General features: G+C 39.2%; 5 protein-coding genes, 1 long non-coding RNA gene and 2 pseudogenes across 10 annotated transcripts; 2 read left to right on the forward strand and 6 right to left on the reverse strand.

Moving 5' to 3' along the window:
- Positions 1-64,316: 64,316 nt before the first annotated feature.
- Positions 64,317-69,864, reverse strand: LOC143608666 (respiratory burst oxidase homolog protein C-like). The gene is made up of 12 exons (XM_077083642.1): positions 69,112-69,864; positions 68,855-69,017; positions 68,721-68,769; positions 68,361-68,474; positions 67,818-68,240; positions 66,872-67,255; positions 66,696-66,791; positions 66,482-66,597; positions 66,300-66,402; positions 65,712-65,779; positions 65,090-65,625; positions 64,317-64,486 (listed from the first exon to the last, which is right to left on the reverse strand). The coding sequence occupies exons 1-12, from the start codon at positions 69,698-69,700 to the stop codon at positions 64,377-64,379; spliced, it is 2,751 nt and encodes a 916-aa protein (XP_076939757.1). The 5' UTR covers positions 69,701-69,864; the 3' UTR covers positions 64,317-64,376.
- Positions 69,865-77,995: 8,131 nt separating this feature from the next.
- LOC143608580 (uncharacterized) lies at positions 77,996-97,099 on the forward strand (annotated as a pseudogene). The gene is made up of 13 exons (XR_013149289.1): positions 77,996-78,164; positions 86,637-87,311; positions 87,401-87,535; positions 87,608-87,752; positions 87,835-88,123; positions 88,246-88,498; positions 88,569-88,735; positions 88,854-88,964; positions 89,049-89,067; positions 95,898-96,004; positions 96,082-96,210; positions 96,291-96,380; positions 96,600-97,099. The product of XR_013149289.1 is annotated as an uncharacterized LOC143608580 (transcript).
- A 709-nt stretch (positions 97,100-97,808) lies between these two features.
- Positions 97,809-101,201, reverse strand: LOC143608545 (U2 small nuclear ribonucleoprotein A'-like). The gene is made up of 8 exons (XM_077083564.1): positions 101,106-101,201; positions 100,994-101,034; positions 99,768-99,897; positions 99,484-99,689; positions 99,216-99,383; positions 99,087-99,137; positions 98,873-98,980; positions 97,809-98,090 (listed from the first exon to the last, which is right to left on the reverse strand). The coding sequence occupies exons 1-8, from the start codon at positions 101,185-101,187 to the stop codon at positions 98,085-98,087; spliced, it is 792 nt and encodes a 263-aa protein (XP_076939679.1). The 5' UTR covers positions 101,188-101,201; the 3' UTR covers positions 97,809-98,084.
- Positions 101,202-108,626: 7,425 nt separating this feature from the next.
- On the reverse strand, positions 108,627-112,827 carry LOC143608653 (protein FRIGIDA-like). Its single transcript, XM_077083633.1, has 5 exons — positions 112,317-112,827; positions 112,025-112,182; positions 110,545-111,340; positions 110,004-110,161; positions 108,627-108,806 (listed from the first exon to the last, which is right to left on the reverse strand). Exons 1-3 carry the CDS (start codon positions 112,825-112,827, stop codon positions 110,894-110,896), a joined length of 1,116 nt encoding a protein of 371 aa, XP_076939748.1. The 3' UTR covers positions 108,627-108,806; positions 110,004-110,161; positions 110,545-110,893.
- A 56-nt stretch (positions 112,828-112,883) lies between these two features.
- On the reverse strand, positions 112,884-117,336 carry LOC143608654 (uncharacterized; annotated as a pseudogene). The gene is made up of 4 exons (XR_013149303.1): positions 117,103-117,336; positions 114,648-117,024; positions 114,352-114,509; positions 112,884-113,648 (listed from the first exon to the last, which is right to left on the reverse strand). The product of XR_013149303.1 is annotated as an uncharacterized LOC143608654 (transcript).
- A 2,457-nt stretch (positions 117,337-119,793) lies between these two features.
- On the reverse strand, positions 119,794-124,191 carry LOC143608652 (uncharacterized). Its single transcript, XM_077083632.1, has 5 exons — positions 123,565-124,191; positions 123,272-123,429; positions 122,140-123,103; positions 121,623-121,780; positions 119,794-120,481 (listed from the first exon to the last, which is right to left on the reverse strand). Exons 1-5 carry the CDS (start codon positions 123,746-123,748, stop codon positions 119,903-119,905), a joined length of 2,043 nt encoding a protein of 680 aa, XP_076939747.1. The 5' UTR covers positions 123,749-124,191; the 3' UTR covers positions 119,794-119,902.
- Positions 124,192-126,918: 2,727 nt separating this feature from the next.
- Positions 126,919-134,001, reverse strand: LOC143608649 (uncharacterized). 3 transcript variants are annotated; one of them, XM_077083630.1, is made up of 4 exons: positions 131,833-134,001; positions 130,359-131,802; positions 129,591-129,748; positions 126,919-127,669 (listed from the first exon to the last, which is right to left on the reverse strand). In XM_077083630.1, exons 1-4 carry the CDS (start codon positions 133,927-133,929, stop codon positions 127,076-127,078), a joined length of 4,293 nt encoding a protein of 1,430 aa, XP_076939745.1. In that variant the 5' UTR covers positions 133,930-134,001; the 3' UTR covers positions 126,919-127,075. The 3 variants fall into 3 exon arrangements, with proteins under 3 accessions (XP_076939745.1, XP_076939746.1, XP_076939744.1); XM_077083631.1 differs by having other exon boundaries at positions 130,359-132,831; positions 132,985-134,000; XM_077083629.1 differs by having other exon boundaries at positions 130,359-134,000.
- Positions 134,002-135,271: 1,270 nt separating this feature from the next.
- Positions 135,272-136,414, forward strand: LOC143608538 (uncharacterized). The gene is made up of 3 exons (XR_013149280.1): positions 135,272-135,366; positions 135,902-136,053; positions 136,275-136,414. It is a non-coding gene; the product is annotated as an uncharacterized LOC143608538 (long non-coding RNA).
- The last annotated feature ends 7,765 nt before the right edge of the window (positions 136,415-144,179 follow it).

Below are 144,179 nucleotides of genomic sequence, written 5' to 3' on the forward strand. Positions count from 1 at the left end.
GGTCGGGTTTTAATAAAAATATAGTTTTTGAAAAGTCCGAGTTGTTACATGAGGAAGGTTGACTGTTGAGTGTTCTTGGCAATTTTGAATTTGACCTCTGAGTCAAAGTCTGGATAAGATTGATGCAATTCGTTATGTTAAGATAACGAATTAGTTCATCCATTTGTTATGTCCAGATAACGAATTAGTCCATCCATTCGTTATATCCAGATAATGAATTAGTTCAACCATTCGTTTTGTGAAGATAACGAATTAGTTCACCAATTCGTTCTGTCAAGATAACGAATTAAGAAAGATCTTTTTTAACGAATCAATGCGTGTTCAGAGAACGAACCAGATGATGACAAGATGATGAACTAGGATAACGAACCAGACCATGTTATGATGACGAACCAGAATAACGAATTAGCTAACAAATCAGTTAACGAATCAGGCTTAATTCGTTATAACAAATGAGTTAGAGAATAAAATAATAATTTAAAATCCTAATGGAAAAAGTGTTAAGACAATTAATGAAAATAAAATTTTTCCAATCTTAACCCCAGCCAGGGGCTCTGCCCCTTGAACCCCGCTAGGGGCTGCCACCCCTAGAACCCTGCTGCGAGGGGCGCTGCCCCCGGACCCCCGTTCGTTGAGGGTTATAATTAAACTAGAAAGGTGATATGTGTAGTGATTATTAATTGATACATGTAATTGTTATACAGTTGGTCGCGCACAGCTAAAGAAAGGAATAACCATTAACGGTGAACATAATCGCATTCAGGTGAGTTTCTAGCTCCATTTCCTTGTTATGTTTTCGGGGTTGTGTGCATACTCGATGTGATAGTTAATACACTTACCTTAAATGGTAAGTGTATGCCATGTATGGTTTATATGTTAATTATGTGTACCTTGGATGTTAATGAAAGCTTGTTGGTACGTGAACGATCTTCGGATATTGCACGTGTTGACAAGGGAGGTATGCTTATGAAAGATGAATGTGTATGATAGATATATGTACACCATAAAAGTATGTATAAATGATTAAAGAAAGTATTTGTATGTTACGGGTATGTAAAGACAGTATGTACGAAGATGAAGTAGTAAGGGATCAGACCCTAATAATATCTGAGATAGAGAAGAAAGGGATCAGACCCTAATAATATTTGAGATAGAGAAGAAAAGAGGGATCAGACCCTAATAATATCTGAGTTAGACAAGAAAGGGATCAGACCCTAATAATATCTAAGATAGACAAGAAAAGATGGATCAGGCCCTAATAATATCTGAGATAGAATGGACACTAATATATAGTATGAAAGTAATAAAGTATAAACGTATGTATGAAATTATGTAACGAAAGTAAATAAGTAAAGTAATTATTATGTATCTTTGGATGCATGATTGAAGGTAAGTGTATGTATTGTATGATGTGTGATTAACTGGAACTCACTCAGCGTAGCTGACTTTTTGTATGCACGCAGGTGAGTAGAATGAAACAGCTGGCTTGAGCGGGGACACATGGCAGAAGAATAAGAGTCTGACATCTGAAGACGCAAATTGTTTTATATTTAACGTTATAATGTTGAAAGACAAGAATGTTTTAAGACAAGTTATGAATCATTATGTAATGTTTATGAAAGTTTTATATTCCACGTAAAGTTTTAATTAACTCTGAAATTTAGAATTGTGTTTATAAGTAAATCCAACGTCCAATGTAGGACACCGGTAACGGAGCCGTACATAACCCGTAAACACATACATACCCGTATCCATATTGCAACCCAGTGACCCGTTCAACATCTTGGACCACAATTCTCGCAACAAACATGGAAATTGAATCACCCGTTTGATTAACCTTACCATAACGAGCTTGCCGATTTATTGAATTAGGAAACGAGATGAATGCAGATACGTATTGCTTATATTATGAATTAGACTCAACTCGTAAATGATTACACAACAAATCAACCATTATAATACAATTAAACATGTCCACATCTTCCTGGTTCCATCGCGAATCAAACCCCGAATACTAATTAGATTGACATCGTGTTCTTATACTTCGTTTTCGTCGTCTGCCGTGATCTAATACACCAATTAAGATAATTAAGCATACTGGGTAACTCGTTTTTGTGTCTGGATCATTAACCCTATGGTTAATTGATCCTTTATGAACGTATTAAAGGATTGATCGATTTAGGGTTTATAAATCTATATGTCCATGTGACTTATCTGTTTATGCATTAGCGTTTTCATGTTTATAACAAATTACATCCCAGTTCAGTTGGCTAGTGTATTATTTGTTAAGGCTTGAAGACGGCTGGGGACGCAGGTTCGATTCGCCCAGCCCGTCTTTTTAGTGATTTTTTTTTATAAATTATCATTTTTAATCACTTTTAATAAATAATAATTATAGTAATCAACAGATAATCAATATTTTATTAAAACCGACATAATAACTCGTTGTCATCCCGAACTTTGATTATAACCATGAATATATGCATATATTTATATTTATGTATATATATGTATTTGTATATGTATATATTAGTTATTAAAAATTTGATAAAGGATTTTATTTATAAAGGTTTTGTTTATTTAAAATTCATAACAAAACATATATGTATATATTTCAATACCATATTATTTTACATAATTATTTGGCAAATATTTTATAAACCAAATGTATTTTTTATATAAATATTTATATATACCATTTATTACAACTTTAACTAAAAGTAAAACTTATAAATAAAAGTCATTTATAAATGATTATTTTTATATAAATTAATATATTAATTGATAAGTAATCATTATTTATAAACTTTATATAAATTATTATTTTACGAACACCCGTTCAAATCTCGAATCTCTTTATATAAGTTATCAATATTTATTTGCTTAATTAGTTTACAAATATAAGTTTAGATGACTAAAAAGAATATAATATGACTTAATTACATTATAATTATCGAGCTCGCTTATCCGATCTAGTTCATTAACTTAGCATATCCGCATTCTATTTTCCTTATTAGGCCTTATCGTCAACGCTCGTGATCCGCTTTCGGCATTCTTATTGTTATCTAATCACTCTTGTTCGTCTATTAAGATGAGTACCACATTCCCCTATTTTACTTTTTTTCACGTTTTGGGGACATATGCTTAAATAATATTTCTTATATATACTTATACTCAAAACTGCAACTATTGTCATATGTGTTAACAACTTATACCGTACTTGTTTGTGTGCTTACTTGCTTTATATGCTTCCGCTTTCGGAGATGTCCAGCATAATTTTCATAATAGTATGATCATACGCCAGTCGTTAGCCTTTGTGCTTCTCGACATCTCAGTTATACTTGCTAAATTGGTTAATTTGTTATTCTCATATGACTTGTTGCAATTACTTATTTTTAGATATACTGTATGTACGTAAAAGCTGTGTGTTGCTCACTCAACATGTGTTGTTGACAAAAATTCTATTTTATACGCATATGAAGGATATCGTAGAAATTTAATGTAGATTGCTAAAGACTCAATGAAGAACTTAAGTTAGAAAATAATTAATCAAGATTATGTGTGATATAAGTTGTATAGTTGTATGATTTTGGATTATGTATTTTTTTGTATTTGATTTATTTGAAAAATTAATTTAATTAATAGATATTTTCATTTAAATAATGTTGCATGATAGTAACTTTGAGAGCTGTGACTATCAGTTCACGCCCCGGCATTTCCGCCGTAAGTTGGGGCGTGACAGATTCCCCTACACACCTCCATTGATAATATGCACAATGACAAAGACATCTCTTCAATGCTTCTGCACAAAGCTGGCTCCATTATCACATGCATTACACAACCTTTGAATTCTTCTGCAACTCCATTATCACATGCACAATGACAAAGGTTCTGCAACATCTCTTCAATGCTTGTACACAAAGTTGCCTCCATTATCACATGCATTACACATGCTTTGAATTCATCTGCAACTTCAATCACATCAATCACTTTTCCATGTAAGTTTTGTTTGATTCAATCAATTTGATGGGTTTTTAGGTGGTTTGGTTGGTCTTTTGTGGTTTGATTCAACCAGTTGGTTTGAGTTCAATCGATGAAGACGATAAGAATTAAAAAAAAATTTGTTCCTAATCCGCCATTACCAATAGCGGCTTAGGTTATAAAAAAAAGTTGGTCGTAATTCGTCATTGGTAATTGCGGCTTAGGATATAAAAAATAGTAATTCGGTCGTAATCCGTCATTGGTAATGGTGGCTTAGGATGAAGAAGACTTTGTTCTTAATTCGCTATTCCTTCCAGCGTCTTAGGATATAATATTTTGAAACCCTAACTCCTGAAACCCTAATTTATTTAAAAGAATATTTAAATATATTATAAACCCTCTACATAATTTGTTAAATATTATGTTAACTATGTTTAAGTTTAATATGTGACATTCGTCAATTTCGGGTCTCGTTTGTATTCGTTTATCATGTAAACCGACCCATTTTGTAAACCAAAGCTTATGATATAATCAAAATGATGGATTTTATGTTACAAGATTGTTTTACACTTGTTGGGTCTTGAAAACATTCTTTTTGGTCCTTAAAACTCCTTAAAATGACTTAAACCAAACTTTGGGGACTATTATTGCCATTTACCAAAAACTTGTTTGGCCATATCAACCATCACATGCATCTTTACCCTATTTGTATGAACCATACTCTTACCATTATAAAAGCAAGGCTCCATACACCATTTTGGTTGTTCATCTTCTCCAAAATCTCTCTCAAATCCAAGTATTCATCTTCAACATTTTATTATTTTGATTTCTTAAGGTCAACTAACTATAGTCTTTCATTTTAACTTGTTCATCTAATATTACTAACACTTGAATATGGTGGTAATACATATATATAATACACACCCCTTGTTTCCTTTATTTGTTACTTCACCGACTCCGGTTGGTTAAGTTTCGAATGTCATAAGGCAAGGCTTCATGGAGGACTTCGTGTTCTTGATATATATATACACACACGTAACTTATTATACATATCACTTATGACTAACTTCTAAATCTTTTAGTTTGTTCATCTTATTTACAAGTTCCATGGTGTGGGTTTGTATAAGATTAACCTCGGTTTAACCGAAACTAGTCCAAACCGGAAACCGAACTTTTGTTTACTAGTTTTGTAAAATAGTTGTTTAAACATGTTTATTGCTAGATTTGAGTTTCAAAAATCATTTTTACAAGTTCTTTGATATTAAGCATATGGAATCAATCTATGAACTCGTTGGGAGATGGAAACCGAACTAAACCGAAACTTTTGCTTAAAAGACTTGTAGTTAACTTTTTAGTTGTAAAATTTAAGTTTTCTTCATTTATAAACCAATATACAAGTTCTATGATATTTGGGCATGTAGAAACCATCTATGAACTATTTATGAGATGGAGACCGAACCAAACCGAACTATACCGACTTTTACTCGCTTAAGACACACAAGTGTGTTTTTAGCTATCAAGACTTGTATATTTCTTTAAAAAAATTTTACAAACTGATTTTAATTATTTTCTTAAGTACTTGGAATTGTTGGATCCAACTTGATCTCATCACATAGTTGGACCGACAAAACCGAACACTCGCTTAACGTGCGTTGTTAGTTCTAAACAATAGATCTACATACTTGGTTAAGTGTTAGTATATTTTAATGAGTTATCTCATAACAATTAATATGTTGGAAAGTTGACTTTGGGTTTGACCATTTGTCAAGACCCGAATCGACAACCCGAACACTCGTTGAAAACCCGTTTTAGTATCTTTGTCCCAAAGGAACTTGCATTTTAGCATTTTTCCCACCTTAATACTTAACATTGGTTAAGTAAATATTAAGGTTAGATACTTTAACCCGGTTTCGAGCAAACTTACATTTTTAAAGGATTGTTATTATAAATTCTTAAATAGTTACATTTTAAACATTGAACTTTAATTGTTTACTTTTTGCAACAATTATTTTATTTAAAGATCTTCAAGACAACCATTCTAAATCCAAGATTTTATTATCATTTAGGCCTTGCTCGTTAAACTTCATCCATCCGGTTATTCATCTTTTACCGATCAAGTTTTTATACTTGAACGTGAGTAACTTCATACCCCGTTTTCTATCTTTTGTTTTGGGGTGACATTTCATACTTATTCAAATCAAATGCTTTATACTTGAGTCTTAAACCACAAACGTTGTTGTATACTTTACTTGAATAATTGCTCGATTTGGTGTTCTATGCTTATATGCCTATGTGTTTATCGCTTTCGGTTGGTGGAATCTATAAATCCTAGACTACTTGGCATCCCCTTGTAGAAAGGTGTCTTTAACGTAATGCAATTAACGATATTCTATTAAATCCTAGAATACTTGGCAATCCCTTGTAGCTAGGTGGCGCTAACGTAATTCTATTAGCGATTGTCAAATTATCCAAGTTTATAGCTATTATTTATGGTTTTGTATACTAGTTTTGTGGCTTTTCATACTATATATCTATTGTTCAAACTTATGAATTGCTCACCAACCTTTGTGTTAACAACTTTATTTTATGAAATGTTACAAGTTTGCATCTAGGTTGATTATGGAGTTCGGTGAAGAAAATGACACATATACCGTTAGGATATTAGCAAAAATGAACAATATTTGATTTGCTATATTTTGTTGTATTTGACTTATGAATATTTGGTTATGTGACATTTTCGATGTTGTAAAATGAAATGAGTTTGTTAAATATTGTCGCTTTAAATAGTGTCATGCGCTTATGGGAAATCGTTACACCTCGGCATGTTCCGTCGCCTTTGGTCGATGTGTGACAGATTGGTATCAGAGCCATGACAATTAAGATAGGTGGTTAGACGTAACGACCTAGAATTTTTAAGCTTAGGGTCCTATACGTGTGTTCATACGTGTTTACTCTATTTTATTGTTCATATCGCATGTTTATTTATGAACTTGTTTAAAATTCACCAATATCCTAAATGTTCACATACACACACTTTCATAGTATTTCCAAGGTATCCTTACCTTAAAACGCAAAAAGTAGATTTTTATTGTGTTTTATGGATTACAAGATTAACTTGGATCCCATGTATCAAATCCCTTAAAGGTTGCGTTTATATCGGGTTTGTAGCCATCATAGAAACCGAGACATTATAAAATGACCATTTGACAAAAAGATTCCAAGGATCGAAGGTGATTTACTTACCTGGGATGGTTGAGTTATAATGCTCGTTTTCTAGGCCATAAACCGTGTTATAAATGTTAATTCTTTAAGTAGTCGAATGCGAGCGTTCCGGTCTCAATCCTAATTTTTTGGTGTTAAAACAATAGGGCTACGGTGATTTCGTGGACTAGTGTTTTGGCATGACGTTGTATCTCAATTTATTGTGTTATCATTGTTATTTGAGTCTAAAACATGAAAAAGTCGCGGTGGTTATGTGCACATGTTTGGACTCCAACGTGGTGTTTTAAAAAACCTTTTATTTAGTGTTGGAATATCAAGTCATGGTGATTTCATGCGCGATTCTTCTGACTCTATAAATCTCAAAATCTCAAATTTTCAAGCCTTAACTATCTCAAAAAAAAAAATCATTTACGTTTTGTTTACGGTTTTGTTATTTATAAACAAAGTTTTATATTTTATCTAACACTAACATCTTCTCCATACTAAATCTAGGATTCACAAATCAAAAATCGAAATCTCATTTTATTTTATACACCTTTATATTCATTTCCTTTTATCCAAAACTTATCCCATTTTCTTTATAAATGTTAGCATGCCTCCGCTAAGACGCCAACCGCGATATGACTCCACCCGACGTATGGCCGCTCTCTTCGCCAAGCAAATGGCCGCGGTGATACCCGAACTTATGACCCAAATACAATCAAACCAACCCGCACCCGTTGTTGCACCTATTGAACCCAAACCCGCATCCTACCTGCTTAAACAATTTACCAGTGCCAACCCGTCTGAATTCTTTGGAACCAACTGTGCGACTACCTTGTTGCAATGGTTCGAATCTGTGGAGAATGTGTTTTTACACAGCGAATGCCCCGAAGAGAAAAAGACAAACTTCGCTTCAAGCATGTTTAGGGGAACCGCCCTAACATGGTAGGGTAGTGTTATGCACCTCCAAGGTACGGATGTGGCCATGGCTCTTCCATAGGCCGAGCTCAAGGCACTTATGAAGAAGAAATTTTGTCCCAAACACGAGCTCCAAAAGCTTGAAGCCAATCTAGTGCTCCCCCTCATCATCATCATGTACGAGGTCTACCCAAGTTCTTTGTCGACCACGTTGAGCACGTTGGGGGGTGAGTGTTATCCGGTCCCATATCCGGTTCACTAGTACGTATATACGAAGGTTGTTCAATATGATTAACTGATCCAATTAGCGAGAAGCCATGCCTTGGACCCCTCCAAAATTTTCGTAGTAATGATCAGGGCCCATGTTCTGCATTCTAATTGCTTATTGACCAATGAAGCCTAATCCATCCACCTGCAAACCCAAAATAATTAAAACCTATACGCATTACTTATTTAGTAAATTTAATTCTACATTAGTGATTATACTAACCAAGTATCTAGCAGTTCCATCGTGATCATCGAATCCAGTATGGACAACACCGGGAAGTGCCTAGGGTCCTTTATATATAATACAATATGTCGATGGAACCAATCATTGTAAGTATGGTGTGCCGTAGGCGTGCCTGGGGTTCATTGTATTCAAACGAACCCTCGTACCCAGTTAATGCCTTGCCCTCAATGGGTAACCCTCATAGAACGTTAACATCCTCCAAGGTTACACTAGCCTCACCAAATGGAAGAGGAAATGTGTTCGTTTTGGGCCACCACCTTTCTACTAGTGCTTCTATCAACGCTCGATCAACTCTCCTATAACCACAACGTATGACACCGCCAAAATTAAATAAACGGATGTACCTCAAAACTTTACCCGTTAGAGTAATACGATTATCATAAACTAGCTCCCAAATGAACCGTCCCCACGTTTAAAATCCCATGTCTACCATCGATTTTGTCTAAGGCATGTAAGAAGCAATTTCATGGCAAAGTTCAAGATTGTGAGCTTGAAAAGGATGTGTTGGGATATCGGAAGCACAACACAAGAAAGAAAGTATGAACGCCTAATGGATGAGCTTAAGACAACAAATAAGCAAGTGTGGCGGTACCTACATGTTATAGATAAAACAAAATGGACAATCCTGTATGACCGAGGGAATCATCGATGGGGTAACCTCACCACGAACATATCGGAAATCATGAACAATGTGTTACGTGGTGCCAGGATGCTCCCAATAAAGGCATTAATTGAATATAACGTTAAAAGAGAAGTTAAACAATACGCCATGCACTACACAACCACTTATAATTGCTCAACGGACTTTCCTCACCGCATGTGGACACTCTTCCATAATCGTGAAATAAGGGCTCGAAAACACAGGGGAAAACCTTATTCAGCACGTCATCAAAGGTTCATGGTGGAGACACGCCTAGAAACATCAGACGAATCTGGCTACAATCCTTATACAGTAGAATTCCAAGAAAAAACATGCTCGTGTGGTAAGTGGAAAATTTACCGGTTCCCGTGTAGTCATAAAATTGCAGTATGCCACCACATACGTGAAAGTCCAAGAAAAACCGATCCAATGTTTTATACAGAAACATACCGTGGACAATACAACAACCATTATTTTCCGGTGCCTCATAAAGAAGATTGGATGTATGCCGGTTGGCGAATTCATGGGGACCCATCGAAGATAACTGTCGTAATGGGAAGACGACATGCGAGGAGGATGCATAACGAGATGGACGCCAGCTACACTGAGGAAAGGACGGGTCGTAGGTTTTCTAGTTGTAAAACAACGGGTCACAGGATCAACAATTGTCCAAACCGACAAAATTAATTATTGTATTTTTTTTCTTGTATTTGAGTTTTTGTTTGTTTTATTTCATATTTTAATATAAGTAGTGCTTTTCAGTGTATTTTATTCCATGTTTCACGTTTATAGTATTAAAACTATTTTTTCAATTTATTTTATTTTATGTTTTTAATATTATTACTACTTTTATAAAACATTTATTACACTTCAATTTATAAAAATATTCAAAATTCAATGTAAGTTAAAGGGGTTAGTTTGATTTTTTAAAACTAACTGGGTAACTTGGTTTGTTAAAAGTAACGCTGGTCTCTATCGCTGGTTAATAGAGTTAAATGGTGTTACTCCTAATTCGCTATTGTTTGTCTGTATGTTTTACTTACATGGTTTTAGACATCAATATGTAACATGTAAAAGTACTCCAATCTTAATTTATGAAGAAAACCATGTTTACTTTAGATTTTTTTTTTTTTTGAAATGGTGTGTATTACTTAAAAAATTAGGTTAACGGGGAAGTAAAAAAAAGGTTTTTGGTTAATCCGCTATTGAGAATAGCGTATTAGGAGATAATCCAATGATGATCCGTTTTTCACAATGGCGGATTATATGCGGCAATGATTGGTTGTGTGATCCGCTGATGTGAATAGCGGATTAGATACAAGCTTATTTAACCCCGTTAGTAATTCAGTTAACAAACCAAACAACCAAACTAACCCCATTAACCAAACTAATCTAACTTTGGATTCTACCCCCTTATTATTATTGTACTGTAAACATCCATAATTCATCTGCCAATTTCACATGCATGCTTACTGCAAAACTCAAAGCTGATAAAGATACCCTCAAAACTGCAAAGTGCCATAGATTCCCTGCTTCACAAGATGATAAAGATGTTGAAACCTACAGTTTACCAAGCTGCCATGAGCTGTCTTTGATCTGCCACCATGTAGAAGATGAAGACCAATAAAAAATTGTCTTTTCCTAATCCGCCATTGTCAATGGCGGATTAGGTTTTTTTAAAAAAAATATTTTTTCCTAATCCGTCATTCATAATGGCGGATTAGGTTATAAATTGAAAACCCAAATTTTTTTAGATAATATTTTGACAATGTTGAAACAACATTAACCATGTGATTTTGGGAGGAAAACACATGCATTATAACATGAACTCGAAAATCATGTCAAATATGAATTTTTTACATATAAATGGATACAAACATGTAACTTGAACTTTATTATCTTCTACTTTTATATATTAATATATTACTATTTAAGATATTAATATTACATATAAATGGTTACAAACATGTAACATGTATTTAACTCCCCTGATCTATTTTTTTAACTAACCATGTTAAAGTTAACACACCTTAAGTTTAAGACCCGTTATCAAGAGTACATAAATTTAAAATTAAAATTAGTAAATATGTCACCATCAAATATCAAGCATCAACTATCTCTCTGTCCATATAGTATATTATTTGTGAGGTTAAACAATAAACAATATATAGTTAGAAACTAAATAAAGAAATCGCATTTTATAAATTCAATAATTAGATAGACTTAAAAACGGTAGTGATTAATAAAGAATACATAAAACATAAAGAGTCCATAGATATTAAAAGAAATATGATCCAATTAATGACATGTACTTCTCTTGAAAACTAAGTTATACTTAAAGACATAAAATAAAACAAATAGAAACATAAATACATGATGAAAATTACAATAATTAATGTTGTCGGTTCGGAAAAATGTTGATCCTGTTACCCGTTGATTTATAACCATAACACCTACGACCCGTCGTTTCCTCAGCGTAGCTAGCGTCCAACTCGTTGTGCATCCTCCTCGCACACTGTCTTCCCCTTAAGATAACTATCTTCGATGGGTCCCCATGAATTCGCCAACCGTAGTACATCCAATCTTGTTTATGAGGCACCGGAAAATACCGGTGGCTGTATTGTGCATAGTATGTTTTTGTGTAAAACCTTGGATCATCAGTTTTTCTTTCACTTTCATCTAAGTGGTGGCATACTGCAATTGCATGGCTACACGGGAAACGATAAAATTTGCCACTTACCACACATGCATGTTCGTTCTTGGAATTCTACTGTATACGGACTATAGCCAGATCCGTCCGATATTTGTAGGGATGACTCCACCATGTACCTTTGATGACGTGCTGAATAAGGGAACACTCGGTGTTGTCGAGCCCTGATTTCACAATTATGGAAGATTGTCCACATGCAGTGAGGAAAGTCCGTTGAACAATTATACGTGATTATGTAGTGTATGGCGTATTGTTCAAATTTGATGGACCAGCCACATAGTCGGTAGTAGGGCCTTCAAAATTTAAGGGACATTCCCCATAGTCAGCAGTAGGGCCTCCAAAATTTGAGGGACCCGCCCCATAGTCGGTTGATGTCCTTCCGAAATTCGAGGGACCCGCCACATAGTTGGTTGTGGCCATCCAAAATTCGACGGACCCTCCCCCCTCATCATCATCATTAACAGGGTTTGCCCGAGGTCTTTATCTACCACGACGTCCCGAGCACGCGGATCACGTTGGGGGAGCGTGTTATCATGTCTCAAATCCGGTTCATTAGTCTGTATATATGAAGGCTGATCAACATGATTAACAGATTGAATTAGATGAGAAGCCATGCCTTGGACCCCTCCAAAATTTTCATAGTAATGTTCAGGGCTCATGTTTTGCATTCTGATGGCTTCTTGACTAATGTGGCATAATCCATCCACCTACAAAACCAAAAATTAATTAAAACCGAAACATGTTACTTATTTATTAAATTTAATTTTACATTAATAATTATACTAACCAAGTATCTTGTCGTTCCACCGTGATCATCGAATCTAGTATGTTCAACACCGGGGACGTGCTTCGGGTCTTTTATATATAACACAATATGTCGATGGAACCAGTCATTGTAAGTATGGAGTGCCGTAGGCGTATTGGTCGGCGCACCTTGCACATTTGCGTGTCTACGGTTCCAATTATCGACATACTTGGCATGAAACGCATACCAGTGTGTGTCGGGCCTCCCTTTCCGTATTGTCTTACGAAGTATCCGAAGCACTTCACGTGATAAAGGGATAGGGTCAGGGACCTCCTGAAGACATCCAAACTGTCTCATCACCCTTTCCACCGGATGATATTCAACGACGCTCCAATAAATTAGAAAACATGATGACCTCCAACTGTTTATGCATTTTAGACACATTTTCGGGAGTCTATGCATCACGTCTCGATAAGGAATCCAATCAAATTGTTAAAATAAAAAAAATGTTAATATTTAGTATTTATAATCTATTTAAAAAACCTTTATGGTTAACGAAAAAATACTTTAGCCTCTCGTAGATTTTGTAGTGTTGTCCGGTGGGCCTTCAGCACGTGTGAAGGAGTCTCCCTGTTACTAATGGTATGCTCCGCCCACCTTCAAAAAGATAATAATAAGTGTAAGAATATCTACCTATATAATAAATCAATGGATTTTCAACAACCATCTCTATTACTTTTAACCATCTCAATATTTATTCACAATCGTTTTTAGTTTTAAAGCACATCATTTTTCGGATTTAACAACTCGAAATTTTATACTATTAAAAATTGAAAATTTATTAAAGATAATTACTGTTTCCATAATTTATTAATATTGACCAATGATATACCATTTAAAAATTCACTCTAATCTCCAAATCCATTCCAAATTTAAATCCCATTATTTTAGAATACATAATCTCTAAAGTCTAAACCAACCATATAATTTGAATATGACACATTTTTTTAATATAATACTCATTTTAAATATTAGTGTAATTTTAACAATGATAACATGAGTAACTTTCCCTAATAATAATAATAATAATAATAATATTGAGAGTTGGACAATGGGGACTACGATTTGCATATATTCATTTTGTTCACTTTGTGCATTAAATTTAAATGCAAGCATTAATAATTAATATTATTCACATTTTTGTTTTATTTTATTCTTTGACCAACTCGTGTATCACACGGGTTCTAACCTAGTTTTTTTTATCATTAATACTGATTTTATATATAACACAAACCGAGCTACATCTGGATAATGGGTAAGCGAGCAACAAGCTGCGCCGCTATCCCCTTTTGAATCGCAAAGCCTATTCTACTAAATATAAATCCTTGGTTCCTCGGGCTCTGCGAGTCACTGTGGACCACCTTCTGCACCCGCTCCAAGAAGCGAACCGCCTCGGGAGCTAGGGATCCAAAAGTGTCGAAGGCAAATGGAATGAACACGTGTTGATTCTCTAAACACGCTGTCTCATACTTAGCAACTTTCCTAGATTCCGCTCTCAAAACTGCCTGTCCCAGTACGAAGCCACTGTCTCTCAGCCCAACCAACGGGAACACCCCAGTGAGGTCAACACGCATGCTTACCCCCTGCCCAGGCAAACACAAGAACATCCGCAGGACGTAGGGTAGATCTTCCCTCTCGCGGATCAATCAATGGGTATGAAGCCACTTCTTCTTCTTTATATTGAAAGAAGCCAAGAACTCCTTTGTCAGTTCTGTCACCGCCTCTCCTGTTTGCTCAAAGACTCTCCTCCACGGCCCTTTTACAAATGATTTGTATCGGGCCCATTGATTAACTTGGTGTAACGTGTCTCTGCAAGCGTAGAAGTTAGGTTCTAGGTATCGTCTGTTCAGGTAGGTCAGTCGTGCATTGGCATGTCTGTCTCTTGTCCTTCGTCCGTTAAAGACGACGAACGCATGAATGCCGTCTCCATACTCGGCCATCTGCAATTTATACTCAATTTAGTCAAAATTTGACAAAATATATCGATGTGCTGGAACAGAGAGCAAAGCACGGCGGCGTGCTTTCAGAAGCACGGCCACGTGCTGTTGCTACTATTTAAGTTTCCTTTGATTTTGACTTTTGGTGGACCACGATTCGTGTTGTTTCGGGCACGGCTCGTGTTTTTAATTCTGATTTCTTTCCTATTCAGGCTCGAACCCTCGTTTTTAACCGGTTATAACAATTGGGTTTATTAGTTTGTTGGGTATTCCTCTCAATATCCTAAACCCGAATTGCTTCTTTCAATTAAACCTTAACAATCAAACTTTCACCTATTCATTCATCCTATACTAATAGAATAACCCATATTATTTTCGGGTTTAGACCCAATTTGGTCAATTTGATAGATTTTAGGGTTAAACTAAACCTAGAATGATGAATTTGAACAATACAATTGTTAAATTAACATACCTTTGATTCGAAATTAAAGATTTGATGAAGGTATTAGTGAAATAAGGGTTGGTCGGCGGTTTATCGTCCAGAAAACGAAGTGGGTGTTAGGGTTAATGGTTTGCAAGGTTATTTTATTAATTTAAAACTCGCCACTGCACTGGGGCCAAAAGCACGGCGCCGTGCTTTTGGAAGCACAGTACCGTGCTGCATGGTGTAGACAGTATTTCTTTTGATTTTTTGTTTATTTGTCGAGCTGGTATGTTTTTTACTGGTTTTATTTTCTGGTTAGTTTAAGATAGTAATTAAAAGACCTAAATTTCATTAAAAACATAAAACATAAAGGCACAATTAAACATAGTAGAAATGGAAAGTACAACAACAATCCTAGATCTTAACACATAACATTAGCGGGAGCAACTTCAACGCGAAACAAAGTCTGGACTTCAACGACCACCATTCCCGAACAAGTCTTGAATGTGAGGTGGTGCTCGTTTGGCATCCAAGAGCTCGGCAAGCTTTTTGTCGAGCTTAACGATTTCTCGGTTGAGAAAGTTGAGCTTGGAAACCACATCTTTGTGGTGGCCGTCCACAACATGGAAGTTTTCGAACCTAAGCAGTTCGACTTTGTTGATTAGCTCGACAGCGTATGTCACCTCTCCCAAACTCAAAAACCATATTTCACCAAAACAACTACCAAACGTTTCAAACAAACTATGTGTGGATGTTATTTAGAAGAAGATTAGACCCGTCAAACAATCTAAGACGGGTGGAAAAGGAACTAACGGTGGCTGTGTAGATGTTATTTTGGACAACTCTGTCATCGTCTTCCATTGTTCTTTATATTTAATGATGGTCAAGGCGGGACCGGGTTCATATCTGTCACAGTAGTTTAGCTTGTGGATATTTACGTATATAATCCATATCAACACTACTTGTAGACCCGACAGTTTGTTTATTTCATTCTCAACACGGTGCATATATCTTAATGTAATAGCTCCATGATTGGTGTTACATTAATAAACAAAATTACATATATATTTTTAATTTAATCTCAACGTCCATAAAATATGTGGCTGTGATACATCGATTTAAATATACAATCAATTGGTTAAATCAACAGTAGCACATTCGACTCGCCAATTTTACATGATTCTAACGTACTCGTTTATACGATTTTCATACAAGGCCCTCCATTCGTAAGCCTCTTCTTTTGCAAATCTCGCGCAAGTATATACCGGCAACGACACCGGGAAATCCCCTTCAAGTTGTATATATATATCTAATGAGTATCTGTAACATTAGCAATGGAAAGAACCGGATAATCACGAAATGGATCTCGTCCCTCTCTCATCAGGAAATAGGTATAGCTGCTATGCGGCTCGAGAAGTATCAGAACGCAATTAAATGCTTGAGCAACCACGTATCCGTGGGCGGGTAACTGAAACCAACGGTTGCTAGGCGCATATTGAACCGTTTCATAAAATTCTAATGGTTACGGGCCCTCTCAAAAAACCCCGGTCACTCCGTATTTAATCTTTCCCTCCACCAATCTGGGTTCCTATCCATCTCATTCTTCATGGCAACCCTAACCTCCCTCCATCTCTTTTGACCGATTCCTAAGCCCTCAGCAATTGCCCGAAAACCGCAGTTACCGTCAGGCTTTACGTCTATGATCCTTGAGATGTACGGGTAACTCCATATGGGAACAAGGCCCTTATACCTTTTTGCCGCTGCAACATCTTTAGGACCAACCATTAAAGGAAAACCTATGGCAGCTCCAGTCTCCTTTTTCTTAGATGACCATTTTGATGGTTTAGGAGGGGGCATCTTAAGTTGTGAATGGGACTGCGACCGCGAACGCTCCAAGAATGATGGGGTTTGCTCAATGTTCTGTGAGGACGAAGGGATATACAAGCTGTGCCTCGCGGCCTCGAGCTTTTTTGTTTGCTAGTTTATGTTTGGACGCCCGCGAGGGTCCTCCCGTTTCTCTGGCTCTTTTTTATTTGAGATGCTAGGAAGAACGGACCAAATCTTCGATAAAAGACTTCTTTTCTGTTTTGGATCTTTACGTATCAAAACTGTCTGTTTAAGCTCTTCCATTTCTGCCTCGAAGTCTTGTTCTTTTTCCTGTGTGACCACTGGATCGAAGGCAAGCTTCCTCCAGAACGGGTCTATCGATTTTAGTGGAATAGGTACGCCTGTATTAAGGTGTTGCTCCAGCTCACACGCACACAGCAACCCCATATACGTTCGCAACTGGTGTCGGCACGTATGTCCGGACCCGATCATCTTTTCAAGCTTTCCATACTCCTTTTCAAGTAGCGTAAGAGCCTTAATTGACTCGGTTTGTTGTAGTCTCGCCGAAGTTTAACCGATCGGCCATCCAGCAAGGTACAAACTTTTCCTTGTCTCGCACCAGCCATCTATGATGGATATAGTCCCATACCTCTGAAAAGGAAACAAAAATAAACTTATGAAATATACTACTAGATTAACACTAATTGTCTATTAATATACAGAAGGACTTACTTTCTTTCCCAATATGGCATAACATTTCTTGCAACTTTAAGCAGTTATATTCGTAATCATTGAACGTGGGAGACTCACACAAGACTGTACACAATAGAGCGAAATCTTCTCTTGCCTCGCTATCATAGATACTCTTCCACTTTTTCTTTATATTCTCACGTGTGTGCCACCTACATAGGTTTCTGGTAGCATTCGGGAATACTTGTTTACAATCATTCGAATCCTCGAGCATGCCTTTGAGGTGCTCGAGGGCCCATGTGAAATCCATCTGGCATTCCCTAAGTAGAACCGCTTGCGCGATACATAACGACTTTGACGTCGACGTCACGCCAATATACTGAACAAACGGCCACTTGTACATGTTCGTGTTGTACATCGTGTCAATAAACAATAAATGGGGGAACGCACGCCACATTTTAAACGACGTGTCCTGACAAAAGAATACATCCTCTACGCGGTTTGTGGAAGGGTTCTCCCGTGTGTGATAAACGAACCCGTTATTAATCAGGAAGCTTTCAAATACTTGCAACCGGTTTTATATGACGTTAATAAATATTTTTAAACATCCGTTGCAACAAGTCAAATTCAAAAACATGAACCTGCATTGGAGTATCGCCAACTCTATTTTCTTTTTTCATTTCTCTATAAGACTGTGTACGCCCTTGTTAATAACGTAGGTTTCGGGAAACCGTTTGCGTAAGAGTGAAACAATTTTTTGCGTCTTCAAGCCATCCGTGTGTAACCTCGCAACCATATCAACCTCCTCGTCGGACATTCTCCTTAGATACGCGTGACCCTCCTTAAAGAGGAACGACTCGTGGTTGTGCGTCTAGTTTACAACCTAAAGCTTCCAAATATCACCAACACGGTCGTTCCTTCCTTTTAGCTTAAACGGACATCCCTTCTTTATATTGCCATTACGCCTGATTGTGGTGGTGAGTTTTGGTTCACTGCTGCGAATGCATCCAAGATCCACGACGTTTGGCCTAGACCGATGGACAGTAACAACACACCCATGCTCCCGACCTCTTTTCTTCTCCCACTCCTCCAGCTCCTCACAAGAAGAAAATAACTGAAACATTTATAACGTCAAATTTAAAACACATTCAAACTACTAATTACAAAATATTTTAATTTAACAAACGTATGGTCTCGTACGTTATCCGTTTTATATGACACCCCCGCCTCGCGAATGTAATTATCACCATTGTCGTCATCATCTTTGTTACCAGAATTATGTCTGTCGTAATCTTCGTCACCGGTCTCTTGAGGGGTTTCAAGAATATGGTCCGGTTCTGGTTGTGACCGATACGAGTCCCCTACTGGTAATGGGTACGAACATTGACTACAGGAATATGGACCCTCGGCATAAAACTGGAACGAAGGCTGGGCAACGTAATGCGGGTCTTCTTATAAATGATATGACGGTTGTCCATAATCATGTTCAGCCTGTGACCAGTACGAACTGCTGCTAAGCGCCACATCCCAATGCGGATGGTCGTGCACAAAATAGTCCTAACAAAATATATTGTTAACAAATCTAATTTCAAAAATGAATGACAACGGGTAAACCAAATAAACATGTGACGATACATGGTTCAAATTTGGTAACGCCGCCTCCCCGTCATCATCTACAAACCCCGGCGGCGCCTGATTCAAATCCAGAATACATGACTCCTCGTTTGTCCTCGGCGGGCTCGGAAAATAACCGTCGAACAATCACGACATTTTCTTGAGATGGGGTTTTGGACACTTTGTATATTCTTATATGCATATTTGCATGTTTGCATGCTAATATATACTACAAGATTTTCTGGCTGAATAATTGATATGTGCATATCCACCACGTAAAGAGCTTAACGTGAGGTATAAGTGGTCACCAACAGTTTGTTACAATCAAATCATCCGACGACATCGACGCCGTCGATCAAATCAGTCGCGTCACTAAACCGCCCCGGTAAGGGCTTTACGCGGGGTTTGGTGCGGTGTGGGGTGTGGTTAGTGTGACATCTGCCCTGATCCGACCCGACCCAGGTACCCGTTTCTCTGACCCGAACTCTTTCTTTTATGATTTAATATTTATTTATACTTATATTTTACTTTTAATAATAATAATGTTTTCCTTCCCGCCTCTTTCTCTCTCTTTCTTTCCGCCGTCCCGTCCCTCTCCTTCTCTCTTTCCGCCTTCTTTTCCCTCTTGTCGCCGTCCCGCCCTTACGCCTTGTTTCCCTCTTTTTCTTCTAACTCTTTGCTTGTCCTTTGTTCCTTCCCGCCTAAGGTTGTCTGCGCAGCTCCACGCGCCAGACTCCCTTACAAGGAATCCTGCGTGAAGACCACCTGTTTCAGCGATACGCGAGACGAACTCTTCTCGCAGCGCGTTAAGAATTGTAATTCTTCTCGCAGTGCGCGAAGGACGGAAGTTCTTCCCGCGACGCGCTAAGGATTTGTAGTTCTTCTCGCAGCGCGCTAAGAATCGTAGTTCATCCCTCGACGCGCGAAGAATTATAGTTCTTCCCGCGGCGCGCTAGGAATTTTAGTTCCTCCCGCGGCGCGCTAAGAAATGTGATTCTTCCCGCGGCGCGCTTAGAAATGTAGTTCTTTCCGCGACGCGTTAAGGATAGTTCTGTCTGCCTTCGCGCTCGCGCTCTCTTGACCTTCTGTGTCTGCCTTCGCGCCTTAGCCTTCTCGCGCTGAATCCTTCGAGTTTTCTTCTGTTTAAATCTAGCCGTTTGCTTTTGTGTTGTCTTATCTTTTGAGCTGTTGACCTAATCTGCTTTATGTCTGAAAAGTTACTTTCGGCGCAGCATGCACACCAACCCCATTGGTTGACAGAAAAAGTGACTGACATTATCTTTTGAGATCTGCTTTTGCCATGCTTGACCTGTACCTTTATCTGATCCGCCCATGCCTTTTTTTTACTGTTCCCTGTCAGCTTTTCCTTTGCCCCCTGCAGCTGCCATATCTTTCCATATCTTTTGCTTTTGGAATCTTTTGCTTTTTAAGATCTTTTCCCCTTTTCTAGGGATTATGTCTCCTAGGGTTTTCCTATAAATAATAATAATATTTTCATAACACATCACACACAAACACTTAATCTCTCCTGCTCTCTTGCTCCTTGCTCTCTCTGCCGTCTTCCTCTCTGCCTCCGTCTTCCTCCCTGTTCTGCCCTGCTTTTCCGGTAATATATATTATATATAATAATTTACTTATTAATTATGCTAACTTATAATCAAGACTTGAAACAAATCATTAAAACAATAATCTTATTTATAGGTTAACTTGTGCTTGTTTAAAGTTGGTTCTTGCTTTATCTTACACCGCATCGTTTATCATGTGAGTAATCTCGTACCTAATCCCTTTTTGCTTTTAACGTTTTGGGATGTTCATGTGTTCATACAAACTTAGAGTCTTAAACTTGTTTATGAACTTTAGTCGCGCAGTATCCCATGTGTTGAGGACGTAGACTTGGCTGTTTATTTGTATGTGTGGATCATTAACCGTCTTGTCGGTCTATTCCGCAGTTTTCATGGTACCATTAGATGAACACGGGAGAACTATCGTTTATGATTTTTTCTTTTGTTTACACATGCACAGTTAGTCTTGTTTGTGAGCTCAATTGTGAGCACTGGCAGTCTTATGAATCTTAGAGTTGGTCCCGATCAGATTACACCCTTGTTGAAAACCAGACATACACATGTTGCGCGCAGATTTTATTGTTATCTATGTATTGTATTAAACTTGATTTCTCACCAACACGCAAGTGTTTGACGTTTATTTTAACACATGTTCAGGTTTGCAGTAGCTGTTTTGGAGCTTGTGGACACATAGGAAGTTTTCTTTATTTTGGACCTAGATTAAAATGTATCAAGACAAGTTATTGCTGTTCGAATATTATGATTTATAATATATTGATTTATGATGATCTATGTTATCTACTTTTACCCCGCGCGTGCGCGAATGAATGTATTTATTAAATATTGACACCCAATAGTGTCACGAGTAATGAAACAATATGTGGCGCCCCGATGTATAATCCGCCTTTGGTCGGGGTGTTACAGTTAGCAAGGGCAGCAACACCCCAACTCAGTTCCCCACTAACTTCAAAGTTAGTCAAATGAGTTAATAAATGTAATGACGCGTACCCATTACTTATATATGCTAATATGTTATTAGTAGCCACCAACGGGCACGCTGTATACATTGTGCATCATTAGATTCAGCGGTTATTGGGTTATCTAACATAAAGTCTACTATAGTATTGAGTTTTAAAAATTGATTTTTATAATCAGATTGTTGTGTATCAAAACCCAAATAAGTTAGGCACATTTTCCTTCGTTGGTTGTAGTCAAACGAACCCTCGTACCCAGTTAACGCCTCGCCCTCAATGGGTAACCCCCATAGAACGTTAATATCCTCCAAGGTGACAGTCGCCTCGCCAAATGGCGGGTGAAATGTGTTCGTTTCAGGCCGCCACCTTTCAACTAGTGCTTTTAGCAACGCTCGGTCAAATCTCCTATAACCACAACGTACGATACCGCCAAATCCAAATAAATCGATATACCTCATAACTCTACCCTTTAGAGTTATGAGCTCATCCGTGACTCGCTCCCAAAATGTACCATCCCCACGTTTAAAATCCATTGTAGACCTCTCCCCCTCTAGTGGATTGAGGAACAAATTTCTCGCTCGGTGTTCGGCTCCTAGGTACAAGAGACTTTCATCCCTTGACCCAGGTTGAGATACAATTTCGTATTAATTTTCTTGGTTGAATTTGGGTGTGGGTTTGAGGTGTTGGATGAGGTTTGTGAGTTTGAGTGTTGAAGTGTGGGTTTGATGTGTGGGTGTGGGTGGTAAACTAGGGTTTACAGCTCAAGCCGTTCAAACCGCTCGTCACTTGAACTCGCTCGCTCAGAAACTGTTCGAAAAATGCTCACTTGTTTTTTTGCTCGATTGTAAACGAGCCACTCTACTTGGTTCGGTTTATAAACGAGCCAAGCAACAAGCAAAAGTCTGCTTGGTCCAGTTCGATTCGAATATTTTTAATTTATTTTATATATAAACAAATACATAAATATATAAACAACAAACATAAAATATAAGTATACAATTTTTAAACCCTTTTAAAATTTTCATATTCCTTGAATTTTATAGTTTTATTAGTTGGATTTAAGTTTTCAGAATACTAAAAGTTTGTTTCAATATCCATTATATCACACTTCAAACCTATTTATCCTAAAAAGGCACAACCTATTATAAATTTGTTTAGAAACTACTAATTTGTTTACCAAATATACTATTTATAACATTTAAACTTGTTTCTTATTAAAATTTTTAAAGTGAAAAAAAAAATAAAAAAAATGCTCAAAATCGCTCGATGTTCGATAGAAAAATGCTCGATTCGATTTTGGCTCATTTCGTTTTTTGCTCGGTTCGAATTTCAGCCGTTTCGGTTCGGTTGTAAACGATCCAAGTAACGAGCAAACCTTCGTTCGGTTCAGTTCGGCTCGGCTCGGCTCGTGAACAGCCCTAGCTCAATGCTCCTATAATTTTGGACAATTTCCACATCATCAAGGGCTAAGGATTTTCCACATCATCAACGGATAAGTTTTAAACTTTAACATGCTTCAATGCGCCTAAAACTCTCATTTCTCCTAAACGCGTCATATTAGCTGTCACACAAGATTTCACTCATTCACTTTAAAAAACCAAAAACTTTTATTTCTCTTCCAACACTATATCCACTTTTAAGCTCTCTTATATTTCGCATAATCACATACTTCTATATTTTCTTTCTATAAACTCAAATGTTTTTATAAACTAAAATACTTTTATAATTATCTTATTTTTTTATTTATATTAGAGAAAATTACAAATTTTGTCATTTTGAATATCCAAAATTATGGATTGGGTCCTTTGCGGAAATGAGTTTCTCTTTTTATCCTTTATTTGGGTTTTTGTCTCGGTTTTAGTCCTTTACACTAACGAGTGTTAAATTTTCCAGTTAAATTTTCCACTAGGCATTTTAGGTGCTGTTTGTTTTTGCAGACATAAACTGTCTGCAAGCTGATTTCATCTGTTTTCATGTCTGCAACTGAAGATGTGGTCTGAAGATCTGCAAGCTGAAAATATAAGACTGTTTGTTTTTATAAGCTGATACTGTCTGCATAACTGTCAAACTTATCTCACAAGATAGAAGTCATTTATTCAAGTTACATAGAAAATATAATAATAAAATTGTGGCGGCGGACGGTGGGTAGTGGCGATGGATGGTGGTGGTGGACAGTGGGTGGTGGTAATGGACGGTTTTGGTGGGTGGTGGACGGTGGTAGTTGACGGTGATGGCGTCCGACAGTGGGTGGTGGTGGTGATGAACGGTTGTGGTGGGTGGTGGACGGTGGTGATTGGTGGTGGCTGTGATGGATGGTGGTGGTGGTGGTGGTGCCGGACGATGGGTAGTGGTGGTGGATGCTGGTAGTGGCGGCGGACGGTGGGTAATGGCGGTGGATGGTGGTGGACGGTGGCAGTGGGGGATGGTGGTGGTGGCGTACGGTGGGTGGTCGTGGCGGACGGTGGTGGGAGGAGTGGATGAGAGGGTGGCTTCAAAGGGATAAGAGTATGATTTTTTTGCGAAGATGTTTTAAACAAGATTTCTTTGCTTTTCTTTTAAGATGAAAGAAGATAACTTAAGATCTGTTTTAAGAAAAAAAAACAAACAGTCTTCAAGGCTAATGTCTGCGCGCGTGCAAACATTAGCTCCCTTGAAGATGTTTGAAGAAAAAACAAACACCCCCTTAGTCTTATAACAGGACTATTTGTATGATGACATAAAAGATTTGATTCTCCCACTCAAAGATAGATCTGCACTTCATCTCCAACACTATCAAACCTTAAAATCAACCCAACTTCATCACTGTCACCATCCACCACTACATCTATTACCACCATCGTCTCTTAACCTTACTTACCACTATCGATTACCTTTGCCGGTTACATTGACGAAAATACGCACAGGTCCCGATACTCCTCACATTCTACCGATCTGCCGCCGTATCCTTCGCCTGAAAACAACAACCACCGTTCGTCTTAGCCGCCACCACACAATGATCCTTAATTTGTCCTTACCGATCCGGCAACAACCCCACATATGAAAACGACTGGGCCCGCCATTAAATGTTGTGCTAATAGCTGGGACTGACTTGCTTTGGGTAGGTGTCCTCAAATGGTTTAAACAGTGCAAGCCATGCCCCCTTGAAGTTTGTACTTTCTTTGCGGTCTAAACTTGTAGCAAAAGTGGTTTGGATTTTTTATGTTTATGAAAGGATGATTTCATTTTGGGCTGAAGTGGTTTGAACACCATACAAAAATTGGTTTCCCATGATTCGTTAAAAGGATTTCGATATCATCTTTTATATTATTTATTGGAAGTCTTAAATTACATCGTCGTCGTCGTACTCAATATATCCCACCAATAGCAATGCTATGGTAGGGTCTGAGGAGGGTAAGATGTAGACAGCCTTACCTCTAGAGAGGCTGCTTCCGGTGAGACCCCCAGCTCGATAGTAGTTTTGCATCAAGCCTTGGACATAAGGCACATAGCACTCAATCATCGGGACACCGGCTGATTGGTGCATGTGTCCTTGTCTTTCGGCTATCAACGCCACCACATGATGCCTGATTAACGTTCCACCACTTTTAACGTTATTTTCACGAGATTAGTAAAATAACGTCAAAATTAGTGCAATTTTACTTTTGCTCACCCGAGGGTTATATACATTATATGCGCGCACCGCAAGTAGGGCGTTGTTGATGAAGGAACTTAAAGTGTGAGCAAATTAATAAAAAAAGATTCATTTTGGTCTTGCTGTTGTTGATGAAGGAACATAATAAGCATTAGAAATGAAGATGAAGTGGACAGTCTGGAGTTGGAACATCAACCGATGGTTAAGCAAATTGAACAGCAGCTGAAGGTTTCCATGGTGTGGGTGGTGGTTGACTAAGGGTGTGTTTGTTTTGCCACTTAATGGAAGCATTCAGACCTTCACATCTTATTCGGCTAGAGATAGATAGGGTGTTTGGTTTGTTTAAAGAAAGCATCTGAATGGAAAGTTTAACCTCTTATTCGGTCAGATATAATAGGAATCTGAATGAGAAAGAGAACCAATGTAACCCTTAACTTAATATCGCCTCTACACTCAACTACTATCCATCCCAACCCACAACCTAATAATCGCCGCTCCTTCACTCCCAAATCGTGACTGCTACACAATCGGCCGACCCTTCGAAAGATCTGCTACATAGGTACTTTTTCTCCAATAACCAATTTTATATTCGAAATTGATGAACTGTGGTTCGTTCTTTGTTCTCCATCTGCTAAGCACTTGTAGGTTTTGTGTTCTATGTTCTCCATCTTCATCGCACGTTTTAATTTCAGTTTATGACTCATTTGTTGAATTGAATGAATTAATAAATTAATAAAAGAAAGAAAACAAAAAAAGACCAGACCTTGGAAACAAGAGGTTGGAGGTTGTTGGAAGTGCCTCCTGCTAATACCACCACTTGAAAATCCATGCTGGTGTTTTAGGAATTTACAACAAGATTAAGGGTTTGCACGGATGAGTGATGCCAACACTTATTTATATGATTATTGTCATTCTGAAACATATAGTTTTTTATGCATTAGGTTGTTCTTGTTGGTGTGCTGGTACCATATTTTTTGTGTGATGGCTTTGTAATTTTAGTGTTTCTTGATGGTTAATTGGTTGCATACGTGACAAGTGAGAGTTTTATGTGTTGTATTATTATTAATTGAATACTAGCAGTCTTGTATAGCCTTTAGGGTCGAGGGTTGAGTCTTTTGGGGGTGTTCTCACCATTTAAATTTTGTTCTTTATATAAACATTATGTGTTTCATATATGTTAACTTATATTGTTTTTACACTAGAATTTATCTTCTAGTTCTAATCCCCTGAGTTGTTGGTTGTTTACCTTCGTTGTGGTAATTTGTTTTTTTAGAAATGACCCAAAAAGAAATGACCCATAGAGAAATGACACAAAAAAAGAGTAGGAAGCATTGGAGTCACGAGGGTATTGACAAAGCATTTCTTGAAGCATGCCTTCATGAAATGACACTCTATGGACTTCAAGGAAGTAGCCTTAAACCAATATCATGGAAGAATGTAGCGGAGAAATTGAAAATAGAACACAACTTCATTATGGATCAAAAACAAATGAAGAACCATTATGATTATTTTAAATCAAAATTTGTTGCTTGGTCAAAGTTAAAAAACAAAACCGGCAACGTTTATGATCCGGTAACAAACAGTTTTAACTTGTCAGAAGAAGAATGGCGAATTGAGAAAAAGGTATTTCCTTTGTATAAATAATAATTATTATTACATTTCTATTAATCTTATAGTATTTTATAATATTTTTCACACAGACCAACAAAGTCGTAGAATCTTTGAGAAGTGTGCCACTACTTTACCCCCGAGCTTTGTATTCAATTGTTTGAGGGCTCTACTTCAAATAGCTTTGACAGCTGGGGGCATCTTCTACACTTCCTCGTCCTTCTGAGGAAGTGACTGAGAAAGTGACTAACAAAAATTTAAATGATATTGAGGATTTTGAATTTACTCAAATGGAACCCCCGACTCAAGGTGTTAGTGAGGAGTCATCTGGTCGGTCTAGGGAAAAACGTAAATTTAAGGAAACATTTAATTCAAAGCTAATAGAAGTTGGGGACCATATTACCAAGGTGGCAAAGATGTTGATTGAAAAACACAATCTTTCTAATGACATGGATGCATGCATGGAGAAGTTGGAGACATTGGGATGGGGAGAGCTTGATGCCAAATATCAAACTGCGCTTTTGCTTTTTGGTGAAAGTGCCGATTTGAGGAAAGTGTGGTTACGACTTTCGCCACATGGTTGTGAGATATGGGTTAAGAATGCGGGATCGAAGTATGGATTGTTTTAATTTCATGTGTCATGGATATGCTTTTTTTGTGGATGTTTTTGTGGATTTTATGTTATGTTATGTATGATTTTCTTTGGATGTTATGTTCTGTAGGATTTTCGTTGGATGTTATGTTATGTAGGATTTTCTTTGGATGCTATGTTATGTAGGATTTTTGTAATGTGATGTTGATCTTATGTTAGGATTATTTGGATGTTATCTTATGGATTTTATGCAAATGTTGGTAATTATTATGACAGGTTGCTTATGGATTCGGACGATGAGATTTTAGTGTTCATATTCATTTGTTGGCATTGATTAGGGTTAGCCTCAAGAAGAATTGAAAGGATAAGAGATCTGAATTCGGCATTGACCGGTCATGCATACACGCAAGAATTGTTGCATGGATCTTCTACACAATGTTATGAGATGATGCGTCTTTCACGTGATGCATTTGTACTATTGTGCAATCATTTTAAGCAAAAAAATTGGTTGCAAAGTAGTAGGTCAATAAGTTTGGAAGAAAAGGTGGCTATGTTTTTGATTGTTATAGGACATAATGAGCGTTTTCGAGTGGTTAAACGGAGGTTTTAACACTCAACGGAAACGATTCATAGATGTTTACATGAAGTCCTAAATGCAATGATGAATTTCGCAAGAGAAATTATAATCCCAACGTCTTCCAGTGAATTTGCAAATATCTCAGAGCGACGGAGAAATCTAAAACAAATATTTCCTGGAGCACTAGGTGCGTTAGATGGAACTCTTATACATGCGGTCGTGCCTACTGATCAACAAACTCGTTATAGGGGAAGAGGAAAAGGTGAATGTTTTCAAAATGTCTTAGCAATTTGTGATTTTGATATGATATTCACATTTGTATGGGCCGGATGGGAGGGCGTTGCACATGATTCACGAGTTTTCTTTTCCAATACAAAGAGACATAGTGATTGCTTGTTTCGTTGTCCATAATTTTATAAGGAAATGCAATATTCATGATCAGTTATTTATGGACTACGATGAGAATACTATCTTTTCTAATATACAAAGTGGAGAAAGTGATGGCCAATTCGTTCACGACATAGAATGGGGTTCACAAGGCATTGAGTATATGACTACTTTGCGTGACGAGATAGCTACTCAACTAGTTTCAAATTAATAGAATTAATTTTGTATGCGAAGTATTAACTTCTATTTGGATTTTAATATGTTTCCTTGGATTTTGAAGTAATAATGTGTAATTTGAATTTTCTATTATGTTTTGTATTTTCTTCTTATACTTATTTATCATTCGGAGTTCTAAACAAAGAGATACATTTCATTCAGCATAAAATGGTTCAGAGGGTAAGATAGTCATTTTATACAGCTATTCAGATGTTCAACCAAACAGACTTTAACTTGTTCAGATCTTACTGGCTCAAACTCTGTTAACCATTCAGACCTCTTTATGATTCAGCACTTAATGGTTCAGCAATTGCCAAACAGCCCCTAAGTTGGTTAAGCAAAGAACCAAATCTTTTATTTTATCACACAAATAGTCCTTCAAATGGTTATAAGACTAAAATGCCCTCATCTGCAGTGCACATGTGATGACTTAACTGGAAAACTTAACACTCGTTAGTGTAAAGGACTAAAACCAAGGCAAAAATCCAAATAAAGGATAAAAAGTGAAACTCATTTTCACAAATGACCCAATCCATAATTTTGGATATTTAAAAGGACAAAATTTGTAATTTTTTCTTTCTATTATTTAAAGATGGTTATTGTCTTTAAAAAAAATTAAGATGGTTATCGTTGGTATGTAAGCTTATAAACAAATAATATTTTTTTATTACAATTTTTTATCGTTGAAAGTATAAACAAACAAATTTTTTTTACTTTTAATTAAAAAAAAGATAATCAAAGTGTGGGTTTAAAATTGGTTTCAAAATATAAATGAAAATTAATTATATTGGAGTCACTTGTTATGTTTGTTTCTAACTTTCTATTCAGTTTTGTGAATATGTTTTAAACTAAACATCACTTTCGATGAACATTTAGTCAGTTCTAAATTTTGAATGAGAGCATAACACTGGAGTTCCTCTAAATCTTATTCAGTTGTGGCTACTTTTTTTCAAAGAGACCAAGAAATCTATAGAATGAATCTAGTTCACGTGAAAAGGACAATAAGGTGTCACGGATTTACAGTTTAAAGTCTTTAGGACAAAAACATGTGTATTTGGTGTCTAACTTTAATTTATGAGTCTCTTAATTTATTCTCCAATAGTCCAAGCAGATGATCAAAGAATAAAGATCATCTTCCTTTTACACCAATCCAATACGTTGTTTTACAAGGTTTCAGGGTTCCTAGTTCCTATGGGTTGGTGGGTTGCCAATAATTTTAGGGTTGGTGTTAAAGTTTTATAGGGTCGTTGTCAAATTTTAATACGAGACACTCAAGATTAAGTCGCATATATATATGGGCGGGTTGGTATCTGAAGAGGTAGGTCCCAGCAGAGGTGGTTAGGACCCGCAAGACTTTCTTAAAAGGAGACGTCTGCGCAGTTGAACACGCAAGACTCCTTAAACGGACGTCTGCGCAGTTGAACCCGCAGACTTCACCATAGGGACGTCTGCGCCGCGACCTACCAAACCCGCAGGACCCACCACGCTCAGAGTTGTGACGACCTCACATGCGGTACGCAAGCTGGTCTCGCAGGAAATGCCTCCCTATGGTTTCCAAGTATCCGCCTGTTCCCGCAGGTGCGGATACCCGCCATTAGGGACTGGCCACCCGCGCAGCATGGCTACACGCATAAGGCTCAGACTCGTAATAATTCAGTAGTCACCTGAAGAAGGAATGAGCAAAGCCGGGAACATTCCCGCATAAAGGCGGGAGGGGGAAAACTCCCGCCTAAATGAGCCAGTCCGTATAATAATGGAGGATCTTTTGTGTGATACCTGACGAGGTATGGACAAAAGATCTGACCAACGATACGACAGCTCACTGACAGCAGCATGGCAGACAACACGCCACAGCACTGTGACCAATAGCCGCCGCCTGCTCACCAACTCCTGCCATACCACGTGCCTAGCCTGTAGTTGGTGGAAAAGGAAAAGTGAACAGCACGCCTGGTCACTGTCAGCCGCTGCCTATCCACCAATTACCAGCAGAGCACGTGCGTAGGCCACAGTTGGCAGAGTAGTAGGCCGGCTAAACCTCCTTGGAAACCCACCTTCGGCTCTAAAAGACATCAAATGGTAATATCATTTCATCATCTAATATCTTGTATAATTTACCTGATAACTGCTCTAGTATTAATAATATACTTTTATATTCAAAGAGTAATATAGACTGATTCTCACGCCGGAGGGTGGTCACAAGGAGGAACCCCCCCCTTTCTTAGTGACGAGCTCACGGTGTCTGTTTTGCAGGTTATCGGAAGAACCATCTTGCCGGAATTAACCCCTCGTGGGAAACGTCTATCTAACCCTCAGGTTACTCGTAATCTGTCGGGGTTCGACTGGTGTTTCTTCATTGGCGCCATCCGTGCATAAAGCTAGAACTTTATTTTTCTCCAGTTTTCTCAAAACTTCTGGAAAGATGGTTAAGGATACTCCGGTCCCAAAACCGAGTAACCAAGAGACTCCGGTAATTATGACCCCAACACAAAGGGGGAATACCGAGTACACAAACTTTACGAACACTACCCCAGCTACCCAAGCCGGGGCAAGTGAAGTAAATAATCAAACACTGGGATTCACCGATACCCAGTTAGAAAACCAACAGACGAGGCTCCCCTGCCAAACACTCGATGAGGTCAAAGCGTGGGCCGAAGCACGTCAAAAAGAGTTCCAAGCTGAGTTGGATGAACGTTTACGTTCACTCCAACAAGTGGAAGAATTCGAATACGACGATGATTCTGAGGAATCCGAGGAAGACGCGAACCCTCGTCATAGGGCGAAAGGGAAGCGTAAAGAAACGGATTCCCAACCGAGAAGGCGTTTTGGAGAAACGCACGAATAAAAATCGCAGCTTCAACGGAGACTACATACTGCGTAAACAACGAGATCCCGAACAAGATACATGTCGGCTCGATGGTGCTCCCATCCAAGCCACGCCTAATGGGAGCTCAATTACACAGTTTGTATGTAGATCAATTCCAAAATTGTAAAGAAAAGGCCTAGAGCCACTTCTAATGGAAACGATTCTCCTTCAAATTGAAGCTGATGATTTTACATTTATATTTTATGAACTTTGCACATGGAGATGCCGGTATCCGCCGCATCAAGTGAAGAATCGTTGCGCAGGGAAGGCGGCAAAACCCGCACAAACCCAAAAACGACAGAACCTTCACGCAGGTCAGTTAAAGGTGAAAGGTTCAGCCATCCCACTATGTGAAAGTGCCGGTATATCCGCATGAATCCTGGTAGAGGAAGCTGAACACTAACCTATTAACAACCACGCGTTGAACGGTCGATTCGAACACTAATGCCGGTAGTCACCGCATCAAGAAGAGTCATTGCGTGGGGAAGGCGGCAAAACCCGCATAAACCCAAAAAACGACAGAACCTTCACGCAGGTCAGTTAAAGGTGAAAGGTTCAGCCATCCCACTATGTGAAAGTGCCGGTATATCCGCATGAATCCTGGTAGAGGAAGCTGAACACTAACCTATTAACAACCACGCGTTGAACGGTCGATTCGAACACTAATGCTGGTATTCACCGCATCAAGTGAAGAATCGTTGCGTGGGGAAGGCGGCAAAACCCGCATAAACCCAGAAAATGACAAGACCTTCATGCAGGACAGTTAAAAGGGAAGAGTTCAGCCATCCCACTATGTGAAAGTGCCGGTATACCCGCATGAATCCTGGTAGCGGAAGCTGAACACTAACTCATTAACAACCGCGCGTCGAACGGTTAAAAGTCATTCTGAAAGGATAAGGAAAAACCTACGCACAGGTCAGACATAGGTAAAGTTTAGTCATCATACCAAGTGCAAGTGCCGGTCCTATCCGCACACTCACAAAGGGGGAAGCAAAACTTCAACCTACTGTCAACCACATTCAAGGTTAACTTATTCTAAACACTTGGGAAATCGCTAATTTAAACTAAGTATGCAAGTCATATAAGGTTTATAAAGCAATGAACCCAAAGGAAATAACAGTCTTATCCACAAAAAGATTTGTATTACACAAAAGATATATTACAAGAATGGCCGGGTAACTACCCGCCTACAAAACAAAATCTAGTCTATCCTAGCAGCGGGAAGGGATCTTCAGAATCAAGCTTCAGGACCACTTCCACTTGGACCCGCCCCATCAGTAGAACGTGGCGGTTCAAGGAAAGCCTTGAGGATAGCAAGTCCATCATCAGCAGCAGCGACTTCCTTCACCTTCTCCACCACCGGATGCGGGAAGGCGGCATATTGGTTCACCGCTTGGTCATATGCAGCTTCGGTGTCCACATCGAACAAGGGGAAGTTGGAAGGCGGGACGCCTTTCTCAACGAACCCTAGACCAAGCAGGAAGCCGGCCTTTTCCCCATCCTCATGAGAAGCGTTGAGGGCTGCGCTCATGGCATCATCGTAAGTAGTCTCTGAGAAGACCCGATGCACAACCTACAAAGAAAATACAAGTGTCAAACACCTTTTCTATGTACAAAGGAAAGCGTGAAGACGTAAAGCTAAACATACCTGAGACAACGCTTCTCGAAGAAGCCATTCCTTGGCAACCAGAGCTTCTTGGAGGGCGGCTTGAGCTTGAGTGCGGGTGCGTTCGGCTTCGCTTTTGTTAAGGTTGGCAAGTAGCACTTCCTTTGCAGCAGCCTCTTCAACACCCTTAAGCTTCCGCTCGGTGTGGTCAAGCACGCCCCTCTGGTCCAGGATCTCTTGGAGCTTCTTGGCATCTTCCATCGCCAAGGCATCATGAGCGCGTTGGAGAGCCTCTAATTTGGCCTTGAGCTCCTCGTTCTCCACGCGTAAAGGCTCAGCAACGGCTTCAGCCTTGGTGGCCCTCTCGGTTGCGTTCCTCGCAGTCTCCTTAGCCAGCCGAAGCTGTTCGTTAACAGCTTGGGCAGCCTTGGAGCGGGCCTCGAGTCGCGCTTGAACCTCAACCTCGAGGGCCTTGAAGGCTTTCTCCTTCTCCGCAGCAGCTGCGGCCAACTGTTGGTTCTCCTCCCGAAGAGCCCGCGCTTGAGATACTTCCTTGGCGCGAGCTGCTTTCAACTTGTCGTTTTCACGAAAAGCAGCTCGACGCGCGGCTGCATCCGGGCCTGGAGAACCCGAAGCTCATTGGTTAGCCTACCCTCCTGGTAGCTAGCCATGGCTTCCCCCAACGCACCATGGGGAGCAGCGTGGCGAGCCCATTCCACGCACTCCACCGGGGTACGAAGGGTTGTTCCTCGGCGGATGTTCCATCGCGGAACATACACTTCATTGGAATCCGACACTGCGAAAGAAACAAAGCAGTTAGGAAAAAGATGAAGAGATATATAAGAAAGGCCAAAAGAACCCTACGCACATGTAGGGTCGATCACAGGCCGATAGCCACCAAACCCATCGCCTGAACCTAAGGGAAATCCATCCAAAAGGTCGGGCAGATGGGAAGGTGACAAAGATTGGCGAGAAGCCCTGCGCGTACCTGATGGGCCGGCCGTCGTTGCCGGTGGCGGAGGCATAGGAGCGGCCGCCGTGGTCGCCGCCGCAGTCGCCGCCGCAGAATCCGCAGCAATCGTAACCGCCGGCTCGGTGAAAGATGCTGTAAAAATCGCACTTACCACCGGCGGTGACGTCATCTCAGCTGGAACAGTCGGCTCAAGGGAGTGAGCAACTGATCCAGCGGAAGCAGGCGCAGGCGCCTGGGTCGTCGCCTCAGGTAGGCTGACCGAGCCTACCGTCATTGGCGGAGAGGTACTCCTCTGCGCTCCACCCTGGAATGCGTCAACATCCACGCCTGCACAAGAAGATAAGTGTTTCAATAAATTTATAAAGTGATAAATCTACAAAAATAAGAAGGATGTTTGTACTTACGGGTTTTCTTGAGCTTGAACGTACGGACGGGCGGGGACGAACCCGATGGAGCCGGTCTCTTGATGCCGGTCACCGTCGTCGTCATTGGTTCTCCGGAGGTAACAGTCGTAGCCTCCGGAGCAGTGGTCTTCTCACCACCGGGGTTCCCCGCCACCTCTTCATTATCTGACTCTGTGTCAGATAGGAGCACTGGATCGGCTGTGGAGGCCGCCTTCTCCTTCCCTTTTCCACCGGCAGCCTTCTTCTTCCGCACCAACGGAGGACCATCTGCGGATTCCTCAGAAGAAGACAGGATGTCAGGAATTCCAGCAGCGGGTACAGCATTGAGGGGTGGAGGATAGAATAACGCCTTACCTGGCCGCCGGTGGCTCAGGATCTCGTGGCCCAGCGGATAGACCTCCACAAACCGATCCGCCGTTTGTTCCAGGATGGGCAACTCGTTCTCGTCTAGATCACGAGTACCCACCCGCACGGGACCGTCAGCTTCCCGCGGGTACAGGAGCGACTCCAAATCGTTCCCCTCTGAAAGAAAAGAAACAGTTAGAAGACAAACTCATATCAGCAAGAAAGACAAGACATACCATAAGGAATAGAATTCAAACCGTATTCGAGAAGGATGGGAAACCGAGACGCCTCCTTCCATACCCGGCTCATCCCCAGCATCACCATCCCTGACTCCGCAAACCGGTAAACCGGAGATTGGACCCGAGATATCTTCGCGAACCATTCCGCCTCCTGGTAGTTGGAAGCGTGAAGGCTCGGAAGCGCTTGCTCCTTCTTAAACTTCATGGCAATGGGGATGGCGCGGGCAGAAATGTAGAAGAACTCCCGCTTCCACGATCGGAGACTGCGCTCGGTCGCGCAAATCTTCAAACCCTTGATCCGGGTTGTCAGGGTGTACCACCCTTGGATGCACCTCCAAGTATAGAAGGTCATCAGGCGGTCCACATAGGGCTCAATGCCCAGAATTCGGCACACCCACTCGAAGTGCCGAACCTTGGCAATCGCCATCGGATGCACCTCGGTCAGGTGCACACCATGCCTCTCCAGGACACGGTACACAAACTTTGTCAATGGGAACCTAAGGTTCCCATAAACAAAGAATGCAGCATATACCCCGATCTTGCCACTGGGGGCATCGTACACAGTCTGCTGAGGTTCAGGAAACTCAGGCTCAAGAGACTCAAGCATGAATTTCCTGACGACATACTGGTACAGATCGATAGGTAGAGCACACTGGCACTCGCCAGCAGTACTCCTATCGTCGGCTACAGCTTCAGCATCATGGGAAGACATATTGCAGAGGAAGAAGAAACGATTTCGGAGTAATGCTCAACTAAATAAGAGAGTATTCACCAGAAATCGCCTTAGAGATGAAGAGAAGAAGTGAAGATGTGAATTACAAAGGACCCTCTCCCCCTTTATATAGTGATCGCAGTTAATGCGATGAATTTAATGCGGAGGAGAGAGAAATTGAAGGTGCAATGAAACCGTGACATGTGGCACCAGGCAAGCTGGCAACAGCTGTTGAAAGGACGAGTGCCATTAATTTTGCGGCCACGCGCCCGAAAAATTGCGCCCACGCGCCGTAAAAAGCGTCTGAAACGACCATATAATGTCACGTCACCATAACTTCCAGCACGTCCTGACACAGTCAGAAGAAACTGTCGCACGACGACTGTTCTTATCCTTTCACCAACTTTTCAAATTTCAAAAATAAGCGGGAAAAACCCCTTACCCTGGCTATCCAGTTGACCGTAAGACGGCTGCGGGTACAGTGTTAAGGCAAAACCCTTCACATACCTAGCACCCGCGGGGAACAGAGGCCAAGAATACCCAACTATGAAGTCGGGTGCGGGTACAGTGTTAAGGCAAAACCCTTCACATACCTAGCACTCGCAGGGAACGGAAACCGGAAAAACCCAATTATGAAGCCGGGTGCGGGTACAGTGTTAAGGCAAAACCCTTCACATACCTAGCACCCGCAGGGAACGGAAACCGGAAAAACCCAATTATGAAGCCGGGTGCGGGTACAGTGTTAAGGCAAAACCCTTCACATACCTAGCACCCGCAGGGAACGGAAACCAGAAAAACCCAATTATGAAGCCGGGTGCGGGTACAGTGTTAAGGCAAAACCCTTCACATACCTAGCACCCGCAGGGAACGGAAACCGGAAGAAACCCGACTATAAAGCCGGGTGCGGGTACAGTGTTAAGGCAAAACCCTTCACATACCTAGCACCCACAGGGAAGTGAAGCCGAAAAAATCTTGGCATTCCACCCAACTACAAAACGGGCACAGGTACAGTGTTAAGGCAAAACCCTCCACATACCTAACACCCGTAAAAAGTCATACCTCGGCACCCAATTGTAAGTCGGGCGCGGGTACAGTGTTAAGGCAAAACCCTTCACATACCTAGCGCCCGCAGGGGATTAAACGCCAGGAACACCTCGGCAACCATAAGTCAGGTGCGGGTACAGTGTTAAGGCAAAACCCTTCACGCACCTAGCCCTGCAGGGATTTAACGCCAGGGATACCTTGGGAGTAAAGTAACTAATAAGACGAAGTGCGGGTACAGCGTCAAGGCAAAACCCTTCGCATACCGAGCACTCCATGGGAATTGAAACCAAGAAGGATCTTCTGGGCCATGCTTGCAGAAACGGGATTAACATCCCCGCATAGCGGGAACGTCAAGAACTAGATTGTTTGAAACTTCAGGATGGAATTGGTGGTTATAACATGATTGATCACTATGTTCAAAACCACCAAGACCTCATGGAGAATCTACACAAAAGGTTCTAAACTCTCCTGACTTGCGGGGAGGTTACAGACCTATCCGCATCATCCCAGAGATCAAGCAGAACATTGGGAAATTCTGCGTGACATTGGGAAACCCGTGGGTAAGACTTCCCGCGGAAAACCCATAAAACTAAACCCTTTTCAAAAACCCCTTGCTTAAGTCCAAAAGTTCACCTCACTTTATTAAACATTCATGAGCAGAACATTGGACTGGGGGGACTTGAAGAGGTAGGTCCCAGCAGAGGTGGTTAGGACCCGCAAGACTTCCTTAAAAGGAGACGTCTGCGCAGTTGAACACGCAAGACTCCTTAAACGGACGTCTGCGCAGTTGAACCCGCAGACTTCACCATAGGGACGTCTGCGCCGCGACCTACCAAACCCGCAGGACCCACCACGCTCAGAGTTGTGACGACCTCACATGCGGTACGCAAGCTGGTCTCGCAGGAAATGCCTCCCTATGGTTTCCAAGTATCCGCCTGTTCCCGCAGGTGCGGATACCCGCCATTAGGGACTGGCCACCCGCGCAGCATGGCTACACGCATAAGGCTCAGACTCGTAATAATTCAGTAGTCACCTGAAGAAGGAATGAGCAAAGCCGGGAACATTCCCGCATAAAGGCGGGAGGGGGAAAACTCCCGCCTAAATGAGCCAGTCCGTATAATAATGGAGGATCTTTTGTGTGATACCTGACGAGGTATGGACAAAAGATCTGACCAACGATAAGACAGCTCACTGACAGCAGCATGGCAGACAACACGCCACAGCACTGTGACCAATAGCCGCCGCCTGCTCACCAACTCCTGCCATACCACGTGCCTAGCCTGTAGTTGGTGGAAAAGGAAAAGTGAACAGCACGCCTGGTCACTGTCAGCCGCTGCCTATCCACCAATTACCAGCAGAGCACGTGCGTAGGCTACAGTTGGCAGAGTAGTAGGCCGGCTAAACCTCCTTGGAAACCCACCTTCGGCTATAAAAGACATCAAATGGTAATATCATTTCATCATCTAATATCTTGTATAATTTACCTGATAACTGCTCTAGTATTAATAATATACTTTTATATTCAAAGAGTAATATAGACTGATTCTCACGCCGGATGGTGGTCACAAGGAGGAACCCCCCCCCTTTCTTAGTGACGAGCTCACGGTGTCTGTTTTGCAGGTTATCGGAAGAACCATCTTGCCGGAATTAACCCCTCGTGGGAAACGTCTATCTAACCCTCAGGTTACTCGTAATCTGTCGGGGTTCGACTGGTGTTTCTTCATTTCAAAATTTCATAAGAGCCGCTCAAGATTAAATCACATATATATGTGTGCTGACACTATTTCGGGTGTTCACAAATATATATTTTTAATTTAGTGTAGGTGTTGTGACGAACTTAATCGATACCGACCGAATTTGTGTTAAACCGTCTCAACATGACGGGTTTTAAACCTAGTTATTTTTAAAAGTATCCAACCATCTAAAACATTACAAGAGGACAAACTAGGGATGGCAATGGGTCGGGTTTAGGTATTCCCAAACCCATACCCGGTTATTAAAGTCCACCCCATACCCGTCATAAACCCGTCGGGTTTTAATCGGGTAATTACCCGTCGGGTTTCGGGTTTCTTATCGGGTTTTGATAATATACCCGTCGGGTATACCCAGCTCAAAACCCGCCGGGTTTTGATAAAATATAACTAAACGATTACAAAGATGGTTACCATAAAGATAAAATATCTCAAATATTTACATAAACAAGTTTCGACAAATAATATATTTGGAATATAGTATATATATAATATAATAAGCTATATTGGGTACATCGAGTATATAATCGTGTAACTGGGTTTATGTTATCGGGTAATCGGGTCGGGTAATTGGGTATATTAGAAATCCCAAACCCGTCCCAAATCTGCGAAAAATTTTGAAACTAATCCCAAACCCGTACCAAACCCTAATGGGTCGAGTATTACCCGTCCCATTTATGTCGGGTTTTCCCATCGAGTTCGGGTTTCATTGCCATTCCTAGGACAAACTCTTGAAAATATGAAATATATTATGATAAAGTTGCATCCCGGTTGAGTCTAAACTAGGTATATCATAGGCTCATAGCCTTGATAGGTCTATGATGATTCCTAAAATAAACCATCTAAGAAGAGAGAGTCTCAAAAATAGCCACAAGTTTAAAACTTCCTAAAATAGGTCATCGAAATCAATATCCGTTGTGACATTTGGTTTCTCGTCATGACTTTTGGTTTCATGCTAAATTCGTGAGATTTCAAGCCAAATCCGTCTGACTCATGGGACTTTAAAGGAAATTCTTCTGACTCGTGAGATTTCAAACAATAACAGTCTACTTCGTGAGTTTTTTAAAAAAAATTGAATCCACCGCATTCCACCATTGATTCACCACCATCACCAGCACCGCTACTCGTCAGCAACCGGAGAAAACGACGGAACCATTGATTCACCACCACCGTCACCGCCGCCAATTGCTGGAAACCGGAGAAGATGACGTGATGCATATATGTTGATGTTGGAAGACGACGAAGCTGATTCGCCACGAAATAGAGGCGGTGGCCGGATATGTTGATGTTGGATGGTGAAGGCGACGGTGGACGGATGGTGATGTTGGATGGTTAATATGATGGTGGCCAGAGATGGTGAATGCGATGATGGCTGGAGATGGTGAATGTGACGGTGGTCGAAGATGGTGATGTTGGATGTTGAAGGACGGAGATGGTGACGGAGATTAATCGAGATTATTTCAAAGAAATGAGGTGTGGCGGTGAATCAAAACAAGGTGAATTCAAACTTTTTCCAAATCTCACTGAGGAGATGGTTTTCAAGGAAACGGGCCTGACTTGAAATATCACGGGTCATACGGATTTGGCTTGAAATCTTATGGGTCAGACAGATTTCCTTTGAAATCTCACGGGTCAGACGGATTTGACTAGAAATCTCACGAATTCGGCACGAAACCAAATGTCACAATGAGAAACCAAATGTCACGACGGAAATGACTTCCAATAGCTTATTCTAAAAAGTTTTAAAACTAGAGGCGTTTTTTAAAACTATATTTTTCTCAAATAACATAACTGTCATTTTGATTGATGATTATTTAGATTTTCAAGATTAATATACAATGCTTTAACATGTGATGATGTGAGAACTCATGACAGGTCACGTGATATTGTGAACACATTGACTAATCGCCAAATTGGTGATCAGTGTACTAACTTTTGACCAAGATTTTTAAGGTGTGAATGAGTCAAACTACTCGTGAGTTACGTGACATCGGCTCATTCAAAAAGTTGATAAAGTCAAGTTTAATCGAGCTCGAGCCTAAAAGTAAGCTCGTTTAATAAACGAGCCCGAGCTTCACTTATCGAGCTCGAGCCGGCTCGCGAGCATAAACAAGCATGTCATTTATATATTTTTTAAAAAATATATTTAATAATTATTAATTAATATATAAAATGTTACAAAAAAAATAAACAGAAATAACTAAATAAAATATACTATTTATACATAAAATTATAACAGAAAAAACATATAAAAATAATTATAATTTTATATAAATAATTGGTAAATAGTAAACGAGTCAAGCCCGAGCCGAGCTCGAGTTTCAAAATATACTCTCAATTCGAGCTAGGGCTTTGAAAATAGAGCTCGAAACGAGCCGAGCTCGAGCCTATTCAAACTCGGCTCGGCTCGGCTCGGCTCATTTACACCCCTACAATACTATGACAAATTGGCACACGTAGTTTGGACCCAACTTATCTCTAGTTGATCACCCAACATATGCCATGCTTCCAAACAAATCTTATGGTTTTATATCTATTGAACAAACTTTATTCCTTTCACTATGATATATTGTTAGCCATATCCCTTCTAATTACAAAATCTTTACTTTAAAATATTGTGTGTATATAATACTAGGTTAGTTACCCGTGTAGCACACGAGTTAGAATAAGTAATTTTTTTAGATAATAACATAATGTGAAATATAAAAAAAATGTATCACACATATAAAGATATATTATACGGTAAAAAAATTACACATTACACAATTTGAAATAAAAAGTTGTTAGAAAATTCATAAATCATAAATTATTTCATTGTTATTTTCTATATCAAAACTTAGTTGTAAATTGCTACTTTTTTAAACCAACTCGTGAATCAAAACTCATACTGATCTTAAAATGTTTTAACGTGAACAATGTTTGATACTTTAATCGGTTAAAGAAACTCACCCGTTTCGTATTGGTTACTTATAAAATATAATATTAATAACTAATACAATATATTTTATATTAAATAAATTAACATATTTCTGATGGTATTACTTCTTTTAAATTAAGATGAAATTATTAAAAATTGAAAATGAAATATTAAAAGAGAAATATAATTAATATGAGAGAGGGTGGGGAAAATTTTGTAAGAATTAACATGATAATAACATGTGTCATTTAGAAAGTTTTATTTATTTAATAGTATAGATATATTCACGTACATCTGCGACACTCCTTGTCACCTTTTGTCTTTTGAAAATAAACTAGATACATAATTTTCAAAATATAATTTTAACTATGTTTATAATACTTCATTTGTCAGAGAAAAATTAATTTGGGTTTTGTTTTGAGTAAGAGTGAAATGAATAAATGCTTAAAGTGGTATCTTTCTTAGAAGACACAATTGTGTTTTGTCTTTAGGCATGTTTAAAGTGCTAAGTATCTTTCTTAGAACAACAAATTGTGTTTTGACTTTATGTTTTTAAGACCACGACCAATGCAACATGAAAATTTTTTACAAAGATTTTATCATAAAACCTTCTCTTTTATGTTTCTCCCTCTTCATTAAAATCTTCACTCACTCGAAATATTTTCCTCTCCTTAAATGCGTACACCTACCCACAAACATTTTCATCTGTCTTAATCAACTCACCTGATACATTGTAAATGTTATGTGTTGATGATAGTCTAACTTCTTTAATGCCCACATTTTTATAGACTATAGACCAACCCCCTTGACTTAGTTTCCCAGTTGAAAAGTGTATTATTTAGAAGATTATCAATAATTTTATATAAAAGCTGACTTTTATGAACCATTAATTTTTTATTTTTTTATTTTGTAATTTTAAATATGTATATTTCGTCTAAGGATCTTGAAGTTATAGACAACTTGTCTTGATTTGATGTTGAATATATAATCATTCAGATGGGTACGGTCGATCCATTGTTCGAACATTTGATAAACATTTGGTCGATTTTGGATAACTGTTGGTGGATGATGATGAATCTTACCGATCTAGCCATGAGCTTCACAATCAGTCCACATATGTTAATGTTTGTAACCTTTTATGCACTGCATCATGACTTGATCTTATAAAATTATCGGCTTATTTTATACATTGCTGTCGAAAATGTGTTTAATAAAGTGTTTGTTGTCTACTCTAATACATGGAATCTTAGGTGTCGTACTATTTCGTTCATTGATCAACCTACAAGGTTTCGAGTGTGGGTTTGGGTGATGGTGTATACACGTATTACACACAATATGCATGGGTGTGTGTATAAGAGCAGTGATGGTTGAGGTGCACAAACCGGTTATTTTCCGTAAACGGGAAGGAACCGGTTTTGGGTACAGTCAACAAAAGTCAAAAGCTGGACCGGGTAGGAACCGGTTCCGGGTATAGTCAGATATTTGACCAGTTCCACCGAGTTTTTTCCGGGTTTCGGGTAGTGCATGGTCGGGTTTTGACCGGGTATTTCCGGTTCCGGGTACGCCTCCGAGGAGAAATCCTATACATAGTCCTACCCCCGGGTCTGGTACGGGTAGGAACTAGGTATTTTGTGCACCAAGTGATGGTATGAGGGATCTAAGTAAAATCAGTTATCCTTGAGCTGGGCCGAAAAAATAATCTAGTTGGGCCTTAAGCTTAATTAGTTAAAATTGGGTCGGATTAACTTATTAGGTTTGGGCCTCACTAAATTAACTGAATATGGGACGGATTTAAGCTATTTTGATTTTGGTTTGTGGGTTAAGCCCACATAGCATGTGGCTTTGGGTTTGATACATGTGACATGTCACATTTTGTGTTAGAATTTTTTTTAGAATATAATATAATATTTTAAAAGGCAAAAATTGGACCCATAATTTGGGTTGTTACAGAATTTGAGTTTTTTTTCCTTTTAACGGTGAATTTGTTTTAAATTTTGTCGTCTAGGGACTTGAACCCAAGACCTACCAAACCCTCCCAATCCAGTGTTTTTAAAGGCTTTGTCAATTGACCCATCAATCCATTAGCTACAGATTTTAAGTTGATTTGATTCGGTTTGAATTTTGCAAAAACTAAAAAAAATAAAAATTTAATTCTGTTTTTACAATTACTGAAAACTTCAATTTTATAGCATCATAAAAAATAAGTCTATAAAAATAATAAAATATTAAAATGTCAAATTACCAAAGTAATATTTAGCAGTAGTATTGAAGAGGTAGGTCCCAGCAGAGCCCAGTTGGACCCGCAAGACTCACTTTGAAAAGGGACGTCTGCGCAGTTGAACCCGCAAGACTCCTTAACGGACGTCTGCGCGGTTGAACCCGCAAGACTTAACTTAAAGGGACGTCTGCACCGAGACTAACTGGATCCGCAGGACCCACCATGCTCAGAGACGTGACGTCCTTACGCGCAGTACGCAAGCTGTTCCCGCAGGAAAAGCCTCCCAATGGTGAAGTTCTCTGCCTGTTCCCGCAGCTGCGGATACAAGCCATCAGGGAAGGCTACCTGCGCAGCAAAGCTACACGCACAAGGCACTTAGCTCTCATAATAATTCAGTAATGTCACCTGAAGAAGGAATGAGCAAAGCCGGGAATACTCCCGCCCAAATGAGCCAGTCCGTACGATACGGGAGGATCTTTTGTACTGTACCTGACGAGGTATGGACAAAAGATCTGACCAAAGATACGACAGCTCACTGACAACAGTATGACGAGCAGCACGCTCTTGTACTGTATGTCACTATTAGCCGCTGCCTACTCACCAACCTGTCGGAGGACGTGCATAGCCTGCAGTTGGTGGAACAGGAATAGTACACAGCCGGCCTGGTCACTATCAGCCGCTGCCTACCCACCAACTACCAGCATGGCATGTACGTAGCCCACAGTTGGCAGAACAGGAACACTATTCAGCCGGCTGTACCTTCTTGGAAACCTACCTTCGGCTATAAATACTCCAACACCTTGGAATGGTATTATCTCATCTTATATCTTATATCATATCTCATATCTTGATATATTACCTGATATCTGCTCTAGTCATTCTCTTAATATACACTTATATTCAAGAGCAATCTAGTCTGATTCTCACGCCGGAGGGTGGTCACAAGGAGGTACCCCCCCTTCTCAGTGACGAGCTCACGGTGTCTGTTTTGCAGGTTATCAGAAGAACCATCTTTGCCGGATCTAGCCCCTCGTGGGAAACATCTATTTAACCCCCAGATTATCCGTAATCTGCCCGGGGTAGATTAGTGTTTCTTCATTGGCGCAATCCGTGCATAAAAGCTAGAACTTAATCCTTTTCAGTTTTCTCAAAACTTCTGGAAAGATGGTTAAAGAAACTCCGGTAACCACAACCCCAGCTACTGGGGGGGATACCGGCGACTACACAGTTTTTACGAACACTACCCCGGTTACCCAAGCTGGGGCAAGTGCAGTAAATAATCGCTCACTGATATTCACCGATACCCAGTTAGAGAGACAACGAACGAGGCTCCCCCGCCAAACACTCGATGAAGTTAAAGCGTGGGCGGAAGCACGTCAAAAAGAATTCCAAGCTGAGTTGGATGAACGCTTACGTTCACTCCAACAGGCTGATGAATTCGTAGAGTACTTGGACGATGATTCGGAGGAATCCGATAGTGACGCAAACCCTCGTCATAGGGCGAAAGGGAAGCGTAAGGAAACGAACTCCCAACCGAGAAGGCATTTTGGAGAAACCTTCAAACCAAAAAACGCGGGTGGAAACCCACGTGACTTCTCAAAAACATTTAGACCAACTTCGGCAAATGCGGGAACGTCCAAATTTGCAAGGGACATTGCGGAAGCAATCGCCCCGAAGAGTGCCAAACAGATGTCCAACATCGGCACTTACGATGGTATATCTGATCCAGACGATCATTTGAACAGATTCATAGCGGGGGCAACCGTCAGTAATTGGACGGAACCTACGTGGTGTTACATGTTCCAAATGACGCTTGTTGGCCCAGCTAGAGCGTGGTTCGATCGTCTACCGGTCAACCACATCTACGATTGGGCAGACTTCCAACAGAAGTTTAACCAACACTTCAGCCAACAAAGAAAATATACCGAAGAGCAATGGACAATCCTCAATTGCATTCGAGAGGAAGATGAATCTTTGCCAGACTTCATCACTCGCTTCAACTCAAAGAAGCTAAGTCTGGGTAATATTAGCGAAGATCTTGTTCGCGCTGCTTTCATCCAGGGCGCGAAAGACCCAGAGCTCATCCGCACCTTAACGGGTAAAGATGGCATGCCATCCACATGGGATGCCATCATGACAGCAGCTAAACGCTTTGCGGAAACGGAGAAGCAACTGGGTAGAGATCTCCCCCAGAGCACAAACCTCTACACCCAGAAAACAAGAGAGGACAACGTCCTTACCGCCCGACTAAACAAAAAGCGGAAGCTAGGCATTTGGCAGTCAAGGGTAAACTTTGACACCTCATCCGGCTTGCAACAACGGTTAGGCGGAGGGGATAACGTACAGTCGAACCAGAACTCCAGATGGACGCCACTCACCAAAAGCGTCACCGAGATATTCGCCACTGAGAAGCTCCCATGGCCAAAGGCTCCAATAATCCGACATCGCCACAATGCTGATCGGAGCAAATACTGTAACTTTCACAGGACAAAAGGCCACAACACTGAAGAATGCACAGACGTGAAGGACATCGTCGAAGCATTTGTCAGAGATGGGACGCTCGCGCACCTCGTGGCGTAACGAACGCTGAGCAGGCTGATGCGTGTAGAACCTGTAACACCCCGACCAAAGGCGGATTATACATCGGGGCACCACATATTGTTTCATTACTCGTGACACTATTGGGTGTCAATATTTAATAAATACATTCATTCGCGCACGCACAAGGTAAACAAGATAACATAAAACATCATAAATCAATATATTATAAATCATAATATTCGAACAGCAAAAACTTGTCTTGATACATTTTAATCTAGGTCCAAAATAAAGAAACTTCCTATGTGTCCACAAGCTCCAAAACAGCTACTGCAAACCTGAACATGTGTTAAAATAAACGTCAAACACTTGCGTGTTGGTGAGAAATCAAGTTTAATACAATACATAGATAACAATAAATCTGCGCGCAACATGTGTATGTCTGGTTTTCAACAAGGGTGTAATCTGATCGGGATCAACTCTAAGATTCATAGACTGCCAGTGCTCACAATTGAGCTCACAAACAAGACAAACTGTGCATGTGCAAACAAAAGAGAAAATCATAAACGATAGTTCTCCCGTGTTCATCTAATGGTACCATGAGAACTGCGGAATAGACCGACAAGACGGTTAATGATCCACACATACAAATAAACAGCCAAGTCTACGTCCTCAACACATGGGATACTGCGCGACTAAAGTTCATAAACAAGTTTAAGACTCTAAGTTTGTATGAACACATGAACATCCCAAAACATTAAAAGCAAAAAGGGATTAGGTACGATATTACTCACTTGATAAACGATGCGGTGTAAGATAAAGCAAGAACCAACTTTAAACAAGCACAAGTTAACCTATAAATAAGATTATTGTTTTAATGATTGGTTTTAAGTCTTGATTATAAGTTAGCATAATTAATAAGTAAATTATTATATATAATATATATATTACCGAAAATCAGGGCAGAGGAGAGGAGAAAACGGAGGCAAGAGAGGAGGCGGCAGGAGGACAATCGGCAGAGAGCAAAGGAAGAGAGATAATAAGTGTTTGTGTGTGTAGTGTTAAGAAAAATAAGATTATTATTTATAGGGAAACCCTAGGGAACACAATCCCTAGAAAAGGGGAAAAGATCTCAAAAAGCAAAAGATTCCAAAAGCAAAAGATATCAAAAAGCATAAGAAAACAAAAGCAAAAGATATGGAAAGATATGGCAGCTGCAGGGGGCAAGATAAAGCTGTCAGGGAACAGTAAAAAGGCATGGGCAGTTCAGAAAAAGGTACTGGTCAAGCATGGAAAAAGCAGATCTCAAAAGATAATGTCAGTCACTTTTTCTGCCAACCAATGGGGTTGGTGCGCATGCTGCGCCGAAAGTAACTTTTCAGACATAAAGCAGATTAGGTCAACAGCTCAAAAGATAAGACAACACAAAAGCAAACGGCTAGATTCAACAGAAGAAAACTCAAAGGGTTTAGCGCGAGAAGGCTGACACAGAAGGTCAAGAGAGCGCGAGCGCGAAGGCAGACAGAACTAACCTTAACGCGTCGCGGAAAGAACTACATTTCTAAGCGCGCCGCGGGAAGAATCACATTTCTTAGCGCGCCGCGGGAGGAACTAAAATTCCTAGCGCGCCGCGGGAAGAACTATAATTCTTCGCGCGTCGAGGGATGAACTACGATTCTTAGCGCGCTGCGAGAAGAACTACAAATCCTTAGCGCGTCGCGGGAAGAACTACCGTTCTTAGCGCGCTGCGAGAAGAATTACAATTCTTAGCGCGCTGCGAGAAGAGTTCGTCTCGCGTATCGCTGAAACAGGTGGTCTTCACGCAGGCTTCCTTGTAAGGAGCCTGGCGTGTGGAGCTGCGCAGACAACCTTAGGCGGGAAGGAACAAAGGACAAGCAAAGAGTTAGAAGAAAAAGAGGGAAACAAGGCTTAAGGGCGGGACGGCGACAAGAGGGAAAAGAGGGCGGAAAGAGAGGAGGGACGGGACGGCGGAAAGAAAGAGAGAGAAAGAGGCGGGAAGGAAATATATATTATTATTAAAAGTAAAATATAAGTATAAATAAATATTAAATCACAAAAGAAAGAGATCAGATAAGGGAAACGGGTACCTGGGTCGGGTCGGATCGGGGCAGATGTCACAGTCTCCCCTACTTTAAGAAATTTCGTCCCGAAATTTATCTCGAAGTAGGTTGCGCAGAGAACAGTTGCGGGTACTTGATCTTCATTTGATCTTCCCTTTCCCATGTAAACTCGGCTCCGCGCTTGGACTCCCAGCGAACTTTAACAATAGGGATACGACTGCGCTTGGTTTGCTTTACCTCGCGATCCATAATCTCAACAGGCTTCTCCACGAAATGCATAGTTTCATCAACTTGAACTTCATCAAGTGGAATGTGAAGGTTCTCGTCAGCTAAACACTTCTTGAGATTGGATACATGGAACGTTGGATGCACATTACTGAGTGCGGGCGGCAGGTCAAGTCTGTAGGCAACTTTTCCCACACGCGCGAGAATCTTAAATGGTCCAACATATCGAGGAGCAAGCTTACCTTTCTTCCCAAAGCGGACAACACCTTTCCAAGGCGACACTTTGAGGAGAACAAGATCATCAACTTGAAATTCGAGAGGCTTTCGCCTGCGATCTGCGTAACTCTTCTGTCGGCTTCTAGCAGTCAGCAGATGATCACGGATCTTGGCGATTTTATCGGTTGTCTCTTGAACAAGTTCGGGTCCTGTGATTTGAGTTTCACCCACTTCGCTCCAACAAATCGGGGAGCGGCACTTACGACCGTAAAGTGCTTCAAATGGGGCCATACCGATACTGGAATGATAGCTGTTATTATAAGAGAACTCGATCAAAGGCAGGTGTGAATCCCAATTACCTCCAAAATCAAGAACACAAGATCGGAGCATATCCTCAAGAGTTTGAATAGTTCGCTCAGACTGACCGTCAGTCTGGGGATGATATGCCGTACTCATGTCCAAGCGAGTTCCTAGCGCAGATTGGAGAGATTTCCAAAAGCGAGATATAAAACGGCCATCGCGATCGGATATGATGCTCAAAGGAGTACCATGGCGGCAGACAATTTCTTTGACATAAAGCTGCGCGAGTTGCTCAACACGGTAGTTTTCACGAATGGGCAGAAAGTGAGCAGACTTAGTCAAACGATCCACTATTACCCAAATGCTATCATGTTTGCTTGCTGTCAAAGGTAACTTGGTAATAAAGTCCATCGCTACACATTCCCATTTCCACGTAGGAATTTCTGGTTGTTCGAGCAAACCAGATGGGCGTTGGTGTTCAGCTTTCACTTTAGAACAAGTCAGACATTTAGCTACGAACACAGCAATATCCTTTTTCATACCGGGAAACCAATAAGTAATGCGCAAATCCTTGTACATCTTATCAGCGCCAGGATGAATAGAATACCGAGATTTGTGCGCTTCACTCAGGATATCAGCGCGAAGATTCTCATCAAAGGGAATCCAGATGCGATTAAGATAGCAGAGAATTCCACTCAGATTAGGGACAAAATGCGCTTCCGCGCCACACGCTAACTCGGCGCGAAGGTTACCATTACTGATAGATGCGCGCTGCGCGTCACGAATACGCGATTCAAGGTTGCTTTGGATCGGCGCAAAGTGAAGATGCGTGCGCGGCAAGATACAGTTAAGCTGGCAGGGTTTTCGGCTGAGCGCATCGGCTACCACATTAGCCTTACCAGGATGATACCGGATCTCACAATCGTAATCGCTGATGAGTTCGTTCCATCGGCGTTGCCTCATGTTGAGTTCCTTTTGATCAAAGATATGCTGAAGGCTTTTATGGTCAGTGTAGAGGATGCACTTAGTACCATAAAGGTAGTGTCTCCAGATCTTCAAGGCAAAAACAACTGCACCAAGTTCGAGATCGTGAGTCGTATAATTCTTTTCGTGAATCTTGAGTTGCCTTGATGCGTAAGCGATAACCTTGCCTCGTTGCATAAGAACACAACCGAGACCTTGGTTGGAGGCATCGCAGTATACGACAAAATCATCATTACCCTCAGGTAGCGCAAGAACAGGAGCTTCACACAACAAACGCTTGAGCGTCAGAAAGGCTTCTTCTTGCTTCGAGCCCCAAATATACGGTTTACCTTTGTGCGTTAGAGCTGTTAAAGGCAAAGAGATCTTTGAGAAGTTCGAAATGAAACGCCGGTAATAACCAGCTAAGCCCAGAAAGGAACGGATCTCAGAAGGAGAGGATGGCGTAATCCAGTTCTTGATTGCTTCAATCTTGGATGGGTCGACATGAATACCCATCTTGTTTACAACATGACCAAGAAACTGTACTTCATCAGACCAGAATTCACACTTGGAAAGCTTAGCATAGAGCTGCTCGGTTCGAAGCTTTTGCAACACCAACCGAAGATGTTGCTCATGCTCGGCCTTGGTCTTAGAATACACCAGAACATCATCGATAAACACAATCACGAATTTATCCAAGAAAGGCCTACACACCCGATTCATTAGATCCATGAAAACGGCGGGTGCGTTGGTTAAACCGAAGGACATGACCAAGAATTCAAAATGGCCATAATGAGTTCGAAAAGCAGTCTTCGGAACATCTTCATCGCGGATGCGCAACTGGTGATAGCCAGAGCGGAGATCAATCTTCGAGAAACAAGAGGCACCTTGGAGTTGATCAAAGAGGTCGTCAATACGCGGTAAGGGATACCGGTTTTTAATGGTGAGTTTGTTCAACTCGCGGTAATCAATACACATGCGAAACGATCCATCTTTCTTTTTAACGAACAACACCGGAGCACCCCAGGGCGAAGAGCTAGGGCGAATGAATCCTTTAGCAGTCAACTCTTGAAGTTGGCTTGCCAATTCTTGCATCTCAGCGGGCGCAAGACGGTAAGGAGATTTAGCTACGGGGGAAGCACCAGGGACAAGATCAATACGGAACTCGACTTCACGAGCGGGAGGGATACCAGGAAGATCATCAGGAAAAACTTCAGGGAAATCACGCACAACAGGGATATCGCGAAGCTTCTTTTCTTCAGCAGGTTTAACCACATGGGCTAAGAATGCAATACACCTTTTCCGCATGAGCCTTTGGGCTTCGGCGCAAGACATAAGCTTAAGACCGCGGGAGGGTTTCTCGCCGTAGATATGAAGATCACCATCTTCTCGAGGAATGCGAATCAACTTCTTGGCGCAAATAACTTCGGCGCGATTCTTCGAGAGCCAGTCCATACCAATAATAACATCGAAACTTCCAAGAGGCATGGGGATGAGGTTGATCAGAAAATCGTTTTCGTTAAGGTTAAGCATGCAATCTTTAATCACCTAGTTAATTAAAACAGTTTCGCCGTTAGCCAATTCAACTGAAAAATTTTCTTTTAAATCGCTGCGCGGTAGCGCAAGCTTCTGCTCGAAGGCGCGAGAGATAAAACTTCGATCGGCGCCAGTATCAAAAAGTACAGAAGCATAAAATCCGTTGAGCAAAAATGTACCATTAACTACGTCATTATTCGCTTGCGCTTGGTGCGCGGTTATATTAAAAGCTCGTCCACGCGTCACTTGGTTTGAAATCTGGTTCACCGGATTCGCCTGTGTGATTTGCACTTGTAGTCTCGGGCACGCGTTCCGGAAATGACTGGGATCACCGCAGTTAAAGCACGATCTGGGTCGTGGGTTTTGGTAGGTTGGTTGTGGGTTCTGCGGGTAGACTGGTGGTGTTGGCGCAATTGGGTTGGCGAGAGGGACTCTACAGTTTTCTGCAAGGTGACCAGCGCGGCCACATCGGGTACAAAGTCGACATGGGACTTGAGGTGGGTGGTGGAGTCTACAGGTTGGGCAAAAGGGGTGGTTTCCTGTGTAAGGTTTCTTAGTTGGCGGGGCAGGGAGTGCTGGATTGGTTAAGGCATAGTTGTGGACTACAGGAGGTGTTGGGTAGGCTGTCAGTGGGTTAGGCGCGTAAACTGGGGGTTGGTAAGTGGGTTGCTGGACGATGGGCGGGTTGGTAAGCGCATAGGCCTTGCGCCTGCGCTTGAGGTTGTTACGGTTTGAGGGTTCTGGTTTGGTTTCTGTTGGTTCAGGAACAGTCTTGGTGGGTTTGGTCTTTTCTGTTCCCCGCAGGAACAGGGTTCCTGCTCTGACATGGTTGTCGCTGAGCACAGCGGCCAACTCGATGGCGTCAGAGAGGGTAACTGGGTTTCTGGCCCATACAGAATCTTGAATTTCCATGGGGAGGCCCCCAAGGAATTTCTCTATGGCTCGGCGGGAAGGGGTAACAAGGTGAGGGACAAGCAGGCTTAGTTCATGGAAGCGCGTCGCGTACTCGCGCGCTTCACCACTGTACTGCTTAAGATTCCAAAATTCCTCCTCCAGGCGCTTAACTTCGTTGGGAGGGCAGAATTCTCGCGTAAGAATTTCCTTGAATTCCTCCCATGTCATGCTAGAAGCAGCCTCTGCGCCACGCGCATGAGCTACTCCATTCCACCATGTAAGCGCTCTGGATTCCAGGACACTGGAAGCATATAGGGTTCGTCTGTCTGAGGGGCATTGGGTGTGGAGGAAAGTGTTTTCTATTTTCTCAAGCCACTGGAGCATCACGGTGGCTCCTTCAAGGCCTGTGAACTTTGGAGGGTTACCCGCGTTAAAGGACTTAATGTTGTAACCAGAGGTGTTGGTATTGTTTTGGCTCAAAGCTTGGGCTATTGCGGCGGCCATTTCCTGGGAACGTTGCTGCGAACGTCTGCGCGCGGCTTCTTTCTTCTTGAGATGGCGACGAGATAGCGGAGGCATTCTATAAAAGTTTTAATTTTAGTTAATATCTTGGTTTTATCGCAAAGTATAACTTTATAAAGCTTGGTTTCGCAGGGTTAGATACTATCAAAAGTTAAAGTAAAATAAATGACCCTAAATGCAGACTTAATAAAGGTAACAAATTCGAATCAAGAACCGACAATTCATGTATCACCATGACTTTCCGAATTCCCAATTTAAAATATACGAGCAAACGAGTATTGGAGATTGACGATTCATGTATCACCATGACTTTTCAATCTTCAATATAAAATATACAAGAAAATGAGTATTGGAGGTTGACAATTCATGTATCACCATGACTTTTCAAGTCTCCAACCTCAGAACATAATCGTAAATGGAAATTGAAAATCAACTATTCATGTATCACCATGACTTTTCGGATTTCCAAATCCAACAAACGAATATGTAAGTAAAATCAATAAAAATCGAAATCCAACAAAAATCGAAATATCGCGAAATAAAACATAAAATCATACACTGCGCAAGCGCGAGCATATTCATAAATAACGAGTAATTAACAATAAGCGTGCAAACATGAGATTTCTCTCATGCGCGAGAAGGGACTCTTAGGTATTCTAGGCCGTTACGTCTAACCACCTATCCTAAAGTCAACGAGCTCTGATACCAATCTGTAACACCCCGACCAAAGGCGGATTATACATCGGGGCGCCACATATTGTTTCATTACTCGTGACACTATTGGGTGTCAATATTTAATAAATACATTCATTCGCGCACGCGCAAGGTAAACAAGATAACATAAAACATCATAAATCAATATATTATAAATCATAATATTCGAACAGCAAAAACTTGTCTTGATACATTTTAATCTAGGTCCAAAATAAAGAAACTTCCTATGTGTCCACAAGCTCCAAAACAGCTACTGCAAACCTGAACATGTGTTAAAATAAACGTCAAACACTTGCGTGTTGGTGAGAAATCAAGTTTAATACAATACATAGATAACAATAAATCTGCGCGCAACATGTGTATGTCTGGTTTTCAACAAGGGTGTAATCTGATCGGGATCAACTCTAAGATTCATAGACTGCCAGTGCTCACAATTGAGCTCACAAACAAGACAAACTGTGCATGTGCAAACAAAAGAGAAAATCATAAACGATAGTTCTCCCGTGTTCATCTAATGGTACCATGAGAACTGCGGAATAGACCGACAAGACGGTTAATGATCCACACATACAAATAAACAGCCAAGTCTACGTCCTCAACACATGGGATACTGCGCGACTAAAGTTCATAAACAAGTTTAAGACTCTAAGTTTGTATGAACACATGAACATCCCAAAACATTAAAAGCAAAAAGGGATTAGGTACGAGATTACTCACTTGATAAACGATGCGGTGTAAGATAAAGCAAGAACCAACTTTAAACAAGCACAAGTTAACCTATAAATAAGATTATTGTTTTAATGATTGGTTTTAAGTCTTGATTATAAGTTAGCATAATTAATAAGTAAATTATTATATATAATATATATATTACCGAAAATCAGGGCAGAGGAGAGGAGAAAACGGAGGCAAGAGAGGAGGCGGCAGGAGGACAATCGGCAGAGAGCAAAGGAAGAGAGATAATAAGTGTTTGTGTGTGTAGTGTTAAGAAAAATAAGATTATTATTTATAGGGAAACCCTAGGGAACACAATCCCTAGAAAAGGGGAAAAGATCTCAAAAAGCAAAAGATTCCAAAAGCAAAAGATATGGAAAGATATGGCAGCTGCAGGGGGCAAGATAAAGCTGTCAGGGAACAGTAAAAAGGCATGGGCAGTTCAGAAAAAGGTACTGGTCAAGCATGGAAAAAGCAGATCTCAAAAGATAATGTCAGTCACTTTTTCTGCCAACCAATGGGGTTGGTGCGCATGCTGCGCCGAAAGTAACTTTTCAGACATAAAGCAGATTAGGTCAACAGCTCAAAAGATAAGACAACACAAAAGCAAACGGCTAGATTCAACAGAAGAAAACTCAAAGGGTTTAGCACGAGAAGGCTGACACAGAAGGTCAAGAGAGCGCGAGCGCGAAGGCAGACAGAACTAACCTTAACGCGTCGCGGAAAGAACTACATTTCTAAGCGCGCCGCGGGAAGAATCACATTTCTTAGCGCGCCGCGGGAGGAACTAAAATTCCTAGCGCGCCGCGGGAAGAACTATAATTCTTCGCGCGTCGAGGGATGAACTACGATTCTTAGCGCGCTGCGAGAAGAACTACAAATCCTTAGCGCGTCGCGGGAAGAACTACCGTTCTTAGCGCGCTGCGAGAAGAATTACAATTCTTAGCGCGCTGCGAGAAGAGTTCGTCTCGCGTATCGCTGAAACAGGTGGTCTTCACGCAGGCTTCCTTGTAAGGAGCCTGGCGTGTGGAGCTGCGCAGACAACCTTAGGCGGGAAGGAACAAAGGACAAGCAAAGAGTTAGAAGAAAAAGAGGGAAACAAGGCTTAAGGGCGGGACGACGACAAGAGGGAAAAGAGGGCGGAAAGAGAGGAGGGACGGGACGGCGGAAAGAAAGAGAGAGAAAGAGGCGGGAAGGAAAATATATATTATTATTAAAAGTAAAATATAAGTATAAATAAATATTAAATCACAAAAGAAAGAGATCAGATAAGGGAAACGGGTACCTGGGTCGGGTCGGATCGGGGCAGATGTCACAGAACCCCAGTTGGGGAAAACACGAATAAAATTGCAGCTTCAATGTTGGAGACTACATACTGCGTAAACAACGAGATCCCGAACCAGGTGCATATCGGCTCGATGGCACTTCCATCCCAACAACATGGAAGGGAGCTCAATTACACAGTTTGCATGTAGATCAATTCCAAACTTGTAAAGAAAAGGCCCAGAGCCACTTCTAATGGAAATGATTCTCCTTAGAACATTGATGCTGATGATCTTACATTTATACTTATGAACTTTCCACACTGATATGCCGGTCTTCACCGCATAAATAAGTGTAAAGAAGTCGTTGCTTGTGGAAGGCGGCAAAACCCGCATAAACACAAAAAACGGCAAACCTTCACGAAGGTCAGTCATAGGTAAAGTTTGGTGATCCCACTAAATGAAAGTGCCGGTCCTAACCGCACAAATCATGATAGAAGAAACCGAACTAACCTATTGACAACCACGCGTCGAACGGTTAACCTATTCAAAATACTTAGAAAATTTCTAACGGAAGGATGAGGAAAACCTCCACGCAGGTCAGATATAGGTGAAGTTTAGCCATCCTACCAAGTGCAAGTGACGGTTTTACCCGCACAATCACGAAGGAGGAAGCAAAACTTCAACCTATTATCTACCACGTTCAAAGGTTAACTTATTCTAAACACTTAGAAAATTTCTAACGAAAAGATGAGGAAAACCTCCACGCAGGTCAGATATAGGTAAAGTTTAGCCATCTTACTAAGTGCAAGTGACGGTCTTACCCGCACAATCACGAAGGAGGAAGTAAAACTTCAACCCATTATCTACCACGTTCAAAGGTTAACTTATTCTAAACACTTGGAAAGTTGCTAATTTAAACTAAAGTATGCATGAGCAAGTCATATAACGTTTATAAAGCAAGTCATCCAGTGAAAGTAGCGGTCTTACCCGCATAAAGATTTATATTTCATAATAATTCATTACAAGAATGGCCAGGTAACTACCCGCCTACAAGAATATAAATCTATACAATGTAAACCTATCCTAACAGTGGGAAGGGATCTTAAGGTTCAAGCTTCAGGACCACTCCCTCCAAACCCACTTGTACCCACACCATCAGTTGGCTGTGGCGGTTCAAGGAAGGTCTTTAGAATGGCTAGCCCATCATCAGCAGCAGCAACTTCGTTCACCTTCTCCACCACCGGATGCGGGAAGACGGCATACTGATTCACTGCTTGGTCATATACAGCTTCAGTATCAACATCATATAAAGGGAAGTTGGAAGGCGGGATGCCTTTCTCAACGAACCCTAGACCAAGCAGGAAGCTGGCCTTTTCCCCATCCTCATGAGAAGCGTTGAGGGCTGCGCTCATGGCATCGTCGTATGATGTGTCCGTGAAGACTCGATGCACAACCTACAAGAAAAAATACAAGTATCAAAACCTTTTCTATTTACAAAGAAAAGCGTAAAGATATTATCAAATTACGCATACCTGAGACAACGCTTTTTGAAAAAGCCATTCCTTGGCAACCAGAGCCTCCTGGATGGCGGCTTGAGCTTGATTACGGGCGCGTTCGGCTTCACTTTTGTTAAGGTTGGCGAGCAACACTTCCTTAGCAGCAGCCTCTTCAACGCCCTTTAGCTTCCGCTCAGTGTGGTCAAGCACGCCCCTCTGGTCCAAGATCTCTTGGAGCTTCTTGGCGTCTTCCATAGCCAAGGCATCATGAGCCTGCTGGAGCCTCTCAAGCTTGGCTTTAAGCTCCTCGTTCTCAATGCGTAGAGGCTCAGCAACAGCTTCAGCCTTGGTGGCCCTCTCAGTTGCGTTTCGTGCAGTTTCCTTAGCCAGCCGAAGCTGTTCGTTAACAGCTTGGGCAGCCTTGGAACGGGCCTCGAGACGGGCCTGAACTTCAACTTCAAGGGCCTGGAAGGCCTTCTCCTTTTCCGTAGCCACTGCGGCAAGCCTCTTGTTCTCCTCCCGGATGGCCCGCGCCTGAGCCACTTCCAGGCTACGCGCCGTCTTTAACTTGTCGTGAAAACGACAAAGTAACTCGACGCGCGGCTGCATCCGGGCAAGGAGAATTCGCAACTCATTCGACAGCCTACCCTCCTGGTAGCTGGACATGGCTTCCCCCAGCGCACCGGCGGGGGCGGCGTGGCGCGCCCATTCGACGCATTCTACAGGCGTCCGAAGGGTTGTTCCTCGGCGGATGTTCCATCGTGGAACATACACTTCATTGGAATCCGACACTGCAAAAGCAAAAAGCAGTTAGGAAAAGATTATAAATATATATATATATATATATATATATATATAATAAAGGCCAAAATAACCCTACGCACCTGTAGGGTCGACGACAGGCCTGTAGCCGCCAAACCCATCACCCGAACCTAACGGATATCCATCCAAGAGGTCAGGCAGATGGGAAGGAGGCAGAGATTGGCTTGACGCCCCAACCCCGGACATACCTGAAGGACCGGCCGTAGTCGCCGGCGCCGGAGGAGGCATAGCGGAGGCCGCCACGGTAGAAACCAGCGGAGGTGAACTCACCAGAGGTGAACTCACAACCGCGGCCGTGGCTGCGGAAGAATCCACAGAAACATTCACCGCCGGCTCAGTGAAAGAATCAGTGAATATGGCACTGACAGCCGGCGGAGATGTCGTCACAGTTGGAACAGTTGGCTCAACTGGGCGAGCAACTGAACCAACTGAAGCAGGCGCAGCCGCCTGGGTCATCGCCTCAGGTAGGTTGACCAAGCCTACCGTCATGGATCCGGAGGTGCTCCTCCCCGCTCCACCCTGGAATGCGGTAGCATCCACGCCTGTACAAAGAAGATATAAGTATAATGGCGGAAAGATATGAAGTTAAAAGTAAAGGAAGTTTGTACTTACGGGTTTTCTTGAGCCTAAAGGTGCGAACAGGCGGGGACGAACCCGATGAAGCCGGCCTCTTCACGCCGCTCACCGTCGTCGTCCTAGGCTGCTCGGAGGTGACAGTCGTCTCAGCCTCCGGAGCAGTGGTCTTATCACCACCTGGGTTCCCCGCCGCCTCCTCGCTCTCGGTCTCCGAATTTGACCGGTTCCCCGGATCGGCAGTGGAGGCAACCTTCGCATTCCCCTTCCCACCGGCAGCCTTCTTTTTCCGCACCAACGGAGGACCATCTGCGGATTCCTCATCAGAAGATGACAAGATTAGAGGAATTCCAGCAGAGGTTTCAGCATTGAGAGGTCGAGGGTTGAATAACTCCTTACCTGGCCGCGTGGCGCTCAGAATGGGGTGGCCTGGCGGGTAGACCTCCACAAACCGATCCCTCGTTTGCTCCAAGATGGGCAACTCGTTCTCATCGAGAGCACGAGTACCCATCCGAGCGGGACCATCAGCCTCCCGCGGCTGCAGGAGCGACTGCAAGTCATTCCCCTCTGAAATAAAAAAAGAAACAGTCAGAAGAAAAACCTATATCAACAAAGAAGACAGAGCATACCGTAAGGGACAGAGTTCAAACCGTATTCGAGGACGATGGGAATCTGGGACGCCTCCTTCCACACCCGGCTCATCCCAAGCATCACCATCCCAGACTCCGCAAAGCGGTACACCGGAGTCTGGATCCGGGAGATCTTGGCGAACCACTCCGCCTCCTGGTGGTTGAGGACGTGAAGGGCGGGGAGTGCTCTCCCATTCTTAAACGTCATCGCAAGGGGGACGACGCGAGCGGAGATATAAAAAAACTACCGCTTCCACGACCGAAGACTGCGCTCGGTAGCGCAGATCTTCAACCCCTTGATCCGATTGACCAAGGTGTACCACCCCTGGATGCACCTCCAGGAGTAGAAGGTCATCAACCGATCTACGTGGGGCTCCACGCCCAGAATGAGGCACACCCACTCAAAGTGGCGGATCTTGGCGATCGCCATCGAGTGTACCTCCGTCAGATGCACACCGTGCCTCTCCAAGACACGGTATACAAACTTCGTCAATGGGAACCTGAGATTCCCATAAACGAAGAATGCAGCGTACACCCCTATCTTGCCCTTGAGGGCATCGTACACCGTCTGGTGTGGCTCCGGAAACTCAGGCTCGAACGGCTCGAGCATGAACTTCCGGACGACGTACTGATAGAGGTCGGCCGGAAGAGCACACTGGCACTCGCCAGCAGTGCTCTTGTCGTCCTTTTCGGACGTCGACGCCGGGTTCTCAACGAACAACTCAGACTCCTCGGCAGTGGCCTCAAAATCACGGGTAGAAGACATGTTTCAGATGTACAGAAACGATTTCAGAAGAATGCTCGACGGAATAGTGAGTATTCGCCGGAAATCGTTTAGAAGATGAAGAGAGAAGTGAAAGTGTGGACTAAGGTGCACCCTCTCGCCCTTTATATACTCATCGCAATTAATGCGATGAATTTAATGCGGAAGAGAGAGAAATCGCTGGTGCAATGAAACTATGACACGTGGCAAAGAGCAAGCTGGCAACAGCTTTTGAAAGGACGCGTGCCATTAATTTCGCGGCCACGCGCCCGAAAAATCGCGCCCACGCGCCTGAAAAAGCGCCTGGAATGACCATATACTGTCACGTCGCCATAACTTCCTGCACGTCCTGACACTGTCAGAAGAAACCGTCGGACGACGTTTCAACAGTTTGGACTGTTCTTATCCTTTCACCAACTCTTCGAATTTCAAAAAGATTCAAAAGTAAGCGGGAAAATACCCCTTACCTTGGCAACCAAGAAACTATAAGACAGGTGCGAGTACAGTGTTAAGGCAAAACCCTTCACATACTTAGCACATGCAGGGAATTGAAGCCAAGAATACCTCGGCAACCAAGTAACCATAAGACGGGTGCGAGTACAGTGTCAAGGCAAAACCCTTCACATACTTAGCACCCGCAGGGAATTGAAGCCAGGAATACCTTGGAAGTAAAGTAACTATAAGACGAGTGCGGATACAGTGTCAAGGCGAAACCCTTCACATACCTAGCACTCCGCAGGGAATTGAAACCAAGAAGGATCTTCTGGGCAGTGCTTGCGGAAACGGGAATAACATCCCCGCATAGCGGGAACGTCGAGAACTAGATTGTTTGAACCTCCAAGATGGAATTGGTTGTTTAAACATAATTGATCACTATGTTCAAAACTACCAAAACCTCATGGAGAATCTACACAAGTGGAACTCAACGCTCCTGACTTGCGAGGAGGTTACAGACCTACCCGCATCACACCCAAAGACCAAGCAGAAAAGTCGGGAATTTCTGCACGTGACATTAGGACTTCCGCGGGAAGAATCCCCATGGAAAACCTTAAAACTAAAACCTTTTCAAAACCCCTTGTTTAATTCCAAAAGTTCACCTCACTTATTAACAATTCATGAGAAGAACATTGGACTGGGGGGACTTGAAGAGGTAGGTCCCAGCAGAGCCCAGTTGGACCCGCAAGACTCACCTTGAAAAGGGACGTCTGCGCAGTTGAACCCGCAAGACTCCTTAACGGACGTCTGCGCGGTTGAACCCGCAAGACTTAACTTAAATGGACGTCTGCGCCGAGACTAACTGGATCCGCAGGACCCACCAGGCTCAGAGACGTGACGTCCTTACGCGCAGTACGCAAGCTGTTCCCGCAGGAAAAGCCTCCCAATGGTGAAGTACTCTGCCTGTTCCCGCAGCTGCGGATACAAGCCATCAGGGAAGGCTACCTGCGCAGCAAAGCTACACGCACAAGGCACTTAGCTCTCATAATAATTCAGTAATGTCACCTGAAGAAGGAATGAGCAAAGCCGGGAATACTCCCGCCCAAATGAGCCAGTCCGTACGATACAGGAGGATCTTTTGTACTGTACCTGACGAGGTATGGACAAAAGATCTGACCAAAGATACGACAGCTCACTGACAACAGTATGACGAGCAGCACGCTCTTGTACTGTATGTCACTATTAGCCGCTGCCTACTCACCAACCTGTCGGAGGACGTGCATAGCCTGCAGTTGGTGGAACAGGAATAGTACACAGCCGGACTGGTCACTATCAGCCGCTGCCTACCCACCAACTACCAGCATGGCATGTGCGTAGCCCACAGTTGGCAGAACAGGAACACTATTCAGCCGGCTGTACCTTCTTGGAAACCTACCTTCGGCTATAAATACTCCAACACCTTGGAATGGTATTATCTCATCTTATATCTTATATCATATCTCATATCTTGATATATTACCTGATATCTGCTCTAGTCATTCTCTTAATATACACTTATATTCAAGAGCAATCTAGTCTGATTCTCACGCCGGAGGGTGGTCACAAGGAGGTACCCCCCCTTCTCAGTGACGAGCTCACGGTGTCTGTTTTGCAGGTTATCAGAAGAACCATCTTTGCCGGATCTAACCCCTCGTGGGAAACATCTATTTAACCCCCAGATTATCCGTAATCTGCCCGGGGTAGATTAGTGTTTCTTCAAGTATCAAAACAAATAAGTGAATAACCATATGATCACATTTGAAACTAACCATTCAATCGTATGTTTCAGCAGAACAAACACAATTATAAAAAAATATGAAGAATCACTAATTTTGTAATCCGATCCGCATGAGAGCAATGTAAGCAACAACCCGATAAAATACGAGCATTACAAGCAAAGCAACAATTGAAGTCACTTGCCCATTGAGTCCAATACTCTTGATATCTGGAAAATCAGCAGCCAAACAAGTTTGATCACCGCATCGATTAGTCTGGTCATGCTCATACTGCGATCCTAACAAGAGTTTGTAAGTATATAAACTGATCGATACACATTTGATCCAAGATATTAAAACTGGAATATGTTGAACATAATATCCACCAGCCAATGTGAATGCTAGCATGATCACTGACCCTAAAATGGCTGCTGATTTAAGGTCCATAACGAGTGCACCGAGTGCTAGTCCTAGTCCTTGTGCAGCCAACACACTTAATAGCAACACGATCAATGCGTATAGGAAACTACACACATTGAACAAAAGTACTAGTCCTTGTCCTAGTACTTTTTGACCCAATGAGTTTTATAAAAACTCTGTAATAAAAGCTAGACTTTTTTAACCATTAAAATTTTGTTTCAATCTAAAGAATACATATCTTTAAGTGATTATATTTCAACCAAGTTACATAATTTGATTTTAAATTTGAACTTTGAACAATCATCCAAAAGGGGTACGGTGGATCCATTGTCTAATCGTACCATCAACCGTGGGCTTATCTAGGCTTGATCAACATTTGGTCAATTCTGGACAAAACATTGGTGGACGATGATGAACCTTACTTATTCTAGTCCACGGTCCGCCCGTGCACCATCATAAGGTTGTTAATGTCTTAATTGTATCATGGCTTTATCTAAGCAAACTTGACTTATTTTATAAACTTATAAATTTCTTAAAATTATCTTTTAACCTACACGTTTAGTTTTTAACATCATCAAAATAAATACTGTATAATGATATAATATACATACAGTAGAAACTCTATAAAACAATACACTTGGGACCACCAAAATTTATTAATTAAAGAGTTATTAATTAATCGATAAATTAATAATTATTAATTTATATATTAATTAATATTTTATTAATTTATAGTAGAATACTTAGTTTACAAACACTTTTCAAACTTCCACTTAATTATTATATACAATGCATGTATATCAAATGAACGGCACAATTTGAAAGAAACCTTCAATCTCCCACCTTATTATGCTTCTTGTGTTCAATATATCACTTTATGGACATTAAAAACATTTTCTATATAAATACAAGATCAAAATAGGTTAACACAAACAAATCATACACACAACATGACTTCCCATCTTAAAGGTGTGAAAAAACAACAATGACAGACGAAATTCAAAGAGCATTATGAGAGACGAGATTCAAGGGGAAATTGATTTCAACAAAAAAACAAAAGACAATTGAGTCATTTTTCAAAAAACCTTCATAAATCATTCATGTAATATGCTATATATAAGGAATTATTAATTTATATTTTATATGGGTTCTAAAGAAATTATCAAAAATGTATTATCTTATAATTTTAGCGAATTATTAATTTAGCAACCTATCCCCGAGTCGGGACCGACAAAAAATATTATCTTAGAAAATTTATTAAATAATCTAATACTTATCGAGTTTCTATTGTATACCCATCAACACATTTTACACCTTTATAAAACATTTGTGACTTTGTCACTTCCTTTAACTAATGGCAAGTTTCATTACAAAAACCATATCCATTTAACATAAACAATGTGTTATTCATGTATGCATTACACAGATTCATAATTTTCTAAGAATCTTTTATCTAGTAAAAAAAATATAACAAAATGAAATAATAATTTAAATACACTTAATCAATGTAACTCTTATTGGTCAATATATATATATACCCATAATGGTCACAAGATACTGGGTCTAACTAGATAAGAATTCATACATACAATTTTCAACAATTAAAATAATTTTATTTTAGTTTTTTCTTTTAAAGTTAGAAATTTTCCTTGTGAAAGTCAAATTTAGTGCTGGTCTTGTGTGAAAAGTCTGAAGCAAGTTGTTTCAACTCTTTGACTGGTGCTGGTGCTCCACAATAAAATACTCCTGTAATTTATAAAACATTAGTGTTTAGAAAAATGTAACAATTTAAATCAATAGATATCTTTATTACTTGGTGTCTACATCCATAATAATAATAATAATAATAATAATAATAATAATAATAATAATAATCTAGTTTCTTTGATTAGCTCAAAATCATTATTGTAGTTATTTGATAAAAATAAACCAAGATGTATCATAACCATATTAATTGATTACGGCAATTTCAGGTTGATCGGTTTTAAACAGGTTGATCGGTTTTAAAGGTTATAACATATCAATTATGGGTTGATTAACCATGAACTTGGACGTAGCTAAAAATAGCTCAAAATAATATAAATTATGCATTATTTGAAACTAAAAGTTTGGATTTAAATATTTTTAAAATGTTGCCTACCATTAAAAATACATATAATCTATATTAAATAAATATTAAAATATATTGATTCGGTTTGGTTTAGCCAGATATGGAAACCTTGTTTACCAAAACCAACTCACTATTATTGGTTTTCAAAAAATAATTAAACCGACCCACCAGTTTTTGATACGAATTAGTTATATCGGTTCGATTTTCATAAAAAAAGGAATAATATTAAGAAAACTCACCTATCCGTTGACCGCTATGACTAAGTGCAATCCTCTTATAAACACTTCTCCAATTAGGTTTCGCAAAGTGAGACTTGACCCGAGTACCTGAAACCACATCAACGCCGTTTTTGGCATGATTTAGCGACTGAAGCATCGTAATCAAAGCCGATCTAGCATCCCCCTCTTCGTAAACACTCGTACAATAATTATGCATCTCGATCACACCATCGTGGTCCGTTTCCGCCACCTCATTCATCACCCCTTTAAACCAATCGAACGAGCCTTGTTCTCGCGTTACCCAATAGAAGTAAGCCCGAGTCGTCTTAAAGTTATTCGACACGTTCTTTTTCGCTTGTGGTGACAATGCGGGTTGGTTACCGCTCTCCAAAGCCTCGTCTTCCTCTTGTTTCGCTTTCATATTGTTTACGATGTCTTTAACGATGCTGATCATCGGGGTTGCACCGATGCCTAACCCGACTAGTAACACGACGTCATATTTCTTGTAGTCTTGTGCGGGGGCACCATACGGCCCGTCTATTAAAACTTTTGGGAAACTGTTGTTTGGTCAAATGAGTTAGCCATCAGGTCGGGTTTTTTTATAAACGAATTAAAAAGTTGTGATTGTAGCGGTGACACTTACTTCGGGTTTTCGCCTTGGTAATCGGCTCTTAGGAGTCCGCTTTTGCCATTAGCCGGTGGTTGACATACCTACACATGACCAAAGTCATGTTAGTCATAAAATAAATGGGTCAAATGGGTTGTGTTTTATAACGAATGGGCCAAATAGTATATTAGTACTACAAAACGACGACCATTTGAGACTGTCGAAAACAGTCGCAAATGCCATTTTGCATCTGGTGGCAAATAATTATTGCCACCAGTTTTAGGCCCGGCCCGCGTTTGAACGGGCCAGCCTAGATGAATTTTAATGCATAGAACTTAAATAACTTTAGTCATAAAAATTAAATTCTTATTAATTTTTTATAAATTTATAATAATATGTGACAACTGACATGACAATTTTTTATAAGCAAGTTAAAATTTTTAGACAAATGCGTTTCGGGCCAACCGGGCCGGTTTATTTGTATGAAATTAATAAGTTTTATCCATTACTCGACCGGTCCATTTTTGCATCTTAAAGCCCATTAAGATGCACTGGAGTACTAAGTGGATCAGTCTTGGTTTATTATGGGCCTGGTCTTATGCTAATTTTGGGTCGAAAACATACCCGAGAGAAAACGGTCTTTAGTTGTCGGGTCCAGTCACCGAGGGTTCGAATATGCACACTTAAGTAGTCATCTCCGGGTGCAGAAGTTATCGAAAACGGGTGCCTACACAATGGTTAAGTTAATTAGTTTATAATCCATTTTTTATTTGCAAGTAAGCGCTTTTAACCATTTTTACACTCACCATTCGAATGGAGAAACCGCCTTGCAGTTAACGAACATGCACTGCCCGCTTTTGTATTTGAATCCGTGAGGCTTCGACATTTGGAGTGCCAACACGTTTCCAGGGTAAACCGCCACCTAGAAAAAATAAAATTATGTCAGTAAAGTGTTTTGGGTCCATCAACCTGACCATGTGACAACGTGACATGACCATTTTGTATTTTTGTTAACATTACCTTTAATATCTTGACAGGCTTGACACTAGACCTTAAGGCCCGGGTCAATCTCTCACCCGCGTAAAGTAATATTGGAACCGCCAAGTACATCCAAGTCTATCGTTAAAAAAAAAGGTTAGCCATCACGAAAAATGTTCATACGACCGATCTTATAACGTTTGTAGTTTTGTACTCACCGTCTTTTTGTACCATTCTTTCGTGAGGTAAAGTTTGATACCGTGAACTATGAGAAGAGTATAAACGATAATGAACAAGTGATGCGAGTACCAAAAGGCGTTAAACCCCGTTAGTTTCTTTAGAGGCTTCGGTAGGTTGAGTCTACCACGCCTTAGCCACGGGGTGGCTAAAGTAAAGGCTATGGCCATTAGAACCACCATTATTATCCCGGTGTACCCTTCGGCTTCTTTCACAAAATGCCAATAGCTATCGGGTTGGTCCCCGAAATATTGAACCATTGGTTCGTACTCCTCTTCGGTTGCGGAAAGAAGTCGAGGGAAATCACACGTTAAATGTGAAATCGCGTGGAGCCCGACTCCAATAGTGATCCCAACCGCAATCACCTAGTAAACGAGTAAAAGTTACGTGTGAGATGTCCGGAAGTTGATGAAATACAAAGAACATTAAATCTAATACACTACTAGAAAACTGACTTTCAGCGACAAAAAGAATACATAGAACAAAATAAAATATTTATTTTTTAATCTTAAAATTTTTTTATAATATTAAAAGATGGTTGAAAATTGAAATGAAATGCTTATTCTTCTTTTATAATATTCTAAAAAATGATATGAAAAAATTCCGTTTATATATAGAAACGACACATGTGTAACTCACTTGTAATGTATATTGCTTATATAACCTACACATGTGTAGGAAATCATTAAAGCTATAAAAACATATGGACGAATTCATTTAATGCGTTTTCAAGTATATAACATATATCTTTGTATTTAAAATTAAAAAATGTTTTAAAAATATAAACCAATAATAAAATTTCAAACATTTTAGGTTAGTTCTTTTTGTTCTCGCGTAAATCTGTATTTTGTAACAAGCTTCACCCTTTATCGGGATCGTCGCTGAAAACCCTTATAGTGATATGAAAAACGTTCACTATATACTCACCTTGTGAAAGTTGAGATTATCATCATACGGAACCACAACACCGAGTTTCGTCTTATTCCTAAGCCACGTGATGGTGTTCCGACACACGGGCAACAAAATAAGAGCCATGTTCAACTTAAGCGTCTCAGCCGCGCCTTTAGCAACACAAACACAATGTCCCATCACATCAAACGCGGCGCGATTCTTGTACTGAATATATTTCCAAGTAAACAAACCCGCCATCACTCCAATCCAAAGCGCGATCACCCAAACTCTCTGCCAGTTATCTTGTAAAAAGTACTTAAATCCATCGTACCCTCGTTGTATTATATTCCTATCGTTAGCGTTTCTAAGCTTTTGACTCAACATCACGCTTAAGTTTTTGCTTTCGCCTCGCACTGTTTGTGTCGGGGCTTGTAGTAAAAGGGTCTCCAAGCTCTCAATCTAGTTTTTAACACACAAATATGTCACGTTAATCGATTTTGTTAATATGTTTTAAGGCATTGTATAACATATTAACATGTTTTTAATGTTGTTGAACTAACATAATTTAAGAATGTGTACCATGATGTAACCTAGGTTGTCTGGATCCAATTCTTCCATGATCAATGCTGCATATTCATCTGCTTGTTTTTGTATGTTTGATAACTTGTTAGCTGAAGCACTCAAGCTTATAATCTGTATCATATAAATATAACTATTAAAGAATAAAATATAACAAATATTCCAATATCATAATTAAGGTAGTGAAAAAAAAACACTATTATTTAACCTTTTTGACTCGTTTAGATAAATTGGTTATAACTTAATTATGAAATATTTCGGTTTAAGGTTTATATCTTTTTCACGAATAAATAAACGGGTTGAGTTAATAATTCAGCATGTCAACCTGACACGATCCAACCCTGATAAATAATTTCATACCTCTCGAACTTCTTCTTCGCTTATCCGCCCATCGGCATCTTTATCAACCCTAAATTTATGTCAAGAATTAAAACCAAAATTAATTTTACTTAACTTATGAATAAATATTATTATTATTATTATTAAACTCTTACATGTCAAAGAAAGTTTGAAGCCTTGAATCAAAACTTTGATCAGCAATTTGGTCCCAAAACTCCTTCAACTGAGCTTTGTTAATCGCACCGCCGGAGATGTTTCGTCTACGGCTAAGCGCATCGAAGAGTTCCACGGCAAATTCTTTCGAATCCTTGTTCATCCCTACCAGAAGTTTTTTTTAAAATATGAAAAAATACATTCAAAAAATGTAAAAAAAATTTTAAAAAAATAAAAAAAAAATGAATTATGGATTTACCTATGCATTCTCCGAAAAGCGCCCGGGGAAGCAACCCGGTGGTGCCGGCGGTGAGATCATCAAACCGTTTCTCCAAGGCGGCCCACGCAGCTGCTCCATCAGCTTTACTAATAAACTTAAGCCCAATAAGAGCATGAGTTGCGGCAGACTTAGACCGGTCATAACGACCGGCTGGGACCCGTCGTGAGAATGACGTCAGCTTTTTCAACTCCTCCGACACCTGTCGGATCCTGGACGACGCATTTCTCACGACGGCCGCCCCAATAGATGTTGTCCTCTTTTCCAACCCTTTAGCCAACAAAGTCAGCTCCGGGTCCTCCACGTCAGCACCGCCAGCTGTCTTCACACTATGAACCGCCACCGAATCGCCACCAACGTCTAACGTGATCTCCACGTACTCATCCTCGTTATTTTTCAACCTCATACTCCCACCAGCACTACTACTACTATTACTACCATCGTCCGGGATATTAAACCGCGCGCTTTTACGAGTGCCTCGCTTATTCAACGGACCGCTGTACACCTCTGGATCGGACCGACGACTCGTACTCTCCGGTAACACGTTATCAATGTTACCCATTTGTTGCATTTGATTAAAAACCAAAGGTAACGTTTTTTTATTGTGACAAGTTTAATGAATAAACAGATTTTGAAGAAGTAATAATATGAATTAAATTTGGGGTTTGAAGTATGAATAAATAGAAATGATTAATGGTTAGTGGGTTAAAGAGTTGGTAAGAATATAGTGAGAAAGAGACTGAGTCATATGTGGGTTTAATTATGTCAAATATGTATTTATTGATCATGCATAACGGTTATTCAAAATGTTAGTTATTATTTGTATTTTCTTTTAAAGAGACATAGTAATACTTTTATTATTATTATTATTATTATTATTATTATTATTATTATTATTATTATTATTTTTAAACGGAAAGCAAGTTTTATAACAACGAAGGAACCACCGGCCAGAAGCTAGAAGGGACCAACAACAACAAAACAGAAAAGCAACCACCCGAAAGTATCAACATGTTACAACGGATAAAGGAGATTTAATTCAATCTAACTAAGCAATCTCCTTATTAGAAGACGTAGACTTAATCCAACCTAAAAAGTTAGCATAATCTGTTGTCACTACATATTTTAACAATTTTAATTTTATGCATAACACTTGTACATTATAATATTTATTTAATTAAAAAAATAGTATTAAGCAGTATTAGTCATGCCATTAAAGATTCTTAAAAGTTCATATTTGTTCGTTTTTTAGATAAAGAATATAATATACGATTATATTTTTATGTGTCTCTATACACTTTAAACTCTTGTATCATAATGTAAGTTTAAGGGAATGGTAGAAATGTCATATATTTGAAAATGGGTGTATAATGTATATGACTTTATACTTTTAGGTTAATTTGTTGGAGATCATGTTATATGTGAAATTATCTTAGTAAATAACAGGATGTAAAAGTTATAGATTAAGAAAAGAAAACCCGTCAAGACGCAAAACCACTAAACAAAGAAAAATTCATTTGATCAGCGGTTACACTTACACAAGAACGGACTCTCTAGGTTTATTATCAAGTTCATCGATGTAAAGACCAAATATCAAGAAAGAACGTACAACCACACGAGTGACACAATTACTTACATGACAGAAACCCACACTGCGAAGTTTACATGACCCAGGGCAAAAGGGAGTTCAAAACCGCGTTGTCACCGTTAATTAATGCAATATACGTCTTTTGTTGTATCGGTTTATATTAATCATAAGTCTTTATAACGAGTTGTCGTTGTCTTAATGTCACTACAATAAATACTCGTATCTGAACTCATTTGAAAGGAGGGTTGTCTATATCGTATTAAATTTCATGTTAGAGTTTGTTTACAAAATTTAAAGTAATTTTTTTATTTTTACTTTTGGATACTTTGATACGTAAAAGAATGATATATATGTTGATTTATTCATTATTTTAATTTTAGCCTATTAAAATCGTTTACCTGTATTTATTTATTATAAGAATCTAAGCATCTGTCTCAATTATTATTAGATCATTATCATGGTCAAATAATTTTCGTTACTATAGTATTTTAATCATTAATAATTTGCCTAATTGCCTACGTCCAACCTAACACTCTCAAGTATTGGGCGACCACTCTTTCTTAGGGCCGATAATTTGGATTTAGGTACATGTTTAAGAAACGATAAAACATGTTAATAAAAAAATAAGGTATGTTATTTTTTTATTTACTTAAATAACTGAAATTAGTAAGTTAAACTCTATTATTTTTCCGTATTTGTACATGAAACTTAAAATTGGCTGATAGTCATGACATATAAAGCAATTAAATGAGTTGTATTCATGTTTGATACTTGTATTTGTTTCAAACCTATTAAGACGCAAACGGTCAGACCTACTTTTTCTAAGAATACCAAGGGCACAATCATACAACCTAAAGAAACCAAAATTATCTAAATCTTTCAACCAATAACATGAATCACCAAGTGATCAAACAATCTAAATAAACTCAAACTGATATAGGTGGTGTTTCATCTATTTTCAAACTAGCTATCCAAATATGATTCAACCAATCACATGATATTCCATTAAACACACAATTATTCATCTAATATTTAAAATAAAAGAACAAGAATAAAAAGTAAATAAATATGTAAGTGAGTGCATATTATTGGTGAGTTGGAACTAGATCCCACCTACCAAGAGGGATAGCACCGCCATGGAAATGGCGACGAAGGGTATAAAATGGATGGCGACTACATTGTTGTTAATGATGTTGTGGATTGACGTTTATTTTGCGGGATGACATGATACATGGCGCCTCGTTTGACATCTACAATGGATAGCTTTAGAGATAAAAGCCGACCTAATAATGTAAAAATTTATGTACCTAATTAATCTTATAAAATAAATACCGTACAGATAGTTTAATAAAATAGATAAGCATGACACAAAAGTCTTTGTTATATTTATTAATTAGTGTAATTCTAGTAGACGTTTTTATCATTATAATTATCAAAGCTTAATTCTATATCATTTATCAGAAACATCTTTTAGAGAAAATAATATAAAAACTATATAGCAAAAAAATTATTTTTACTTATATGAAGTGTCTTGCCTGTTTTTTTTCTTGATCAAATTTACCCTATCAACCATTTACACGTGTTTTATATTTCAAAATATTTATTATGCTACGTGCAAATTATCAAATAGATATAAAATTTATTGGCCTATTTGAGGACTATATATTGGAAATGCGTAGTGAATGATTTTCGACCAGTCATTTTAAGGTCTTCTTTTATTTGTTGCAAATGCATAATTTGAGCAAATGGTATAAGAAACTGATATCGAAACAAACATTTTGGTACCGATACCAAGATTTTAAGAAAATCAAGATCAGAAAATTTTGGATCGTTATTAAGATCAGTACTTACCAAATAATGCCTGCTTGAATGTTAAAGACCAGTAATTTACCAACTATTCTCGGTACCGGTACGATATTTTATAAAATTCAGAATCAAAATATTTGGGATCAGTATCGTTCTACCGACCCATCCTTACATTGATATATGAAGACTTATTCTCTCTACGTTTAATTACACTTAAAACATTTTATTAATGAGTCTTATTATTAAAATCAGATAACATAAATCAATATTAAACTTGAAATTAAAAAAATATATATAAACTTTTGCATGACTTAATCATCTTTGCCATTATTTTCAACAGATCTATTGCAATTTGCTGACTATGTTGATGTCAACTTTGCCAAATCCATATACTTCACCTACTTGATCCTGAACGTACAAGTCTCCAAGCTTATCGTACAACCATCTGCAGTCAATTCAATGTTTTGGGTTTTGTCTTAATTTCCTGGAAACACACAGTTTTTCAACGTGGGACAACATTGTTTTGGATTCTCAGACGCCGTTGAAACGCTAATGTTTTGGTAAATAAATAACGTACATCACGCGTTTTATGTAGTAATAATGGTATTGACTTTAGTTTTTTATTCACGTTTTATAAAAGTTTTTAACCACGTAATTAATAAGATGTTCTAGAAAAAAAATAATAATAAATCCTTACATAAAATATTTATTATCTATTATTTAGTATTGGTCTTCTTTACACGTGCTTTGTAGCGTGTCTCAGGTGTTGCCATGTTTCGTAATCTTTGATCGCTCACTCTCTGCTTTCGATCAGCTCGTAGTTCTTTTACTCAACTGTGGTTGTTTGTTTCCAAATTTAATAGTATTTGATTAATACTTAAAAATTCCTTCTAAGTTATGATTCGTTAACATGAGTATTTAAGAACAGGAATAAATTTAGCGTATTGTATGTCAATATGATATTGTTAACGATTGAAAATGAAGATAATTTTCCAAACCTTGAATATATCCAATTATATAGGCATTGACTCTCTTCGCTCAAAGATAGATCATTATAACTACGAGAACAGAAGGAATATTTATGAATCATTAAATTTTTTATAATATTGATCATGTTTTGGATAAATTATAATTCTTATAAACCTAAATCTATGTTATATACATAAAAAATAATTAAAAAAAAAACTTTAACCTAACTTGTTAATTTTTTCTATAAATGTTTACCTATACACTTGTAGAGTCGTAGTTAGTTATCTATAGGTTACATGTAGAAAATGCTTTGTATTTTTTTTCCGCGATATAAAATGAGATGGATAATATATACCTTCTAAACAGTTTCTTGTATTTTATTATTTTTAAAATTTAAAAAATTGGATTATTTGTTTTGTTATTTCTGTTCTCACAAAAAGTTCGCTCTCTCATATAACTCTTTTTTTGTAAACCGATATTTTCAATAACCAATATATAATTATTTTTGTATCAATATATCAAATGATCATTTTGATAATTGACTCAATAGTAAAGGCTTATGTCTTTTGATAAGAAGTCATATGTTAAATATTTGGGAATTGATTTAATATAGAAAAATACAACGCCGTACATGAATAATGTAATTTACCGTTTAAAAAACACAAAAATTAGTATGTCAAAGAGAAAAGTCGACCTAAACTAAAGCTTTCTTTGTTTTTGAATACGAGACCCAATATTAAAATTAAAAGCTAGTGGTCTTGCTTTAATTCGAACGTACAGTTGACATTTTAACGTTCAAAGTATAAACTACTTCAATTTTGACCGATCCACTATCTACAAATATCGCTAATAAGAAGTTGTGTAGTAATTACAAAATAAAAAAGCAGCAGCCACAAAAAGATTTAGGTGGTCGTGTGTGTAAACGAATTCCAGTCACATTCTTCTATTTTTCACATGTTTTATATATATATATCATAAGGTTAATTTCCAGAAATAATATGACGTATTATTATTTTATTTTTAGGTGTATTTTTTTTATTAATCATAGTTATTATTTTTTTTGTCACTTTCGGATTCAACTAACGAATTGACTAGTAACACTCCCACCATTTAACGTAGTTGTTTCCAACTGTCCGTGACTGACAGAGTCATAATGCCGTTACTTGCAGGTCGTCGAAAAAACGTTTTTGACAGGAAAACTAAAGTTTTTGCCGGAAAACTCAACATTTTCTTCCAAACATCTTTGTAACCTTCGATCAACATTTAAGAACATTTTTTCTAATAAAGCCCCAATTATCGAGGTCGCCGGAATCCTAAAACCACCGTCAATCAAAATCAGTTGGTGGGGTGGGTCAATTGGTGGTGGTGTTCAGGTTGAGTTTTTCGGGAACAAAATATTACTTTTTCGGCGACATGCAGGTAATTATGTTAGGATTTTGTTAGTCGCGAATCGTTATAAACAAATACGTTAAAAGATGAGACCGTTACCAACCAATACGTTAGTTGAGACCGACAATGATCAAAACGTAATAATTGATATTAATAAAAACAAACACATCTTATTTTTACTTAGTATCCTGCAATACATTTACACAGTGATTGGACAAAAATCTTTTAAAAAGTAAAAAAGCATAAATTTATAATCTAGAATATAAGATACATACACTATTTTAAGAGGATACAAAAAGTGAATGGTCACGATGAATTTAGGAGATGCGATGGAGTCACTTTCTTACCATTCACATCATGTATGTCTATCACATACGCGTATATAATACGACTTTGTATAAACTATAAAGCATAAAAGCGTAGAAAAGATGTAAAAGAAAGGAATAATTAGAAAACGAAATATGAAACTATATCACATACGTGTAAAATATAATCAAGAAATACACGATATAAAGCTATGAACGATATTCTATGAGGCTAGAAAATAAGACGGTGACGTGACGAAATAATATCTAAGACATACGTGCGCAAACAAATCAAATGATGTGTGAAACATAGAAAAGTTGCAAACAAAAGAATAACGAGAAAATGAAATGTGACCTTTAGACTTTATATTACATGCAACAAATTTTAATTAAATAGATATTTGGAATCTAAAAATACAAGATACAAAAAATATTTTAGGATGTTACAAAATGAAATACGAATTTATATTAGGGGTTAGGGGTGTGTATGGTGCGGTTCGGTGCGATTCTAGGCTAAAACTGTTTTGGACAAAAATCAGCTAAGGATCAAGTATCCAAATCTGTTATGTGAGGTAAGGTGCCATAATAACGAGTATATAAGCGTGATATTGATGAACACGATGATTTGATCACGAGGGAAAAAGTCCTTAACCAAGATAGTCTTACCTCGGTCAAAACTTATCAAGGTAATCGTTGGTAAAATAGCTCCGGTCAATGATTAATAATATAATCTTTGGTCGAAGTACTTTAGTCAATGATCAACAATGTAACCTTTGGTCGATGAGTATATGGTTATCTCGGTTTCCGGCACAAAAAACCCTCGGACTGTGAAAACTATCACCGTCGAGTTTATTAATGAATCAAAAGTGATTACAAGTGTTTGTGGAGTATATGATCGAGATTACAACGAAAGCTAGTGTCTAGAGAGAGTATTTGCTTCTGCTCTAGTGTGTGTGTGTAAGTACATGTGTTTATTCCTATCGATCATACTCAAATATATAAGGAAAAAGTAATTAACAAACTTAACAACTTCATCCTATGATTCAGCTAGTCTTCCATTCTTCACCAACGTGCTCTTTGACCACGTGCTGATAGTCACTCACTAGCGAATAAAGCGGTAGACCAGGTCTAGATACCGTTGTTGTTATTTAAACGTCAATCTTCTAGAGAGTTCATCCATAATCAGCTATGTTGAATTAGGATCCTAGATCCATGTTCCAGCTACAGGATGTCCCGTGAGGATAATTGATGCAAATTCGTCTTAAAGTTGATATACCTGTCTAACACATCACCATACTAAACGCAGTCATTAGTAAACAAACAATACCGAGGATCGTCGATCCTTTATATCCTGATGTATATTTCAATGATAAACTATCCATAAGACAGTCAAGGATAAAGAATCCTTAGTATAAAAATCGTGGCCTAACAGATACCCTGTTCCGACCCTACGAATCCAGCATCTTCTGGGGTTCCGAACTAGTCGAAATGGAACCCCAAGGTCTGCTTTCCAACCCATCTTCTGAAATTTGTAAGCTCACGGATCCCGAGGTCGACAGTTATCATACATTATTTCCTCCATATACCCTGTTCCGACCCTACGAATCCAGCATTAGATGCGATGTTTACTCCAAGGTTTGGGTCTACTTTCCGGCAACTCCCTTTCTTATCGGCTATAAATACCCCTTTCCGCCTTATGACCCAAAGTTTTTTCGATTCTACCGGCATATCTTACATACAAGCCATGCCGATGATCTGGAGGGTTTTTAGCACTATCGAAAGAATCATCAAGGAGGAAAAAAACGATTTTGGCCTTCCGGAGTTGTTATATCTGTATACCCTTACTACCTTCGGTTCTGCACGTTTTATCTTCAAATCCAAGCCCCGACAGCCCCATCCGATCTCCAAAGCCACGCTTAATGATTCCGTGTGGAGGAATCAATTTTTCTTCGTTAAACGCGACTCGATACCAGGGGGAGTGATCTTCCTTCAACGTGGGTCACGAAGGGTAGGATCCTGGATCCTTAAGGAATAGCAGGATCCTTTATTCTTCATTTTTAATGCTTATTCTTTTCTGTTGTTTGCAGTTGAGAACTCCGCTTCATTGAGCAAGCTACCTGGAACAGAAGAAAAGGCAAAACGGTTCCTAGCACTGGATACCGAAGTTAGGACCTTTCAAGCTCGGTTTGTTGAAGGTTTTTGTGACATCTCCTCAAGTTCAAACATGTCAAGTAAGTTAATCATTTTAAAGTAAATAAAATAAAATAGAATACTTATCTGTTGATTTCTCCTCTACAGGCACCAAGAAAGCTGGAAAGTCCGCTCTCAAGTTCTCCCTTGACGACATCGACTGTATGGTTACTTCTCCTGCTGTCAATAAGGAGGCTTCAAAGGCTGGCACAAGCTCCGAGCCTAAGACCGCCACTACCAGGGCTAAATCTGCAGCTTCCAAGAGGAAAAAATCCTCTGATCCCGAGACTCACTGTGACATTGTCTGCTCTGTAAGTATATCGTATTTTCCCCTTTATTGATTTAGGATCCAGTATTGTCCCAATTTTGTCACGAAATTTATTGGTAGGCTGTGATTGCTATGAGGGACCATTATGAAAAGACTATCCTCCAGATGAGTGAGAAAATGTCCCGGTTAGGGAAAGCTGCGGTTGCTAAGGATAAAGATATGATCCAACTCAAGAAACAATTGGAGGATCAGATATCCTTAGCCGAAGCCCAACGTCAAGAGGCAGTGGAGCAGACGACTAATGAGGCCAAGGTGTGGGCTGCCAGGTCGGTATTTCAGGCGCGGATCAAGATGGCGATGGAGGCCGGTGATCCTGCCTTCGACAAGTCAGCCTGGGAAATGGAGAAATGGAAGGCTTCTCTTGACGACCTTGGTGGTGAGGATGATGAAGAGATGATTGAGAACACCGAGGCCGGGACCAGCGGCTTTAAGGAGGTGGTTGAAGCTGGCAAGGGGGAAGGTGATGCTGCGGTTGAAGATGCAGCTTAAGTGGGAGATGGAGGATATTAAAGACAAGGCCCGAGCCCATTTTTTTATTTGGTGTTGATGTTTTTACGAACAATTTCTATGGTCTGTAATAAACAATAGTTATTTAGGATAAAGGATCCATGATCCTTAAGACAATATGCAGGGGTGACAAAGGTGGAGGGATCCTCTGTTTGTGGGGATGAAACCTTTGTTGCCCCTGTTTTTAATTTTCCTGCACTTTATGAACTATTAGTAACTTTTACTTAACCCGGATGGATGGTCCATCTTTTCGTATGGTGAAATCCGGATTAAGGATTTTGGATAAGTCCTAGCGGCTTATTTTAATATATAAATCTTTTGACTATCTACCTGTTATTTATTTTCAAAAACTTGTTGCTTATAAGTTTAGCATTATTAATAATTTGATAAATAATCTTGAGTAAAAGATTTTTAGGATAAAAGATCTTTAAAAATCGTCTAGAATAGAATATCCTTAAATCATAGATTTTAGGATAAAACATCTTTAAAGAAAATTTTAGGATAAAGCATCCTGAAAATAGCTAAAGACTTTAGTAATCAAATAACCTCTTAAAAGATTAGCCTTTCTAACCAGAATATCCAAAGTTATTGCAATAAATATCAAACTTAAGTTAATCAATAAAGATCATACCAGAAGGTCTAGATAGACCTAGGTTACTTGGAGTATTGAACTCTTAATGTTCCTTACTAGGGTAGCTTTAGGATCCGGGATCCTTAGTTTCTTGATCTTCAATAATAACTTAGAAAGTTCACTGCAAATAATTCATATTATTAACTGGGATCAAACCCATTAGACTGGGGATAAGCCCAACAAATATTCTGGGGACAAACCCGTGCAACTGGGGACAAGCCCAACATACTGGGGACAAGCCCACAAAATAATCTGGGGACACGCCCAATAAACTGGGGACTGGCCCAAAGATACGGATGTTAACTGGGGTCTCGCCCGAACCGGGATTTAGCCCAATCGTGAAATAACGTGAAAACGTTATAAACCGGAGGTATGGTACGTCTACCATAATTCGTAGGATCCTCCATATAGCCGGAGATAACGAAATTGTCAGCCACTAAGCGTGTACTGGTCCCGCTGCCCCGAACTATATGTTGGATAGCGTGCGCAACTGGCGATCTTGAGAAAGGTGAAAAGCTTTAAACCTTAGGGGATATGACCATCGGGGGTCATATCCAAACGTGGGCAAGGCCAAGGGAAATAGTAAAGTACCTTAAACGCAAAGGAGATGTGGCCAACCTCTTGAACATCAAATGAATCACTACAATCCTGCATGGTTACTCAAAACTTGGAAAAAATAAGTATTAAGAATATATTATTCTTAAATTAATAATAATTCAAAAGAAATAATAGATCAGAAAGATGTTACTGATTTAAGGATCCTAGATCCTTTTCTGGATAATATATCCTCTCAGGATAGTGGATCCCGATCAGAAAAAATATTTCTTGAGGTGGATGGCATTCCATGCTCTTGGTAACCTGTTGCCTTCCATTGTGAGCAAATGATATGCCCCCTTTCCTGCTTCCGACTCAATTTGATAAGGTCCTTCCCATTTGGGCGCTAGCTTCCCATCAGCCGGATTTGTTGTGTATTGGAAGGCTTTCCTCAATACTAGATCTCCTTCTGGAAATCTCTTGATTCTGATATTTTTGTTATATGCCCCAGCTACCCTTTGTTGATAAGCTGCCATTCTAATTTTTGCTAGATCTCTGAGTTCTTCTATAGTATCCAAGTCTTCAAGAAGGATTTCTTTATTGGCTTCAGGATCACGGATGCTTGTTCTCGCAGTAGGAACCACCATTTATGTGGGAATCACTGCTTCTGATCCAAACACCAAGGAGAAGGGTGTGTGGCCTCCGGGGGCGTCGCCGATCGATACGAGATCCGCACGAGGTCTAGGAGTGCGGAATCCTCCTAGACTCGTTAATGGTGTACAAGATGAAGAACACAAACACGTACACGAACAAATACAAGAACGGGATAATCAAATCTGCAGATTCTTATATATAATAATCAACCACGAGACATACAGAACATAAACAGAAAACACGACTGACCCGAGGTGAGCTCTACCTCGGGTCGTCTCACACGACTCTCCTTGTCTCTTACTCTCTCTAAACAAACAAACTGCTCAAAACACACACTAATTACTAGATACGTTAACCTAAACAAGACACAAGTATATATATATAAACTTCAGTAGGCGTCAGTAGGCGAAGTTGTTCATAACTTCGCCTATGGCGAAGTTGTGATAACTTCGCCTAAGGCAGAAGTTGTTACAACTTCGCCGTTGGCGAAGTTGTTCTAACTTCGCCTAAGGCGAAGTTGTGCTAACTTCGCCTGTGGCGTTCCGCTGGTCAGAATTGCATAGCGACGGTCACAAAATGCACCAACAGTCTCCCCTTTGACCGTTGCTCTCAATTCTAACAAACACGAAAGATCATCTGTTACAAAAACATGCACCAACAGTCTCCCTCTTAACTGATGATCTTCTGTTTGCCCTTCAACCAGCCATGTCTGAAACTGTCATGTAGCTTCACAAATCTACCAATCACCCAGCGTCTTCCATATCAGATCTCCCATTCAGTGTAAGCTTCTCCGACTATAACGATTGAGGTCTTTGAAATGCATGCATCCTCGTGCCAATAGATCATCTCAACCAATCACGTGAGTCCATCTGACTTCACCAACACGTGAAGTTGGGCTTCCTCCACAACTTCACCAACTCGTCGGCATACGATAAGGTTTAATCTTCAACTACTCAACATCAAGTGATCAATTTCATCACAAAACCACCTTGACAGAATCTAACACATGACCATTAATTAATCCGAAGCATCTTCAATCACCAGGGATAACGATCAAGAACATAAACACTTTAGTTCCCGATTAAATCCAACTTGTTCCAGAATTTTCACTCTAATAAATAAGCATCACGTTTCAGGATCCAGCCTTGAAAATAACATAAATAATATGCTCTGACCGCAATCCAGTAATGACAAAAACCTTCAGTTCAATTTGACTTTCATCAGTTGGTCAACCACAAACACCCAAATATGTGTCAATATCCAGTTTCAATCAATATCCCATTCACAAACTCAACTCCATATCCAGAGTTGACACGTATTTGTTCACACGTAAGACCCAGAGATAACAAGTTTCACTCGTTGACGGAACAACATCTCCGGTCTCACAATAATCGTGTACACCTGGCCATACAGACGAAAACACCAAAATACTCTTTTTTTTTTTTTTTTTTTTTTTTTTTAACTTCGCCGAGAAGTCAACTTCGCCTAAAGTCAACTTCGCCTGTTCATAACTTCGCCTGGCTATAACTTCGCCTATCCATAACTTCGCCAGACCTTATATCTTCGCTGAAACCCTACGAACAGTGACGGCAACTTCGCCTGATGAACAATAACTTCGCCTGCGGCGCTGTTCGGCCAGAAACGCACAGAAACGTGCCAGAAACACCAAAACGCAGATCTCGAACCATAGCATAAGAGCCTAAGGCTCTGATACCACATGTAGGTCCCCCCGGGGGCGTCGCCGATCGATACGAGATCCGCACGAGGTCTAGGAGTGCGGAATCCTCCTAGACTCGTTAATGGTGTACAAGATGAAGAACACAAACACGTACACGAACAAATACAAGAACGGGATAATCAAATCTGCAGATTCTTATATATAATAATCAACCACGAGACATACAGAACATAAACAGAAAACACGACTGACCCGAGGTGAGCTCTACCTCGGGTCGTCTCACACGACTCTCCTTGTCTCTTACTCTCTCTAAACAAACAAACTGCTCAAAACACACACTAATTACTAGATACGTTAACCTAAACAAGACACAAGTATATATATATAAACTTCAGTAGGCGTCAGTAGGCGAAGTTGTTCATAACTTCGCCTATGGCGAAGTTGTGATAACTTCGCCTAAGGCAGAAGTTGTTACAACTTCGCCGTTGGCGAAGTTGTTCTAACTTCGCCTAAGGCGAAGTTGTGCTAACTTCGCCTGTGGCGTTCCGCTGGTCAGAATTGCATAGCGACGGTCACAAAATGCACCAACATGTAGTCCTGTCTGCCCAGAGAACATAAGGAAGTTCTTCAGCCCATTTTCCCTTCTTGGATCCTAACTTCTTGTTTAGATTGTTGATGATGATCTTGTTGCTGAACTCTGCTTGACCATTGGCTTGAGGATGAACCGGAGTCGAAGTGATCATTTTGATGCCCCAACTGTCACAAAAGTTAGTGGTTCTCTTCCCGATAAACTGGGAACCATTGTCACAAACAATTTCAGCGGGAATACCAAATCTAGTTATAATATTTCGTTTAATAAAAGATATTACTTCCTTTTCTCGGACTTGTACAAATGTTTATGTCTCAATCCACTTGGAGAAGTAGTCAGTCATAGCAAGCATAAAGACTTTTCCACCTCGTGCTTTTGGTAGTTTGCCTACAATATTCATACCCCATTTCATGAAAGGCCATGGGGAGGATATAGGATATAGAGGCTCCGCTGGTTGATGAAGGATGTTCGCGTGTCTTGGCAAGCATCACACTTCTTTGAATACTCCACTGCATCTTTCTTCATTGTTGGCCAGAAGTATCCAGTTCTGAGTATCCTGGAAAATAATGCTCTTCCACCTGTGTGATTGCAGCAATCTCCTTCGTGAAAATCCTTAAGTACTTCTTGGGTGTCAGGATCTTCGATGCATCTCAGATATGGACCTGCAAGAGATTTTCTATATAACATATTATCTAATAAAATATATTGGGATACCTTGAGCTTGAAGGACTTGGGATTTTCTGTGGCTGGAATTTCTCCAGTCTGAATATAGTTCTTGATAGGATGGATCCATGATCCTTTGTTATTTGAGGATAAAGGATCCCAGAGCACGATTTCTTTGTCTTTTGTTATCTCCCCAACTTCATGTTCTCCTATTGCTGGTGCGAGAATGTGGATTATTGGGATTTTCAAATCCTCAGGGATCTTCAAAGATGAGGCTAAGTTTGCTAAGGCATCTGCCCCAGCGTTTTCTTCCCTCGGTACCTGTGTGATATTAAATATTTCGAAGGATTTTGAAAATTCCTTCACAACATCTAAATATTTCATTAGTTTCTCACCTTTAACAAAATACGAGCCGTTAAAGTGGTTAGTTATCAACAAAGAATCTACATAAACTTGAAGATACCTGATCCTCATGCTTTTGGCTAATTGTAAACCTGCGATTAAAGCTTCGTACTCTGCTTCATTGTTTGTTGCATGGAACTCACAAGCTATGGATTGGGGTAATATGTCCCCCTGTGGCGATTTCAGTAGGATCCCTAATCCTGTTCCTCTACGTTGGATGCTCCATCTGTGAAGAGTATCCAAGGATCCTTGTTATTTTCTAGTTGTTGGACTTCCAAGTCAACCTCTTTTTGTAGATCACTAGTGAAATCAGCCACAAAGTCCGCTAGCGCTTGAGACTTGATTGTTGTTCTTGGCGCGAATTGGACATCATATGCACTCAATTTTACATCCCACTTAGCCATTCTACATGACAACTCTGGTTTTCTAAGAACATTCTTTACAGAATAGTTAGTTCTCAAAATAATAGGTTGAGTTTCAAAATAATGTCTTAGTTTAGTAGAAGCCATAATAAGCGCAAGAATTAGCTTTTCTAAATGAGAATACCTGGACTCCGAATCTAGAAGACTTTTACTTACATAGTATACAGGATGTTGTTCACCTTCATGATCCTTTACCAAGACTGCACTCACTGCATTTCCTGAGACAACAAGATATAGATACAAGGATTCTCCATCCACAGGCTTCATTAGAGCTGGAGCTGAGGATAAGTAATCCTTCAGGGCTGTAAGCGCAGCTTCATGCTTTTCAGTCCACTCAAATTTCTTGTTCTTTCTAAGGATATCATAGAAGTCTTTGCACTTCTTGGAGGATCTTGAGATGAATCTATTCAAGGCCGCTATTCTTCCGGTGAGCCTCTGGACGTCTTTGGCATTTGCAGGAGATTTGAGATTGACAATAGCTTCTATCTGCTCTGTGCTTGCTTCAATTCCTCTCTTTGTGACCATATATCCCATAAACTTTCCAGCCTTAACACCGAAGTGGCATTTGGACGGATTTAGTTTCATGTTATAATGGTCAAGGATATTGAATGCTTCCTCAAGGTCTCTGAGGTGATCATCTGCCTTCTTCGACTTTACCACCATATCATCTATATATACCTCCATAGTTTTGCCCAATTGGTCCTTGAACATCATGTTGACTAGTCTTTGGTATGTTGCTTCTGCATTTCTTAGTCCGAACGGCATAGCAGTATAACAATATATGCCGGTTGGAGTCATGAACGTTGTGTCCTCTTGATCAGATGGTTCCATCTGAATTTGTTGGAATCCAGAGGAAGCATCCATAAAGGTGATCATTTCATGTCCAGCCGTTGCATCCACCATGGCATCTATATGTGGTAATGGGAAAGGATCCTTGGGGCATGCCTTGTTTAAATCCGTGAAATCGACACACACCCTCCATTTTCCATTCTTTTTTGAAACAACGACCACATTAGCTAACCATCGAGGATATTGAACCTCTCTAATCATACCGGCCTTAAGAAATTTTCAACTTCTTCTTGTATGATCTTGTTCCTCTCAGGAGAGAATTTTCTTCGCTTCTGATGGACGGGTTTAATAGATAAATCAAGGCCGAGTTTATGAGTGATTACCTCTTTTGAAATACCTGTCATGTCTGAGTACTTGAAGGCAAAAGTAGATCTTCTTCGCCCTAGGAAGGATATTATATCCTCCTCGATTTTGATGGGGATACTGGATCCTAGGAACACTTTTATCTCTAGATCTTCGGGGTCCAATGATACTTCTTTGAGGTCTTTTTTCCGAGCTTCCAGCACGTTCCTAGGATATTGCTGTAGTTGCTATGCTATAGTTTGCTTGGTTGCTGGCTTCATTGATGATGAATAGTAGTTCTTAGCCTCCGCTTGGTCACCTACTATCTTTACAACTCCCCAAGGAGTTGGTAGCTTGATGCATTAGTGATAAGTTGAAGCTACGGCCTTCATTCCATGGAGCCAAGGCCTACCTAAAATAACATTGCAACAGGAAAGGTTATCTATAACACAAAATTTTTGGTATGAATTTAACCATTCGATATAAATTGGGAGGTTGATGTCCCCCAATGTCTTTTTAGTTTCGCCACTGAAACCGACTAGCACCGATGTTTTTGGGATGATTTCTGAATCTGGGATGTTCATCTTTTTGAGGACATCATGCTGGATAATGTTGACTGAGTTACCCCCGTCCACCAGGATCCTGCGTACATAATGGTTAGATATAAATAAAGTAATAATCAAACCGTCATGATGAGGATCCTGAATGTTCAGCTTGTCTTCCTAATCGAAAAAGATTCTCCTGTCTGTTGTTAATGTGGTTGATACTATTGGGTGATCTCCGTTATCCATCTTGATCTCTTTGGCGAATCTTTTTGTTGCGGAGAAAGATGTTCCACATATGTCTGAACCTCCCGATATAAAATTAACTGCTGGCACATCTGGCTTGTTTTGTTGAGGATCCTGGATCCTTGAATTGAAAAAGGCTCTTTGATCAGTCATCCGAGTAGTGGGGATGAGTGGTCTTCTCTCATTGTCCAATTCGAATTCTTCTACGAGACTTTCTTCTATGGCACACGAATCTCTAAACAATTCGTAGTCTCTGGAGACAAAATTGATCACATGGGCATCCGGCGGTGGTGGTGTTGCTTTTTGTGGAAGATCTTCGGGATCCTGGATCTTGGATTTCTTCCTTCCCAAGAGTTCTTTAAAGTGACCCTTGCTCAGGAGGTATCCAATCTCTTTCCTTAATCCGATGCACTCGTCTGTTGCATGGCCAAAATCTTCGTGGAAGGCGCACCACTTAGACTTGTCCTTAAAACCGACAACCTTCTCATTCTTTCGGGGACACCTTGCTTTTTCTTCTAGATCCTTCATGGCACAAATCAAGCTACGAGTATCTACAAAGAAACAATATTCGGAGATGCAAGGGTAGTCTTAATCGTCATCTACTTCTTCAACTGCCCGTACGTTCTGATTGTTGAACTTGGTGTATGGCTTCGAATTGTTGTTCCTATTCCAGGATCCTTTATTCGTCTCAGGAGTTTCTTGTTTCGTTTGTCCCTCGAGACGATCCTGGATCTTCTTATCTTCTTCTAACTGGATGTATCTTAATGCCCTATTTCTGACTTCATCTAATGTCCTGCATGGAGTCATCACTAAATCATCATAAAAGGGGGAGCTATTTTGAATTCCCATCTTGAATGCTTCAACAGCAGTAGTCATATCAAGGTTTGGGATTTCTAGAGCTTCCTTGCCGAACCTGGTAACGAAATCCCTAAGGGATTCATCACTGCCACCTGCACTTTAATAATAATAATAATAATATATGTATTATAGATAGTGGTTCATTGAATGGAGTGTTTGTTAATGGTGTTCGGGTTCGAGACGGTGAGGTTAGGGAGTTGAGTGTCGGATGTGAGGTGTCGGTTGCTTGCGGAAATGGAGGCGCGTGTGGCCATGTCGGTTTTGTTGTCGAAAATATTGTTTTTAATCGAAATTTTTCGGGGTTGTTGTTGAGTAAGTGTAGGAAGATATTATTAAGCGATGATCCTGTTTCGTGTATTCGGGAACGTTTCACGTGTGGTTGCGAGTTTAGGGGTAAATGTGGTAGTAGAAATAGATTAAAACATAATACTTGTTTGTTAAATGTGGGACCGGAGAGTTTGCGTGAGTCTTGTGTACATGCTTGTATAGATTTGGATTCTGTATCTAATGATAAGCGTAATGATATGCCGGATGATATGTATTTATGTGACGAGACGTTTGTTGAATTGGATGAGGGTTTGAAGATTAAGAACGAGGGTGTTTGTGTACCTCCGCCGGGGAATAAGTTTTATTTAAACCGTCTTTATTTTATGGGCGGTGGAGAGTCGGTCCAACATTACCGGAACTGCTTTATCCGGTTGAGACTCTAAAACAGGTTTTTATTGCGACGTTTACAAGTGATTTACCATGGTACGTTCTGCACGTCTGCAAGTTTTGGAGGTTTTTTATTAAATACGTGTTACGATTTTGCTCTCGTTTTTATTAATTTGTTTTGTTAGGTTTTTATCTTACTGTAAGATTCCTAGTGAGTTACCGATATCCGTTGCTTGTCATAACGCTGAACGGTGTTGGAGTTCGAGTCCTGATCAAAGAACCTCAAGACCTTATTCAGATTTTCCAAATTTAGTTGTTATGTAAGTCGAATGAAGAAGTTGACTATGCGTGTTTGCTAACTGTTTTGTAACATGGTTTTTTTATAATATTAGATACCCTCAATTTCCTGAAGTTATATGTTTTGGTAAGGAGAAGAAGAAATTTGGTATTGCGTGCCATCATCCGAAACTGTTTGTTCTGCAACGAGACGATAGTATTCGTGTAATCATCACGTCTGCTAATCTTGTGTCCAAACAGGTTTCTCTTTTCACTAATCCCATTATTACAAATACAAAAAAAATGATCTTTAATGACATCAAACTTTCTAATAATATTCCAGTGGTTACGAGTGACAAATACTGTTTGGTGGCAAGATTTTCCTCGTGCGAATGTGCCTGATTACGTGTCTCTTTATGCTAAATCGACTACGGATGAAGTGAATCTTGATTCAAAATCAGATTTTGCTGCACAACTTGCTGGTTTTATGGCGGCTTTATTAGTTGGTGTTCCTGATCAGGCTCATTGGATACCGGAGTTGACTAAGTTTGACTTTAGCAATGCTTCTGGGCATTTGGTTGCTTCTGTACCTGGGATTTATTCCCCCCAAACATCCATATATATCGGAATCCGTTTATTATTATTTAACTGTAAGAACCTATTTTTGTGTTTCTGCATGTTTAACTTACATGATAACAAATTCATCCTTCAAAGGAAAATAAGTTTTTGTTTTTTTTTTTAAATTTTATTGCAGGGTCATAGTTGCACGTCACGACCTTTGAAACGTATGTTGCTTGGCTCTGTCGAAGCTTCGGTTGTTGGTATTAGCCACCTTTTTCGAACTTCAGCGGATTCAAACGGAGCGTTGCTAAAAAGGTTGGCCCGTGCTATTGGAAAGTGCCACATCAGCGCATACAGGTTGGTGGAAGTCGTTTTAAGAAGAAACTTGAGTATAGCAGCTGATGCAAATGCGATAAGTGTTGCTGTATCTGACTTTGATGGAGGTAGTGTTTGTTATAACTTCATGTTCAAATATTTTCGAGTCGCTTTTTAAAATTAATTTCTTCATTGCTTTAGGTTGCATTCAAGTTGGATTTCTACCTAGAGACATTGCAAAATGGGTTGCTCCGTTATCAGATGCTGGTTTGTTTGCTTTCTCTGCATATGTTTATCCAAAAGAAGTGCTCGCGTGTGCTTTAGAAGGAAGCAATAACAAAGCACATCTAATTCTATATGTATATCAGGCATGTGGTTTCTTAAGCTTATTAACTCAACATATCATTACATGATACATTCATACTTATATTTCTATTTTTATATTTTAATTTTCATGCATTTTAAGTTTGGTTTTAATATTTGCAGGGCCCTAATTTTGTAAACATATCAAAGCTAATTTCACCAAATATTGCTTCTGCAATGTGCTCTCTTGTTGCATCAATTCAGAGGTGTTCCGGCTTGTGGCGGCTTCACGAGGTAGTATTCGTTAGTTTCAAAAATTGATGGTTATAATTTAATAATTTCCCATTTTACCCTTAATTTACTTTTGTTGTGTTATAGATGTTTGAAGAAACACTAAGTGAACCCCGGGCAGATTACTGGTAACCTGGGGGTTAGATAGATGTTTCCCACGAGGGGTTAGACCCTTGGAAGATGGTTCTTCTGATAACCTGCAAAACAGACACCGTGAGCTCGTCACTGAGAAGGGGGGGGTTCCTCCTTGTGACCACCCTCCGGCGTGAGAATCAGACTAGATTGCTCTTTAAATATAAAAGTATATTAAGAGATTGCTAGAGCAGATATCAGGTATAATATGATGATAATGTGATAAGATATGATAAGATGAGATGGTCATACCATTTGTGGTATTTATAGCCGAAGGTAGGTTTCCAAGGAGGTATGGCCGGCTGCAACAGTGTTCCTGTTCCACCAACAGTAGCCTACGCACGTGTCCTGCTGGTAGTTGGTGGGTAGGTAGCGGCTGATAGCGACCAGGCCTGCTGTATACTATTCCTTTTCCACCAACTGGCGGCTACGCACGTGGTATGGCAGTAGTTGGTGAGTAGGCAGCGGCTAATAGTGACATACAGTGCAGGAGCATGCTGCTCGCCATACTGTTGTCAATAAGCTGTCGTATCTTTAGTCAGATCTTTTTCCCATACCTCGTCAGGTACAGTACAGAAGATCTTCCCGTATCGTACGGACTGGCTTATTTGGGCGGGAGTATTCCCCCTCCCGCCCTTGTGCGGGATTGTTCCCGGCTTTGCTCATTCCTTCAGGTGACAACTGAATGAGAGCTAAGTGCCTTGTGCGTGTAGCCTTGCTGCGCGGGTGGCCTTCCCTGATGGCTTGTATCCGAGGCTGCGGGGACAGGCGGAGTCCTTCACCATCGGGAGGCATTTCCTGCGGGACCAGCTTGCGTACTGCGCGTAAGGACGTCACGTCTCTGAGCATGGTTGGTCCTGCGGATCCAGTTGGTTTCTGCGCAGACGTCCCTCTTCAAGGTGAGTCTTGCGGGTCCAACTGGGCTTTGCTGGGACCTACCTCTTCAAGTCCCCCCAGTCCAATGTTCTTCTCATGAGTGTTTAATAAATTGAGGTGAACTTTTGGACTTAAGCAGACGGTTTTGAAAAGGGTTTTTTAAGGTTTTCCATGGGGATTCCTCCCGCGGAAGTCCTTGTCACTTGCAGAAATGCCCGAGTTTCCTGCTTGGTCTTTGGGTATGATGCGGGTAGGCTGTAACCTCCTCGCAAGTCAGGAGCGTTGAGTCCCACTTGTGTGGATTCTCCATGAGGTTTTGGTAGTTTTGAACATAGTGATCAATTATGTTAAGACCACCAATTCCATCCTGGAGCTTCAAACAACGTAGTTCTCGACGTTCCCGCTATGCGGGGATGTTATTTCCGTTTCCGCAAGCATTGCCCAGAAGATCCTTCTTGGTTTCAATTCCCAGCGGAGCGCTAGGTATGTGAAGGGTTTTGCCTTAACACTGTACCTGCGCTCGTCTTACGGTTACTTTACTTCCAAGGTATTCCTGGCGTCAATTCCCTGCGGGTGCTAGGTATGTGAAGGGTTTTGCCTTAACACTGTACCCGCACCCGTCTTATAGTTATTTGGTTGCCGAAGTACTTGGCTTCAATTCCCTGCGGGTGCTAGGTATGTGAAGGGTTTTGCCTTAACACTGTACCCGCATCCGTCTTACGGTTACTTGTTCGCCAAGGTTTTCTTGGCTTCCATTCCCTGCGGGTGCTAAGTATGCGAAGGGTTTTGCCTTAACACTGTACCCGCATCCGTCTTACGGTTACTTGTTCGCCAAGGTTTTCTTGGCTTCAATTCCCTGCGGGTGCTAGGTATGTGAAGGGTTTTGCCTTAACACTGTACCCGCATCCGTCTTACGGTTACTTGTTCGCCAAGGTAAGGGGTATTTTCCCGCCTACTTTTTGATCTTTTTGAATTTTGAATTTTGAAATTCGAAGAGTTGGTGGAAAGATAAGAACAGTCCAAAACTCTGAAACGTCGTGCGACGGTTTCTTCTGACTGTGTCAGATCGTGCAGGAAGTTATGGTGACGTGACAGTACATGGTCATTCCAGACGCTTTTTCAGGCGCGTGGGCGCGATTTTTCGGGCGCGTGGCCGCGAAATTAATGGTACGCTTCCTGTCAACAGCTGTTGCCAGCTTGCTCGGTGCCACATGTCACGGTTTCATTGCACCTTCAATTTCTCTCTCCTTCGCATTAAATTCACCGCATTAATTGCGATCACTATATAAAGGGGAAGAGGGTCATTTGTAATTCACATCTTCACTTCTTCTCTTTCATCTCTAAGGCGATTTCTGGTGAATACTCTCTTATTCAGTTGAGCATTCCTCCGAAATCGTTTCTTCTTCCTCTGCAATATGTCTTCACATGATACTGAAGCTGTAGTCGATGATAAGAGTACTGCTGGCGAGGGCCAGTGTGCTCTGCCCGGCGATCAGTACAGGTATGTTGTTAGGAAGTTCATGCTCGATCCTCTCGAGCCTGAGTTTCCTGAACCCCATCAGACCGTGTACGATGCCCCCAGTGGCAAGATCGGGGTATATGCTGCATTCTTTGTTTATGGGAACCTTAGGTTCCCATTGACAAAGTTTGTGTACCGTGTCCTGGAGAGGCACGGTGTTCATTTGACCGAGTTGCACCCCATGGCGATCGCCAAGATTCGCCACTTCGAGTGGGTGTGCCGGATTTTGGGCATTGAGCCCTATGTGGACCGCCTGATGACCTTCTATACTTGGAGGTGCATCCAGGGGTGGTACACCCTGACAACCCGGATCAAGGGTTTGAAGATTTGCGCGACCGAGCGCAGTCTCCGATCGTGGAAGCGGGAGTTCTTCTACATTTCTGCCCGCGCCGTCCCCATTGCTATGAAGTTTAAAAATGGCCAAGCCATTCCGAGCCACCACGCCACCAACTACCAGGAGGCGGAATGGTTTGCGAAGATATCCCGGGTCCAATCTCCGGTTTACCGGTTTGCGGAGTCCGGGATGGTGATGCTGGGGATGAGCCGGGTATGGAAGGAGGCGTCTCAGGTTCCCATCCTTCTCGAATACGGTTTGAACTCTACTCCTTATGGTATGTCTTGTCTTTCTTGCTGATATGAGTTTGTCTTCTAACTGTTTCTTTTCTTTCAGAGGGGAACAATTTGGAGTCGCTCCTGTACCCGCGGGAAGCTGACGGTCCCGTGCGGGTGGGTACTCGTGCTCTTGACGAGAACGAGTTGCCCATCCTGGAGCAAACAGCGGATCGGTTTGTGGAGGTCTATCCGCTGGGCCACGAGATCCTGAGCCACCGGCGGCCAGGTAAGGCGTTATTCTCTCCTCCACCCCTCAGTGCTGTACCCGCTGCTGGAATTCCTGACATCCTGTCTTCTTCTGAGGAATCCGCAGATGGTCCTCCGTTAGTGCGGAAGAAGAGGGCTGACGGCTGGAAAGGGAAGGAGAAGGCGGCCTCCACAGCCGATCCAGTGCTCCTATCTGACACTGAGTCAGATAGTGAAGAGGTGGCGGGGAACCCCGGTGGTGAGAAGACCACTGCTCCGGAGGCTACGACTGTTACCTTCGGAGAACCAATGGCGACGACGGTGACCGGCATCAAGAGACCGGCTCCATCGGGTTCGTCCCCGCCCGTCCGTACGTTCAAGCTCAAGAAAACCCGTAAGTACAACTCTTGGCTTTTATCTTCGTAGTTTAATCTTCCAAGTCTTTTAACACTTTTCTTCTTTACGCAGGTGTGGATGTTGGCGCATTCCAGGGTGAGGGGCCTAGTACTGCCTCTCCGCCAATGACAGTAGGCTTGGTCAGCCTACCTGAGGCGTCGACCCAGGCGCCTGCGCCTGCTTCCGCTGGTTCAGTTGCTCATTCTGAGCCGACTGTTCCAGCCGAGATGACGTCACCGCCGGCTGTGAGTGCGATTTTTACAGCATCCTTCACAGAGCCGGCGGTTACTTTTGCCGCGGATTCTGCGGCAGCGACCGCGGCGGCAACCACCGCGGCTGCTACCATGCCCCCGTCATCGGCGACGACGGCCGGTCCTTCAGGTACGCGTGGGGCTTCTCGCATCTTTCCGCCACCTTCCCATCTGCCTGACCTCTTGGACGGATTTCCATTGGGTTCAGGTGATGGGTTCGGCGGCTATCGGCCTGTAATTGACCCTACAGGTGCGTAGGGTTCTTTTGGCCCATTTTTCTATATATATTTTATCATCTTTTCCTAACTGCTTTTTGTTTCTTTTGCAGTGTCGGATTCCAATGAAGTGTATGTTCCGCGATGGAACATACGCCGAGGAACAACCCTTCGTACCCCTGTGGAGTGCGTGGAATGGGCTCGCCACGCTGCTCCCCATGGTGCGTTGGGGGAAGCCATGGCTAGCTACCAGGAGGGTAGGCTAACCAACGAGCTTCGGGTTCTCCAAGCCCGGATGCAGCCGCGCGTCGAGCTTCTTTGTCGTGAAAACGACAAGTTGAAAGCAGCTCGCGCCAAGGAAGTATCTCAATCGCGGGCTCTTCGGGAGGAGAACCAAAAGTTGGCCGCAGCTGCTGCGGAGAAGGAGAAGGCCTTCAAGGCCCTCGAGGTTGAGGTTCAAGCGCGACTCGAGGCCCGCTCCAAGGCTGCCCAAGCTGTTAACGAACAGCTTCGGCTGGCTAAGGAGACTGCGAGGAACGCAACCGAGAGGGCCACCAAGGCTGAAGCCGTTGCTGAGCCTTTACGCGTGGAGAACGAGGAGCTCAAGGCCAAATTGGAGGCTCTCCAACGTGCTCATGATGCCTTGGCGATGGAGGATGCCAAGAAGCTTCAAGAGATCCTGGACCAGAGGGGCGTGCTTGACCATACCGAGCGGAAGCTTAAGGGCGTCGAAGAGGCTGCCGCAAAGGAAGTGCTACTTGCCAACCTTAACAAAAGCGAAGCCGAACGCGCCTGTACCCAAGCTCAAGCCGCCCTCAAAGAAGCTCTGGTTGCCAAGGAATGGCTTCTTTGAGAAGCGTTGTCTCAGGTATGTCTATCTTCATGTCTTCACGCTTTTCTTTGTAAATAGGGTGCTGACACTTGTATATTTTCTTATGTAGGTTGTGCATCGGGTCTTCTCAGAGACATCCTACGACGTTGCTATGAGCGCAGCCCTCAACGCTTCTCACGAGGATGGGGAACGGGTCGGCTTCCTGCTTGGTCTAGGGTTTGTTGAGAAAGGCATCCCGCCATCCAACTTCCCTTTGTACAATGTAGATACTGAAGCCATATATGACCAAGCAGTAAATCAATACGCCGCCTTCCCACATCCGGTGGTGGAGAAGGTGAATGAAATTGCTGCTGCTGATGATGGGCTGCCTATCCTTAAGGCTTTCCTTGAACAGCCACGCTCTACTGACGGCGCTGGTCCAAGTGGAAGTGGCCCTGAAGCCTGATCCTGAAGATCCCTTCCCGCTGCTAGGATAGATTTAGTTTGTATAGATTTTCTTGTATGCGGGTAGTCACCCGGCCATTCTTGTAACGAATATTTATGAAATGTAAATCTTTGTGCGGCTAAGACCGCTTGATTCATTGGATTCCTTGCTTTATAAACTTTATATGACTTGCATACTTTAGTTTAAATTAGCAATTTTCCAAGTGTTTAGAATAAGTTAACCTGTTGAACGTGGTTGATAATGGGTTAAAGTTTTGCTTCCTTTTCCGTGATTGTGCGGGTAGAACCGTCACTTGCACTTAGTAGGATGGCTAAACTTTAACCTTCATCTGACCTGCGTGTAGGTTTTCCTCATCTTTTGAGGATAAGTTAACCTTTGAACGTGGTTGATAATAGGTGTGAAGTTTTGCTTCCTCTTTCGTGATTGTGCGGGTAGAACCGTCACTTGCACTTAGTAGGATGGCAAAACTTTACCCTTATCTGACCTGCGTGTAGGTTTTCCTCATCTTTTGAGGATAAGTTAACCTTTGAACGTGGTTGATAATGGGCGTGAAGTTTTGCTTCCTCTTTCGTGATTGTGCGGGTAGAACCGTCACTTGCACTTAGTAGGATGGCAAAACTTTACCCTTATCTGACCTTCGTGTAGGTTTTCCTCATCTTTTGAGGATAAGTTAACCTTTGAACGTGGTTGATAATGGGCGTGAAGTTTTGCTTCCTCTTTCGTGATTGTGCGGGCAGAACCGTCACTTGCACTTAGTAGGATGGCAAAACTTTACCCTTATCTGACCTGCGTGTAGGTTTTCTTCATCTTTTGAGGATAAGTTAACCTTTGAACGTGGTTGATAATAGGTGTGAAGTTTTGCTTCCTCTTTCGTGATTGTGCGGGTAGAACCGTCACTTGCACTTAGTAGGATGGCAAAACTTTACCCTTATCTGACCTGCGTGTAGGTTTTCCTCATCTTTTGAGGATAAGTTAACCTTTGAACGTGGTTGATAATAGGTGTGAAGTTTTGCTTCCTCTTTCGTGATTGTGCGGGTAGAACCGTCACTTGCACTTAGTAGGATGGCAAAACTTTACCCTTATCTGACCTGCGTGTAGGTTTTCCTCATCCTTGAGAAACCGACTTTACGTTTAGTGAGTATACTTACTCTGAATTTCAATTATAATTTATAATTTGTATCCCGGTCAAAGTGTCTTAGTTTGAAAAACACAAAGTTTAAGGTAGATTAAATTATTGTTTTTTTTGCTTACCAAATGACAATAATGCCCTTGGAAGTTGGGTCCATTAATATTGTTTATTAATGTTAGTTGTGTGTGTTTAAGGGTAAACTTGGAAATTGGCTAATAAGTTTTGAAAGTGGACATTTGTAATGGGACAAATAAAAAAGGAAATGTGGTCACTTTTAATGGGACGGAGGGAGTATTATTTATTTCTTCTTGTGGACTTATGTTTACCGTGTTTTCCATTGAAGCTTCTTCCTCAGTAGGGGCTGTGAATGCACCATTTTTAGCTGCATTTTCAGCTGCAACCGGAAAGCGGTCTTTGCAGTTCTCTGAATCAGAAGAGTCTGATCCATATGTAAGTATTAATGATCTTTAAATGTTGCTTTTGATTTTTAAAAAAAGTGACTTAATTATTCATTATTTGGTTTTTAGTGGGGCTGCTGGAGTGCAAGTCAAGAGTTGAGAAATCCATCTATAAGAATCATCTTTTCCACTATCGAGCGAGTAAAAACCGCAAGTTGTGGAATCTGGGCTTCAAAATACATCTTGTGTTTCTCACAGGTATTTTGAGAGTAAATTACATGAAATCGAAGAACACCTTATTTCGACTAGTCAAAATAAAACTTTTTCTTGGTCAACAGAAAACTTGGCTGAGGTTGAAACATTTGAGGATACTTCATGATGCGATTCCTCATCCTGCTGATCGAATCGGTTATCCTATGCATGTTAAGGTAATTTATTTATCAATTTCAATTTTCAAGCATTTCCCTCCAATTATTATTATTATTATTATTATTATTATTTATTTAATCAAAACTCATATATTAAATAAAAGGATCCAATTACAATAGAGAGGTGGATAAGCGGGCAACAAGCTGCGCCGCCACCCCCTTTTGAAATTACAATAAACATAAAATTAATTTTTTTTAAACTTAAAATTCGGTAACCAGGTAGCGAGAAGACGGTTCCAATCAAGAACCGGCACGTCATCATTCGGATGGGTTTATTGCGGTTCGCATAATTTCAGTGCAGCAGTGTGGGGCCGTCCGATTCACAGTCCACCTGGCATGAAACCAACCGAAGATTCTAGAACAAAATCGGTATTAGGCTCACGACTTCACATATGTAACTATGAATTCGGCATTGTTTTCGTTGTACCACCACCGGAAAACAAACATTACGCTGACAAAAGTTGTTCGAATTTGGATGACATTACGTTACCGTTTGTTGTCCCGGCTCCTAGATACAGGCCCATGGACACACCTGCAACAAAGTTTGCTATGAGCAAACTTGCTGCAAAAGAAAGAGAGAAGAGTGTAGAACCGGCAGATGTTGAAGAAGAAATACCCGACGAAGAGGAAGAAGTATTGGAAGTGCCAAATGTTGTAATTGTGGAGAAGGAAGATGATAAAGTTTATGCTGAAAATCTTTGGGGTTCAAGTTGATGTTGAAATTTTAACAGATGATTTGGGGTGTTTAACTTTCATCATTGGGGTTACGAGTCAGTTGATCCGTTTACTATTCGGGTTATGAATCGAGGAATCTGTCTTCGATTTGAAGTGTTAATATGCTGCCATGACAGAGTTAAGTTTTTATGACGATACAGAGATGCAGATAGCGAATTCGTTTGTTTACGGATTTATTATTTATTACAATTAACTTTCAAGTATTTGTATTTTCTTTACATGAGTGCCAATGTAATGATTTAAGATTCAGGTCATGAGAGTTTCTGCAAGGAAAAGCTTCTTGCTGACCTTATAAATTGTATTTAATAAGATCAGTAAATATAAATTTGAGTGCTTTGTTGTCTATTATTAAAACATAATATAAAATTTACTTGTTTTAATAATTTTAATTGATTTTTGTATAATTATAATTTGTATTTTGATCGGATGTGTTTCATATAATATTATCTTTACTTTTGAACTCTCAACCGAGGGGAGAGATGCTACTATGCAACCCGCAATACCACTAGACTACAAGCCTTTTTGGTATGAGTAATCATGAACAAAACACGAGGTGGCAAGAGGCATTTAGATCTCTTAGCAAAGGCGAGCTTTCAAATCAAACTAGGTGCATCAAACATATACACAAGTACACAACAAGGCGCAACGAAAAACAAGATTTGTGCTTCAAAAATAAAGTGAGTTTAAAAATATCGAATACGAAAGAAACAAGCAAGATCCTTCTTTAACCTCAAAATTACTTTGTTCGCCATCTTGGTTTACAAAATAACAACTCAGATACTGGTTCCAAGTTTTTAACTAATATAAGCACATAATAAAGAAGTATTGTAGAGCGAAAACCGATCTCTTCCAGTCATACTAATTCTACAACACCGACTTCACTTCATTGGTAATTGGTAAACACTCTGGATGTGCTTTCCAAGTTCTAGCTACTGTGCCATATACAACCCCGTCCACTTCAACATCCGCTCATTCCTGCAGCATTTCGTAGACAATAGTTACAGTAAAGACGTATGTGTGGCAATACGGGCAAGTCATACGGGCCAGTTAACGAGTTAATGATCTGAACACTTTTTTCATTAATATGTTTTAAATTTAACAAATATATAATATACTAATTACAATTAGTCGATTACAAAAACTTAAGTGTAGTTTGAGTGACTTGAAAACCGTTTGACCCGTTTTCTTTTTGAGTATAAAAAGTACAACTTTATCCTTTGACCAGTTATTAATAGAGCATAACCCACATTGACTTGTAACATATGGGATGGCAGACTGTAAATAGGGGTGCAAACGAGCCGACCTGAGCCCGAGCTCGACCAGGCTCGAGCTCGGTTCGTTTAACTTATACGGAGCTCGGCTCGTTTTGATCTTTATTTATAAAGCTCGAGCTCGGCTCGTTTAATATTTATTAATTAATTTTTTATATATTTATAATTATATTTGTATATTTATTTTCATAAAATTATATATCAAGTAATATTTATTAAATATATATGCATCTATTAATATATATAGTTATAAAAAATAAATATAAATGACAGGCTCGTTTAGGCTCGCGTGCCGGCTCGAGATCGATAAGTGAAGCTCGGGCTCGGGCTCGTTTATTAAACGAGCTTTCTTTTAGGCTCAAGCTCGTTTAAGCTCGGGTCGATCGAGCTTTTTCACGAGCCGATCTCGAGTAGCTCGGCTCGTTTGCACCCCTATCTGTAAACATAACCAAAACTAAACATATATCTCGTTAAAGCAATTATTACCTGCTCCATGTCTGCAGGACCATCGTTTTCCTGTGTGACATTTTGATTGTTTGTTGCATTGGTATTTCCAACTAAAAGATCTGCTGGAACTTGACCAGTTTTCAAAGCCTGATTCAACCATCAACGGTAGTATAATAAGCAATCAGGAGTGAAAATTAGCACAGTTGTTAATTGTGTTATTGACACATCTATTTAAAATCAGAAAAAATATCACCTTTTCAAGTCTAGCCACCTCTTCCAGAGTTTGAGAGTTGACAATGGCAGCCTGCACATAATATGTAATGTTAATGATGCGTACAACTGAAGCAGAACAAAAGTACATGTGTGCATATAATAATAATACCTTTATAGCTATGATTTGCGCTGGTGTAGGGCCCACTGGTTTAGCTGGCTCCTCTTCCTTAGGCTCGTCGGTCGCAACCTCACCAGGTACAAACGTCTTCACAGATTCCTTTTTAGCCTCTTCTTCAGCCTCCTCAGATACAAATAACTTGGCTGCTTCAATTTGCTCCTATCAATAACAGCACAAGATTACAAACAAAATATAAGATGAATTCTGAATGATCCAAAAGATCACACAAAGATGAGTGTATAGGGAACAGTTAATTAACCTTTTGTTTCACTTTCTTGAAATCAAGCAAACGCAAGGGCTTCAATTTGTGAATGACATACAATCGATAATTAGGTTTCTTTGTAATGTTATTGTCCAGCAAGCTCAGGTACTGTAGCTTCGGAAGTGATGCGAGTGGATCAATCTCGACCAAATTAACAAGTCGATTGTTAGTCAGAACCAAAGAGTGCAGTTTCGGCAAGAACTCTGTAAACTCAAACATAACTTGTTATAGAAAAATCACAAATCACAAAACAAACAAACTCCCTAATAGCACTGTAATACCTCCAATGTTAGGGTTAATACGAGTAATCCTGTTGTTATTAAGCAGCAATGTTCCTAGACGATTTAAGTTTGGAAAGTTTTCAAGCTTCACAATCTCATTATCAGACAAATCAATAGCGTCGAATTGATCCTGTTTATAACAGAAATTACGTTAGCACATAACATAAACTAACAATAGGTTAACCACCCTAGGACTGTAAACGAAACCAAACCAAACAAGGCCTGAACCGGCCTTGTTCATTTTCGTTCATTAAGCTTTTAGCAAACAAACAATGATTAAGAAACACCAAACCAAACGAACTTTTTTGTTCGTGTTTGTTCAATACATTAAGTAAATAAACTTGTTTGTGAACGGTTCACAACCATAAACAAACGAGCACAAACAATGTTCTATTTGATTTGGCTAACTTAGAATGGTTAGTGGCTAAGGTTCGGTCAGACTACCAAGTTTGTGTTGGTCTTTTTTCCAACATTCATATTCATAATTTAATTTTACAAATAAATTAATCACATAATACTTGTATATACTTTTGTTGTATTATTAACAATTTTCTTAAATCTATATGAATAGCCATTAAAAATATTAAAAACCTTTGATAAACAAACATTAACGAACATAAATGGACGTAAACAAACACAATTGAATGAACATGGCCTCTGTTTGTGTGTTAGTTCATTTAGTTAATCAAACGAAATTCATCGTACATTACTAAACAAATGCCCGGTTCGTTTACAACCCTAGTTAACCCTAAACCAGCCTTCCCTCGCTTATTAACGCTTCAAAACCCTAAAAAGATGATAACTAAAGCTTATTAACCCTTCAAATCCCTAAAAACACAACAATGAAAGCTAACCAACACTTCAACACCCTAGAAATACAACAATAAAAGCTAATTAACACTTCGAAACCCTAAAAACACAATAACGAAAGCTTGTTAACACTTCAAAACCCTAAAAATACAATAACAAAGACCAATTAACACTTCAAAACCGTAGAAATACAATAACGAAAGCTAAATAACACCTCAAAACCCTAGAAACACAACGACAAAAGCTAATTAACACCTCAAAACCCTAGAGATTGAATAACAAAAGCTTAATAACACCTCAAAACCCTAGACATTGAATATCAAAAGCTAATTAACACCTTAAAACCCTAGAAACACAATAACAAAAGCTAATTAACAGTTCAAAACCCTAGAAATAAGATAAGGAAGAAGAGTGACCTCAGTGGCGCCTAAATTCTCAATGAGCGGGATCTTATTACCTGCAAATAATAAAATTAGGTTAAAAGTGAAAGGATAATAATGAAAATAATAAGTTATAATAATAAGCAACCTCTAAGATCTAATTCACGTTCGCGAAGAGCATTGAAGAAGTGAGGGCTCTTCCATATCAAATCCGCCGTTAATCGAACCATTTCTTCTTCTTCTTCTTCTTCTTCTTCTTTTGTGGTTTTGGGTCTGTGAATGAAACTGAAACTGTAGGCGGTGGTGGCTATGCCTATGGCTAAAACCCCAAGGAAACTTTATTACCATTATACCCTTTTTAACATTCCTTTATTATTATTATTATTATTATTATTACTAGCTTTAGAGCCCGCGTGACACACATGACGCTTAAAAGAAATACTATTAAGCTATAAAATTAAATGATTAAATTTAAACTAATAAAACTATATTTTATCAGGTTAAATGGTTTTATAAGTACAAATTATATTTTCTATTATAATATTCATACGAATATGTGGTGGATTGTTACACAGCTCCTTCGTATTCACAAAAAATACGCACCTAATGATTTTATAAGTTATGATTATAATTTTTTAATGAAATAGCAAATTCTAACAAAAGATGATAAAATGTTAATTAATAACGACATAATAAAACATCATATATAAAATTAGCATGAATAAAACATGTTTGTACTCTTGTTTCAAAAGAGATAAATAAAAACTCCATGGATTCATGGAGGTTGAATTAGAGTTGTCATTTTTACTTGAAACCCGACCCGAGAAAACCCGAGCCCGAACCAAAACTAACTTGACCCGAAAAACCCGAACCCGAGAAAAGGCCAACCAAACCGGAACCTAAGTAATCTGGGTTGGTTCTTGGGTTTGATGTCTAGGTTTTGGGTTAACCTGAAAAACCTGAATAAACTATTTATTTAAAAACATAATATTATTATTAGGTATGTACACGTACAGGGAACACTATACACATTCCACTTGTTCTTATTTCATCTACTATAGTTGATCGGCTATTTATTGTTTAAAAACATAATGTTTATTTTACTGGATTATTTTTATTTATTATTTTTGTTATTTACATAAGTAATAAATACGTGTACGTTGCTTTAGTTTTCACGTTGTAGCTTTTATTTACTTGTTTTATTTACATTTTGTTTCCTTAGACACCCGAAACTCAAGTAACCCAACTTGAGAAACACAAACTCAAACAACCGGAACCCAAAAACCTATGACAGATTTGGGTTGGGTTTTGTTTCTAAATTTACAACTTTGAAACTCAAAGAACTTAACCCGAGAAACCATAACCCAAAAGGCAAACTCGAAGCACCCCTGGGTTAAATAAATATGTGAGAATAAAATTTTTATTCATTCAAAAATTATCTTCTATCATTTTAGACCTATATTAATTTCATTAAAGATATAAATAATTTAATTATATTTACATAAATACCTGCATATTTGTAATTTCTATAATTTAGGTAATTAGTTATTTAATTAAAAGATTAACTGATATGTTTTGATTTCACTGACATAAATATGGTTGTATTAAAAATAGAAATTAATTTGAGCGGAAAATTGTGGCTAGGAATGAATATCCAAGTGACACATGTCCCAGTTATTTTACTTTATTAGAATATGTAGATTATTAGACCGCCCGTAGTGGCACGTTGTGCCTAACGTTATGCGGTATAAGGCACCCCCCGGCGTTTTGGCTTTTTTTTAACGTTTTAAGTAAAACGCTATAAATTGCACAAATTTCAAAAATAGGACCGTTGCATTTGAACGTTGGAATGGAATTAAAAACAAATAAAATTATTTCCTATATATTAAACCAACTAATTCTCAATTAAAACTCATCAAATTTATAAAAATTCTCTTTCAACTTTATAATTCCTTACACAAAATTCACTATATAAATGGATCCTCCATCTATATATAAACAGTTTCTCGGGGCCGACCAACAAGCCGAAGACGTGGCGGAGGAACAGGCGGTTACAAGTGCGATTATGCTCGCGACAAAGTATATGAGTTCCGTTACGAGTGCGATTAGCTCTCCACCACCCCCCGTTTCAAAAAGAGCATATATCGAACGAGATCGTACCGAAGCCAACAACCGGTTGATGGCGGATTACTTCTGCGACTCGCCGAGATACAAGAACCCGAAGACCTTTAGGTGTCGTTTTCGGATGTCTAAAAATTTATTTATGCGCATCACCAATGATTTGGAGCATGAGTTTGATTACTTTCAGCAAAAGCCTGACGGTCGAGGGACGCTAGGATTCACGGCTATTCAGAAGGTTACGTCAGCCGTACGCGTGCTCGCCTACGGAAACACGACCGACATCAACGACGAGTATTTAAAGATGGCCAACAAAACAACTCGGGTCACCTTGGAGTATTTTTGTTACGATACGTTTTGTTTTTTTTTTAAATAGTTTTATCACTTATTTACTTTAATCATTTATTTTATAAAAGTTTTGTAAAATATAGGAATATTGAAACTATATGTAACATCCCAAAAATTTTGATCCAAATATGATAAGTCAATAGAAGAAAAGGGATAAAAAAAAATTTTGACCCAAGGAGGCCATCGCGATATGCGATGGTCCTTGATGACACATCAACACGTGTCACCCGGAGGTGACACGTGACAGACATCGCGACGCGTGGCAGGCCACGTGTCAACACATGGCATAACGTGTACGCCACGTGTCAACACGTGGCAGAGGGTGTGTAAGAAAGTGACACGTGTTCGCCACGTGGCACTCTCTGAGAAACATGTGTCATCGCGATACGCGATGACCAATGGAAAGGTGCCATCGCGTATCGCGATGGGACCGGAATTCAGCTATAAATACGAGGGTGATGGCACATTCATTTTCACACTACTCCCCACTCTCTCTCTAGAAATACTTTCTCTCTCTAGAATTATTCTCTCTCTACCTCGGTTTCTGTGCCGCGACCCGACAAATCATAACCTCGTAATCCGCACCATATACCGACGACACCTCGAAGTTCGTACCGACAATACTGACGACCGGCGCACCTCGTTTTGCGTGCCGACCTCGTAAACTGTGCGGCTGTGCCGACCCGACATTCTGCCTCGAAGTACGTGCACGACCCGGCGACCCCGAACATTGCCTCGATTTGCGTGCCAAGGAGTTGTTGATCAAGATTCTCATTATACGTGCAAGCGTCGAAGTGCTGCCCGAGAATCTAGAAAATAATAAGCCGAACAAGGAAAGGGTTCTGCCCAAATAAAATATTATTATTTCAAATGCTTAGACCCTAGCTAGGGGTATAGCCTAGACCTTGATCAAATTATAATAATTAAATAAAAATTTCTTTATAATTAAGAAATACAAAAACAAAGGCTACAACCAAATATAATTTCTTCCATGGATAAGAAATGCAAGTATTCACATACATGAGAAAATAGTGAGAAAAGATAAGCTTTACCCACAAGAGGTATAGTAAAAAACTAGTGTTTCTTTATGATTAAGAAACATGAGATTTATAAAGGTTATAGATAAATGACGTTTCTTCTTGAAGAAGAAACATATTGTAAACATTTCTTCTTGAAGAAGAAACAAAGTACATGATTGGAATATAAAGAGAAAGGAATTCATGTCCAGAGTATTTTATAAGCAAATGATCAATCAACGTTTAAGCTATCAAAACCAGACTAAAGGTCTGTAGCCGGTTTAAAAGACGATCCGGGTATTTATATAAACATGTTTTATTGTAGGCCAATCATTCATTCACAAAGGTTTTCAAGCGATATCACCACATCATTCGCAACAGACAGTCACAGGTAAATACGTTAAACCTTTTTCAGTCAAGATAAACGGGTTGTTTATCTTAAAGAAAGATAATAAAGCTTTATGGGATTACGTGATCCCTATTTTATACAAGATAGAAAATAAAAGCAACTCAGACCAAGTACACATGTGTCTGGATCCAAACATAATCAATCTAGTCTATCAGTCAAGGCTACGTGGCCGTAGATTAGAGATCATAATAAAAGTTCTCCAATGGGCATCAGTTCCCAATGGGCGTCAGTTCCCAAAGGGCGTCAGTTCCCGGAGAACCGTAATTGTGTGTGTATGGCAAGTGGTACAAATCCCAGAAATAAGAGACGTTTCTGCTGAGATTGTTTCATGAAAACTATCTTGTCAGTTAAAGAAAGATTTATAAAATGTTTTTTTAGAGTCAACGATTCACCAGCATATCGCTGACGTATTTTTCCCCCCAAATATTACACAAAATAAAGTTAGCACAGGTAGCATGGAATTATAGCCAACTCATGGAGATAGATGCTCGCAAGGTAGAGATGACTCAATATTTTAAATTATTAAAATATTGTAAACAATATTTAAACAAAGTTTTATAAATAAAACAAAGGTTTGAAAATCAAAGTCTTGAATATTTATTATTCGAGAAGCTTTATATTAAATCAAATAATTTGTTATAATTTACAAATAAACTAATGTTTCAAAACATAAATTAATATTTTATTATAAACTAAAAACTTCTGCTAAAACTCTGATAATTTTTCAAAACATGTACCAACTATTGGTCACACGCCTAGGCTCTAAGTGAGGGTGTGAAACTATATGGACCACATTATATGAGAGAGCCGAACTGTAACGATCTACAATGTCTTTACGAGGCACATACAAGGGTGCATGGTTTCCCCGGCATGATAGGGAGTGTAGATTTCATGCATTGGGAATGGGCTAATTGTCCAACTGCATGGCGAGGTCAATTCACCCGATGTGACCAAAAGGGACCAACGGTCAGCCTTCAAGTGATTGCTTCATACGACATTTGGATTTGGTCGGCATTCTTTGGTGTTCCCGGTTCCAACAATGACATAACCGTCTTAGAGCAGTCTCTTGTGACAGAGAGTTACATATCTGGGCGTGTTTCTTTGTTTTCTTGTGCTTTCTTCTGTTTTTCTTCGTCTTTTTGCTCGTTTCTTCGTTTGGGGTTTGGTTTCACCTGAAATTATGTTTTATTATGATAAGTAGCCTTTTATGCTATGTTATTGGATAGAAATTGCAGTTTTTAGAGATTATTTGATGCCGAAAAGATGTATATTTCTATGTACGTCAACTACACATGGTCTTATTATTATTATTATTACTACTACTACTACTTTATTGGTTTACTACTCAATACTCAAACTTGGGGGTGCAAACGAGCCAAGTTGATTCTGCGCTCGACCACGCTCATTTAACTTGCTCGGCTTGTTTCAAACTTTAGTTTCAAAGCTCGAGCTTGACTCATGAGTAGATTTTCAAAGCTCGAGCTTGATTCGTTTACTATTTGTTAATTATTCTTTTATATATTTATAATTACTTATATATATATATATAATTTTTATTATAATTTTATGAATAAAGTAATAAATATTATTTATTTATTTTTTCAAAACATTATATATATTAACAATTATTAAATGTATATTATATCAATGACAGGCTCGAGCTTGATAAGTGAAGCTCATGCTCTTTTATTAAACGAGTTTACTTTCAGACTCGGGCTCGATTAAGCTCGGCTCAATCAAGCTTTTAACGAGTCAATCTCAAATAGCTCGTGGCTTGGCTCGTTTGCACCCATACTAGTCAAACCGGATAATTTTGATACAAATATTTATAATTTTGTTTTTGGGTCCATATTTGTAATTTCAATAAAGTACAAACACTTGAAGTAATAAATTATGTTGTATGAGGTGGTAAAGGAAAAGGTTTATTTGAACCGGACTTGTCTAACTGGACGTTCTAGCGACAAATCATTTATAATTGGTTGAAGACAATTACTTGCTTCGTTTATCTGTAATGGATTGAGAAGATGGATGGATATCTGAGGTCCTTTACTATGAGACCTCTACAATGTATCTTCTTGATATTGCTACTGTAACAATGAAACTGTAAAACCAACATTGTTAGCCTCGTCATAGGAAGGGGGCCTTTTTGTGACCGCTCTTCAGTATGAGTTTTCTTCTATATTGATAAATAGAGTCGAGAGATAAACGTCAATGGTCCCACGAGTGAACAACATAAAAGAATGCAATAGTGGCATCTCCCTTTCTACTAAGGGAGAACGTTTCTATTGTTCCTTGTGATCCTCACATGCTATGTCATATTGTCAAGTCGGTTCTTATAATACGGGTTTACCCATTGAGTCAGATCCTATCTCTTCAAATAAAAATAAAGAGATAACCCACAATTCAGTTACGATACATAAATTAATATTAAATAAAAATGAGTATTGTCTTATCTGATTTACTCGTCTTTTTCTCTCTCATCATATCTAACAGACACCACATATAATATTGTAATATGAAATGAATTATACGGTTATTGTGATTCTATATTTAGAATTTGTTCCATATTGAGCACGCCTTCAGGAGCATATGCAACAAGTCAAGACACCATGTCTCTTAACCTGCTAAGCTTGCAAAAGTGAACAACTGAAAACCTATATTATCATCAAGGTTTTATAAGTTTTATGATGACAAGGGATCAAAATGTTAAGGTTTTAATTGATTCTTTCTATATAAGTTTTGCAATAAGAATTTAAATAAAAAATCGCCCTAGAAACAAAGTTAGTTTATACATATGTTAACGGCAAACGCCTCTTTTTTAATGTTAGCAATTGATTTTTTTTTTCATTAAGTAATTCTTCATTATTATACGTATTTCTTGGTTTACAACTTGTGTAATACACGGATGCTAAAATAGTACCATAAAATGTAATGTATCATACCATTATGATTCTATACTTTGAATCTGTTTCATATTGAACATTCCTTCAAGAGCATATGCAATATCTTTTGATATATAACAAATTTTAGAAGTAAAACTCTTATACTTGTTCATGAGTGGCAATGGAACCACCAACTTCCTTATTACACATAAGCATCTACATTACCCCCATGTTTTTTATAGTTAATAATTATAAATTTGGCCAAAGGTTTATAAACTTGGGAAGAACATTAAAATGTTGAACAAGGAATAATATTAAATTATTCTAATGAACAGGATTTATGTACCAAAATGAGGAGAGTTGAAAAACAATTTTAGACGCAGCTTGTTGCCCGCTTACCCACATCTCTGTTGTAACTGGATCCTTTTGTCCAGTATATGAATGAATATCATTTCCGTTTTATCAACGAACAAAATAATTCAGGTACAAGTAAAGCCAGCACCGCTACATCATGGACGAGAACCACGTGTTCCTTTTTCGACAAAATCAGCAAATCTGTAAAGATCCGAGGATGGTGGCCGGCTTCCTAGAAGCCCGGGAAACAACGCTAGCTGGGCCAGCTGGCCCTGTTCCCATGGTCTATGATGAGGTTGCGAAACATATGTTTTACCATGTCCCGGATAATGTTGACCATATGGTCCACGCCAACCATAAGGTTGACCATTAGCCATGTGCACCGCTTGAACATAGTAACCGGGTGTGTTTCCAGGTGAAGCGGAATGGGCAGTAATGTAGCTTGTGCTCAGTTGTGGTGACGGGTAGTGACCAACGGGTGGTCTATGCTGATGTGGCATGTTTTGGTGACTAACACAAGCACGCTTTGGTTCGTGATGAATTGGGTTTTCTTTAGACTTCCTTTTGTGGATTAGTTTCCACTCATTTACTTCTCTCTCGAGATTTTGTATTCTTTCATTGATTTTGAAGTCGGGAAGAAGCGTTGAAGGGTCGACGTTGTGTGATTCCAAACACTGTTTTACCGATTTCAGATCAAGTAAGTGCTGCTTCACTGCATCCAACTGAAGTTAAAAAAATGAATAAAAAATCAAAAACATCAATTTAGTCCAATGTACTTTTAACTTATTAAATTATATGAAGTATTTGGCTTAGTTGACCCAAATAAGTAAAAACTAATTGACCCAAATCAATTACTAAATTTAGATATCGCGATTTCGACCCATTTGCTTATTAATATGTTGATTAGTGTTGTACCTAACTTTTCAATCATCTAACTAGTCAACAGGTATATTTTCTTAAAGGTCAAACTGGTCAAAAGTTCCTTAAGTGTGATTCTAATATATTAAACCTCAAATCATTTTACTCGGTTTTTATAATCATTGAACGTCTAAATTGCATAGAAAGCTAACATAGTTCAGTCATAATGTCATATGTCAATTTAAGGGGAATATAGTATTTCCTCACTCCATAAAACGATCCGACTTTCAAAACCTTACAAGTTAACAGTTATTCTTCGTATCCAAACTTGTCAGACTTGACCGGGTTGTTATGTCAGCCTGATGGTTTTTGTCGGCCTATAAAATCACGCCATTTGTAACCAGATTGGTCAATCTGACCTTCAAAAAAAATCTTACCGTTTTTAAAAAACTCCGACGAAATTAGAGACCAACATAAAACAGTCAGGCCCATCGGTTACCTTTATAAGTCATTCGATCAGGCCCACACCAACACCAAAAAGATGGCCGACCCTCACCAAAACCTTCGTCAGATCGCCAGATTTATTTAAAAATGTCTGGATTTACATCTTTATCGGTCTGATCGCCGGATATTATTTAAAAACGGTCGGTTTTTGTATTGTATCTTTATCGATCGGATCGCCAAATTGATGGTCACGGATTTTTTTTAGGCTGGTTACATGTGGCGTGATTTTATAGGCCAACAAAAACATCGGCTGACATAACAATACGGTCGGGTCGACAATTTTGCTTTCTATGGACATTATTGGAACTCAAGTGGTCAAAATCGACATTTTGGGGATTACCCCAATATAAGTTGGGGTCTGACCCACACCAAAAGTAAAAATCTAAGAGAAAGGAGATAGAATTCTTCTTGATTTCTTTCCGGTGATAAAAAAGAGCATTTGATTTAAAATTAAAAGGTTACTCGAATAGAAAATGTTCCAATTAAGAGAACAACAAAACACCATTAAAGATTATACTACAAGAGAAAGAGGGAGAGAGAGTGAGTATTTTTTTTACCATATGATCAGGCGAAGCATTTTTAATATCTTTGATTTTACTGTCCAAATACGCCGTCAATATCTTCCCAGGGTGATACGTATCCACCAACCCGAATGTATAGGCAATATCAACAGCTTCAAGTTCCAGATTGTTATGCACCATCTTATTAATTATCTCTGAAACAAGTATAATGTACCAGAATACAGTTTAGCTCATAAATTAAACAAAAAAAAGTAAGTAAATTGTGAATACTTCAAATTTAAACTAAACTTATTATCACTTTTCTTGCAGCAACCTTATATATGATTATTTCCTTATAAATATCAACTGTTAATAAATAACATCATAAAACTGATCAAGTTTGCAGCATATCCAAACTATAAAAATAAAAACAAAAATTTTGCATCAAGCAACCATTAATATTATTTCTAATCCAAATTCAACAATTTAGCATAATTCTCCTACATTATACATCTCATGCTTCAAGAGTGTGCATACTATTATATTTGTTTACTTCCAAGGTTTTAAGGTATAATAAATTAAGAAAAAGACAACAAACCTGGAATTTTGGGCATAAGAAAAACCGATCGACGAAGTGCAGTGGCAATCCCCTTGACATTACTAGCCCTAATCAAATCAATAAGATCCTGAATAGAGAAAACATGGTCTTGAATCCCAAATCCACTGATGAGCAGAAGCAAACCCCTGGCATCAACCTCATAAGCGTGTCTCAATCCGCCTTCTTTGATGATCCGGTTTCTCCAAACAGCAGCAGCATCTACAGCATTTTGCCAGACCGTTTCAGTGATCTCAATGCCATCATTACTTATCATCACAAAACACTCCAAAATCAATGCCACATCCATCCTTCCTACATTTTTATTGTTCAGATGTGAACCTGCACGTGGTCAAAATTCTTTACCGCTCCGTTCAAAAAACCTACCAATGCAGTTTTTAACAAGTTCTGCAGGATCTTCAGCCAGCTTCAACGCACTTGCAATATCCACACGCAGATTATTCATTTCAGATATATGTTTTCTTATATGCCGCATCAATTTGTTAGAATTCATTCTTCGACACATGGATTGTAACACAGAAACTACTCCCGTTTCCGTGGTCTTCTTCCAGGTATCATTTTCTTCTGAAATCAAAGTATCAGCTTCTTCAGGCTTCGTTAATACAGATATCAATGTCTCCAAGATATTAACTTCGTCAGGCTTCTTTAATGCAGCAATTTCTTCAGGCTTCTTCAAGATATCAATTTCTTCAGGCTTCATTAATGCAGCAGTTTCTTCGGGCTTCTTCAAGATATCAACTTCTTCAAGGCTTTCAGGTGTGATCACATTTTCATTGTTCTGTTTGCAATTAGCAGCCATTTGGTTAGTGTTTTGTTTTGAAACAAGTTGCCTAAAGGGTGATTTTTAATAGATTAAACATCCTTAAACCATTTTACTCAAAAAATTATGTTATTATTGAACAGCCAAATTGCATAGGAAGGTAACATGTTTCACTCGTATTTCTATCTAACAGGTCTTTATATCTCACATCAACCCCGTGTCAGCACCATGTTAAAAAGAAGTCAGCATAACATGGTCAAAGTTATCGGTGTCTGTCAGTTGATACGCCATCATTTTGACCAAGTAACTTAGTCAAATTCACCCCATGGACTTTTTGAAAGTTTGATCCTTTTTTTATTCCTATGAAAAAATACCTAAAAATCAAGTCCTTTTTGGAGTTAAACAGAAAAGTACTGTATTCCTTCAAGTAGAAAGATATATGACCAAACAATATTACTTAGCTTACCTTTAAATGCACTGTGCCCATATTGACATAAAAATATAGAATATAACTTTTTGTAATAACATTTGACGCATGAATTGTCGATAAGAAAGTTAAATAACTTTGGATAAAAAGTATTTTGGGTAAAACCAAAAATAGAAATTTACAGAAAAGAGATATGGAACTTTTCTTGATTTCCTTCTAGTTATAAAAAGAAGCAACTGAGATTAAAGACACACACACACAGAGGTATTGGTTACCATTTGAAGAGGCGGAGCGTTTTGAATATCTATAATTTTATTGTGCAAATTTGTAGTCAATATGTTCCGACGGTTACACACATCCTCCAGCCCAAAAGTATTGGCAATATCAACAGCTTCAATTTCCAGATTATTCTTCACCATCAAATAAATTACCTCTGAAACACGTATAATTTACCAGAATACTTTAGCTCATGGAAAGGAAATAAGGAATATGTGAATGTTTCAAATCTAAACTAAACTATAAAAAGAATATATTAGTGTTTCAAATTAACAAAAAAAAGCAACAAACCTGGAATTTTTGGGATAAGAAAAATCGAACGACGAAGTGCAATTGAAATCCCCTTCACATTACTAGCCCTGACCAAATCCATAATATCCTGAATAGTGAAAACATCATCTTGAATCCCGAATCCACTGATTAGCAAAAGCAAGCCCCGAGCATCAACCTCATCCGTGTGTCCCAGTCCACCTTCTTTGATCATCCGTTTTCTCCAAACAACAGCAACTTCTGCTACATATTCCCGATCCCGTTTTTCAATCTCAATGCCATCACCACTTATCATCACAAAACACTCCAAAATCAAAACCGCAGCCAGCCTTCTTATATTGTCGTCTTTTTTATGTGAACTCACACAAGGGCGGAATTTTATAGTGCGCAATACAAAAAACCTGCCAATGCTGTATAGAACTAGTTTTGCAGGATCTTTAGCCAGCTTCAATGCATTTGCAATTTCCTCGCGAAGATCAATCATTTCAGAATAATGTGTTTCTACGTGCCTCCTTAGTTTCTTATGACTCATGTTCTGACACCTGGATTGTAATACAGAAATTAAATATCCGGTTCCCTTAGCCTTCTTCAAGGTACCGTTTTGTCCAGGCTTATTTGATGCAACAGTTTCTTCTGGATTCTTACAGATATCGATTTGTTCAGGCTTCTTACTGATACATCAGTTTCTTCAACGCATTCAGGTGTCCTCACATTAGCAGCCATTCTATTAGGGTTTTGTTCTGAAACGATGGCTTTTGGAACCGTGGTTATGGTTTGATCACAAGAAGTTTCAGGAAGACTTTCTTTGGGCTTCTTACATGTACCAATTTCTTCTGGAATCATCAAATTATCAAAGTACCCACGAGATTCTTTCTTCTTCTCAAGCGCTGAAATTATGGCTGCTGACGTGGCAAGAGCTTTCTCCAACCGACTTTCTTTCATCTGAGCCCATTTCATCTTATGTAACAACTCATCTTTCACTTGCTTTCTCTTTTTATTTCTAACTTCTTCAAGACTTTCAGGTGTCCTCAAAGCCAGTCCTTTACGGGTTTTTCCCAAAACAATGGCTATGGTTCGATCACAAGAAGTTTCTGGAATAGTTTCTTCAAGCTTCTTCGATACAACAATTTCTTCTTGAATCATCAAAGTATCAAATTCTTCATGCTTTTTTAATACAACATTTTCTTCTACATTCTTACATATATCAATCTGCTCAGGCTTCTTCAAGACATCGGTTTGTTCATTACTCTGTTTGCCATTAGCAGCCATTCTGTTACGGTTCTGTTCTGAAACAACAGCTCCAGGAGCATCGGCCATTGTTTCATCGCACGAACTTTCTGGAACAGTCTCTTCCTGCATGTTCAAAGTATCAAACGAGATCTTGTAATGTGATTCCATGGATCAATTTCATGAATATCGGTATTTTTGTACCTAATGTACATTAAGCAATTATTGTATTCTATCTTTTATCTATATATATATATATATATATAGGGTAGGGTAAGGATCCTACGAGAACCCTTTGCAAAATTGAGAACTTTGAGAACCATTTTGGACCACTAAAAACACCTTTAAAAAAATATTTAAAAAAATCATAAAACAAAAAATAACAAAAAATTTAAAAAAAGTAAAAAAACCAAAATTCTTATATTTCATTCCGGTTTCATTAAAAAAAATAAAAAAAAACGTCGTATTATACACATATGTATAATTTTATTTAATCTTTAGTTACGTAATATACACATATGTACAGCATCATTCATCTTAAATTATACATATGTGTATAAAAAACATGTAAATGTACATATATGTATATATTATACATATGTGTATATAATTTAGCTAAACCAAGTTTTTTTTTAATGAAACTGGGATGATAAAATAAGAATTTTGATTTTTTTACTTTTTTGATTTTTGTGTTTTTTTTATTTTATGATTTTTTTTTATTTTGTGGTCCAAAATGGTTCTCATAGTTCTCAATTTCAAAAAAGTTCTCTCATGATCCTGATCCTATATATATATATAGAGAGAGAGAGGTCTTGATGGTCTTGATTACCATTTGATGAGGCGAAGCATTTTGAATATCTTTAATTTTATTGTGCAAAGTTGTCGTCAATATGTTCCGAGGGTGACGCACATCCTCCAACCCAAAAGCACTGACAATATCAACAGCTTCAATTTCCAGATTATTCTTCACCATCAAATAAATTACCTCTGAAACAAGTATAATTTACCAGAAAATACTTTAGCTGATGGAAAGAAAAAAAAAGGAATATGTGATTGTTAGAAATCTACACTAAACTATAAAAAGAATATATTAATGTTTCAAATTAACATAACAAAGCAACAAACCTGGAATTTTTGGGATAAGAAAAGCCGAACGACGAAGTGCAGTTGAAATCCCCTTCACATTACTAGCCCTGATCAAATCCATAATATCCTGAATAGTGAAAACATCATCTTGAATCCCGAATCCACCGATGAGCAAAAGCAAACCCCGAGCATCAACCTCATCCGTGTGTCCCAGTCCACCTTCATTGATCATCCGTTTTCTCCAATCAACAGCAGTTTTTGCTGCATATTCCCGGTCCTGTCTTGCAATCTCAATGCCATCACTACTTATCATCACAAAACACTCCAAAATCAAAACCAAAGCCATCCTTTCTACAGTTAGGGGATGTGAACCCCCTGCATGCATGCGGATTCTTTCACTGCTTGTCACAAAAAACCTGCCAATGCTGCGTAGAACTAGTTTTGCAGGATCTTCAGCCAGCTTCAATGCGTTTGCAATTTCCTCGCGAAGATCGATCATTTCAGAATAATGTGTTGCTACACACCTCTTTAGTTGCCTAGAACTCATGTTCCGACACTTGGATTGTAATTTAAAAATCACAGGGTTCTTAGAAAAAAGAACAAACTCCCTTCTTCTCTTCCTATACCGTTTCCTCATCTTTCTAACTTCTTTAAGACTTTCAGGTTTCCCCAAATCCAGTTCGTTAGGGTTTTGTTCCGAAACAATGGCTATGGTTCGATCACAAGAAGTTTCTGGAATAGTTTCTGCAAGCTTCTTCGATACAACAATTTCTTCTGGAATCATCGAAGTATCAAATTCTTCATGCTTCTTCAACGCAACAATTTCTTCGGGATTCTTACAGACATCAATCTGTTCAGGCTTCTTCAAGATACCAGCTTGTTCATGCTTCTTATGTACTGATACATCAATTTCTACAACACACTCAGGTGTCCTCACATTCTCATTACTCTGTTTGCCATTAGCAGCCATTCGGTTAAGGTTCTGTTCTGAAACAACAGCTCCAGGAACATCGGTCATCGTTTCATCACAAGAACTTTCTGGAACAGTCTTTTCCTTCATGTTCAAACTATCATTTTCTACATGATTCTCACATACATCAACTTCTTCAAAATTCTTTAACACATCAATTTCTCCATGAGTATCAATTTGTACAGGATTATTAGCAACTTCAAGCTTCTTCAAACTATCGAAGTCTACACGATTCTCAAATTCATCAATTTCTTCATGATCCTTCGATTCATCAGCAACTTCAAGATTCTTCAAAACATCCAATTCATCATAATCGTGCGAAAAACCACTGTTCAAACTATCAATTTCTACACGATTCTTAAACACACCAATATCTCCACCAAGAGTATCAATTTCTACATCATTATCAGCAACTTCAAGCTTCTTCAAACTATCAATTCCTACATGATCCTTCAATACATCAGCAACTTCAGGCTTCTTCGACACACCCGACTCATCATAATCGTGCAAAAAACCGCTATTCAAACGATCAATTTCTACATCATTCTCACATACATCAATATCCCGGCCACGAGTATCAATTTGTACATGATTATTAGCAACTTCAGGAGTCTTCAAAGTATTAATTTCTATAGGAATCTCAAATACATCAGCACCTTCCAACTTCTTCAAAACATTAATTTCTACATAATTATTCTTAGACACATCAACTTCTAACCGATTATTCGATACATCAGCATCTCCAGGCTTCTTCAAAGCATCAATTTCTACATAACTCTCAGGCACATCAACTTCTACATAACTCTCAGGCACATCAATTTCTAACCGATTATTCGATAAATCAGCATCTTCAGGCTTCTCCAAAGCATCAATTTCTACATAATTATTCTCAGACACATCAACTTCTAACCGATTATTCGATAAATCAGCATCTACAGGCTTCTCCAAAGCATCAATATCCACATAATTATTCTCAGACACATCAACTTCTAACCGATTATTCGATAAATCAGCAGCTCCAGGCTTCTCCAAAGCATCAATTTCTACAGAATTATTCTCAGACACATCAACTTCTAACCGATTATTCGATAAATCAACAGCTCCAGGCTTCTTCAAAGCATCAATTTCTACAGTATTATCATATACATCAATTTCTAACCGATTATTCGACAAATCAGCACATTCCAGCTTCTTCAAAGCATCAATTTCTACATAACTCTCAAAACACATCAATTTCTAACCGATTATTCGATAAACCAGCATCTCCATGCTTCTCCAAAGCATCAATCTCTACAGAATCATTCTCATATACATCAACTTCTACACGATTATTCGATACATTAGCAGCTTCAAGCTTCTTATAAGCATCAATTTCTTCACAACTGCTTGAAAACGTAGTGTTTTCACTTGAGCTAGGGTTTTGGTTTTGCACCGACACAATGGCATCTGGTAAATCGGTAACTATTTGATCACAACTAGTTTCCAATAATAAACCTAAATACCTAGGGTTAATAATAATATTACCTTCAGCAAGGCGATTAGGCGGTAAGAATTTAGAGTCAATCGATGAATTAATAATATTGATGTGAGTGTTTAACTCGTCGTAACGGCTGATGAATTCCGATAAGGCGGTGGAGAAGCTGCGGATTTCGTCGATGTTTGAATTTGCAATTGGTAGGGTTTGTAAGTTAATGACGGCGGAGATAGGGTCCATTGACGGCGGAGCTCCGGCGAGGCTTGACGGAGGCATCGGTTGTAACAACCAAGATGTTAGTTGTATTTGCATATATGTATGGAAACGAATAATAATATTATTATTATTATTATTATTATTAACATAAGTTACCAAAACTAGAGGTTCACAAACCTGTTTAAAACTCAAAACTGGTTCGGTTTGGTCAACAAAAGTCAAAACCGGTTTATGATCGATTTCGGTTCGGATTGAAACTGGTTTCTTACCATGTTAAAATCGGTTTCAGTTTGGGTTTGAGCAGTTTCGGGTTCGGGTTTTGACCGGTTTCGGTTCAATTAACCGGTTTGAAACCGGTTTTGGTGAAGAAAATTACAAACCGGTTCCAAACTGCGGTTTCAATCGGTTCCAAACCGGTTTCTACATAATCGGTTCCAAACCGGTTCAGTTTCGGTTCGATTTTCAGGTCGATTAACCGGTTTGATTGCCCACCTCTAACCAAAACATATTGTAACCTACTTATTAAAAGTCAATTTTTTCTTTTTCTGAAAACGGTGACTTTATTTTGTATAAGCCTTGGTCAGACTATGTTGTTTTAACCGGGTTCACATTGAGTTTAGTTTGGGCGTTCCCCATGGGAAACGATATCACCGGCTCCACTTGACAGTTGCTGTGTCACCACAAGAGCATAACACTCTGGCATAATGGGACGGAAACTCAGGTGGACTTGGGATTCGAACTAACAACTTTTGGACAAGGTCTAGCTCAAATTCTTTATTACCAATATCCACTCAAGATACCACAAGTGGTGATCGAACTTTAATCTGCATTAAAGAACTCAAAGTCTTCTGGCACTAGGCCACAAGTAGGGGATATTCACGTTCCTTTATTGTTCTCTATTAAGTTTTTATATTTTGTTCTTTAAACATATGCAATTTATAGATTAAATCTTTTAAAAAGTTTATTTGCAGACGGTGTCCTTTACACGACATGTTTGTTTGATTTTCGTCATTTTGACTGGCATCCAAAAACCCAATTAAGTCTTGGCATGTGAGGGCATTTAAGTCTTTTTACGCATACTATTTAAGTATTCATAATTAAAAAAACAAATTAAATACATTATTAGAAAAAAAACTAAATAGAATATGTTAAACAAAAACACCGTTAAGTCTTAGCATGTTGGATTTAACTAAGTTTTTGGATGACAGTTAATGTAAAGGACAAAACGCGAATGTGTTTTCTCATATAAATAACACCGCCCGCAAATAAACTTTTTAAATGACTTGATCTATAAATCGCATATATTCAAAGGACAAAATTTGTAATTCAGTCTTTTTATATGGTTTTAAGTTTCCTATTTATATGGATTTTTTCTATAAATTATCATCTTTGTTTGAGAAAAATTCATCTTAAATCGGTCTCTTTTGTTGTCATCGTTCTTGACATCGGCAAATTGACAATATTATTGTTCTCGTAAAAGAGTATCATGTCCTTCGATAATAAAACCAATAGACTTAGATAAATATAAATCTTAAGTTCCTTGTGATCCTTACATGTAATATGTAATGACTAATGAGTTACACGGTTGTTATTGTAATTTTTTATTTATTTCATATTGAACACATTAAGAGCATATACTACATCTTTTGGTATATAATAAATTCCAGAATTAACTCTTATATTTGTTTATACAATTATCTTGTTATGGTCTCGTTCAACAAGTGTTCAAAATAATATTATACTTAAATGTTTCAAACCAAAGCTTAATCTTTTGGTAGATAATAAATTCCAGAATTAACTCATATATTTATTTATACAATTATCTTGTTATGGTCTCGTTCAACAAGTGTTCAAAATAATAGTATACTTAAATCTTAAATGTTTCAAACCAAAGCTTAAAGTCCATCCAAATATTCACCTTTATTAGATAAAATGGAACCGATAACTTGCTTATTACTCTATATGAAGTGTTGTGATAGTGCATTGGTGTAGTGTTTTAAAACCCGGTCTGGCTCATACTCATCATCATTTCCATAGCCACACCATTACACCTCTTGAAGAGACGGCGCCAAAGGCTCGTAAGCCCTTATGGCGCCAGTGCAGTGTTTTAAAACCCGGCCCGGCAGGTCCAACCGGCAACCCGTACCTATACTGGGATGGGTCAGGGTATTTGGCATGTTTTCTAAAAGCCCGTCTGGGTTTTTCGGGTGGCGGTCGGCCCGGACTGGTGACCCACGGGTGAAACGGAGCATATCATTATGATTCTATACTTTAAATTTGTTTCATATTGAACACGAGCATATGCAATATCTTTTGATACATAACAAATTCTAGAAGCAAAACTCGTATACTTGTTTTGAGTATATGCAATGGAACCACCAGCTTCGTTATCACTCATAAACACCTACATTACCCCCATGTTTTTGATAGTTAATTTTAATAATTATAAATTTCGCCAAAGGTTTATAAACTTAGGAAGAACATTAAAAAGTTAAATAAAGGAATCATATTAGATTATTCTAATGAATAGAAGATATTATTTACCAAAGAGAAGAGACTTACAAAACTTTTTTCTATCAAAGAAGAAAATAATTCAGGTATAAGCAAAACTCAGCATCATGCAGCACTGCTACATCATGCGGGAAAACCGCGTGATCCTCTTTTGACTAATTCAGCAAAACCGTACAGATCCAAGGATTGTAGCCGTCTCCCCATAAACCCGGGAAACGATTCTAGCGGGCCCTGTTCCCATGGTCGATGATAAGGGTGTGAATTATATGTTTGACCATGCCTTGGATAATGTTGACCATATGGTCCATGCCAGCCATACGGTTGTTGATCATAGTGACCAGGTGTGTTTCCAGGCATTGCATATGGATTATATGCAGGTGAAGCGGAATGGGCAGTGATGTAGCTTGTGCTCGGGTGTGGAGACCAGTTGAACCGGTTCATGTTATAGTGATCAACGGGTGGTCTATGCTGATGTGGCATGTTTTGGTGACTAACACAAGCACGTTTTGGTTCGTGATGAATCGGGTATTCTAAAGGCTTCCTTTTTTGGATGAATTTCCCTTCGTTTACTTCTTTCTCGAGATATTGTATTCTTTCATTGATTTTGAAGTTGGGAAGAAGCATTGATGGGCCAATGTTGTGTGATTCCAAACATTGTTTTACCGATTTCAGATCAAGTAAGTGCTGCTTCACTGCATCCAACTGAAATTAAAAAAATCGCAAACATCGGTTTAGTCCAGTGTACTTTTGACCAATTATTCACATGAAATGTTTGACTTGGTTGACCAAAATCAAATACTCAATATCGTAATTTTGACTCATTTGCTTATGAATATGTTGATTTGTGTTATATTTAACTTTTCAATCATCTAACTAGTCAACACGTTTTTTTTAAGAAAAAAGGTCAAACTGGTCAAAAGTTTTCTGAAGTGTGTCTAATACATTAAACCTCGAATCATTTTACTCGAATTATATAATTACTGAACAGCTAAATTTCATAGAAAGTTAACATAGTTCAGTTATATCTCAATTTAAGGGGAATATGGTATTCCTTCACTCCAAAAAACGATCCGACTTTCAAAACCTTCGTATCCTACATCAATGCTATGTCAGCACCACGTAGAAAAATGTCAAAGTTATCGGCATGTTTGCCATTTGGACACGTCATCATTTTAACCAACTAACTTGGTGAAATACCCCAACTTCTATTTGAGTCATTGTATCGAGTGAAATACTATATTCCTCCAAGTAGAAAGAAATATGACCAAACTATGTTACACCTATATTGAAATAAAATATAAATGGGAAAATCCCCTAAATGTCCATTTTGATACCAAGAATGTCCATAGAAAGCAAAAAATCCCTAAATGTCCACTCCAAACTGGTTGGGCCCCGACTGGATTGTTATGTCAGCCGACGATTTTTTGTCGGCCTATAAGATAACACCATTTGTAAGTTGTAACCAGATTGGTCGATCCGACCTTCTTTAAAAAAACCCCAACGTTTTTTTTGAAAGTCCGACAAAATTAGGGACCAACATAAAACCGTTGGACCCGCTGGTCTGACACCTTGTGATTTATAGGCTGGTTACATGTGGTGTGATTTATAGGCCAACAAAAACCGTCAGCTGACATAACAATTCGGTCGGGTAGACCAGTTTGGAGTAGACATTTACAGAAATTTTGCTTTCTATGGACATTATTGGAACTCAAGTGGTCAAAATGGACATTTTGGGGATTACCTTAATAGAAAATGTTTTATGTTCCAATTGAGAATATAGCACAACACCAGTAAAGATTATGCTACATGAGAAAAAGAGAAAGAGAGAGAGGGTATTTATTACCATATGAACAGGCGGAGCGTTTTTAATATCTTTAATCTTACTGTCCAAATATGCCGTCAATATCTTCCCAGGGTTATACGTATCCTCCAACCTGAATGTATAGGCAATATCAACAGCTTCAATTTCCAGATCATTATGCACCATCTTATAAATTATCTCTGAAACAAGTACAACGCAGTATATAGTTTAGCACATAAATTAAACAAAAAAAATAACTTGTTAATATTCCAAATTTAAACTAAAATATCACTTTTCTTGCAGCAACCTCAAATATGATTATTTCCTTCTAATAAATCAGAATTTTATAACATCATTTAAATGCTCAAGTTTGCGGTATATCCAAACTATGAAATGAAATTACAAAAGGCCCATTGTACAAGAATGTGTATATAATTTTAGTCTGAAGTTAATAATTTAACATATTTCTCCTACATTACATCAAGAGTGTGTATATTGTTATATTTTTTTACTTCAAGGTTTTAAGGTATAACAAATTAAGCAGAAAAAGGAAACAAACCTCGAATTTTGGGCATAAGAAAAATCGATCGACGAAGTGCAGTGGCAATCCCCTTGACATTACTAGCTCTTATCAAATCAATAATATCCTGAATAGAGAAAACATGATCTTGAATCCCAAATCCACTGATGAGCAGAAGCAAACCCCTGGCATCAACATCATCCGTATGTCTCAATCCGCCTTCTTTGATGATCCGGTTTCTCCAAACAACAGCAGCATCCGCAGCATATTTCCGGATTGTTCTAGTGATCTCAATGCCATCATCACTGCTGATCATCACAAAACACTCCAAGATCAAGACTGAAGCCAGCCTTCCTGCATTTTGCTTATCCATTTTTGAATCTGAACCCTTACAGAATGTTCTACTGCTCTGTTCAAAAAACCTGTAAATGCTGTATATAACAAGTTTTGCGGGATTTTCAGCCAGCTTTAATGCATTTGCAATATCCACACGCAGATTATTCATTTCAGATATATGTTCTGCTATATGCCACTTCAATTCTGCAGAATTCATGCTTTGACATAAGAATTGTAACACAGCAACCGGTCCCATTTCCTTAGTCTTCTTCCGAGTACCATTTTCTTCTGGAATCATCAAAGTATCCATTACTGCAGGCTTCTTCAATACATCAACTTCTTCAAGGCTTTCAGGTATCCTCAAAGACATTCCATTGGACTTTTCTGCTGAAACAATGGCTATGGTTTGATCGCAAGAAGTTTCTGGAACAGTTTCTTCAAGCTTCTTCAATGCAACAATTACTTCACATGTCTTCGAAGTATCAATTTCTTCTGGAATTATCTTCTTTAATACAGCAGTTTCCTCTGTATCCTTACAGATGTCAGTCTGTTCAATCTGCTTCAAGATATCAATTTCTTCAGGCTTCTTTAATCCAGCAGTTTCTTCAGGCTTATTCAAGATATCAACTTCTTCAAGGCTTTCAGGTGTGATCGCATTTTCTTTGTTCTGTTGGCAATTAGCAGCCATTTGGTTAGGGTTTTGTTTTGAAACAAGTTGTCTAAAGAGTGATTTTTAAATAGATTAAACATCCTTAAATCATTTTACTCAAAAAAACATGTTATTATTGAACAGCCAAATTGCATAGAGAGAGAGAGAGAGAGAGGTATTGGTTACCATTTGAAGAGGCGAAGCGTTTTGAATATCTTTAATTGTATTGTGCAAATTTGTCGTCAATATGTTCCGAGGGTGACACACATCCTCCAGCCCAAATGTAAAGGCAATATCAGCAGCTTCAGTTTCCAGATTATTCTTCACCATCAAATAAATTACCTCTAAAACAAGTATATTTATCAAAAAATACTTTAGCTCATGGTAAAAAAAAAGAACTATGTGAATGTTTCAAATCTAAACTAAACTATAAAAAGAATATATAAATGTTTCAAATTAACATAAAAAAAGCAACAAACCTGGAATTTTTGGGATAAGAAAAGGCGAACGACGAAGTGCAGTTGAAATCCCCTTCACATTACTAGCCCTGATCAAATCCATAATTATCCTGAATAGTGAAAACATCATCTTGAATCCCAAATCCACTGATGAGCAAAAGCAAGCCCCGTGCATCAACCTCATCCGTGTGTCCCAGTCCACCATCTTTGATCATTCGTTTTCTCCAAACAACAGCAGCTTCTGCTACATATTCCCGGTCCTGTTTTGCAATCTCAATGCCATCACCACTTATCATCACAAAACACTCCAAAATCAAAACCGAAGCCATCCTTCTTGCATTTTCGTCTTTTTTATATGAACTCACATAAGGGCGGAATGCTCTACTGCCCGATACAAAAAACCTGCCAATGCTGTTTAGAACTAGTTTTGCAGGATCTTTAGCAAGCTTCAATGCGTTTGCAATTTCCTCACGAAGATCAATCATTTCAGAGTAATGTGTTGCTACGTGCCCCCTTAGTTTCTTAGGACTCATGTTCTGACACATGGATTGTAATACAGAAATTAAAGCTTCGGTTTCCTTAGCCTTATTCAAGGTACCATTTTGTTCAGCCTTCTTTGATACAACAGTTTCTTCTGGACTCTTACAGATATCGGTTTGTTCAGGCTTCTTTGATACTGATACATCAATTTCTTCAACACATTCAGATATCCTCACATTCTCATTACTCTGTTTGCAATTAACAGCCATTCTGTTAGAGTTCTGTTCTAAAACAACGGGTTCATGATCCTTCGATTCATCAGCAACTTCAGGCTTCTTCGAAGCATCCAATTCATCATAATCGTGCAAAAAAACGCCATTCAAACTATCAATATCTACATGATTATCCGATACACCAATATCTATACCACGAGTATCAATTTGTACAGAATTATCAGTAACCTCAATCTTCTCCAAACTATCAATATCTACATTATTCTCAAATACCTCAATTTCTTCATGATTATTTAATACATCAGCAGCTTCAGGCGTCTTCAAATTATCATATACATCAATTTCTAAATGATTATTCAATAAATCAGAAGCTTTGGGCTTCTTCGACGCATCCAACTCATCATAATCGTGCGAAAAACCGTTGTTCAAACTATCACTTTCTACACGAATCTTAAACACATCAATATCTCGACCACCAATATCAATCTCTTCATCATTATCATCAACTTCAGGCTTCTTCAAACTATTAATATCTACATGATTCTCACATACCTCAATTTCTTCAGGATATTCCTCCGATTCATCAGCAACTTCAGGCTTCTTCAACCCATCCAATTCATCATAATCGTTCGAAAAACCACTGTTTAAACTATCAATTTCTACACGAATCTTAGATACATCAATATCTCAACCACACGTAACAATTTCTTCATAATTATTCAATAAATCAGCAGCTTCATACTTCTCCAAAGCATCAACTTCTACATAACTATTCTCAGACACATCAATTTCTAACCGATTATTCGATACATTATAAGCATCAGTTTCTACATAATTATTCTCAGACACATCAACTTCTAACCGATTATTCAACACATCATCAACTTCAAGCTTCTTATAAGCATCAGTTTCCTTATAACCGCGCGTGAGTACACTCGCGCTAGGGTTTTGCACCGACACAACACCTTCCGTAACGTAATTAACCGTTCGATCACAACTACTTTCCAATAAACCTAAATTAGCGTCAATAGACGAGTTAATAAAATTGATGTGAGTGTTCAACTCGTCGTAGCTTCTAATGAAAGCTGATAAGGCGGTGTAGAAGCTGCGTAGTTCGTTGATGTTTGAATTTGAGATTGGTAGGGTTTGTAAGTTAATGACGGCGGAGATGTGGTCCATCGACGGCGGAGCTCCGGCAAGGCTTGACGGAGGCATCGGTTATAATAATAATAATAATAATAATAATAATAATAATAACGGAGGAAATATATTGTTTGTATTTATTATTATGTATAAGAAACGAATAATGATAATAAATTAACCTAAGTTACTAGACCATATTATAACCAAGTTGATTAAATATTAAGAAGCCTTTGCTTGGAAATCAAGTTACAATTAAGTATTCACAGAATCACATTTCTTTATTGTTACTTATTTTTTAAATGTTAGGCAATTGTAGTTTTCAGTTTGAAAATTTTCGTTGTTATACTCTGGTTAGACTATGTTGTCTTATTCGAAACCACGTTGGCTTATGCGTTTCCCCCAAAAACCATATTGTCGGCTGCCAACACAAGAGCAGAACTCTCTAGCGTAACACACGGTGAGACGAAAACCCGGGTGGGCTCGGGAGTCGAAATGACAACTCGAAAGGCCTAACTCAAATATTTAATTGTCAATATCTACCCAAAGTGACATAAGTGGTGATCGAACTTGGGTCTCCATTATTGTTCTCTTATTAAGTTTTTATATTGTTTAAGTTTTTGATTTTTATATATTGTTGTCTTCTAAATTGTAATCTTTCATTAAGAAAAAATTCAGAAAATTGTTCTAACTTCGGTTTTTCTTTCTCATTTTGTTTTTGAAACATAACTCACTTTATGAGTCTATCAGTAAATTAAGTATCTCAAATAGGTCTCTACTATTATTATAATAGATATATTACCATTATAATTATGCTTTAAAGATAATAAAGGTTAGCATCTATTATGGATAAATATTGATCTTAAGTTCGTCATGGTCCTTACATGTCTTGTCATCTTGTTGGGTCGGTTCTTGTAATACTACAACATGCCAATAAGTGACGAGTTATACGGTTATTGTGATTCAATATTAAACACGCCTTTATGAGCATATGCAACATCTTTTGGTATATAATCAATTCTAGAAATAAAACGATTATATTTATTTATACAATTATCTTCTTGTTCATGGTTTCGTTCAATAGGTGTTGAAAAACGAATACTATACTAAATTGTTTCAAACCAAACCTCAAAAGTCCATCCGACCATTCAACTTTCTTAGATTCAATCAAATGGAACCGACTTTCTTATTGCTCTATAAGTGTCGTGATGATGTGGGCGCGCCAATCCTTTCCACATCATCACCATGCCCATAGCCACATCACTACACCTCTTGGAGAGAGGGCGCCAAATGCTCATCAGCCTCTATGGGCGCCAATGCAATGTTGTAGTTAAACCATTACATATGTTTGATGGGTTAGTTAATACTCTCATTATCTATGTGACAATGACGTAACATCACTTTTGATTAACTAACCATGCTTCACAACACGTAGTCTAAATAAATACAATACCCCAATTTTTTTTATTTTTTTATAGTTAACTTAAATAGTTATAAATTTGGCCAAAGGTTTATAAACTTAGGAAAAACATTGAAAGTCAACAAACAAAGGAATAATATTATATCATTCTAATGAACAGAAGTTATATGTACCAAAAAACAAAAAGCTACAAACATTAAGTTAACCCAAACCCGAATACAGGTACGAGTAACACTTAACATATTGCAGAACTACTACATCAAGCACGAGAACCACGCCATCCTTTTTCAACTAATTTAGCAAAACCGTATAGATCCGAGGATGGTGGTTGACTTCCCAAAAACCCGGGAAACGATTCTAGCTGTTTCTGGTCCCATGGTCTATGATCAGGTTGTGAACCATATGTCTGATCATGTCTTGGATAATGTTGACCATATGATTGATTATTAGCCGTGTACATCGTTTGGTTATAAGAACCACGATAACCACCCGCCTGACCATTTGGCACCGAACCGTTTCTGTTTTCAGGCCTTGCATATGCATTATATACAGGTGAAGCAGGGTGTTTAGTAACGTAACTGGTGCTCGGTTGTGTTGACCTATTAAACCGGTCCATGCCATAGTGATCAACGGGTTCATGAACATAACAAGCACGCTTTGGTTCTGGATGGATCGAGTTTTCTTGAGACTTTCTTTTGTGGATTAATTTCCACTCGTTTACTTCTTTCTCGAGAATTTGTATTCTTTCATTGATTTTGAAGGCGGGAAGAAGAGTTGAAGGGTCAACGTTGTGAGATTCCAAACATTGTTTAACCAATGTGAGATCAAATATGTGCTGCTTCGTTGCCTCCAACTGAAAATTACAATCACAAACACCATATTAGTACCCTCGAATATTTGACCATTCGCATATTTCGTATGATATGTTTTGACTTGGTTACCCTTTAATAATGGCAAAATAGATTAAACTAGTTGACCCAAATCAAACAGGTAAAACTAAGAAAAAGTCAAATGGGTCAAAAGTTGCATTCAGGTGTAATTTTAATACATTAAACCTCAAATCATTTTACTCATTATTATTGAACGGCTAAATTGCATAGAAAGGTAACATGTTCAGTCACATTTCTGAATAAGGGAATAAAGTTTTTTTTTTACTGCATAAAACGACCCGTCTTACAAAACCTAGTAAGTTAGCAGGTCTTCCTATCCAACATCAACACTATGTCAGCATCAAGTTAGGAAAAAAAAGTCAGCATGGTAAAATTTTTGAAAATTTGATGCCTTTTTTAGAGTAAAAGCAAAAAAAGTACATTATTTCTCCAAGTGGAAAGAAATATGACCAAAGTCACCAAAGTATGTTATGCCTAACTTACTTTTAAAATTTATATGCACTTTGCCCATATAAGGAAAAAAAATAATAAGTTGGCTTTTGAATTGCACCAAAAATAGAACTTTAACAGAAAGGAGATATGACTCTTGTTTTCTTTATAGTGATAAAAAGGAGCAAGAGATTTATTTGAATTAAAAGGTTACTTGAAAAGGAAATGTTCCATTTATTTCATTAATCTATAAATAAATAAAAGAAGGAAACGCTACATTCTTTGCTGTGATTGGTGGAGGTTGACCAACCGGTGGATGCCACATGGCATCCACTAAGTGTTGGTTTTTCACATCGCGCATTTAATATATATAGGGGCGGAACCAATTATAAACCTAAAGAAGAAGTTGGCGCGGTGGAAAATTTGTTAGCCTGTAACCCGAGGGACGCTGGTTCGACCCTTGGGGATGCCGATTTGAGGTTTAATTTAGAAAATAATATAAACACTTGAGCTTTAATTTACATCGTTGCCCTAGACTTTATTTATTTATTTTTTGAACGGCTAACGAATCTTTGGGTTACTGGCTTAACTCACCACATCGGAATACACTCGCCTTTCGATCCGGGGAAAACCCTAACCTAAGCTAAGGCCAATGCACGTGAACACTCGTCCGAAGGCACAACAGTGTGGCGAGATAAAACTCGTTCAGGATCCAACTAGTGAATGCCACCCTCTCGTGTAGTCTCCCATCGTCACCTGGTGCCGCCGAAACTAAATGATAGGGGCAAGAATTGAACCTGGGTCATATGGAACAAGTCTCTTCCTTACCACTCCACCACCAAATTTAGCCAGTAGCCCATTTGGGGGATTAGTTAACCGTTCAATAATAATAATAATAATAATAATAATAATAATAATAATAATAATAATAATAATAAGTACATGGCAACAATGTAAATTAAAGTTCAAGTGGTTCTATTTTTTCTAAATTAAACCTCAAATCAGCACCCCCAAGGGTCGAACCAGCATCCCTCGGGTTACAGGCTAACAAACTTTCACCACACAAACTTTCTTCTTTAGGTTTATAATTGGTTCAGCCCCATATATATATTAAATGCACAATGTGAAAGACCAACACTTAGGTTACTCTACAATCTATAAGCATTAATAAAATTTACTTTATACGTTTTTTCCTTATTTTTTTATAAGTTCCTTCCAGATTTTCTTTTTTTTCTCTTGCTTTGTTGCCTTTGTAGAATGTGTCATTATGATTTGCTTATTTTTATCAATGTTTGGAACCCGTGTTAAAAAGGGAAAAAAAATGCATACACTAGAAACCTAAGGCGCAACGCACCGGGGCATCTCCTAGTTGACAATATAATTATAATATAGCACAGCACCATTAAAGATTACACTATAAGTGGGAGAGAGAGAGAGAGAGAGAGTATTAATTACCATTTGAAGAGACGAAGCATTTTGAAAATCTTTAATTTTATTTTGCAAATATGCCGTCAATATCTTCTCAGGGTGACACGTATGCTCCAACCCGAAAGTATAGGTGATATCAACAGCTTCAATTTCCAAACCATTATTCACCAGCGAATAAATTACCTCTGAAAAAAGTACAATTTACCATAAAATAATTTAGCTCATGAATTGAACAACACAAAAATGGATTATGTGAATGTTATATATTTATCCATCCTTAAATGCCAGTTTTGCTGCAGCAACCTCAAATATGATTATTCCCTCCTAAAACTTCTAAACATCAGAATTGTCTAAAACCATAAAACTGATCAAGTTTGCAGCATATCCAAAAAATAAAAAAGAAATAACAAGAAGTTTGCATCATGCATGATGCAACCACTGTACAAGTGTGTATACTGTTTTCATTTAAAGTAAATAGTTTAGCATAATTTTCCTACATTATACATTTAACACTTCAAATGCCACATGCATTATTTTATTTGATTTTATTTTCTAGTAATCACACACATCAAAAACAACATACAGTGTAACATCGATAAATGAATAACCTCCTAAATGAATAATTTTCTTCAATTCATAACTGTTACTAGTTTATTATAACTGTTATCATTATCAGTAAATTGTTATCATTATCAGTAAGCAAATTAATAATGAATAGTTCTTTTAAGTTATGAGGGTATTTGTTTCACAAGGTTTCAAGGTATAACAAATTATTAACATAATAAAGCAACAAACCTGTAATTTTTGGGATAAGAAAAGCCGAGCGACGAAGTGCAGTGGCAATCCCCTTCACATTACTAACCCTGATCAAATGTATAATATCCCGAATCTTGAAAACATGATCTTCAATCCCAAATCCACTGATGAGCAGAAGCAAACCCCTGGCATCAACCTCATCTGCTTGTCTCAATCCACCTTCTCTGATCATTCGTTTTTTCCAATCAACAGCAGCTTCTGCCGCATATTGCTGCTCTCTTTTAGCAATCTCAATGCCATCATCACGGCTGATCATCACAAAACACTCCAAAATTAAAACTGAAGCCATCCTTCTTTGACTTTCCTTCTGATGTGGATTGCAGAATGTTTTACTGTCCTGTATAAAAAACCTGCCAATGCTGTATAAAACTAGCTTTGCAGGATCTTTAGCAAGCTTCAATGACTTTGCAATTTCCTCACGACAATTAATCATTTCAGAATAATGTGATGCTACATGAAACTTCATGTCCTTATAACACATGCCTCGACATAAGGATTCTAACATAGAAATCACAAACTTCTTTGGAGCTTCGGTTTCTTTAGCCTTCTTACAGGTTCCATTTTCTTCATGCTTCTTCAAAGTAGTGATTTTTTTAACCTGCTCTGATACAACGGTTTGTTCAGGCTTGTTCAAGATACCAGTTTGTTCAGGCTTCTTGGATGCACCAGTTTGTTCAGGCTTCTTGGATGCACCAGTTTGTTCAGGCTTCTTTGATGCAACAGCTTGTTCAGGCTTCTTTGATGCAACAGCTTGTTCAAGCTTCTTTGATGTAACAGCTTGTTCAGGCTTCTTTGATGCAACAGCTTGTTCAGGCTTCTTTGATGCAACAGCTTGTTCAGGCTTCTTTGATGCAACAGCTTGTTCAGGCTTCTTTGATGCAACAGCTTCAATGGTTTGTTCAGGCTTCTTTGATGAAACAGTTTGTCTAGGTTTCTTTGATGCAACAGTTTGTTCAGGCTTCTTAGGTGCTGATACCTCAGTTTCTTCAAGCCATTCAGGTGTCATCACATTTTCATGGCTCGGTTTGTCATTAGCAGCCATTCTGTTAGGGTTTTGTTCGGAAACGATGGCTTCTGAAACCGCGGTTTCAGTATGAGCTTTGGTTTCCTTAGCCTTCTTACAGGTTCCATTTTCTTCATGCTTCTTCAAAGTATCGACTCTTTTAAGCTTCTTTGATACAACAGTTTCTTCAAGCTTGTTCAAGATATCAGTTTGTTTCGGCTTCTTTAATACAGCAGTTTGTTCAGGCTTCTTACGAACTGATACATCAGTTTCTTCATGGCATTCAGGTGTCATCACAATTTTATGGCTTAGTTTGTCATTAGCGGCCACTGTGTTTGGGGTTTGTTCTGATTCGATGGCTTCTTGAACCGCGATTGTAGTATGATCACAAGAAGTTTCTGGAAGACTTTCTTCAGGGTTCTTCGAAGTATCGACTTCTTCTGAAATAACTGCAATGTCAAGTTCTTCAGGCTTCTTTGATACAGTACTTTCTTCTGGATTCTTACAGATATCAGTCTGTTCCGGCTTATTCAAGATATCAATTTCTTGAAGGTGTTCAGGTGCCCTTACCTTTTCATGGCTCTGTTTGCCATTAGAAACCACGGACTTCTTTAAAGCTTTGGGTTTCTTACCCTTCTTACAGGTACCATTTTTTTGACGCTTCTTCGAAGTATCAGTTTTTTCCGACTTCTCTAATACAACAGTTTCTTTTGGATTCTTATAGATACCAGTCTCTTCAAGGTTTTCAGGTGTACTCACATTTTCATGGCTCTGTTCACAATCAGTAGCCATTTGATTGTGGTTTTGATCTGAAGCAATGGCTTCTGGAACGGTGGTTATGGTTTGATCACAAGAAGTCTCTGGAAGGCTTTCTTCAGGCTTCTTTGAAGTATCAGTTTCTTCTGGCTTCATCAAAATATCAACATCATCATGCTTCTTCAAAGCACCGACTTCTTCCCGAATCATCGAAGTATCAAGTTCTTCAGGCTCCAGCGATAAATCAATTTGTTCAGACTTCTTGCAGATATCAGTTACTTCAACCTTCTTAGGCATATCGATTGCTGCAGGCTTCTTCAATACATCAACTTCTTCAAAGCTTACAGGTATCCTCATAGCCATTACCTTATGCTTACGTTCTGAAACAATGGCTATGCTTTTTTGATCACAAGAGGTTTCTAGAACAGTATCAAACTCTTCAAGCTTCTTTACCATAACAGTTTCTTCTGCATTCCTACAGATATCATCCTCTTCAGGCTTTTTCACGATATCACTTTGTTCAACCTTCTTAGGTACTGATACATTAATTTTTTCAAAACATTCAGGTGTCCTCACATTCTCATTGCTCCGTTTGCCATTAGCAACCATTCCAGTAAGGTTTTCTTCCGAAACAACCGCTTCTCGAACAACCGCCATCGTTTCATCACAAGAACTTGATGAAACAGTTTCTTCCTGCATGTTCAAACAATCAATTTCTACATGATTCTCACATACATCAACTTCTTCAAAATTCTTAAACACATCAATGTCAATTTCTACAGGATTATTAGCAACTTCAAGCTTCTGCAAACTATCAATTTCTACATCTACATGATTCTCACATACCTCAATTTCTTCAGGATCCTCCTCCGATTCATCAGCAACTTCAACCTTCTTCAACGCATCCAATTCATCATAATTATGCGTAAAACTGCCCTTCAAACTACCAATTTCTACATCTACATGATTCTCACATAACTCAATTTCTTCAGGATCCTCCTCCGATTCATCAGCAACTTCAACCTTCTTCGACGCATCCAATTCATCATAACCGTGCGAAAAACCGTTGTTCAAACTATCAATTTCTACACGCTTCTTAAACACATCAATATCTCGACCACGAGTATCAATCTCTTCATCATTATCAGCAACTGGCTTCTTCAACGCATCCAATTCATCATAACCACTATTCAAACTATCAATCTCTACACGATTCTTACACACATCAATATCTCGACCTCGAGTATCGATTTCTACACGATTACTAGCAACTTCATGCTTCTTCGACGCATCCAATTCATCATAACCGTGCGCAAAACCACTATTCAAACTATCAATTTCTACACGATTCTTCGAAACATCCGTTTCATCAAAACCGCGCGAACTCGCACCTGCATGTCTAAGTTCACACTCACCTACTCTATCCCTAGGGTTTCGAACCGAAACAACACCTACCGTAACATCATTCACCGTTCGATCACAATACCTAGGGTTAATAACAATACGTTCTTCAACAAAACAATTAGGCGGCAAGTTACCGTCAATAGACGAATTAATAAAACCGATGTGATTATTCAACTCGTCGTAGCTTCTAATGAAAGCTGATAAGGCGGTTGAGAAGCTGCGGAGTTCGTTGATTGAAGTCGTGATATGTGTATTTGTATTGCCGGTGATGTACGGCTGCTGCTGCTGTTGTTGTTTAGTGGTGGTGTTTGATTTTGATTTTGAATTTGAAGAAGTTAGGGTTTGTGAGTTATGGTGTGTGGTGGTGAGGACGGAGTTAAGGTCCATGGACGGCGGGGCTCCGGAGAAGTTAACGGAGGCAGCGGTTATAAAAACAATATATTTGTGTTGTGGGGACGAATGAATAATAATAGTTTTATTTAACCTAAAATAGCAAAACATGTTATAACTTTATAACCATAAGGTACAAACATTACAAATCTAACTATCTGTATAATTGTCTACCATAAAATCTTACGTGTCGTTCTCAGGTTGTTCCCCTATTTTCTAGAGCAACCAGATTGCTTGATTTCTAAATGGAGGCTTCTCATGCATTTAACCCGAATTCGTGGGTATGGGTCTCACCAAACCCGGATAATATTTAAATGGGTTATAACATCTCATATATTTATGAAACTCTTTCATAATCAAACAATAATGTTTTGCGGGTCATGGGTCTCACCAAACCCATATAACTCCTAAACGGGTTATAACATCTTATTTATTTGTGAAATAATCTCTTAACCATCAAATAATAATTCCACGGGTTATATGGGTCTTATCAAACCCTAAAAGCCCTCAAATGAGTTAAAAGATCTCATTTATTGGTAAACACTTTCATCATTAAACCCTAATTTAATCTATCTCTTTTACATGTCCTCTGTTGTTGTTCATCTCCATCGTCGGTCTACTTCCGATAATACCCACCATTGTCAACTACATCAACATCCCCCTTTTTCATTAGACAAATTTTTTTGTTCATGTTTGTTTAAAAAAATTAACATGCTCGTGTCCGTTTATATTTGTTCGTTATAAATCTAAAAAACCTACACATTTCAACTGAGAAAACTCAAAAGCTAAAAAAAATATAATAACAAACTAATATATATATATATATATATATGTGTGTGTGTATAAAATTAAAACAAAACTACGTTAAAAAATAAAATATATCATCATAAAATATCAAAACGATTAAAACAAAAACGTGAATAAACCCCCGTAACACGGGAGGATTAAACTAGTATCATATATCTAACTATCTATATAATTACCTACCATAAAATCCTATGTGTCACTATCACATTGCTCCCCCATTTTTCTAGAGCCACCAGATTGTTAGATTTCAAAATAAAGCCTTATCATACTTTTTAATGTGGGTATACTTTGATTAAAGTTTTATTTCTTTTGGTTGCAAATGTTGTGAAATCTCATGTTTGTGCTCAATTTGTTGACCTCTGGCACATCAATCGAACATCATAATGCAAATGTTATTTATAACTTTATACCATATTGGTGTGGTATAACAACAAATTACACTGTAATCTTATACGCACATTGCTTTAGGATATTATAACAAAAAGTTATTTTTGTTATATACTTGTGCTCTTTTGTTATATACTTTATGATTTCAGTGTACATATTTGAAGCCAACCTTACAAACTTTGAACGTGCCGAGGTACACAAATTATGAAGAAAAATGGTTATGAAGTCTGCAAGTTGCAGGTGAGTTTTGTTCGTTATGTATCAAAACTATATTATAAGTAATAAATTAACAACCCGTGATATATCAATAGTCTGACTAAATGATTTTGTATTTCATATATTTATTAGTTTGAGAAAGTTTAGTGTTTTAGCTGGTTAACCGAGTAAGTGGCCTTATTGGCCCGTTGTCTGATTTTTATATAGAACGAAAGCCAACATGGTAAACGAACCGAACGGGTGAAAAGAACGAACTTAAACCAAATGTAAACTAACGAACATAAATGGATTTAAATAGATGAACATTCAAGAACATAAACGAACTAGACGTGTGTTCGTGTTCTTTCGTTTATATAACAGTTCGCTTACATGTTGTGTTTTTCTTTATGATTGTTAATATGAAGGCTTTTGTTTGGTGAAACTACAATTATATTATAAAGAGTAGATGATTGTTCTGACCTGCACTTAGAAGAACAAAAGCTGAAATAGTCAGCATTATGCTTATATTTCTATTAATGCTAATATGCGAAATTGATGTTTTTTTTTCTCTTTGGTTCAGGTATACAAACTGTTGTTTTTTGGTTGGGTCAAAACTGGTTTGAGGAGAATCGGATCCTGTTAGATACCGGCGTTCAAAACTGGTTTGAGAAGAATTGGATCCGGTTGGATACCGGCTTTGGGTTGAAATTGGATCAAGTACCTTACATGTAGGTATGTTTTAAGTTTTAACACTTAAAATTAAAGCAGTTCTTTTTCCTTAGGATAATATATCTTAATATCTTATACACAATTAAAAAACTTGGCTAATCTTACTCAACGATGTTTGTTTAATCGATTCAATTTGGCTGTAAAAGATCAGAAAACTTCAATTTGCCAATTGCCACTATGACCTCTCTCTAATAATTAGAAGTCTTTTTTTTTTTTTGTTTTAGGATGATATGAAGTAATAAATGTTAGTGGGTTCTGGGGTAAACGATTGTACCAAGGGAAAGAAAATCAATTACATGGTGTATCCGAACCCTGGGTTCAAACAGTTGGTTCAGAAATGCTATGATGACTTGGCTATACATGATCGGCCCTTATTAGCTTTGCAGGTATGTTTGCATGCTTCCTGTGTATCACTTCTATGTTTTTATAAACTAATAATTTTATGAATGTATAATATATTAAAATTTATTGATGTGGTACACTTATATGAGAATTAAAAAAATTAATAAACCTTCCATTTAGACATTTAGTACACAAACAGTATTCAAACATATGCTTCAAATTTCCACTTCCTCTAAACAGAGACCATTAAATATGCATTCCGCTCCATTAATCTGGCAAACCAGTTTGGTTATTAGATCTGGTCCAAACATACTTAAATAAACAGTAGAAAATGTAACCGCGAACCAAACTCAGAAACCAACGATGCGGTTATGATTACTGTAACATCCCGAAATTTCTAAAGTAATATTTATTATATTATTTTGTCGGGTGAAATAAACGAGTTAGTGGAACGATAATAATAATAGCAAAATATGAAGACTTAGTAGGATAATTAGATGGGATTAGATATGGACCAAAAGGAAATATGGGCCTTCGGTCCATGGGCTTAAGGGAGTATAAATACCCCCTTAAACCCCAATCCTTTCCATTCCATCCATTTATCCATCCTAATCTCTACACACTCCAAAACACACACAACCCGAACCAAGATCCAAAGGCGAGGACCCGAGCTCGTTGGTGCTAGATCGTCGTGACGAACCAAAGCAACAAGACCAGCTCGTGTTCGTAGTTCGACTCATTTACGGTACGTTTATATCGAGAACTTGTTCGTTTAGGTTTGGATTAGTATAGTAATGATAGATCTGTGTTTGTATGGTAAAAACGAATCCAACAAAGCTAAACTTACTGAAAATGGATATGATTTGATGGGTTAATCGATTGATAAAAGAACCCGTAACCTATATGCCTAAATCGCACCCTTTAAACATCGATGTTAGGTCGATTTGATGGTTGGGGTTTGTAGGCGCTGGTCAGACGATTCCGTGGATACCTAAATCGAGTTATTTGGTTAAGAAACGAAGATGATTAAGGGATTTAAGGACGAACAGTACCTGCAGCTGGACAACTTCGCCTGCAAGCTAAGTTCGCCTGATGAACTTCGCCTGCAAAGCTAAGTTCGCCTGATGACAACTTCGCTGCAAAGCTAAGTTCGCCTGATGACAACTTCGCCTGCAAGCTAAGTTCGCCTGATGAACTTCGCCTGCAAAGCTAAGTTCGCCTGATGACAACTTCGCCTGCAAAGCTAAGTTCGCCTGATGAACTTCGCTGCAAAGCTAAGTTCGCCTGATGACAACTTCGCCTGCAAAGCTAAGTTCGCCTGATGAACTTCGCCTGCAAAGCTAAGTTCGCCTGATGACAACTTCGCCTGCAAAGCTAAGTTCGCCTAAGGTTTAACTTCGCCTAAAGTCAAGTTCGATTAGAAAATAAATTAAAAACGATAAGTAAAAGTAAGCTAATACTAGGCCACCAGATTAAATCAGGCGAGTATTGATACGTGTAACTTATACAGTCAGCCGAGCTCAGTTAAAGAAGGGATTTACAACTATCGGAGAAAGAAGCAGAGTTCAGGTGAGTTCTAGCCCCATCTATGTGTTATGTTTTCGGGGCTGTGTGCATACTCGATATGTTTGTTAATACGCTTATCCTAAGAGATAAATGTATGCCTTATGTGAATGATGTGATATGTATGAATGATTGCTTGACGGTACGTGAACGATCTTCGGATATTGCATGTACTGTCAGGTTGTAACGCTATGTATAACGTAAGTATGATATGTATGCTTATGTGTATGAACGTGATAAAGTTAATAAAAGAAGGAAATGATGGTTGTATGGTTACGAAAAGGGTACCGAGCCCTAATAATACTCGAGGTATGATGTATGGTTGTATGGTAACGAAGAGGGAATCGAACCCTACTAATATTCGAGAACTAGGGAACCGAACCCTACTAATATTCAAGGAAAGAGGGTACCGAGCCCTAATAATACTCGAGGAAAGAGGGTACCGAGCCCTAATAATACTCGAGGTATGATGTATGGTTGTATGGTAACGAAGAGGGAATCGAACCCTACTAATATTCGAGAACTAGGGAACCGAACCCTACTAATATTCGAGGAAAGAGGGTACCGAGCTCTAATAATACTCGAGGAAAGAGGGTACCGAGCCCTAATAATACTCGAGGAAGGAGGGTACCGAGCCCTAATAATACTCGAGGAAGGAGGGTACCGAGCCCTAATAATACTCGAGGAATGTAGGGCGTAATGCTCTTTATAACGTAAGATATGAAAGTAAGTTAATACAAAAGAAAGTATGAAAGTATGAAAGTATGAATGAAAGAATATAAGTTTATGTGTATTGTATAGTGTATGATTAACTAGAACTCACTCAGCGTAGCTGACTTTTAGTATGCACGCAGGTGAGTAGAATGAGACAGCTAGCTTGAGCGGGCACATGGTGGGCGAATAGGAGACTGGCATCTGAAGACTCAAGATGTTTTAATGTAATTGACGTTTATTTTGAAAGACAAGAATGTTTAATTGAGGCAAGTTTTGGATTGCTGTAACGTTTCATGAAAGTTTTTATATTCCGCGAAAGTTTTAATGAACTCTGATTTGTACGAACTGTGTTTATGAGTAAATCCGACGCTAAAGTAGGGCTACCGGGTTCGGGGCCTTACAAGTTGGTATCAGAGCATAAGTTCGAGAGATTTAAGCATCCTACATGCTTAGACTCGAACAGAGAATGAGATTTAAAATGAGAAAGAAAGAAGATGCCAGTTCAAGATAGCCATGTGTCACTCAAGCAAGCTCAGTAAAGGTAAAGTGTATGGTAAATGGTGTATGTTAATGTTGGCTTATTTGCTAAATGAAGAATGAGTGCAGGTTAGGGATAGGATTAATTGATCTTAACTGATTAACTGTTTAAGAGTATAAACAAGCACAAGTGAAATCATGAAGGAAAGTATGTAGAACCTGAGGAGTAACGCAAATAGTTAATTACACTTGATCAACGTCATTAACTACTTACTTTACAAATCATGTGCTAAATAATTCCTAGAGTGATGACGTTTGTGTTTTCCCTTTTAGAATACTAATGGCTGGAGCTGGAGAAATTGTTGGAACTGGAGGTCGCACTGGACGTCGTGGCAGGCCTCGTCTTGTCCGGCAACCCTCGGTAGGAGAAGCTTCCAACACCGGAGACGAAGGAGGCGCAGCTGGAGGAAACTCGAGCAACAACGAAGGACATCAACTTGACCCTGCTGTTCTAGCTGCCATTGCCCAAGCTGTGGCAACTGCCATGAAGACTGGGAATCCCGAAGGGTCTGCTGGAAGAATTGCTGAAGGATCAGGAGAGAATGGTATGAAGGATGGTGAGGGAGGGAAGGGTGACTCGAGTGAAGCTGGATCTGTCAAGGTTGGTGATGGAAAGAGAGGTCGAGGTGGGTGTAACTACAAGTCCTTCAAAGGATGCGACCCGCCGAAGCTGACTGGTTTGGGAGACGCAATCGCTACTCTCCAATGGATAACCACTATGGACAAGATTATCCGCATTAGCGAATGCCGTCCCGACCAAGCTGTGGGTTATGCTACTCAGTCATTTGAGGAAGAAGCTATGTATTGGTGGGAAAGTGTGGAGCAGAGAAAGACTAGGGATGAGATCAAGGCGTTGAGATGGGACGATCTGAAAGAGTTGGTGATGAAGAAGTTTTGTGCAGATGCCGAGGTTGAAAGGACGGAGATGAAGTTCCTGAATTTAAAGGCCGGTATGATGACGCATCGTGAGTATACTACTGAATTCAACCGACTAACTAGGTTGGTGCCTGATATGGTTGACACTGAGGTCAAGAGAATCAATTGTTATGTGAGGGGATTGCCACAAAAAGTCCGCATGTTAGTCAGGGCAAATAAACCTGCTACTTTTGACTCTGCTGTTGAACTTGCAGAAGTGGTTTATGCTGACCTGGCTGAGGACGATGTGGTGGTGGAGGAAAAGAAGGAGAAGAAATGGGCTACCTCTGCTAAGCGGTCTGGCGAGATGGTGACAACAACTGATGGGAGGAAGGCCAAGGTTGGGAACAAGGATGCATGTAAGATGTGTGGGCAAGTGCACCAGGGAGAATGCAGGACTGGGACAGACAGGTGCTATCGGTGTGGAAAGAGTAGGCATTACTCTCGAGAATGCCCTGATCGTCCAAAGTGCTTCAAATTCGGAAAAGCTGACCACATGGCTAGGGATTGCAAGGAATCAGGGGCGGGAGGTGCGAAAGGATAAAGACTTGGGGAAACTGCAGAGAGGAACACTTGATGAAGGAATAATTGCTCATGCAATGGTTTTATTAAATTACATTTGCTTAAGAACTTGTTTTGTGTTAAGGTTTAAAACTTATGTTTATCAGTGACGTGTAATATATTGAGTTTGGTTATGAATGATTATTATGTTATGATGAAATGTTGTTTTAGACAATAGTGTTAAAAGTACTAATCGAAGCCTTGGAAGGATGAGATGAGTCTTGGTACATCGAGGGTCTCATGGACAAGCTACCTTAAATAGCTAAAACACATGACCACCATTCGATGGCTGCAAAGTCGGGAGAAAGAAGAATAACTCAGAAAGCAAAGGTGATTCAATAAAGTGTGCGATTATAAAGAAAAAGGTATTCCTTTTACAAAGGTATTCCTTTTAAAGAAATAAGCTAGGTTTCGGGGACGAAACCTCTTTAAGGAGGGAAGACTTGTAACATCCCGAAATTTCTAAAGTAATATTTATTATATTATTTTGTCGGGTGAAATAAACGAGTTAGTGGAACGATAATAATAATAGCAAAATATGAAGACTTAGTAGGATAATTAGATGGGATTAGATATGGACCAAAAGGAAATATGGGCCTTCGGTCCATGGGCTTAAGGGAGTATAAATACCCCCTTAAACCCCAATCCTTTCCATTCCATCCATTAATCCATCCTAATATCTACACACTCCAAAACACACACAACCCGAACCAAGATCCAAAGGCGAGGACCCGAGCTCGTTGGTGCTAGATCGTCGTGACGAACCAAAGCAACAAGACCAGCTCGTGTTCGTAGTTCGACTCATTTACGGTACGTTTATATCGAGAACTTGTTCGTTTAGGTTTGGATTAGTATAGAAATGATAGATCTGTGTTTGTATGGTAAAAACGAATCCAACAAAGCTAAACTTACTGAAAATGGATATGATTTGATGGGTTAATCGATTGATAAAAGAACCCGTAACCTATATGCCTAAATCGCACCCTTTAAACATCGATGTTAGGTCGATTTGATGGTTGGGGTTTGTAGGCGCTGGTCAGACGATTCCGTGGATACCTAAATCCAGTTATTTGGTTAAGAAACGGAGATGATTAAGGGATTTAAGGACGAACAGTACCTGCAGCTGGACAACTTCGCCTGCAAGCTAAGTTCGCCTGATGAACTTCGCCTGCAAAGCTAAGTTCGCCTGATGACAACTTCGCTGCAAAGCTAAGTTCGCCTGATGTCAACTTCGCCTGATGAACTTCGCCTGCAAAGCTAAGTTCGCCTGATGACAACTTCGCTGCAAAGCTAAGTTTGCCTGATGACAACTTCGCCTGCAAAGCTAAGTTCGCCTGATGAACTTCGCCTGCAAAGCTAAGTTCGCCTGATGACAACTTCGCCTGCAAAGCTAAGTTCGCCTAAGGTTTAACTTCGCCTAAAGTCAAGTTCGATTAGAAAATAAATTAAAAACGATAAGTAAAAGTAAGCTAATACTAGGCCACCAGATTAAATCAGGCGAGTATTGATACGTGTAACTTATACAGTCAGCCGAGCTCAGTTAAAGAAGGGATTTACAACTATCGGAGGAAGAAGCAGAGTTCAGGTGAGTTCTAGCCCCATCTATGTGTTATGTTTTCGGGGCTGTGTGCATACTCGATATGTTTGTTAATACGCTTATCCTAAGAGATAAGTGTATGCCTTATGTGAATGATGTGATATGTATGAATGATTGCTTGACGGTACGTGAACGATCTTCGGATATTGCATGTACTGTCAGGTTGTAACGCTATGTATAACGTAAGTATGATATGTATGCTTATGTGTATGAACGTGATAAAGTTAATAAAAGAAGGAAATGATGGTTGTATGGTTGTATGGTTACGAAAAGGGTACCGAGCCCTAATAATACTCGTGGTATGATGTATGGTTGTATGGTAACGAAGAGGGAATCGAACCTTACTAATATTCGAGAACTAGCGAACCGAACCCTACTAATATTCGAGGAAAGAGGGTACCGAGTCTTAATAATACTCGAGGAAAGAGGGTACCGAGCCCTAATAATACTCGAGGTATGATGTATGGTTGTATGGTAACGAAGAGGGAATCGAACCCTACTAATATTCGAGAACTAGGGAACCGAACCCTACTAATATTCGAGGAAAGAGGGTACCGAGCCCTAATAATACTCGAGGAAGGAGGGTACCGAGCCCTAATAATACTCGAGGAATGTAGGGCGTAATGCTCTTTATAACGTAAGATATGAAAGTAAGTTAATACAAAAGAAAGTATGAAAGTATGAAAGTATGAATGAAAGAATATAAGTTTATGTGTATTGTATAGTGTATGATTAACTAGAACTCACTCAGCGTAGCTGACTTTTAGTATGCACGCAGGTGAGTAGAATGAGACAGCTAGCTTGAGCGGGCACATGGTGGGCGAATAGGAGACTGGCATCTGAAGACTCAAGATGTTTTAATGTAATTGACGTTTATTTTGAAAGACAAGAATGTTTAATTGAGCAAGTTTTGGATTGCTGTAACGTTTCATGAAAGTTTTTATATTCCGCGAAAGTTTTAATGAACTCTGATTTGTACGAACTGTGTTTATGAGTAAATCCGACGCTAAAGTAGGGCTACCGGGTTCAACCAAACGTAATGTATACCCTCCACGGACTTCCGTTAAAGATGCTCTACTTATTAGTCCATATGACCAATGAGTTGATATGAGAAGTAGGACGCGGGTTACATCAAGAATCTTTTTCACTAGGGTGTAATTTTGTGAATGAATGAATGGGGCCTTACAATTACAAATTTGATGGTTAAGTTATTTATGTATGTGTGCAATTAACCAAATTAAACGTCTATTTTTTTATTCGTTTGATGAATAATATGAAGACTCAACTTTAGTGCATGTGCACGTGTTACTCATCTTCGTCTCAAGACGTTTTTTATAGCAGTGGTTCAACCGTCATAAATAAGTTTAATTACCATAGCTTTTTATTTGTATCTTATTTCGCTTACTATTGTTTGTTTATTTGTTGCTGGGTATGTATTTACGGTTATGGCTTTACTCACTATTAGGGTTGTGAAAATTGTAAAAGGTTTGATCTTCTTGGGGATTTTTGTTTCATAGGCTCTGTTGACTAATGGGTTTGAGATATCTTAAATATTGATGCTTACATTCTCTATTTGATAAATTTAGCGTTCTGTTTATATAAAGTTGTATTGTAGTAAGTAAATGTTAGGGGAATTGAATAGGAAGCTTTTAGAGGTAGATGCATTAAATATGCACTCTATGCAGCCTTCTAGCCATTTAACCCGTTTATGACAGTGGGCATTTGCAGTTTTACAGATAATGAAGATCTTTGTAGGTACATGGATTACTAACCTACGGGCCCCACCTTTCTGCTGGTGCAAAGATCAAAATCGGGTTAGTAGCATGCAAAATTAGTTATTATTAATCAAGTATGATTTAATTTGATTTGTACTTGATATACAATATGCTCATTTTGTTGT

The sequence above is a fragment of the Bidens hawaiensis genome, unplaced genomic scaffold (genome assembly GCF_021521415.1).
Source record: "Bidens hawaiensis isolate Kalapana, Puna unplaced genomic scaffold, B.hawaiensis_p1.1 tig00419396_1, whole genome shotgun sequence".
Lineage (NCBI taxonomy): Eukaryota > Viridiplantae > Streptophyta > Magnoliopsida > Asterales > Asteraceae > Bidens > Bidens hawaiensis.

Excerpts from the sequence above, each read along its gene's own strand:
- LOC143608545 (XM_077083564.1), bottom strand. The coding sequence starts at position 101,187 with ATGGTTCGATTAACGGCGGATTTGATATGGAAGAGCCCTCACTTCTTC. Across the intron at positions 99,138-99,215 it reads CGCAAATCATAGCTATAAAG|GCTGCCATTGTCAACTCTCA; the intron begins GTATTATTATTA and ends TATTATGTGCAG. Across the intron at positions 98,981-99,086 it reads AGGTGGCTAGACTTGAAAAG|GCTTTGAAAACTGGTCAAGT; the intron begins GTGATATTTTTT and ends TGGTTGAATCAG.
- LOC143608666 (XM_077083642.1), bottom strand. The coding sequence starts at position 69,700 with ATGCAACAAATGGGTAACATTGATAACGTGTTACCGGAGAGTACGAGT. Across the intron at positions 69,018-69,111 it reads GCTTTTCGGAGAATGCATAG|GGATGAACAAGGATTCGAAA; the intron begins GTAAATCCATAA and ends AACTTCTGGTAG. Across the intron at positions 65,626-65,711 it reads TACCAAGGCGAAAACCCGAA|TTTCCCAAAAGTTTTAATAG; the intron begins GTAAGTGTCACC and ends ACCAAACAACAG.
- LOC143608652 (XM_077083632.1), bottom strand. The coding sequence starts at position 123,748 with ATGGTGGACTGGGACACACGGATGAGGTTGATGCACGGGGCTTGCTTT. Across the intron at positions 121,781-122,139 it reads TCTTATGCCCAAAATTCGAG|AGATAATTTATAAGATGGTG; the intron begins GTTTGTTTCCTT and ends TACTTGTTTCAG. Across the intron at positions 120,482-121,622 it reads ACGCTCCGCCTGTTCATATG|TTGGATGCAGTGAAGCAGCA; the intron begins GTAATAAATACC and ends TTTTAATTTCAG.
- LOC143608649 (XM_077083629.1), bottom strand. The coding sequence starts at position 133,929 with ATGGACCTTAACTCCGTCCTCACCACCACACACCATAACTCACAAACC. Across the intron at positions 129,749-130,358 it reads TCTTATCCCAAAAATTACAG|AGGTAATTTATTCGCTGGTG; the intron begins GTTTGTTGCTTT and ends TACTTTTTTCAG. Across the intron at positions 127,670-129,590 it reads ATGCTTCGTCTCTTCAAATG|TTGGAGGCAACGAAGCAGCA; the intron begins GTAATTAATACT and ends TGTAATTTTCAG.
- LOC143608653 (XM_077083633.1), bottom strand. The coding sequence starts at position 112,827 with ATGAGTCATAAGAAACTAAGGAGGCACGTAGAAACACATTATTCTGAA. Across the intron at positions 112,183-112,316 it reads TCTTATCCCAAAAATTCCAG|AGGTAATTTATTTGATGGTG; the intron begins GTTTGTTGCTTT and ends TACGTGTTTCAG. Across the intron at positions 111,341-112,024 it reads ACGCTCCGCCTCTTCAAATG|AACAATGAAAATGTGATCAC; the intron begins GTAACCAATACC and ends AATTGCAAACAG.